The 144179-nt window shown below is 42.5% G+C and overlaps 5 protein-coding genes and 1 long non-coding RNA gene across 8 annotated transcripts; 3 read left to right on the top strand and 3 right to left on the bottom strand.

Annotated features, from left to right (window-relative positions):
• Nucleotides 1-15364: 15364 nt before the first annotated feature.
• On the bottom strand, nucleotides 15365-39128 carry LOC123764848 (uncharacterized). 2 transcript variants are annotated; one of them, XM_045753045.2, is made up of 8 exons: nucleotides 38971-39128; nucleotides 37090-37298; nucleotides 32577-32868; nucleotides 31528-31766; nucleotides 28741-28773; nucleotides 24837-25067; nucleotides 23485-23754; nucleotides 15365-23008 (listed from the first exon to the last, which is right to left on the bottom strand). In XM_045753045.2, exons 2-8 carry the CDS (start codon nucleotides 37291-37293, stop codon nucleotides 22889-22891), a joined length of 1389 nt encoding a protein of 462 aa, XP_045609001.1. In that variant the 5' UTR covers nucleotides 37294-37298; nucleotides 38971-39128; the 3' UTR covers nucleotides 15365-22888. The 2 variants fall into 2 exon arrangements, with proteins under 2 accessions (XP_045609001.1, XP_045609015.1); XM_045753059.2 differs by lacking the exon at nucleotides 28741-28773.
• LOC123766833 (collagen alpha-1(I) chain-like) lies at nucleotides 20015-22587 on the top strand. The gene is made up of 2 exons (XM_045756233.2): nucleotides 20015-21671; nucleotides 22559-22587. Exons 1-2 carry the CDS (start codon nucleotides 20015-20017, stop codon nucleotides 22585-22587), a joined length of 1686 nt encoding a protein of 561 aa, XP_045612189.2.
• Nucleotides 39129-46870: 7742 nt separating the features above from the next.
• On the top strand, nucleotides 46871-61626 carry LOC123764831 (uncharacterized). 2 transcript variants are annotated; one of them, XM_045753034.2, is made up of 4 exons: nucleotides 46871-46965; nucleotides 48733-52005; nucleotides 57653-57887; nucleotides 58675-60101. In XM_045753034.2, exons 2-4 carry the CDS (start codon nucleotides 49475-49477, stop codon nucleotides 59092-59094), a joined length of 3186 nt encoding a protein of 1061 aa, XP_045608990.2. In that variant the 5' UTR covers nucleotides 46871-46965; nucleotides 48733-49474; the 3' UTR covers nucleotides 59095-60101. The 2 variants fall into 2 exon arrangements, with proteins under 2 accessions (XP_045608990.2, XP_045608984.2); XM_045753028.2 differs by having other exon boundaries at nucleotides 46938-47160; nucleotides 58675-61626.
• A 4172-nt stretch (nucleotides 61627-65798) lies between these two features.
• LOC123764824 (uncharacterized) lies at nucleotides 65799-83416 on the bottom strand. The gene is made up of 9 exons (XM_045753016.2): nucleotides 83023-83416; nucleotides 82408-82466; nucleotides 80610-80776; nucleotides 76179-76350; nucleotides 74692-74823; nucleotides 74348-74392; nucleotides 67738-67824; nucleotides 66773-66885; nucleotides 65799-65907 (listed from the first exon to the last, which is right to left on the bottom strand). The coding sequence occupies exons 1-9, from the start codon at nucleotides 83399-83401 to the stop codon at nucleotides 65892-65894; spliced, it is 1170 nt and encodes a 389-aa protein (XP_045608972.2). The 5' UTR covers nucleotides 83402-83416; the 3' UTR covers nucleotides 65799-65891.
• An 8467-nt stretch (nucleotides 83417-91883) lies between these two features.
• On the bottom strand, nucleotides 91884-143209 carry LOC123764815 (uncharacterized). The gene is made up of 4 exons (XM_069338640.1): nucleotides 141563-143209; nucleotides 139108-139246; nucleotides 135593-135761; nucleotides 91884-98216 (listed from the first exon to the last, which is right to left on the bottom strand). The coding sequence occupies exon 4, from the start codon at nucleotides 98211-98213 to the stop codon at nucleotides 91959-91961; it is 6255 nt and encodes a 2084-aa protein (XP_069194741.1). The 5' UTR covers nucleotides 98214-98216; nucleotides 135593-135761; nucleotides 139108-139246; nucleotides 141563-143209; the 3' UTR covers nucleotides 91884-91958.
• LOC138372929 (uncharacterized) lies at nucleotides 99592-101348 on the top strand. The gene is made up of 2 exons (XR_011230991.1): nucleotides 99592-100048; nucleotides 101080-101348. It is a non-coding gene; the product is annotated as an uncharacterized lncRNA (long non-coding RNA).
• Nucleotides 143210-144179: the final 970 nt, after the last annotated feature.

Raw genomic sequence — 144179 nt, 5'->3', positions numbered from 1 at the left:
ACCGCTCACAGCATGGGTATGGGGTGCACAATAAACTACCGCTCACAGGAGGAGTATGGGGTGCACAATATACTACCGCTCACAGGAGGAGTATGGGGTGCACAATAAACTACCGCTCACAGGAGGAGTATGGGGTGCACAATAAACTACCGCTCACAGGAGGAGTATGGGGTGCACAATAAACTACCGCTCACAGCATGGGTATGGGGTGCACAATAAACTACCGCTCACAGGAGGAGTATGGGGTGCACAATAAACTACCGCTCACAGGAGGAGTATGGGGTGCACAATAAACTACCAGCCTCCGGCGGCAATAATTAATCGTCGTCTCTTCAATTTCTAATGTGTGGTGTGGTGAACATACTTAAGTCTACCTTATTATCAATATTAAATATGCTAAAAAAAATCGTTAATTTTGATACATATGTTATAGTTTACCATAAAATAATACGAGTTTTCTTCATGTTTCCATTCCGGAACGTTTATTCAGTTTTCTAGATCTTGAATTTTTTTAAGATATATTAAAATTAATTTTATTATTTTGTTTAATTAAAACAACAATTTAAATAGCATTTGTATTTTAAAATAAAATTTGAATTATTTTGAGTTGTAATTAAAATTTAAGAAAGTTTTAGCATAAAAATATTGAGTCTATTTATATACTTAAAAGAAATTTAATTTAATGTTTGCATTTAAGGCAGTACTTGCAGTTGTCTGTTTTGTTTCGCTAATTTTGACGGCTCGTACCGGCCATTATAATAATTTAATACAAACGTTCGTAGGACATTTTCCAGTCTTATACGTCCCGTTACATTCACCTCTTAATGAGCCATTCCTCCCGCACCCGGCCCAGCATATCTTGAGATGATTTCGGGGCGTTTTAGTGTCCCCGCGGCCCGGTCCTCGACCAGGCCTCCACCCCCAGGAAGCAGCCCGTGACAGCTGACTAACTCCCAGGTACCTATTTACTGCTAGGTAACAGGGGCATTCAGGGTGAAAGAAACTTTGCCCATTTGTTTCTGCCTCGTGCGGGAATCGAACCCGCGCCACAGAATTACGAGTCCTGCGCGCTATCCACCAGGCTACGAGGCCCCCCTAGAGTCCATAAAGAGCGCAGTTATCAACACTAGAGCGGCAGGTTCCCCCTCTGCAGTATGATATCTTCAGGCCACCAAGTTAAACTTGATATCTCTAAAGGAATCCACAGGGGCACCCCGGAAAAAAATATGGCTTTGAATATGTCACATATATACTTATTTAAAAGCGAAATAGTGACTATAAGCAATAAGTCATATATGTGCTGTCTTGTGCGAGAGCAGGTTGCAACGACCCTCACCCATTATGTTCTTGATTGTCCGTAGATTAATGCATATAGCAACACTGAGATAAGGACTGTTCCTGAACCAACAGCCTGGATGTGTCACAACAGAAAGGTTGATGATGTTCTGGAGAGAGAGAGAGGAATTTTGCACCAAAACTGTAACCTCTTGTTCAACTGTCTGAATGTCTATTGCAAATTGTCTATATACCTAGTTATAAAAGTATTTGTGTGTACGTCTGGTACCATACTACTTGTGTACAGGAAGAAATGTATATATACACAGAAATCACAATAGTGTGATTAATCAAATGAATAAATTCACAAGGGCCATGATGAGGGTTCGAATCTCCGTGCTGGGTGTTCCCAGGCGCACATATCAATGGAAGTGTTGACTGATATACCACTTTAAGGTGACGTGTGTGTGGACATACTGGTATAGTGTTATATTGGCCGGTACAGGCCGTCAAAATTAGCAAAACAAAACAGACAACTGGACGAGCTCTGCCACCACCAACATTGACTCTAATAATATATACCTATATGTAGAGACCCTCAATATTTATACTAATACTAATTTCAAATTGCAAAAATACACAAAACTTTAAATAATTTACTTGACTTACAAAAAAATTAATTAAATTATAGTTTATATTATAAAATATTTCATATAAATGAATTATGTTTTAAAAAAATCTTATGATTTTTAAAGTTTAAGCGAGTTATAATGTTAAAAAAAGAAGAAAACGCAGCATTATTTAAACATAAACTTTAGTATGCAGACAAAAATATATGACAACATTGTTAGTGTGACTGAAAATCAGGAGAAAGCGCCAAGACATTAGACTATATAGTACTGAGAAGGGGTCAGGATAAGGATTTGGGGACGGGACGGGGGAAAGGAATGGTGGCCAACCACTTGCACGGCCGGGGATTGAACCGTTCTCAGTCCTACATTGTGGCTTGTTGAGCTTGTCACTGTTGTTCCTTGTTTGTGTTACACTGTGGCTTGTTGAGCTTGTCACTGTTGTTCCTTGTTTGTGTTACATTGTGGCTTGTTGAGCTTGTCACTGTTGTTCCTTGTTTGTGTTACATTGTGGCTTGTTGAGCTTGACACTGTTGTTCCTTGTTTGTGTTACATTGTGGCTTGTTGAGCTTGTCACTGTTGTTCCTTGTGTGTGTTACATTGTGGCTTGTTGAGCTTGTCACTGTTGTTTCTTGTGTGTGTAACATTGTGGCTTGTTGAGCTTGTCACTGTTGTTCCTTGTTTGTGTTACATTGTGGCTTGTTGAGCTTGTCACTGTTGTTCCTTGTTTGTGTTACATTGTGGCTTGTTGAGCTTGTCACTGTTGTTCCTTGTTTGTGTTACATTGTGGCTTGTTGAGCTTGTCACTGTTGTTCCTTGTTTGTGTTACATTGTGGCTTGTTGAGCTTGTCACTGTTGTTCCTTGTTTGTGTTACATTGTGGCTTGTTGAGCTTGTCACTGTTGTTCCTTGTTTGTGTTACATTGTGGCTTGTTGAGCTTGTCACTGTTGTTCCTTGTTTGTGTTACATTGTGGCTTGTTGAGCTTGTCACTGTTGTTCCTTGTTTGTGTTACATTGTGGCTTGTTGAGCTTGTCACAGTTGTTCCTTGTTTGTGTTACATTGTGGCTTGTTGAGCTTGTCACTGTTGTTCCTTGTTTGTGTTACATTGTGGCTTGTTGAGCTTGTCACTGTTGTTCCTTGTGTGTGTTACATTGTGGCTTGTTGAGCTTGTCACTGTTGTTCCTTGTGTGTGTTACATTGTGGCTTGTTGAGCTTGTCACTGTTGTTCCTTGTTTGTGTTACATTGTGGCTTGTTGAGCTTGTCACTGTTGTTCCTTGTTTGTGTTACATTGTGGCTTGTTGAGCTTGTCACTGTTGTTCCTTGTGTGTGTTACATTGTGGCTTGTTGAGCTTGTCACTGTTGTTTCTTGTGTGTGTTACATTGTGGCTTGTTGAGCTTGTCACTGTTGTTCCTTGTTTGTGTTACATTGTGGCTTGTTGAGCTTGTCACTGTTGTTCCTTGTTTGTGTTACATTGTGGCTTGTTGAGCTTGTCACTGTTGTTCCTTGTTTGTGTTACATTGTGGCTTGTTGAGCTTGTCACTGTTGTTCCTTGTTTGTGTTACATTGTGGCTTGTTGAGCTTGTCACTGTTGTTCCTTGTTTGTGTTACATTGTGGCTTGTTGAGCTTGTCACTGTTGTTCCTTGTTTGTGTTACATTGTGGCTTGTTGAGCTTGTCACTGTTGTTCCTTGTTTGTGTTACATTGTGGCTTGTTGAGCTTGTCACTGTTGTTCCTTGTTTGTGTTACATTGTGACTTGTTGAGCTTGTCACTGTTGTTCCTTGTTTGTGTTACATTGTGGCTTGTTGAGCTTGTCACTGTTGTTCCTTGTTTGTGTTACATTGTGGCTTGTTGAGCTTGTCACTGTTGTTCCTTGTTTGTGTTACATTGTGGCTTGTTGAGCTTGTCACTGTTGTTCCTTGTTTGTGTTACATTGTGGCTAGTTGTTACTTGTAACCTGCCACAAGTAACACCTTCAGTAATATAATTGGAATCATAAACGAATTAGACACAAAGAAATAACATAATGACAGAAATGTAAATCCCATTGACATCTATGTTAATTGTTTTAGTGGTTCAGGAGTTCGAATCCCTCTCATAGCTCCTACTGAGATTCTCATTGATACGTTACATTGAGGTCGGCCGAGCGCCGGCGAGAAACAATGGGCAGTTTCACCCTGATGCCCCTGTTACCTAGCAGTAAAATAGGTACCTGGGAGTTAGTCAGCTGTCACGGGCTGCTTCCTGGGGGTGGAGGCCTGGTCGAGGACCGGGCCGCGGGGACACTAAAGCCCCGAAATCATCTCAAGATCTCAAGATAACGACATCACTACTTAATGCATTCCATTTGTTAACTGCTGTCATTGATATAATGAGTTCTATCTCGCGACTGTTATCTCACTTTACTCAATAAAGAGTAGTCAAAATTATGAAAAACATTAGCAACCCTGAAGTTAGAACAGTTATGTGGGAAATGTTGTTTTAAAATATATTCTAATAGAAGAAAATGAAGAAAACTCTTATGTTAGTAATATTTTATTTTAAGAAACCATAATTTTCTTTCAAATTCTTGAAAGTTACTTTAAATTTTACAGTTAAATCTATAGTAATAATGACATAAATATTAAAAACTTATTTATTTGCCAGATATTGTAATTTCACAATTTCTATTGAGAAAGAAAATTAGTTATATTTATAAGGGCGACTAAAGTGTTAGAATTTGTCTTCATTTTTACACTAATAATAATATTTTTATTGTATTTATATATACAACAGTTCTTGCATTCTTGCAACAATACATTCATTCTAATAATACATGTCAAAGCGCTAGACTAGCTTAGGCTATTTCTAGCCCCTAAATAATACCTTTACATTCTAATAATTCATAGTGTCAAGGGGACAGGAAGCCTGAGTGTATTAATACACCTGTTCTCTGGGACATTTTGATTTTACTCCCGTGAAAATTTACCTGAGGGAGAGGCCCACTCTCTCTAGTGGCCTGGACAGGAAGCCGGCGGTTTGTCAGAGGTCCTCGCGCATTGTTCCTATGGATGTTTCAGATGAATTTTGAGTTGTTTGTAATATCTCGGCAGTTAAGGCTTGGGCGGGTAGGCGGTTCCATGGGTTATTGACCCTGTGGGAGAAGAAGCATCTCTTGTTCCCAGTCATACATTTATTTAGTTATTCATTTATATATATATATATATATATATATATATATATATATATATATATATATATATATATATATATATATATATGCAATTGACGATCACAAAACACTGATCATTTTATGCGGAAAATCCACAGAGAAATATGAAAGGAGGTGAACGTTTCGGCTTTGTTAAAGCCTGATTTAGGCTTTGATAAAGCCTAAAGCAACAAGGATATATATATATATATATATATATATATATATATATATATATATATATATATATATATATATATATATATATATATATATATATACGTTTCTAGGAATAGGCCAAGTTTCTTGGCCTATTCCTAGACAAGAGACTCAACTTCAGCACCCACATTCAACACATAACTAAGAAAGTCTCTAAGACAGTTGGTATACTCTCCAAAATCAGATATTATGTTCCTAACTCTGCTCTCCTCTCACTATATTATGCACTAATTTACCCCTATCTTAATTATGGTATCTGTGCATGGGGGTCTACCACTGCAAACCACCTTAAGCCCATCATCACACAGCAAAAATCTGCTATCAGAATGATAACTAACTCAGCTTTCAGACAACACTCAGCTCCCTTGTTTAAATCCCTAAACTTGCTAAATATTAACTCCCTCCACACATTCTCTTGTGTCAACTACATTTACAAAACCCTGTTCTTAAATGCAAACCATGCTCTGAAACTCTCCCTGGACAGATGTAATAGGACCCATTATCACCACACCAGAAATAAATATCTTTTTGATATCCCCAGGGTCAAACTTAATCTGTGTAAACACTCTATGCAAATTAAGGGACCTAGTTTATGGAACTCACTCCCTAATGAATTGAAAAACTGTAAAACTTTTGCCTTATTTAAAAGCAAAACCAAAAAGTACCTAACTTCATCTTCTTAGTTTCCTACACTGAGCTTTAAATTTGCTCTGTACCTAGTGTTACCCAATCTCCTAATTTTTATGTAATTTCAAACAACCTTATCATTGTGTTCATTGCTGTCTTCTTTTATGTGCTAGCCATATGCTGTATTGTGACTACCAATTTTTGTCAACTACCATTCAAGCTGTCATTGCAACCAATCTTATATTGTTTCTGCTGTATTGTGCCTACCAATTTTTTTGTCAACTACCATTCAAGCTGTCATTGCAATCAATCTTAGCTACCTATGTGCTTTAATATACTGTACCTACAATTTTCTCTCATCTTTTTTTTCATTTCATGTAATCTGTTATCATTTTTTGACTATAATTTTGCAAGTATTTACCTCCTTAAAATTTTCTTAGATTAAGGACCTGCCCGAAACGCTGCGCGTGCTAGTGGCTTTACAAGACTGTAATTACCATATTTGTATCCTCACATTCCTTATGTACATTCTTGTATATGCATAAATAAATAAATAAATAAATATACAAGGAGGTCCATCACATAGTATGAATGTTTGACATGGTTGTAGAGCCACTAACACACAGTGTTTGTAGCAGGTCCTTAATCTAATAGATAATATTATGTGTGTCATTTGTAGACACATTTTAAGATTGTTAACAGGTATAATGCATTAAAATATGACAAAGATTAGTAGGTATATTAAATTAAAATTTGAGGATTATTACTATGGTAAAGTAATATGGTTTAGGTACATATAATGGGGGATCGGGCAGCACTAGAGACAGTGGGAAGATAAAGCAACAAGGTAGGAAACTATGAAGATGAAATTAGGTACTTTTTGGTTTTATTTATAAGGCAAAAGTTGAACAGCTTTTCAATTCATTAGGGAGTGAGTTCCATAGACTAGGTCCTTTAATTTGCATAGGGTGTTTACACAGATTAAGTTTGACTCTGTGGGATATTAAAGAGATATTTATATCTGGTGTGGTGATAATGGGTCCTATTACAGCTGTCCAGGGAGAGTTTCAGAGCAGGATTTGCATTTAAGAACAGGATTTTGTAAATGTAGTTGACACAAGAGAATGTGTGGAGTGAATTTATGTTTAGCATGTTTAGGGGTTTAAACAGGGGGGCTGTGTGTTGTCTGAAGGCAGTATTTGGTAATGGATGGTAAGGTAGTGGATCCCATACCCATCCTGTGGGTGGTAGTGAACCCCATACCCATCCTGTGGGTGGTAGTGAACCCCATACCCATCCTGTGGGTGGTAGTGGACCCCATACCCATCCTGTGGGTGGTAGTGAACCCCATACCCATCCTGTGGGTGGTAGTGAACCCCATACCCATCCTGTGGGTGGTAGGGGACCCCATACCCATCCTGTGGGTGGTAGTGGACCCCATACCCATCCTGTGGGAGGTAGTGGACCCCCATACCCATCCTGTAGGTGGTAGTGGACCCCATACCCATCCTGTGGGTGGTAGTGGACCCCATACCCATCCTGTGGGTGGTAGTGGACCCCATACCCATCCTGTAGGTGGTAGTGGACCCCATACCCATCCTGTGGGTGGTAGTGGACCCCATACCCATCCTGTGGGTGGTAGTGAACCCCATACCCATCCTGTGGGTGGTAGTGAACCCCATACCCATCCTGTGGGTGGTAGGGGACCCCATACCCATCCTGTGGGTGGTAGTGGACCCCATACCCATCCTGTGGGAGGTAGTGGACCCCCATACCCATCCTGTAGGTGGTAGTGGACCCCATACCCATCCTGTGGGTGGTAGTGGACCCCATACCCATCCTGTGGGTGGTAGTGAACCCCATACCCATCCTGTGGGTGGTAGTGGACCCCATACCCATCCTGTGGGTGGTAGTGGACCCCATACCCATCCTGTGGGAGGTAGTGGACCCCCATACCCATCCTGTAGGTGGTAGTGGGCCCCATACCCATCCTGTGGGTGGTAGTGGACCCCATACCCATCCTGTGGGTGGTAGTGGACCCCATACCCATCCTGTGGGTGGTAGTGGACCCCATACCCATCCTGTAGGTGGTAGTGGACCCCATACCCATCCTGTGGGTGGTAGTGGACCCCCATACCCATCCTGTGGGTGGTAGTGGACCCCATACCCATCCTATGGGTGGTATTGGACCCCATACCCATCCTGTGGGTGGTAGTGGACCCCCATACCCATCCTGTGGGTGGTAGTGAACCCCCATACCCATCCTGTGGGTGCAGTGGACCCCATACCCATCCTATGGGTGGTATTGGACCCCATACCCATCCTGTGGGTGGTAGTGGACCCCCATACCCATCTTGTGGGTGATAGTGAACCCCATACCCATCCTGTGGGTGGTAGTGGACCCCATACCCATCCTGTGGGTGGTAGTGGACCCCATACCCATCCTGTGGGCGGTAGTGGACCCCATACCCATCCTGTGGGCGGTAGTGGACCCCATACCCATCCTGTGGGCGGTTGTGGACCCCATACCCATCCTGGGGGTGGTAGTGGACCCCATACCCATCCTGTGGGCGGTAGTGGACCCCATACCCATCCTGTGGGCGGTAGTGGACCCCATACCCATTCTGTGGGTGGTAGTGGACCCCATACCCATCCTGTGGGTGGTAGTGGACCCCATACCCATCCTGTGGGCGGTAGTGGACCCCATACCCATCCTGTGGGCGGTAGTGGACCCCATACCCATCCTGTGGGCGGTAGTGGACCCCATACCCATCCTGTGGGCGGTAGTGGACCCCATACCCATCCTGTGGGCGGTAGTGGACCCCATACCCATCCTGTGGGCGGTAGTGGACCCCATACCCATCCTGTGGGCGGTAGTGGACCCCATACCCATCCTGTGGGCGGTAGTGGACCCCATACCCATCCTGTGGGCGGTAGTGGACCCCATACCCATCCTGTGGGTGGTAGTGGACCCCATACCCATCCTGGAAGGCTAGTAAAGTACAAGTTCCCCACACACAACTGCCAGTGCGGACGACCCATTGTCACATTACCGTAAGGTAGATAGCTTTCAATATATATTTATTTTAATACACAATATTAGTCCTTACACAAAAGGACAGTCAAAATTATTATAAGTTTTGGGCTAAAAGCCCCCTCAGTAGCGAGGAGCAAGAACATGTCCGCCAACTCAACAAAAATATAAACGGAAAACTTTCAAAAACAAACTTTTTATACAATAAATAAATAATTTACAAGTAATTTGTATTTTTGTTCCTGTATTGAAATTAACTTTATATTTTTATTTAAATGCAAAATAAAATTAATATAAAAATTAATATATATAGATTTAATAACACCAAATGTATGAAGACAGATATTATGGTAGTCATCAGGAGAAAGCACCAAGCCGTTCGCACTCTGAAGGGCTATAAAGGACTTAGGATAGCACGGGGGGGGGGGGGGGGGGGGGGGGGAAGGAATGGTGCCCAACCACTTCGACGGTCGGGGATTGAACGCCGACCAGTATGAAGCGAGACCGTCGGTCTACCGTCCAGCCCAAGTGGTTGGATAATATTTTTATTTTTATTTTAATAAATTTTAATAAAGGAAAGAAAATACAAATTATTAGTAAATATATATAAATAAAGGGTCCCGGTTGAGAGAACCACCAACCCGTCCTCGACTCAAGTCCGTTACATCCAGCGGTCGACCCCACACACGCATTCAAAACTTTCTATATTCTGTTTGGCAATAAATCCTCTAATCAAATAAATCTCAAAATAAACAATACCCAAATTTGTAACAAAGTAGATGGCAAATTCCTTGGCGTTCTCATTGACCACAAGCTGAATTTCCAGGGACACATTCTAAATATATAAAAAAAGTTTCAAAAACTGTTGGCATTCTTTCTAAGATCAGATATTATGTACCACGCCCTGCCCTGGTGACTCTCTATTACTCCCTTATCTATCCATATCTCAACTATGGTATTTGTGCTTGGGGCTCTACTACCCAAAATTATTTACGTCCTCTAATTACCCAACACAAAGCTGCTATTAGGACAATATCCAACTCTGGCCCCAGACATCACTCGGTACCCTTACTCAAATCTCTGAATATGTTAGACATTAAGTCACTGCATATCCTATCATGTGTATTTTATATATATAAATATATATAAATATATATATATATATATATATATATATATATATATATATATATATATATATACATACATATATATATATATATATATATATATATATATATATATATATATATATATATATATATATATATGTCGTACCTAGTAGCCAGAATGCACTTCTCGGCCTACTATGCAAGGCCCGATTTGCCTAATAAGCCAAGATTTCCTGAATTAATATATTTTCTCTATTTTTTTTCTTATGAAATGATAAAGCTACCTATTTCATTATGTATGAGGTCAATTTATTTTTATTGAAGTTAAAATTAACGTAGATATATGACCGAACCTAACCAACCCTAACCTAACCTATCTTTATAGGTTAGGTTAGGTTAGGTAGCCGAAAAAGTTAGGTTAGGTTAGGTTAGGTATGTTAGGTAGACGAAAAACAATTAATTCCTGAAAACTTGGCTTATTAGGCAAATCGGGCCTTGCATAGTAGGCATAGAAGTGAGTTCTGGCTACTAGGTACGACATATATATATATATGTCGTACCTAGTAGCCAGAACGCACTTTCCAGCCTACTATGCAAGGCCCGATTTGCCTAATAAGCCAAGTTTTCCTGAATTAATATATTTACTATAATTTTTTTCTTATGAAATGATAAAGCAACCCTTTTCTCTATGTATGAGGTCAATTTTTTTTTATTGGAGTTAAAATTAACGTAGATATATGACCGAACCTAACCAACCCTACCTAACCTAACCTAACCTATATTTATAGGTAAGGTTAGGTTAGGTAGCCAAAAAAAGCTTGGTTAGGTTAGGTTAGGTAGGTTAGGTAGACGAAAAAACATTAATTCATGAAAACTTGGCTTATTAGGCAAATCGGGCCTTGAATAGTAGGCTGAGAAGTGCGTTCTGGCTATTAGGTACGACATATATATATATATATATATATATATATATATATATATATATATATATATATATATATATATATATATATATATATATATATATATATATATATATAAAACGCTAAACTATAATGCCAGTCCTGACCTCAAAAGCTTCATAGAAGGTTGTAACAGAACCCATGAGCACCACACCAGAAATAAATACAGTTCTGATATTCCAAGAGTACGACTTAATCAAACTAGAAATGCTCTACAAATCAAGGGACCCAGAATGTGGAATGACCTTCCCAACCATGTTAAAGACTGTACCTCTCTCAACCAGTTTAAGTTAAAAACTAAACACTACCTAATTAACTCCCTGTAACCTACCTTACCCCTATAATGTCAACCCATGTCTGTTATTTTAAACAATGCTGTTTTGTCGACCAAATTGTATTCTTGCTTTTTTTCTGCCATGTTCCCCCCCTTTTTTCTTATTTTTTCTCATCACAATTTATACTTTAATCTCAATTAGTATTAAGTTTTAGTCTTAGTGTTTTTCCTGCCCGAAACGCTTTGCGTAATAGTGGCTTTAGGCATTGTATGTACTAGCTCTATCTATATATCCATCAACTTTTGTATCTTACCTTGTATGTATGTACCTTACCTGTTGTACGTGGGTGAAGCATTTACAACGTTGTGGTTCGAACAAAATTCGTCAATGAAGCACATGTTCCGGAAGTGTTCGAACGTCATCAGTTGAGAGTCGTGTGTAACAGTCAGTCCTCCAAACAAAGACCCAAAAGTGATTCCATGCACACGCCAAACCCCCTGTTTATAAATGAAAAGCGGTTTACACACGACTCACAACTGCTGACATTCGAACACTTCCGGAACAAGTGCTTCACTGACGAATTTTGTTCGAACCACAACGCTATAAATGCTTCACCCTCTTACTGCAAATACAAATAATCGCCAACAGAACCTAAACACCTGACCTAACCTAACCTATGCCTATATATACACAATATGCTAATATATTATAATATTAATTTATACTTGAGAAAATTCCCGTTTTGAATGAACAGCATGTTAAAATTTATGAATGCGTCTGTGAGGTTGACCGCTGAATGTAATGGACTTGAGTCGAGGACGGGTTGGGGGTACATTACCGCCCACAGGATGGGTATGGGGTCTACTACAACTCATAGGATGGGTATGGGGTCTACTACAACTCATAGGATGGGTATGGGGTCCACTACCACTATCCAGGATGAGTATGGGGTCCATTACCACTTACAGGATGAGTATGGGGTCCATTACCACCCACAGGATTGTTAAGATGCTGTATAATGACGTCTCTTCATTATAAGATGAACCAGCAAGGAAGAGGGGCGCGGAGCAGGACACAGTACTCTGGGACTTCTTGCCAACACACCTACAATCCTCTGCCAGCACTGGACACAATCTTCCCAGGGCTCCACAATCCCTATATACCCAAGTTAAACTCACAAATATTTAGGCAAATATATATTTAGCTTCCTGCATGTGCAAGGTTGCAGTGAGGAGTGTTAACAGCAAGTAATGCTGCAGTTCTAACGTCACTTCACTATACACAACCTCTTGGTGTAGCCAGTTTCTTGGTGTATATACACCGAGAGGTGTACCCAGCTTCTTGGTGTATATACACTGAGAGGTGTACCCAGCTTCTTGGTGTATATACACTGAGAGGTGTACCCAGCTTCTTGGTGTATATACACTGAGAGGTGTACCCAGCTTCTTGGTGTATATACACTGAGAGGTGTAACCAGCTTCTTGGTGTATATACACTGAGAGGTGTACCCAGTTTCTTGGTGTATATACACTGAGAGGTGTACCCAGTTTCTTGGTGTATATACACTGAGGGGTGTACCCAGCTTCTTGGTGTATATACACTGAGAGGTGTACCCAGCTTCTTGGTGTATATACACTGAGAGGTGTAACCAGCTTCTTGGTCAATACTGGTGTAGTAATGGGAATAACAATTCATAGTGAATTCTCGGTGTCTGAGATTTGTGAATGTGAGATGGGAGAGATTCTCGGTGAATACTGTTGTACTCGTGAAAACTCTCATAAGTCAAGGCTTGGGGAGTAGAAGAACTCCCAGAGCCCCATCAACCAGGTATCTTATACATTGAGTTTACTTTGGTCTAGGATTATGTTCAGGACTAGAGTATACTTGCTAGTTGGTCAGTAAGTATTGTGGTGGCCAGAGCCTGATGTTTTTGGGCCCAAGTCCTAAACAGCTGAGTGGTTTCCACCCTTTGGTCAGTGACGTTATTCACCAGCGAACACACACTCACGTAGGCAGCTTGTGAGCTAGGCCATGCCCTACTTGTGAGCTAGGCCATGCCCTACTTGTGAGCTAGGCCATGCCCTACTTGTGAGCTAGGCCATGCCCTACTTGTGAGCTAGGCCATGCCCTACTTGTGAGCTAGGCCATGCCCTACTTGTGAGCTAGGCCATGCCCTACTTGTGAGCTAGGCCATGCCCTACTTGTGAGCTAGGCCATGCCCTACTTGTGAGCTAGGCCATGCCCTACTTGTGAGCTAGGCCATGCCCTACTTGTGAGCTAGGCCATGCCCTACTTGTGAGCTAGGCCATGCCCTACTTGTGAGCTAGGCCATGCCCTACTTGTGAGCTAGGCCATGCCCTACTTGTGAGCTAGGCCATGCCCTACTTGTGAGCTAGGCCATGCCCTACTTGTGAGCTAGGCCATGCCCTACTTGGCCTATTGGGTAATCCAGCCCCTGGTGGTGCCCTTAATAACCCTCCAGAAGTTGACAGATGCAATATCTTGAGGTTAACTTGAGATGATTTCGGGGCTTAGTGTCCCCGCGGCCCGGTCCTCGACCAGGCCTCTTTTTTGTTACACACCCCCAGGAAGCAGCCCGTAGCAGCTGTCTAACTCCCAGGTACCTATTTACTGCTAATTCCTGTGGACCCCAATACCTACAGGCTAAGCTCAATACCAGTCAAGAGGCAGTTTGGTCGCTCTGGAGTCCCAAGTGGGAGTGCAAAGCTTTGTGTTTCTTTTCCTTGTACTTATTTCGCGGCCCATCTCAGTATCACACGTGCGCTTTATTATTTCCCTTCTCTAAGGAACCCATCTCAGTATCACACGTGCGCTTTATTATTTCCCTTCTCTAAGGAACCCATCTCAGTATCACACGTGCGCTTTATTATTTCCCTTCTCTAAGGAACCCATCTCAGTATCACACGTGCGCTTTATTATTTCCCTTCTCTAAGGAACCCATCTCAGTATCACACGTGCGCTTTATTATTTCCCTTCTCTAAGGAAGCAGGGATACATCTAGCTGCAAGTGTATTATGGTACAAAAGTTCTTTTAGTCCTCTATCATATACAGTATCTTCATTATACACGGGTGAGCTACTAAAACTGCTGCCATTATACATGGGTGAACTCCTAAAACTGCTGCCATTATACATGTGTGAACTCCTAAACCGGCTGCTATTATACACGGGTGAGCTACTAAAACTGCTGCCATTATACATGGGTGAACTCCTAAAACTGCTGCCATTATACATGGGTGAACTCCTAAACCGGCTGCTATTATACACGGGTGAGCTACTAAAACTGCTGCCATTATACATGGGTGAACTCCTAAAACTGCTGCCATTATACATGGGTGAACTCCTAAACCGGCTGCTATTATACACGGGTGAGCTACTAAAACTGCTGCCATTATACATGGGTGAACTCCTAAACCGGCTGCTATTATACACGGGTGAGCTACTAAAACTGCTGCCATTATACATGGGTGAACTCCTAAACCGGCTGCTATTATACACGGGTGAGCTACTAAAACTGCTGCCATTATACATGGGTGAACTCCTAAACCGGCTGCTATTATACACGGGTGAGCTACTAAAACTGCTGCCATTATACATGGGTGAACTCCTAAACCGGCTGCTATTATACACGGGTGAACTACTAAAACTGCTGCCAATAGAGAACTGGCAACATGTATCACAATGTCTCCACATTCTTTGTTTTTTGTCAACATATCCCAAAGCAAATTCAATATTTTATTATAATTCAAAGGAAAGCAAAATTATTTTAAAACACATTTAAAATAATACTAAACACAAGGATACTTATCAATAAAGATATTAAATTCAATTCACTCTTTAGTCCAACTTGTTGTAAATACCTAAAGTTGCCAACTATAGGACAAATGGGGGAAATCTTGGCCAAGCCGCTGGCTTCCTGTCCTCGTCGAGGCCACTAGAGAGATAGTGGGCCTCGGGTAAATTCAGGTAAATCATTGAAGTCATCAAATCATTGAAGGGATAATCATAGAAACGTCGGCATACACACAAATCTTTTAATTCCCAGCAGTCTGCTTTACTATGTTTTGCTAAACAACTGATTAAAACACATTAATCATACTGCAAAACAAAGGTAAACAGCAAGCTTCCAATAATGAGAATACAACATAAATCATGAACAACCAGTCCGCACATCAGGCACTCACTGCTCATTTATGAATACTTCAAATGCTGCGCAGTGTCTGATATTCTGGTTTATCTAAATTAATTAAATTAACCAATTGAATAGGCCTAAACATATTTCATAAGCATTGGATAAAAGGTACTGATAAAACACTTTACATACATAAAGCTGCCAAAAACATATTTTATACGCCCTGGCTAAAGCAACATTTTAGTCAACAGTGGAGGTAAATTTTCATGCATGACTAGTGAAGCGTGATCTTCCATACACACTTGTCTACACCCAAATAGGCCTTCATTATAGTGTACCAAAATATTACCACCAGAATTCAGCATTCATTGAACCTTCCTCAACTCAACTTCCTCAGTTTTGTCTTTGACTGCCCACGGCACGATGGTATTAAATATAGGAACACTTTAGGAACATATGAACACATAAAATTTGAAACAATAGATATAAATTGGATAAGTCTAGATTTAGGAATGACCCGGGTAAATATTGGGATGAAATAGGGGTGTTGAATTCTGGAACAGTTACCGGGTAACATAATAGACGCAGGATCCCTTGATTGTTTCCAGTGTAACTTAGACAAATATATGAATGAGTTTGGGTGAATTTAAATAGGAGTTGCCCTGCATAGGCCAACAGGCCTTCTGCAGTTTCCATTATTCTTATTGTTGTCCTTGCATACCACGAGCCTTACCCAAGTGATGCGTTGTTCGTGATAACACTCGCACAACACAAACACTTGCAGGCTTGCTACTCTCTCTCTCTACATACACATATTCAGTAGGACTGGCTTTCCTTTTCAATCAGACTTCTCCATTTTTTACCTGCAACTTTATCTACTCGTACCCCTTTCTTTCACTCTCGCTTGTCTACCATATTCTTACATCTTCCCCTTACTGAAGCAACTCGGCCTCTATCCTCGCTGGAAATGCTTCAAAGGAGCGGGTGGTGAGCGCTTGCTGCTGTACCAGCAAAATCTGCCACATGAAATTCTGAGCAAACTTTCAAACTCTCCTAAATTCTCTAACTTTCAGGTCATAAAGATAAACAGAAGATAATTTCACCCTATACAATACTCCTAATAAATGATTTCAATTTGGTAAACATAATTACCATTGTAAGGATTTGTCCCACAAAACTCAAGTTTAACACATCAATTGCTTCCATTGCAAGACATTATACAATATCAATAGTTTTACTATCCATTTCCAATAACATCCTTAGTGAATACACTTAGCAACTGAGCAGCTGTTGCAGCTAACATCATGCAGTTCAAGAGAATAGACAGCATGCCATATACACGGTATTGGATTGCACAGATGCAAATTTACATAACAAAACACCCTATATATATCCAGTTTCAAAGTGTAGGTGAGAATTTTGGGGTTACGTATGACGAGAGTGGGTTAAGAAGGGTATTCTGTGCTTGTAATGCAATTGGGTATAGTACACTGTCAGTAGGAGGTGGACTGTGACACCCTTGTGTTACATGACCATGTGGGTATAGTACACTGTCAGTAGGAGGTGGACTGTGGCACCCTTGTGTTACATGACCACGTGGGTATAGTACACTGTCAGTAGGTGGTGGACTGTGGCACCCTTGTGTTACATGACCACGTGGGTATAGTACACTGTCAGTAGGAGGTGGACTGTGGCACCCTTGTGTTACATGACCACGTGGGTATAGTACACTGTCAGTAGGAGGTGGACTGTGGCACCCTTGTGTTACATGACCACGTGGGTATAGTACACTGTCAGTAGGTGGTGGACTGTGGCACCCTTGTGTTACATGACCACGTGGGTATAGTACACTGTCAGTAGGAGGTGGACTGTGGCACCCTTGTGTTACATAACCACGTGGGTATAGTACACTGTCAGTAGGAGGTGGACTGTGACACCCTTGTGTTACACGACCACGTGGGGGGGGGGGGGGCACAACTTCTGGCACGGGGCAGTTACCCAATATTACCAGTGTTACAAGAATTATTGTACTGGTATTACAGGTAACTTACATTGACTGTAAGGATGTGGGTATTTTCTGAAATAAGTTATGTGCCTATGGCTGCTATTGTGTAAGTTCCAAAAATAGGTAATCAGTTTGTATATTACTCGGTATATTTTTGTTAGCGGAACTTCTCCACTCCTGATACCCACTGGTACACCAACTCATCCTCTCAAGTAGTCACATCACAAAAATTATGTACTAACTTGTCTCAATCTAACCAAACTGAGGACCCACGAATATAAAACGTAACAGGCTGTCAATTTAGTGAGCTGCTATGCTTTATTTACACTGTATTTTGACGTTGGTGATTTTTACGTCAAAATATAATGTATTATTCTAGAGGGCAGGTTGCGTACACACCTGTTACGAACCCGACATCCTCATTGGAGCAGGGAGTAGTGACTTCAGCGCCATCTGTGAGTCTGCTCTCTAACTCCCATGCTATCGGACACAATACAAACAACACGATCTAGTGGTAGTAACCTGATAGCAGGAAATGGCTCCAGATTCCTGCTTTGAATAACAAGTGAGGTCGTAGTGGGTGACCTCTGGTGAAGTGGCGAATCAAGGCCAACACCACCTAGGTTATGCTACAGAGCACAATGTCAATGCCCGAGTTAGTGTTGTTTCCTGGTTTCTCCGGTACCCTATAACTGATGATGTGTCTGTATCCACAGAGGTGATGTGGGGCAGCAGTGGTACTGAGGAAGGCAGTCTACCTTGGGCAGCCTAAACTCTCCCAACTTAGTCCTGCTTGACTACTAAGTGAGCCGCCGACGACCAGGAACAGTGTGGTTTCTGTTAATGGAGTAGCAGTGGAAGAATTCGGCGTATCCCGGGACTGGCTAAAGGGAGAGACGACCGACAGTGAGGTGCCTGTTGAGGAGCAGTGCTAGTCCGTCGCTAGTCTCTCCTGCCAGGGGGTGCGATACCCCAGTATTTGTCTGTGTAGAGGCCCCAATCAGCGCGTGGCTGAGGTTCTCTGCCAGCACTTGGCTGGAGAGTGGTTGTTGGCAGAGAGGCACCTCGTGATACTGCTGGTAGGCTGGCCCACGGCAAAGGTAGACTCGCCGCCAGTGTTTCCCAGTACTGTGGCCAGTAAGGTTGGGAACGGTACTGTGTGTTGGGAAAACACGAAGATTGACGAAGGCTGCATTGTGTTAGCATTGTGGAGTGCTCAGTGTCCTATGTGAGAGCGACACCTGTACTGTATATACATCTAAGTGTAGTAATATTTCATTTTTATGTTTCTATTTAAGGTGATGGGAATATATTGATAAAGGAATCAGTGGTGTGTTCATTCCCCCCCTTTTATATATTGCATTACCTAGTCAACTCCTTGAAAGCCACTACCAACTTGGGGTCGGATACTATCACTTAGGTTCCTCCATCAAGAACCCGGTTACAACCCACAGTGGCCGTAACAACACCACAGCATAAATACCTGTATATTTTACCTCCAAACCTAAGTCACTCACATTATATAAGGCATTAATGATTTATACTATTGGTAACACATTTTTAAAGTAAGACTACATTGCATATGCTGAAATAATAAATATACAGTTGAGATAATTTGAGCAAACTTTCATCCAATCATAAACAAGCAAATGCTCGGGAAAATCTTAAACAACAGATTCTGGAAAATTGTCAACTTGGAGATGTTCAGCATCAGAGTCAACACCACCCTGACGCATCACAGTCAACACCACCTTGACGCATCACAGTCAACACCACCTTGACGCATCAGTCAACACCACTTTGACGCATCACAGTCAACACCACCCTGACGCATCAGAGTCAACACCACCCTGACGCATCAGAGTCAACACCACCCTGACGCATCACAGTCAACACCACCCTGACGCATCACAGTCAACACCACCCTGACGCAGCTAATGAGTTTTAAGACAAAGTTTGCATCATAAATTATATTTATTACAAAATATAATTCCCTAAATGAAATGCACAAACCTTTCAACTGCACCTTCCACACTGTGCATCGTTCAGTCATTAGTGCATAAAGGTTGAAATTGTATATTTAAGACCTTAAAAGCAATCTTAAAAAAATATAATCTTGAGAGGAACAAATATACCAACCCATCTGTTGACTTGTAATTAAACACACACACACACACACTATCTTGCTACAGTTTGATGTTTGTTAGTGAGCTCAAAGCATGTATATATATATTTGTGTGTTTATGTATGCATGTTATACATAAATAGCCAGACTTGCCAAACAAAACACAATACACACTGTATATATACACATATTGAATATATATTAATTTAAAAATTAAAAACAGTGTTGTGTTTAAATTGATCACCATAACATATTTCACATTTCAATAACATTTGTATATTCAAAACCTCATTTCTCGTGTCACTCTTCTCCAAGAGAATAATAGGCAAGTAAGTGGTTTTTGAAACCTTTTTAACTATCATTTTTACTCCAGTGTTATATAGCACATGCTGCAGTGATGGTGTCAACATGCCAGGTGCTGCGGGGGACACTGGTGTCAACATGCCAGGTGCTGCGGGGGACACTGGTGTCAACATGCCAGGTGCTGCGGGGGACACTGGTGTCAACATGCCAGGTGCTGCAGGGGGCACTGGTGTCAACATACCAGGTGCTGCGGGGGACACTGGTGTCAACATGCCAGGTGCTGCAGGGGGCACTGGTGTCAACATGCCAGGTGCTGCAGGGGGCACTGGTGTCGACATACCAGGTGCTGCAGGGGACACTGGTGTCAACATGCCAGGTGCTGCGGGGGACACTGGTGTCGACATGCCAGGTGCTGCGGGGGGCACTGGTGTCAACATGCCAGGTGCTGCGGGGGACACTGGTGTCGACATGCCAGGTGCTGCGGGGGGCACTGGTGTCAACATGCCAGGTGCTGCGGGGGACACTGGTGTCAACACACCAGGTGCTGCGGGGGACACTGGTGTCAACACACCAGGTGCTGCGAGGGACACTGGTGTCAACATGCCAGGTGCTGCGAGGGACACTGGTGTCAACATGCCAGGTGCTGCGAGGGACACTGGTGTCAACATGCCAGGTGCTGCGGGGGACACTGGTGTCAACACACCAGGTGCTGCGAGGGACACTGGTGTCAACATGCCAGGTGCTGCGGGGGGCACTGGTGTCAACATGCCAGGTGCTGCGGGGGACATTGGTGTCAACACACCAGGTGCTGCGAGGGACACTGGTGTCAACATGCCAGGTGCTGCGGGGGACACTGGTGTCAACATGCCAGGTGCTGCGGGGAACACTGGTGTCAACACACCAGGTGCTGCGAGGGACACTGGTGTCAACATGCCAGGTGCTGCGGGGGACACTGGTGTCAACACACCAGGTGCTGCGAGGGACACTGGTGTCAACATGCCAGGTGCTGCGGGGGGCACTGGTGTCAACATGCCAGGTGCTGCGGGGGACATTGGTGTCAACACACCAGGTGCTGCGAGGGACACTGGTGTCAACATGCCAGGTGCTGCGGGGGACACTGGTGTCAACATGCCAGGTGCTGCGGGGAACACTGGTGTCAACACACCAGGTGCTGCGAGGGACACTGGTGTCAACATGCCAGGTGCTGCGGGGGACACTGGTGTCAACACACCAGGTGCTGCGAGGGACACTGGTGTCAACATGCCAGGTGCTGCGGGGGACACTGGTGTCAACATGCCAGGTGTTGCGGGGGACACTGGTGTCAACATGCCAGGTGCTGCGGGGGACACTGGTGTCAACATGCCAGGTGCTGCGAGGGACACTGGTGTCAACATGCCAGGTGCTGCGAGGGACACTGGTGTCAACATGCCAGGTGCTGCGGGGGACACTGGTGTCAACACACCAGGTGCTGCGAGGGACACTGGTGTCAACATGCCAGGTGCTGCGGGGGACACTGGTGTCAACATGCCAGGTGCTGCGAGGGACACTGGTGTCAACATGCCAGGTGCTGCGAGGGACACTGGTGTCAACATGCCAGGTGCTGCGGGGGACACTGGTGTCAACATGCCAGGTGCTGCGGGGGACACTGGTGTCAACATGCCAGGTGCTGCGAGGGACACTGGTGTCAACATGCCAGGTGCTGCGAGGGACACTGGTGTCTACACACCAGGTGCTGCGGGGGACACTGGTGTCGACATACCAGGTACTGTGGGAGGGAAGGGACACTGGTGTCAACATACCAGGTACTGTGGGAGGGAAGGGACACTGGTGTAGACATACCAGGTACTGTGGGAGGGAAGGGACACTGGTGTCAACATACCAGGTACTGTGGGAGGGAAGGGACACTGGTGTCGACATACCAGGTACTGTGGGAGGGAAGGGGCACTGGTGTCGACATACCAGGTACTGTGGGAGGGAAGGGACACTGGTGTCAACATACCAGGTACTGTGGGAGGGAAGGGACACTGGTGTCAACATACCAGGTACTGTGGGAGGGAAGGGACACTGGTGTCGACACACCAGGTACTGTGGGAGGGAAGGGACACTGGTGTCAACATACCAGGTACTGTGGGAGGGAAGGGACACTGGTGTCGACACACCAGGTACTGTGGGAGGGAAGGGACACTGGTGTCAACATACCAGGTACTGTGGGAGGGAAGGGGCACTGGTATGAACATACACACTGCACACAACTGTGTAATATGAGATGAAACTAGGTAACGGATATTACGAACAAGCGTAATCGCTGTTAAAAAAGCACCGAAGTCATTTCCGTAAGTCCTACTCCGGACAATACTTTAAAACATGGATGTTTTGCCCCATGGAGATGTGACATGAAGATAATGAGGGCTATTTTGCTATCCTATTTCATAGGCATTATGTAATCTACAGGTCCCAGGGTTATATAGTCTATATTCTTTATGTACCTGCAGGTACACATAACTTTTACAACTGTATATATATTGTACCTTTAAACTGGTTACAATATACAGTCCTGTATACTTTTACACTGTCACACTAAGTGCCGTAACTTTGTATATATAATTAAGTATAGCAGATTTTACAAAACTGTTTTGGGTGAATTCACAGAATTCAGAGATGTTTTCAATTTTAGTTAAGTCATATTTTAAGCAAAAGAAAAAACAAGAATAATTTACATATTAACTGCACATGATTGTGGCCAATATTTAAGGAAAGCAATGACCGGAACAATAAGCAGAGGCTATAATGCCTGTGGAGGTGGCCTAAGGAACAATTTTATGAGCATCATTTGGCCTATAGGTGTTCTAGATTATCTAATCCTGAGGAGATACACCTACAAAGTCTCCGTGAAAACCTATGCATTGGAAGAGATTTTCGGAGCTGCCCTGGAAATCTGGACTGAAGACGCACACCCACACAAGGCTAAACGTCAACACGCTAGGTGAGTGGGAAGTTGTTAGAGCGAAGTTTGTCGCGGCGGTCAATGTGACTCCAGAAGGCGAGACAGGCAATCATGATGGGAAGACCCATGAGGCTGAAGATCAACTCTCCCGTTACCTGCAATGCAAGAGCACCGAAAATGATCATCGTCGTGTGAAGAATTCGGGACATCTGTTCATCTCTCTTTGTACGAGACTTTTCCTTAGCGTGGTGTTAGATTAGATGAACAAGCATAAGGATACAAATGTCTTAATTTAGAAGTGTCATGACATTACAAGACGAATGATAATTGTTTATCCTATAAACTGGCAAATGATATAATGACTGGATGAGTGATATTTTTTAACACTATTTTATTTTATTATAATTTTTGGTAAGGTAATTATCGAGAGAAATTGCCAAGCCATTACGACAATATACCACCAGTGCACAAAGGTACTGGTGGCACTGGTGTCAACACTGAGGAATGTGAGGAGAGGACGAGCAAGAGAGCAAAGAATGCATACCCGTCCCCATCATCATAATCAACACTACTGTGGTTCCCTTTCATATCAAAATCCTCACCACGGCCATAACAACGATCACAGACTGACCTGAGGGTGCCAGAGCATGCCGAGAGGGCCACCAATGGTGAAGAGGGCCCACCACAGAGCCTGGACAGGCAAGGCAACAGCAGTGGTTGCTAGTGTGAAGATCATGGAGTGGGAAGCGGCCAGAACCCTGCCCACGAGCACTAGGAACGCAACGTGCAGGACTGCCATCAGCCAGCCATATAGTGCAGTAGAGCCACACTCTCCGCCCCAGTGGAAGTGGCAGTGTAGGCCTCCAGAAGTGAGCTTTACGAACTCTTGAGGTGAACCAGCCTGGGGAATACAGCAATGTGATGAACTATGTTAGGTTAATTTAGGTTTAATGAATGAACCAGCCTGGGGAATATAGCGATGTGATAAACTACGTTAGGTTAATTTAGGTTTAATGAATGAACCAGCCTGGGGAATACAGCGATGTGATAAAGTACGTTAGGTTAATTTAGGTTTAATGAATGAACCAGCCTAGGGAATTAAGCAACCAGATTAACTAGGTTAGGGTAAATTAGGTTTAATTAAGAATATATTATATAACAGAAGGCCTACTGGCCTATACCAATACACATCTATTATGTTACTCAGTAATTTGTTCCATATATAGTATTTACAACCCTATTTCCAAACTAGTATCTACCCAGGTCTTTACTGAATCTAAACCTAACCAATATGTATCACCTATTTGGTGCTCTATTCTCTATTCATTTACAGTATTTAACTTCATTTTGTTATAGTCCGCCATTCATCAGTGCACTACAGTCCTTTTGCCCTTACTCTTCACATTTATAGTACAGTATTAAACTCCCCTTTGTTATAGTCTGCCATTCATCAGTGCACTACAGTTATGTTTGCTCTTACTCTTCACATTTATAGAGAATGTCAATTTATGCTTTCCTATTCTCTCTTATGAATGTTTCGGCAACTCGGCAAAAAGTAGGAAAACAGTGCTGACGTTTAACCCCGAACTGTACATGTATTTAAAAGTATACCCTATCAAGGTGCACCTCACTTAAAAATAGTTAGTAAATCAAACAGGAATAATCACATATGGTGATAGGTGCTCAGGAGGAAATCACAGATAGGGACTGGAAGAACGTCAGGGGTTAAAGGCACATGATATTCAAACATTATTACAAGCAGAAATGAAGATTCTGCAGGGAAGTGGTGAGTGGAATTAAAGCTCCTAGGTTCTGAAACGACCTCTTAGTAATGAGCACTGGCTTTAATAGGTTAAATGAGTTGGTCTAGGTTTGTGTGTATAGTTATGAATAAACTACTTCAAACTGGACACTTTCAAATCTTTAAAAAACGGACAAGTGGGATGTGACATCCGTGTGATACCCGCCCGCGCATACAAATACCTTGCCAAGAGCGGTGAAGAAGTCGGTCCAGAAAAGCATCATTATGGTGGCGAGTGAAGCCAGGGTGAACCACACGAGGTGGATCCCCCACTTAGCATTGCTGGAATTCTGAAGGGGAAGAGTTACTATCACGCCTCCGCTGCGACTGGTTATGAGAGCCTCGGCGTCACTCCCCGGGGCCGCCATCCCTCCCGACACCGTACTCACCAGGCTCAGGCCACCTGTCCCAGGCTGTCAACACAAACAATATGGATCATTCTTTGTCCAAAAAGTAACTAGAAAAGTATGTTATTTGATCAAAATACAATAAAAATTACCTTCAGTTGCATATAATAGTTTAATAAATGCAATAGTATGTCATTTATTTTCACAGCATAACTGTGAACTTTTAAAACGTGTAAATATTTATGACTCGAGACGTATGTACACAGCTGCCGACACGTTAGGGATTGTGTGTAGCTCCATCAACACAGTCTCACCAACCCTCTTCTTTACCACTTTTCAAAGCCACTTACTTCTTACTTACATTTATCCAATTTATGACTTCGTGTCTTAAATTTTACATCGAGATTGAGGCCTCAAATAAGTCAGAAATAACTTTAATGGGACTATGAAAGCTAGAAATTAGCACCATGGAGAAGTATACTGTAGTGGAAGCTGCCATAAAGTAGAAGACAAGGTACTGTAGTGGAAGCTGCCGTGGAGTGGAAGACAAGGTACTGTAGTGGAAGCTGCCATAAAGTGGAAGACAAGGTACTGTAGTGGAAGCTGCCGTGGAGTGGAAGACAAGGTACTGTAGTGGAAGCTGCCATAAAGTGGAAGACAAGGTACTGTAGTGGAAGCTGCCATAAAGTGGAAGACAAGGTACTGTAGTGGAAGCTGCCATAAAGTGGAAGACAAGGTACTGTAGTGAAAGCTGCCATAAAGTGGAAGACAAGGTACTGTAGTGGAAGCTGCCGTGGAGTGGAAGACAAGGTACTGTAGTGGAAGCTGCCATAAAGTGGAAGACAAGGTACTGTAGTGGAAGCTGCCATAAAGTGGAAGACAAGGTACTGTAGTGAAAGCTGCCATAAAGTGGAAGACAAGGTACTGTAGTGGAAGCTGCCATAAAATGGAAGACAAGGTACTGTAGTGGAAGCTGCCATAAAGTGGAAGACAAGGTACTGTAGTGGAAGCTGCCGTGGAGTGGAAGACAAGGTACTGTAGAGGAAGCTGCCATAAAGTGGAAGACAAGGTACTGTAGTGGAAGCTGCCATAAAGTGGAAGACAAGGTACTGTAGTGGAAGCTGCCATAAAGTGGAAGACAAGATACTGTAGTGAAAGTGTAACAGTTGTTGAGGTGACTTGAGTAGAGACTTGGGATTATACCTGACTTACGAGACATTCACAGGGAGGTGAGGTAAGGTCAAGCAAACCTCACCTCCAGTAGTTTCTAGAGTTGGAAGGTAGTCCCTTGTTATCAGATTCAAATCCGTCCATTCAACGGAAAATTGGGGATAGACGAGTATAAAAGCTCGTTACGAGAGAGGGAGGAGATAGTGTGTGCTGCGTGTCAGTCCAGACAAGAGTCTGGGGTGGACATTACAGGGGGAGGTTGTGTTGGGCATCACAGGGGGAGGGAGACTGACGGTCTGGTATCTGCAAGGAAAATTCTACACTGCTGTATCTTGAGTGAGTACTGGTCCCTTATGTTCCAATATGCTCCAAACTACTTGAGGTGAGGTTTGCTTGACCTTACCTCACCTCCCTGTGAATGTCTCGTCAGTCAGGTATAATCCCAAGTCTCTACTCAAATCACCTCAACAACTGTAGTGGAAGCTGCCATAAAGTGGAAGACAAGGTACTGTAGTGGAAGCTGCCATAAAGTGGAAGACAAGGTACTGTAGTGGAAGCTGCCATAAAGTGGAAGACAAGGTACTGTAGTGGAAGCTGCCATAAAGTGGAAGACAAGGTACTGTAGTGGAAGCTGTCACGATCACTCAGATTCACTCTCATAGTTTCCTTGCATTTTTATCATCAGAGAAAAAGTCATGTTCATCTATACTGACAAAATAAGATATGACTAAAAATAGTTAAAATGGCGGTGGCCAGAGATCCACTGGTTCGTGCCACCTTCTATATAATGGATTTGGAGTCATGCAAATTGAATATTTTCATACTGATATAGTTATATGGTTATTTGTCCAATCAAAATACAGAGGAAGATTGCTGTAGGGATGAGAGATAGAGAGGAGGGAAGGAGAGGGAGAGAGGAAGGAGGGAGGTAGAGAGGAAGGAGGGGGAGAGAGGAAGGAGAGGAAGAAAGGAAGGAGGGGGAGAGAGGAAGGAGAGGGAGAGAGGAAGGAGGGGGAGAGAGGAAGGAGGGAGGGAGGGAGAGAGAGGAAGGAGGGAGAGAGAGGAAGGAGGAAGAGAGAGGTAGAGGAGGGAGCAGGAGAGATCGACTGATTCGAGCCTAGTTTCAGGCCAGGCTCGCGGAGCAGAAGAACGCTCAGAACCCTCTCCAGGTATGCTCCAGATTGATTTTGGAATAGAGGTAGCACTAACACTAGGGGGACACACACAAATAGCTTAATAGCAGGAGCATACACAGAACAAGCGTGGAATCTTCATCTTGTGAACCACCAAATTAAGAGGGGGGGGGGGGGGGGAACAACTGAGACATGTTCACAATGTTCAGAATACTGAGGGCAATATGCAAGGCACACAGGGTCAGTCTTTTTAAAAGCAAATGAGGGATAACAGGACAAGAGGGCCTGAGTGCAAATTAAAAATATAAATGAGTTGGAGAGAAGTAAGAAAATACTTATATACAGTATGGGAGGTCAGCAAGTAAAATGCTGCCTTAAATGTTCCAAGAATGTATCAGAACTAGAATGTAAAAGTTGAAAAGCAACAGGTGCAACAGCAAACATGTGGGCCCCAAAGAGGAAAAATTAATTTCCCGTAGCCAGTGACAGGCAAGCACTGATACCTACGCTTTTACACTTTACAATTTGTATTTATTTTATTATCTTATTTATTTATATATACAAGAGCTCTTACATTCTTGTAAAGCCACTAGCACGCACAGCGTTTCAGACAGGTCCTTAATCCAAATTTTTTCCTCGGAATACGACCCATCAAATCGTTTAAGAACCAGGTACCTATTCACTGCTGGGTGAACAGAGCCTACAGATAAGGACTGGCACCCTGTCAATCCTCCCTGGCCAGGATACGAACCCAGGCCAAAGCGCTCACGAAGCGCCTGGCGAGTGCTTTACCACTATGCCACGGGGACTGCTTCCAGTCCATCTGTGCAACGAGATCACCTACAATGAGGTGGTGTTGGGTCCAACAGTTTTAGCTGGTTGCCATTACAAGGGATTCATATCAATGCCATCTTCTTTTTGTCTAACTATTTTTTACAAATATTTGCCCATTCAAATACATATTCATGTAGCTTTATTATATCTTTTTGATAGATTTGGCAATGCAATTCAAGCATTTTATCTGTAAAATTGAAGAAGTCAGAGAAGAAACCATCCCTGATGTAGTTTAATGAAAATATGATCATTGCCCATCACTCCAGCCGTGTCTGTGTACTCACCAGTAAATGGGGACCTGGACATTAAAAACAATATGGCACTGAACAACCAAACCATTCAAGTATTAGCTTCAAAGCTTAAATCACAACATAATAATTCCCAAACTTTAAGGAAAGCACACGCTTAATAATGTAATTCACACCGTAAATGTTCGGGCTGTATCTTGCCCCGCAAATACAGTACTGTATGCACATTGGAAGTAATGCAAGCTGCATAATAATGCAAAGCCTCTGGTCTCAACCATTGCAAATAAAGAGCAGGTTACTGCGTTATTAAGGAGTAGCAGTACAAGGGCTCAGAAAAGCATCGTTATTGCTTACATTTCTGTAGCGATCTTCTGCCACCTTCACATCCTAAAGAAAAACACCAGAAGAGCATATTGTGTTTTAGAATAAGTTCAGAGCAAACTTCCTCAAACAAATTATAAAACAGAATAAGATTCTCAAAGAAGTTAGAAAGAAAAACCTAGTTAAGAAAATCACTAAAGGTTCTGTGAAACTGTTATGGACACACAATAAACAGGAGACTACAGACACATTTACTGTACAGTATTATTATTCTATAATTCCTAGTACTGTATTAAGAGATGACACTTCCATGGTATCAAATTCTGATGACTGTGTCAGAGAGAGACTTTACAGTAACAGCAGTCAGCATGACTCCGAGTTGCTGCCCGTGGAGTCACCTTTGTCATATGTGTAAACCATCCATTGAAAACTGAGAAATTGCTGCTCGTGGAGTCACTATCATCCACACGTAAACCAGACGTTGCAAACAGAGAATCGTAAACACACATTTTTGTACACACTGTAGTTACAAGAACATTGATGTATTTATAAGAAAGATTTGAAGCCATATGATGGAATTAAACCCACTGAATATGATGAGCTAAAAGGCATGAAGAGTCCAGGGATGCAGATTGAATCTCACGATGATGATGACCTTGCGGTGATTTCGGGGTATAGCGTCCTCGTGGCCCGGTCCTCGACCAGGCCTCCTGGTTGCTGGACTGGTCAACCAGAGTGTTGGATACGGCTGCTCTCAGCCTGACGTATGAATCACAGTCATCATATGTCAGTTTTTTCCTCTCAAAGTATTCCTTGACATTTAATTAACCCACTCAAATGCAAGTGACATGTGTTTGTACCGTCGAGAGTCAAGCAAACGGTCAACAACCGAGCGCTATTTCCTCAAATAAAAGTGTTTAATTGCCAAATTGTTTGATTTTGGGACCATTCAAGTGCCAAGGTATCACTGAACTTTGGAGGGTCTAAAATAGGAATACCCTGAAGTACCTAAAGTACATATACCCTTGAGGACCTAAAGTACATATACCCTTGAGGACCTAAAGTACATATACCCTGAAGGACCTAAAGTACATATACCCTGAAGGACCTAAAGTACATATACCCTGAAGGACCTAAAGTACATATACCCTGAAGGACCTAAAGTACATATACCCTGAAGGACCTAAAGTACATATACCCTTGAGGACCTAAAGTACATATACCCTGAAGGACCTATATATATATATATCTTGAGTTGATTTCGGGGCTTTAGTGTCCCCGCGGCCCGGTCCTAGACCAGGCCTCCACCCCCAGGAAGCAGCCCGTGACAGCTGACTAACTCCCAGGTACCTATTTACTGCTAGGTAACAGGGGCATTCAGGGTGAAAGAAACTTTGCCCATTTGTTTCTGCCTCGTGCGGGAATCGAACCCGCGCCACAGAATTACGAGTCCTGCGCGCTACTACCTAAAGCACATATACCCTGAAGGACCTAAAGTACATATACCCTGAAGGACCTAAAGTACATATACCCTGAAGGACCTAAAGTACATATACCCTGAAGGACCTAAAGTACATATACCCTGAAGGACCTAAAGTACATATACCCTGAAGGACCTAAAGTACATATACCCTGGAGGACCTAAAGTACATATACCCTGGAGGACCTAAAGTACATATACCCTGAAGGACCTAAAGTACATATACCCTGGAGGACCTAAAGTACATATACCCTGAAGAACCTAAAGTACATATACCCTGAAGAACCTAAAGTACATATACCCTGAAGAACCTAAAGTACATATACCCTGGAGGAACTAGAATGGATATACACTTGGAGGGCCTCATATGGATATACACTTGGAGAACCTCATATGGATATACAATTGGAGGGCCTCATATGGATATACACTTGGAGGGCCTCATATGGATATACACTTGGAGGGCCTCATATGAATATACACTTGGAGGGCCTCATATGAATATACACTTGGAGGGCCTCATATGAATATAGCAGCCTGTAAGTTCCTTTTTTCTTTATTAATAAAAGAGGAACGTTCAGAAATATATGAGGAATATTAAAATGTCCATAAACATTTGTATGGTCAGCAAGACACGCATTTATCAAAACATTTGACTTTGCTCCTATACTGTAGCAATGTGTTTGTGAACATTTTGGCAACAAATTTATAGTGATAGCCCAAAAACTAGCTGAGAAAATGTAGAAAGAGCATAAACATCTTAGGCATTGTTGAGTGGGACCTTGAGATGCCCTGAGCATTTATGATCGGGTACTTTGCGATGAGTCGGAACATTAAAGTGTTGACTTACAAGACTATTAGCATCTAAGATTACCAGCACCTAAGACTATTAGCATCTAAAACTACTATCATCTAAGAATAACAGCATCCAAGTCTAATAGCATCTAAGACTACTAGCACCTAAGACTATTAGCATCTAAGACTACTAGCACCTAAGACTACTAGCACCTAAGACTATTAGCATCTAAGACTACCAGCACCTAAGACTACTAGCACCTAAGACTATTAGCATCTAAGACTACCAGCACCTAAGACTACTAGCACCTAAGACTATTAGCATCTAAGACTACTAGCACCTAAGACTACTAGCACCTAAGACTATTAGCATCTAAGACTACCAGCACCTAAGACTACTAGCACCTAAGACTATTAGCACCTAAGACTACTAGCATCTAAGAATAACAGCATCCAAGTCTAATAGCATCTAAGAATAATAGCATCAAAGACTAATATCATTTATGAATAATAGCAGAAGCAAGCCCCGGAAAGCTGTTGCACACCTTCTTCGTCAGCACCTCCTTCTCCAGCAGGAGCCATGACAGCGTGAAGAGAAACAGGGCAGCTGCGTAAACAATAGTCCAGAGAGCGTGGGCCTGAGAGCTCCACGAGCCCCCGTCGTCCTCTGGGCCAAGGCGGGTATGTCCATGACACAGGTATAGATTGTTCAGCTGGAAGTCCATGGCCAAGAACAACCCGCCGAGAACACCACACAGCGAGAACATTTTCGGTGAACTCAGCTCTGGGAATACAAAGTCAAGGGTTTTGTTTGTGCCAATTATGTACACCGAGACAATAATTTTCCTCCATTATCATGAGACTTTTCTCAATTATTGGCATTAGTTCATTATTATACTGTAATATAGTTCTATATAATATTACTTAAATATAGCTCTATACAACATTACTGAAACTTAGTTCTATATTATTATAGTTAATACTCATTATTCATATAAGTAATAGTCATTATTATTATAGGCAATAGTGGATATTATTATAGTTAATAGTCTTGATAATAGTGTGCTATATATAAAATGGACACCAAAATTTACATTTCACTATTTAATAGCATTTTTTGGCAAATGTAAGTTGCTTGCATTAGCTAATTACACTGCCGTATATAATTTATAAATATGATTTCATAAACACAATTACAGGCAATAAGTGGACGGACAGATAAGGAAGCATACATTAATCATTCATCATTATCACAATCATCACTCCCCCCCACCCACCCCAAAACAACTGCTGCATCGTCAAATTAAGGAACATCAATGGTAGATATTTAAATACCATTCTGTGTCTTATTAGAAATTAATAATAAACATGACAGCCAACAGTAGCTTTTGAGCCACAAAACGTGTCTTAATAATAATAATAATGTTTATTCTGGTAAAAGTACATACGTACAGAATGAGTTACAAATACACACAGCGTTTCGGGCAAGAAAACATTATAAACTCTTGTAAACATCACAGCAAACGTAAATACAGTCAAAGGGAAAACACAGCAGATGTCACCTCAATGAACCTATGTAAAGCAGAGCTCTTACCTGGACCTTTGTAGAAGAAGTAAATGATTATCATGTACATGACCAGGAGTCCCATGAGAGGCTCCTGCGCGTGGCATACAACCCGCTTCCTGTCCAGTGCATAGACAATCATTAGGACGGCCATCCCGTGAAACATTCCCGTCTTGAGGATGACCGAGGGCGATGTCGGCCCCAGTCGTGATATCTGGCAGAAGTAGCTGTAGTGGAGCTGCACGAAGAGCACAATGGGAAGCGCAGTGAAGATGGATATGAAGATGAGGGCGGAATATGCATCTCCAGCAACGTTGACTGACTGAAAACATGTATAACGATTTGGCATCATTGCTCTGGTTAACACTCCCTCGCCCCCCCCCCCCCACTCCCATACATCACTCTTCACTCCAACACCTAAACCATCCACTTCGTAACCCACCCGGCAGGGACCACTACATGAGGGACCACCTACTGGAGGAACCCCCTACAGGAAAGACTCAAACTGGAAGGACTCGTACAGGATGGACCCCTACAGGATGGACCCCTACAGGATGGACCCCTACAGGAGAGAGCCCCTACAGAAGAGAGCCCTACAAAAGAGAGCTCTACAGGAGAGAGCCCTACAGGATGGACCCCTACAGGAGAGAACCCCTACAGGATGGACCCCTACAGGAGAGAGCCCCTACAGAAGAGAGCCCCTACAGAAGAGAGCCCTACAAAAGAGAGCTCTACAGGAGAGAGCCCTACAGGAGAGAGCCCCTACAGGATGGACCCCTACAGGAGAGAACCCCTACAGGATGGACCCCTACAGGAGAGAGCCCCTACTGAAGAGAGCCCCTACAGAAGAGAGCCCTACAAAAGAGAGCTCTACAGGAGAGAGCCCTACAGGAGAGAGCCCCTACAGGAGAGAACCCCTACAGGATGGACCCCTACAGGAGAGAGCCCCTACAGAAGAGAGCCCCTACAGAAGAGAGCCCTACAAAAGAGAGCTCTACAGGAGAGAGCCCTACAGGAGAGAGCCCCTACAGGATGGACCCCTACAGGAGAGAACCCCTACAGGATGGACCCCTACAGGAGAGAGCCCCTACAGAAGAGAGCCCCTACAGAAGAGAGCCCTACAAAAGAGAGCTCTACAGGAGAGAGCCCTACAGGAGAGAGCCCCTACAGGATGGACCCCTACAGGAGAGAACCCCTACAGGATGGACCCCTACAGGAGAGAGCCCCTACAGAAGAGAGCCCCTACAGAAGAGAGCCCTACAAAAGAGAGCTCTACAGGAGAGAGCCCTACAGGAGAGAGCCCCTACAGGAGAGAACCCCTACAGGATGGACCCCTACAGGAGAGAGCCCCTACAGAAGAGAGCCCCTACAGAAGAGAGCCCTACAAAAGAGAGCTCTACAGGAGAGAGCCCTACAGGAGAGAGCCCCTACAGGAGAGAACCCCTACAGGATGGACCCCTACAGGAGAGAGCCCCTACAAGAGAGAGCCTCTACGGGAGAGAGCCCCTACGGGAGAGAGCCCTACAGGAGAGAGCCCCTACAGGCAGAACACCTACAAGAAAGACTCAACTGGAAGAACTCATACATGACGGACCCTTACAGGATGGACCCCTACATGAAGGAGCCCATCCTCCTGATATCAATGCAGTTATAGTAACTATTTGATTGAAAGTACCAATGTATTGGGTGTAGGATTGCTAGGAGAGGTTAGGTTCTATATTTATGTTGCAGTTAAATAAGTGTCCCATTGGCCAAATTCAATAACACAAAACATCAACTTTGTGGAGTTCCATCACTGCATGTTGTACTTTTGACCAAATAGTTTCTGTAAATACAGTACTATCATATCAGGAGGATAGACTGTAAGAAATGAGTTCCTGAGGACAACATTGTTGCAGAGATAAAGACGGAGATAAAGACAGAGATAAAATTGGAGATAAGACTGATAAGATGAAGTACTGTACAGAGAACGTGGGTGAGAAAAATGGAGGAGGAGGAGGAAGAGAACTGGGGACAAGGAGAGAACACCAACTGAGCCCTCTGGTGTTACACAACCACATCACAATACTCTCACATACCAATGAGAGAATCTTTGTATCTCTGGAGCAGTACGGGGATTGACCCAGCATCCTGGGTAACCCCAGATGAGTGCCTTAACCCCATGGACCATGATATGCTAAACATTATATAACCTGGGAGAATAAAATCGATGGAGCTTTGGCCTCATGAGTGGGTACATGGTTCAAGACTCCCACAGCCCAGGTGAATGGAACCTGGGAGAACTCCATTACCTACACCAGGGTGTATGTGGGCTATGTGTAAAATTAGCACTGGCTACCGGCACGGTGCCTCCCGACTCCGGGCAGAGTGCAGTTATATAATCTTCAGCATATCGTGGTCCATGAGTTAAGGCGCACATCTGGGATTACCCAAAATGCTGGTTCGATCTCTAGTGTTAGTTTAGAGTACACACCTCTCAGTGTATATATCCCTGGAGGAGGGATATGGGTTGGTTTACAAGGAAAAGGACGGAGGGGTAAGAGGGGGAAAAATGGAACTGCATGTGTGTGTGTGTGTGTAATTACCTAAGTGTAGTTACAGGATGAGAGCTACGCTCGTGGTGTCCCGTCTTCCCAGCACTCTTTGTCATGTGACGCCTTGAAACTACTGACGGATTTTGCCTCCACCACCTTCTCACTTAGTCTACCACTGCTTAGTCTTCCAACAGTCTACCACTCTGTTTGCCAAAGTGGACTTACTCATATTTTTCAGCAGCTTTGTTTCCTTAGCTTGAACATATGACCTCTTGTTCTTCAAGTTCCAGGTCTCAAGATTTCTTTTTTATCAATTTTGTTGATTCCCGTTATTATTTTGAATGTAGTGATCATATTGTCTCTTTTTCTTAAATCTTCTAGTTTTGGCATATTTAAGTGTCTCAAACCTCTCCTTGTAGCTTTTGTCTTTCAGGTCGGGAAGCCATTTTGTTGCATGTCTTTGCATCTTTTCCAGTTTGTTGATGTGTTTCTTAAGATATGGGCACCATACAACTGCTGCATATTCCAACTTTGGTTTCACAAAAGTCATGAACAGTTCCTTTAGTATTTTCAAATCTGTCAAAATACTCAATGTCAAAAAGAGTAAAATGTCAATGTCAAAATCTATGTCAAAAATAGTACTGTATTATGTACTGTATTTATAAGCGATTCTGAAACTGGAAAGCATTGTATAGGCTTTTTGCACAATCTCTCTTTTTTTTTTTATCTGAATTTTTTTGAGGGCTTTTCACATAATTTGCAGGTTATGTGCCGCCTATTTTCTCCTATTCCACATTCCATAATGTGGCCTTTATTCCCATCCAATTCCATTTACCAAATGTTGCTCGAAACACTTATTTTGTCCAGGTCATTATGGACATGGGAAACATTTAAGTTTCTTATCTTCCCTAGTACAGTATCTAAACATTATCAGCAAACATAGTCATATGTTTGCTGATAATGTTTATCAACATATTCATATGTTTGCTGATAATGTTTATCAACATATTCATATGTTTGCTGTATTTCTTCTGGTAGAGCATTTATGTACACAATGAACATCACTGGTGCAAGAACTGAACCCTGTGGGACTCTACTAGTAACACTTCTTCATTTTGATACATTGCCTCTGATTACTGCCCTCAATTTTCTGTTAGGAAGTTCTTTTATTCATGTCAGAAGTCTTTCTGTCACGTCTTCAGTATCTTCCAGTTTCCAGAACAACCTCTTATGTGGGACTGTCGAAAGCCTTTTTAGGTCCAGGTATACGCAGTCAACCCAACCATCTCTCTCCTGTAAAATCTTTGTGGCTCTATCATAGAAACTAAGTTGATTTGCTACACAGAATCTTCCTGGTCAAAAACCCATATTGTGTTTGTCAATGATACAAGTATATAATTAAGAGGGTCTTCTCTGCTGACATTTTTGTAAATGGGAACTGTGTTGGCCCTTTTTCCATGTGTCTGCTAAGATTCCAGTACATAAAGATGCCTGAAAAATAGAAAAGAAGGTGATGCCGAGTTGGTCTCGACCTCCGGACTGTGAAGTTGGGGAAGACGTTCATGCACCTAGCCTACTACAGTGCCTACACTATAGTAGGCTTGGTGTTGTAAAATCCAACACATACATAAACATCTTTATTCATAATGAGTAGCAAACATGTGATACTCGTACATGGCTTGTGCATGCATTTAGCAGGATAAAAGTCATATCATACACAAGATGATTAGCCAACAGAAATATTAGGAATAAATAAATCAAAATTGGACGGTATGGGATAAAGGCCTTCTGCAGTTTCCTTTCTTGTTATGATGAGAGTGAATGTGTGAATATAGCTTATATATTCAAGCTTAGTGAATATATAAAAGATAAGTGAATAACGTACAAGGTGAGAAAATGACCTAATACATATACTCTTGTATTGCAAGTAAGCATATATTTAATGTCTTCTCCAGAAGTTCAATAATGTTACTATACCATATACAAAGGTAAATAAAACAAAAGTGTACCTCAAGATAGACCGGCAAGAGGATGACGAGGGCCGCTGTGATCACCACAAGGGCTGTGCACTGTAGAGGAAGGTGCCACACAGGAGGCACCTCTTGTAGGAGGGACGGAGGGTTGTGGACCACGCCAAGCTCCTCTGTGATGCACTCCAGATCATCTGCACGAATGAGTGTCTGAAGATCATCAGCTCCTTCACCTTCTGCCATGTTTTCTGCAGTAACAAACATTATTACGAATCAATGACACTGAAGGTGAAGTAAAGATGCAATACATGTAATATAAGATGTAAGTGTAATATGAAGCCAAATGTATTGGGTCTTTCCTTCATCTTCATTCACACACTACACAAGTGTAGCAAGTTTCATCAATGACATTGTTTCAGTGCCAGAGAAATTATTCAATGTCTAAACAACCTACTCAAGTAAATAATTTAATAAAAGTAATTTGAAGAAACTAATATTATATCATGTTTGCAACAAAAATGGCTAAAGATGGAAATAAGTAACGGGAAAGTTATTCTTATTACTGTAGGAAATGTAATAAACATTTAAAATATTGTAATGTCTATTTTCACAAGCAGAATGAACTACACACACGCCTTCACAAGACAAGAGCAGCAAGCAAGCCAACACACAACATGATCCCAGTGTTAGGTGAGGCAACACTGGTTTATGATCCCCGAGGACTTTTGGAAAGAGATTTGCCTTCAGCAGCACCTGACCTTATACTGAATTACAAATGGTGAAACTCTCTTAAAAATTGGTGATGCAAGCATGGCCAACACCCAGCACTGAGATGGCTGATAACTAATTTGTGTTATCAGGGAGAGGAAACCTGTATACCGAGGTCCCCCCCCAAGGTTGAACCACTGACCCTCCCTAGGATGCAACCCACACAACAGTTACCTAACTTACAGGTACTTATTTACTGTTAGGTGAACAGAGGCCATTAGGTAAAAGGATACATGGCCAACCATTTGTATCTCACTTTGGAATTGAACCCAGGATCCCTGAATGTGAGTTGAGAACAAGGCACCAAGATGGCTGACATCCTTGAGTTCACTGCAATCTCAGCCAATGACATATTTTGGTTATCTTAGTAAGTATATTTAAGTAAGCATTTACAGATAATATTGTGATGACATAGATAAACTTTGCTTTTAATTCATACAAAAATTTAAAAAAAACTTAATAAAAGTATGGTTTATTCCACTTAAAACATTAATGACTTTCTTTACTGGCTGAGGACTGGCAATTTTATCCCATACTTCATTAGACACAATTTTTTATTTGATTAAAAAGCTTTACAAAGGTTTACAAGGGTTTACAAAGGGATGCCAGCAGCAACAGAACATTAGACTCAAACTAGGCTGCTTGTTTAAGCAAGTTCATTTTTCATGTTGCACTTTTCATGTAAAAACGTAAGTCTTAACCGAGCTCATTGGCAATACCGATGACAGACACCGACTGCTCTGCATCTCGTTACGCTCGGCTGCAGTTGTCAAACACTACCAAAAAACATCAGAAAATAACCACATCACAAGACAAACAAATTCAACAAAAGTGTGACTAATTTAAGCGCCATAAGGTGTGGACAAGTCACGCCAATGTTAACCAAAGAGTAAAACCCTTCATCTATCACTGACACAAACCTGTTTGGTGTCACGTTCCCAACACTCTAAATGCACTTAACAAAACAATATTTAACAACAACCATATAACATGAGACGTGTTACAATCAGAGCCAAAATCACCACCAAGGCAGAGCATTAACGCCATGACAATAACCAGTGACTCATCAGCTGTCACACGCTGAATTAACCCATTTACTCCCGCCATTCTCCTGCCAGCCCACACTACAAATAGTCGCTAAGCCATATTAACCTCCAGAAGCAGGGCCAGAGGTCAAAATGAGGTCACAGGGGGTCAGAATTGCCGAAATATTGGGGGTCAGCGGCGCGAGTCGACCATGTTGTTCCTCTCAGCTGATCACTCCTTGTTTACAATCGATGGGGCTCCTTCCGAGTTCCTGCCCTTGGCGCCGACTTCGTCTTCCAATATTCAATCATCTGGCTCAATCATAGCATGAAAAACACAAATCATTAATCAAAATAAAACATAGTAACAATGAGAGTTGGTATATAGCCTCATATAGTCCACAAATGTAACAATTATATAGGACTTAGCTTTACCAAAATGAAAAATCAAAACAAAATTAAATCTAAAAATCTATCAAAAATATTCAAATATTCCTTTGTCGAGGAATATGAAGATACTCTTGTTAAGGATTATATATGGCGAGGCCTGGGGTTATATATGGGGGTGGCGAGGCCTGGGGTTATATATGGGGGTGGCGAGGCCTGGGGTTATATATGGGGGTGGCGAGGCCTGGGGTTATATATGGGGGTGGCGAGGCCTGGGGTTATATATGGGGGTGGCGAGGCCTGGGGTTATATATGGGGGTGGCGAGGCCGGGGGTTATATATGGGGGTGGCGAGGCCGGGGGTTATATATGGGGGTGGCGAGGCCGGGGGTTATATATGGGGGTGGCGAGGCCTGGGGTTATATATGGGGGTGGCGAGGCCTGGGGTTATATATGGGGGTGGCGAGGCCGGGGGTTATATATGGGGGTGGCGAGGCCTGGGGTTATATATGGGGGTGGCGAGGCCTGGGGTTATATATGGGGGTGGCGAGGCCGGGGGTTATATATGGGGGTGGCGAGGCCGGGGGTTATATATGGGGGTGACGAGGCCGGGGGTTATATATGGGGGTGGCGAGGCCGGGGGTTATATATGGGGGTGGCGAAGCCTGGGGTTATATATGGGGGTGGCGAGGCCTGGGGTTATATATGGAGGTGGCGAGGCCGGGGGTTATATATGGGGGTGGCGAGGCCTGGGGTTATATATGGGGGTGGCGAGGCCTGGGGTTATATATGGGGGTGGCGAGGCCGGGGGTTATATATGGGGGTGGCGAAGCCTGGGGTTATATATGGGGGTGGCGAGGCCTGGGGTTATATATGGAGGTGGCGAGGCCGGGGGTTATATATGGGGGTGGCGAGGCCTGGGGTTATATATGGGGGTGGCGAGGCCTGGGGTTATATATGGGGGTGGCGAGGCCGGGGGTTATATATGGGGGTGGCGAGGCCGGGGGTTATATATGGGGGTGACGAGGCCGGGGGTTATATATGGGGGTGGCGAGGCCGGGGGTTATATATGGGGGTGGCGAGGCCGGGGGTTATATATGGAGGTGGCGAGGCCGGGGTTATATATGGGGGTGGCGAGGCCTGGGGTTATATATAGGGGTGGCGAGGCCGGGGGTTATATCGTCGGTCAGGTGAAGTCACAGTGAGAGGTTGTGTTAACCGGAGCTCCTGAGTGTTGTTATATTATCATTGCAATATGGAAGTTGTAGTTAAGGACCTGGTGACTCTAGTGGGAGCCCTGAGGACAGAGTTGGACTTTCTGCGGGAGGAGGTGCGTCAGCTGAAAGAACAACGAGAAGTAACGAAGGAGGAGACCAGCAGTAAAGGGACCCCGTCTTGGAGAGTTGTGAAAGACAGGGGCCTTAAGAAGACTTTGATAAAGCCGCCTTCAAACGCCATAGCAACTTCTAATTCATTTGACGTTTTGGAGGACGAGTGCTGTGGAGAGACTGTGGATCGCGCAAAAGGGAAAGCAACGAAGAGAAAGGAAGCGCAGGCCCCTCAGAAAGTAAAGGAAGTACCTAAGCAAACATTAGTTGTGGGAGATTCCCAGATAAGGTATTTGGATAGAACGTTTTGTGCTAGAGATAGGGGGAACAGGTTAAGGGTTTGCTATCCCGGAGCTGGCATTGGTGATATTATAAACAACATGAATGATATTATGGCAGGTAATGGGAACAATCCCATTATTTGCATTAGCGTGGGAGGAAATGATGTTGGTCGAGTCAGGAGTGAGGAACTGATTCAGAGGTATAAAACAGCCATAGAGTTAGTTAGGAGCAAGGGAGGAATCCCGATCATATGTGGCATTCTTCCAAGAAAGGGAGTGGGAAATGAATGGATATCGAGGGCACTTGGTGTCAATTGCCGGCTGGAAAGATATTGCAAATCAAATGCAATATCTTTCATAGACAACTGGGAACACTTCTATGGAAGAAATGAAATGTATGCTCGTGATGGGGTGCATCTATCGAGAGCTGGGGTTGTTGCTGTTGCGAACTCGTTAGAAGAAGTGGTTAGAGGTGTTTGTTTGGGGTTAAACTGTTAGTAGATAGAGGTATGGGAATTGATTTGGAGGAAGGAGGTAATAAAAGTATGTGTTTGTGGGAGAAAGGAATTGGCAAAACGATCAGGGAAAGAGAAGGGCCTCAAAATAACAATTCACTTAGGGTATATTACACTAACAGTAGAAGTCTAAGAAATAAAATTAACGAATTAAATGCTCTTGTCTGCACAGAAAAAATAGATATTATTGCACTTACCGAAACGTGGATGAATGTAGAAAATAGAGAACTATTAGCTGAATATCAAATATATGGATTTAAACTATTTCACACAGATAGATATATTAGACGAGGAGGTGGAGTAGCCATATATGTTAGGGACAATTTGAAATGTAGTCTCAAAGAGGGAATCAAAACAGAGCCACACACAGAAACTATTTGGATTGAATTAAACGAAAAAGCTAATAATATTATAATAGGAGTAATATATAGGCCACCAAATTTAGACAGAATGGAAGCAAAGCATCTATGGGATGAAATATCTAGAGCATCTAGATCTAACAGTATTTATGTCATGGGTGACTTTAATTTTAGCGGAATAAACTGGTTGAACAAAACAGGGAATAGTGAAGCAGAAGATTTTCTAGAATTAATTGACGATTGCTTCCTTACGCAACACAGTAAGGAACCAACACGGGAAAATAATATTTTAGATTTAGTGTTAACTAACAGGGAAACGCAAATTAATGACATCGAAATAGGGAGTGAGCTAGGGAGCAGTGATCACAAAGAAATCAGATTTAGCATAGAATGGAATAGACCAGTAGGAGAAAATTCTGTTAAAGTGCCAGATTTTCGAAAAGCTGATTTTAATAGCCTAAGAAATTTTTTGGGTCAAATTGATTGGAAAGTCTTGGGTATGGGGTGTGGGCCGATCTTGGAGCGAGACATGAACCCAGCGATAGGTGACTTAAATGGGGATTTCGATGTGGATTCAATATATAACTTATTTAAGAATATTCTAAACAAAGCACAGGAACGTAGTATACCATACAAATTGAATAGATCGAATACTAATGACCCAAAGTGGATAACAAAGAATTTGAAGAACCTTATAGGTAAAAAGAGAGCTTGGTACAAAAGAATTAAAAATGGGGAGGTCACTTTAGAACAGGAATTCGTACAACTGGTTAGAAATGTTAAAAAAGAGATAAGGAAAGCAAAAAGAAACTATGAAGTTCGCATAGCAGGGCAAGCAAAGACAAATCCTAAAGGGTTTTTTCAGTTATATCGTACTAAGACTAGGGAAAGGATAGGTCCATTAAAAACTGAGACAGGTCAAATAACAGATAGTGATGAAGAGATGAGTAGTATTTTTAATAAATATTTTGTATCTGTATTTACTAAAGAGGAACTTAACAATATGCCTTCAGCCGAACAAGTCTATGTGGGTGGGGACGAGGACAGGTTGACGAGTTTAGCAGTTACCAGGGAGGATGTTCTTAAACAAATAGTAAAACTCAAACCAAACAAATCCCCAGGGCCGGATGAAGTGTTTGCCAGGGTGCTTAAAGAATGCAAAGAGGAGCTTTGTGACCCACTGTCAACCATATTTAATAAATCAATAGAGTCAGGCAGAGTGCCAGAGTTTTGGAAAGTTGCTAATGTGATACCAGTTTTTAAGAAAGGAGATAGATCACTTGCGTCTAACTATCGACCAATTAGCCTAACGTCTATTGTGGGAAAGTTACTCGAATCTATAATAGCAAATAAAATTCGTCTTCATCTTGAAAAACATAAATTAATAATTGAGTCGCAACATGGTTTTATAAATGGCCGTTCATGTTTAACAAATTTGTTATCTTTTTATTCTAGCATTGTTGAGGCAGTTGATAGTGGTAAGGATTGCGATGTTGTATACCTTGACTTTAGCAAAGCTTTTGATACAGTGCCACATGAAAGACTGATTAAAAAGATAGAGTCTCATGGTATTGGGGGTGCTATATTAAGCTGGATTAGGGCATGGCTATACCAAAGGAAACAGAGAGTTAGTATAAATGGAATCAAGTCAGAGTGGGAAAATGTTGTAAGTGGAGTGCCTCAAGGCTCTGTCCTGGGACCTCTGTTGTTTATAATATATATAAATGATTTAGATTCAGGTTTGAGTAGCAACATTTGCAAATTTGCCGATGATACGAAAATCGGTAGGGAAATTAATTCGGAGGAGGACTCACTATCACTTCAAGTTGATCTAGATAGGGTTTTGAAATGGTCAAAGGATTGGCAGATGCAGTTTAATGCTGATAAATGTAAAGTTCTGAGGTTAGGTAATGATGATAGAGTTACAAGATACGAGCTAGATGGTGTTGTGATTGCGAAGTCGGATTGCGAAAGGGATCTGGGAGTTATGATTAGTAAGAATTTAAAACAAAAGGATCAATGCATAAATGTTCGTAATAAGGCAAATCGGACACTTGGATTTATTAATCGCAGCGTTAGTAACAAGACACCTGGTGTGGTTCTCAAGCTATATCTTGCTCTAGTTAGGCCCCATTTAGATTATGCAGTTCAGTTTTGGTCGCCATATTATAGAATGGATATAAATTCACTTGAACGTGTCCAGCGTAGGATGACTAAGTTAATTCCCCAAATTAGAAATCTTTCATATGAAGAAAGATTAACAAAGCTTAAGTTGCATTCACTGGAAAGGCGAAGAGTTAGGGGTGACATGATAGAGGTTTACAAGTGGATGAATGGACATAACCGGGGGGATATTGGTAGGGTATTAAAAGTATCAACACAGGACAGAACACGAAACAATGGGTATAAATTGGATAAGTTTAGATTTAGGAAAGACTTGGGTAAATACTGGTTCAGTAACAGGGTTGTTGATTTGTGGAACCAATTGCCGCGTAACATTGTGGAGGTGGGGTCCCTCGATTGTTTCAAGCACGGGTTGGACAAGTATATGAGTGGGATTGGGTGGTTATAGAATAGGAGCTGCCTCGTATGGGCCAATAGGCCTTCTGCAGTTACCTTTGTTCTTATGTTCTTCTTATGTTCTTATATATGGGGGTGGCGAGGCCGGGAGTTATATATGGGGGTGGCGAGGCCGGGGGTTATATATGGGGGTGGCGAGGCCGGGTGTTATAAATGGGGGTGGCGAGGCCAGGGGTTATATATGGGGGTGGCGAGGCCCGGGGGTTATATATGGGGGTGGCGAGGCCCGGGGTTATATATGGGGGTGGCGAGGCCTGGGGTTATATATGGGGGTGGCGAGGCCGGGGTTATATATGGGGGTGGCGAGGCCGGGGGTTATATATGGGGGTGGCGAGGCCGGGGGTTATATACGGTGGTGGCGAGGCCGGGGGTTATATATGGAGGTGGCGAGGCCGGGGGTTATATATGGGGGTGGCGAGGCCGGGGGTTATATACGGGGGTGGCGAGGCCGGGGGTTATATACGGGGGTCGCGAGGCCGGGGGTTATATATGGGGGTGGCGAGGCCGGGGGTTATATATGGGGGTGGCGAGGCCGGGGGTTATATATGGGGGTGGCGAGGCCGGGAGTTATATATGGGGGTGGCGAGGCCGGGGGTTATATATGGGGGTGGCGAGGCCGGGAGTTATATATGAGGGTGGCGAGGCCGGAGACCGGTGCTCTTCCACCTCATGCTTCTGTTCACCTAGCAGTATATATATACACATATATATGACCTTTGACAAGCCACCGGCTTCCTGTCCTCGTCGAGGCCACTATAGGCCTTGCCAATATGGCTTCAGGCCCAAAAAAAGCACTAACGATGCACTTATTAGTATGCTTAACTCGATTCATACAGCTCTTGATAAAAATGAGTTCCCTGTTGGGTTATTTGTGGACCTGCGTAAAGCTTTTGACACTGTCAACCACCAAAACCTTCTTCTTAAATTACATCATTATGGAGTCAGAGGACACTCCCTACAATACCTCAAATCCTACCTTACTGACAGGCTCCAATATGTTTCTGTGAATAATTCAATTTCTCCCATCCTACCCATCAACATTGGTGTTCCTCAGGGCAGCATACTTGGCCCTCTCCTCTTTCTCATCTACATTAATGACTTTCTTAATGCCTCCCAACACCTCAAACCAATTCTATTTGCTGACGACACAACCTTCATTTACTCCAGTCCTGACCCCCTTGCTCTTAATGCCACAGTAAATACTGAGCTAAATAAAGTCCATCTTTGGCTAACTGCCAACAAACTCACCCTTAACATTGACAAAACTTTCTATATTCTGTTTGGCAATAAATCCTCTAATCAAATAAATCTCATAATAAACAATTCCCAAATTTGTAACAAATTAGATGGCAAATTCCTTGGCGTTCTCATTGACCACAAGCTGAATTTCCAGGGACACATTCTAAATATATCAAAAAAAGTTTCAAAAACTGTTGGCATTCTTTCTAAGATCAGATATTATGTACCACGCCCTGCCCTGGTGACTCTCTATTACTCCCTCATCTATCCATATCTCAACTATGGTATTTGTGCTTGGGGCTCTACTACCCAAAATCATTTACGTCCTCTAATTACTCAACACAAAGCTGCTATTAGGACAATATCCAACTCTGGCCCCAGACATCACTCGGTACCCCTACTCAAATCTCTGAATATGTTAGACATTAAGTCACTGCACATTCTCTCATGTGTATTATACATATATAAAACACTAAACTATAATGCCAATCCTGACCTCAAAAGCTTCATAGAAGGTTGTAACAGAACCCATGAGCATCACACCAGAAATAAATACAGTTTTGATATTCCTAGAGTACGACTTAATCAAACTAGAAATGCTCTACAAATCAAGGGACCCAGAATGTGGAATGACCTTCCCAACCATGTTAAAGACTGTACCTCTCTCAACCAGTTTAAGATAAAAACGAAGCTATACCTAATAAATTCCCTGTAACCTACCTTACCCTTCTATTGTCAACCAATGTCTGTTTTTTTTTTTGTTTTTTTTTCAAATCAACGCTGTTTGAATGTAATTTTCTGTAATAATTTGTAATTGTATTTGTGCTGCTTTTTCAACAATGTTCCCCCCTCTTTTACCTCTATTTTTATTTGTACTCAACACATTTTATTCTTTTTACCCATTAGTTTTAAGCTTTAGTCATTAATGTTTTTCCTGCCCGAAACGCTTTGCGTAATAGTGGCTTTAGGCATTGTATGTACTAGCTCTATCTATAAAGCCAACAAACTTTGTAAAATCTCTTTATGTATGTACCTTACCTAAATAAAAAGTATTATTAGTATAGTATTATTAATATTAGCGACTCATGGTCCTAAAGGAACTGTCTGCCACTATAATTATTATTTATTATAACTTTACAAAAACTATTCACACAAGAAAATTATCTACAAAATCTAAAATTTTATTACAAACTCATCTTAATTTTCTTGTAAATATTTAAACAAAAATTATATTTAATATTAATATTTTTTTAATTCTTTTACGAATTCTGCAGAACGGGTTGTTCGTGGCGGCGGCGGCGGCTCCATATCGCGACTTCTGATTGGTCGGCGAGACAAAGCCGCGCGCTGATTGGCTGGCGGCGAGGCTGCGGCCAGGACCCGTGAGCGGCCATGTTGGTGTCAACGTTTGTAAACAAACCCCCGGAGAGGCAGGTGGGTGGACGGTCTCCTCGCTCTTTTACCTATGTTTTGCTGCTTGATTCAGGGGTGTCGGGGCGGGATACGAACCCGGGCGGGGGTTTCCGCCTCGCCACAGCCTCTCGCTGCCCACCGTCGCGGGATATAACCATAAAACTGGTGAAGACCCCGTGGTTCACGCCGACTCCTCCACCCTAGTGCATGTAACTCGTATGTAACTAACCAAGCCGGGGGCTAACCAATGGTAACATGACCTAACCAAAGGATACCTTACATGACCAAAGCCAGTCTAGCACAACCAAAGTCAGCCTGGCATAACCAAAATCAAGGTAGCATTACCAAAGCCAAGAGGCTATAACCAATGGATGTTATTGCCAGTCTGGCCACGGAAGGTCTTTAGTGGCATCTCGTTATATGTGCCTCTTGTCATGGAGGTTGAAGTGCTTGTGATGTATGTCAAAGTGCTTTTCATGGACGGTATCTGTGCTTGGGGCTCAACCACTGCAAACTACCTCAAGCCCATCATCACCCAGTGAAAATCTGTTGTCAGAACTATAACTAACTCTGTCTCCGGACAACACACAGCCCCACTGTATAAGTCCCTTAACATGCTAAACATACACTCATGCCACACATTCTCTTATGCTATTTACATGTACAAAACCTTATTCCTAAATATGCTAGTCTTGATCTGAAGCTTTTGCTTATCAGGTGTAATAGAACCCATGAGCACCACACCAGAAGTACATATATCTTTGATATTCCCAAAGTCAAATTAAATCTATGTAAATAAATGGGCCCAGTCTATGGAACTCACTCTCTAATGAATTAAACAATTGTCCAACCTTTACTTTATTCAAAAGTAAACCCAAAAAGTACCTAATTTCCTCCTCATAGTTTCCTACTTTGTGCTTCAAACTCCCACTGTATCTTGTACTACCCACTCCCCCAGTATTAGTACTTAAGACAAACATCTCCACCACTGTAATAATCCTCATCTATTTAATGAACAAATCCATCAATTTATATTGTAGTTATATGTTGATATAAACCCTCGCTACAATGTACCTCTTCATCTCACCTAATATGTTACATTAAGGACCTGCCTGAAACACTCTAAGTGTTAGTGCCTTTGCTTCACTGTACAAATACAAGTCTTATGTAATCTCACCAACCCATTGTACCTTCTTGTGAATAAATTATTATTATTATTACTGTATTATTATAATTATTATTATTATATTATTATTATAATTATTATCATTATTATTATTATTATTATTATGTTGAAGTGCATCTTATATATTTCAAAGTGCTTCTCATGGATGCTGAAGTGCATCTTTGATGTCAAAATATGAGATCAGGTGAAGTTTTTTTCATTACAAATACAAACTTAAGGTAAACTAATATTTCAACACAAAAAAGTATGCACATAATAGATTACGTTTCTATTAATATTTCACCCGTGGTGCTAACACTTGGCTGATATTGTATGTATATTCTATATTGATGGCGGCAAAGGGTCACGTGGTATATTATTAAGCCTCAGTGATGGTGTGTCTTTGGATATAAGGAACATGTGCCCACATATGCGGGACTCATAAACAGTTTGTCATTTAAAAACGAGTGTGTTGCTTGTATGTGGTATGGGAGGGGGGTGTGGCCTAATAAAGAAAAAATGCAGCAGTTGCTAACTCAAAACTTTATTTGTCTTAGATTTGAAGCTTTTGAGAGTAAAACATATTTAGATTACCTTAACCATATAGAACTCTTCTTTTACAGATTCCTGTAAAGCTTGCCGGAAGAGCTTGAAGACACTACTACAAGAGTGCTTGCTGGAAGACCAGGATAACACTGCACTAGGAGAGTCCTCGCTGGAAGAGCGTGAGGATATTGTAGGACAAGTGTTTGCTGAAGGAGTGTAAGGATACTACACAATGAGTGCTTGCTGGAGCAGTGTAAGGATACTGTACTACGAGTGCTTGCCAGAGGCGTGTGGGGATACTGTCAGTGTCCGTGCCCCACGTGCATCACCACGTGTCATTCGTGTGTTTGTGGATCACTAGGGACTACGGCACTCCATCTCGGACAGGAAGCTCTCATGTACCGGAGGTCACGCAGTGCCTGTTTTTGTTTCCCGAAGCATTACATGGATCTTTTGGTTGACAGAAGATACTGGACAGTAGAGGGGAAGTCCTCAATGTGATGAAGGCTCCCGTGAAACTCGTTTAATTTTTCAAATATCTGATGACTGTGGTTGCTACGAGAGGTGGCAGGGGCATCCCACATGAGCTTAAAGAAAGTGGCTTTAAATATTATCACTGGCTTTTATTATGGTGACTTATTGCTGCTTGCTATAAAAAATTTATATGTTCTCCATCTTTGGTGTATTGTGATGATAATGAGTAATTGAAGATGAATGCAAAAGTTGAAATAATTCTTTAAATTTTATCCAGTATAGTACTGTACTTTGGTTATATTATGTCAAATTGATTGTTTTGTATAAAACATTTTTGTTGTCGAGATGAATAACCGAGGCAGAGAGGATGTGGAGTACCACCAGGTGTTGGCCAGTGTCTCTTGTCACGACAGCCCCGTCTCTATGTTCAAGCAGAGAAATGACAGCGGTTCGTCTCTTGTTTCCGAGTCTGGCATGGTTGCCAGTCTAACCGTGGTTACCGATGACTGTTCCATCGGTGGGGACGTCACAAATGAGATAGTCATCACAGCAGATGACAGTCTCACCATTTCCTCTGATGGAGACTTAACTCCCATTAAACAGGTAGACAGTGGAAGTAACACAGACAGTCTACAGAGCTCAGAAGCAGACAGGACCTTGGAGGGCCAGATCATGTTCCTACACCAGCAAGAGCAACAGCAGCAACAGTTGCATCGTCAGTCACACCAGCAGCATGTCCAAGGAACAACACAGCAGCAGGTCTTGATGGTGCAGCAGTCTCAGCAGTTACAGCAGTCAACACAGCACCAGGTCCTGACAGCCAGCACCCCACAGCAGCAGTCGTTGCAGCGAGCTCGCGGCCAGTCGGGCGAGGTGGCCATTAGACCTAATATTAGTGAGATTGTTTCTACAGCTCTGACGACAGTTACTGCCAGTAGCCCTTCTTCGGTTCCTCTCTCGAATACAATCTCAAATGGAACTGTACGTATAAATAATATGTCGGTCAATCTATTGGCAACCCCAACTACCGTGAACACGACAGTCGAGCAACCAAACAATGGACCATGCATGTGCTTTGTGTGTGGCCGCCACTTGTCGGATCCCACCGAGAGATTTTATTACTTGAAAACACAAAAGTTGTTCAATACTCAGGTGACGCTTCTGGAGTTGTTAAGTGATGTGCTAAACCAGATGGTCGTCACCAACACGTGTGCTGTTGACCTGTGCTCCAGGTGTTCAGAGCTCGTCAATGAGACAGACAGTGCATATACTCACTTGAATCGTCTAAAAAAGCAAATTAATGGACTGTTTAACAACAATCAGCGGCCCAAGTTAACATTTCAAGTTTTGCCCAAGCCAAATAATCTTAACACAGCAGGGACAAGCCCAATACCCAGATTATATCAGCCACCAGACCTAAATTTAGATGACTTGGCAGCCACGCGTCCGCGCCGGGGGAGGCAGGGTCGTAAAACGGCTAAAAGGACGGAGGACTTGGGCATGGAATCAAAAATCAATATTATTTCAATCAAGAAGAAGGGAGGCAGACCACGTAAACCTTTTGCTTGTCATATATGCAAGCGAAAGTTTTTGACAAAGGATACTGTGTCTAGTCACATGGTGAAGGAACACGACGTCAACCCCGTTGGTCTAGCCAAACCTATACTGGGATCCCGGGGCTCTCCAGAGTCTGTGAATGGCATACTTGATGAACGGAGAATTGGTACAACCAGTGCAGAGATGCAGCAAGTTAAATTGGAACAGGATGACATGAAAGACAAAATTCCACTAATTTCTATAAAGAGCAGTCCAGTGAAGATTGAAACCTTTCCTATGAATCATTTGGGTTCTGTCACAACAATTAATTCCACTGGACGGGCAATTAAGCCATCTCTTGTTCCCATAGCTCCCAAGGTGGGCACTGATGCGGCATCTCAGCTCCTAGCATCCATGCGTCCAATTCAACCTAAACCACAGACAATGATACAGACGGCTCCAGATGGCTCAATGGTGTTGCTGATGAACCCCACTGTCGTGGATTCATCTCCGACCGTTATTAAAGTAACTCCTGGATATATGAGCCTCAAACCTGGTCCCTATGCATGCGACAGGTGTAACAAAACCTTCCTCGACGAAAAGAGCCGCAGGATGCATCGCATTGCTGCTCATAACTGGAGAAAGAGGAAGAGAGATGAAGAGGACGACGAGGAAGATGACGGAGGGGAGAAGCGAGACGGCCACGAAAAGTTGTGGCACTGCCGTTTGTGTGAAGCTTCCTTTACCAAGAAAAAGACTTTGGCAGAGCACCGTAAGGCTGCTCACTCTCGAATTGGAGACAATGGGAATGGCACTGACTCCAGAAAAGATCGCATTCACTCTTGTGACCAGTGTGACCAAATGTTTGGCTACAAGTATGAGCTGGAGCGCCACAAGGAGACACACGTTCCTTATACTCAGATGGGTCCTCACGAGTTTGTGTGTTGCGTGTGTGGGCTGAAAGTGGCAAGTAAGGCTGCACTGAAGATTCATCTGCATCGCTTCCATAGCAAATATGAGGAGACGAAGGACTTCTTGTGCTCTGAATGCGGCTATATGGCTTCTACTAAGAAGGCCTTTACCGATCACCAACGCATTCACAGTGATGATCCTGGCCCAAAGGTCCGTTGCACGGTGTGTCAGAAAGAAATGTTGGCATCATCGTACAAGATCCACATGCTGAGAATGCACGGTGAAGCCAAACATCCGTGTGAAACATGTGGCCAGAGATTTACGGTGAGATCAGACCTCATGCGGCACTTGAACACTGTTCACTCCAACCTGCGGCCTTATGACTGTGATTTGTGCGGAGAGAAGTTTGCCACCTCTGATGCTTTGCGGTGAGTATTGCTGTTGATGCTGAGAGAAGTTTGCCACCTCTGATGCTTTATGGTGAGTATTCCTGTCATTGCTGAGAGACATTTGCCACCTCTGATGCTGTATGGTGAGTATTGCTGTCAATGCGGAGAGAAGTTTACCACCACTGATGTTGTACGGTGAGTATTGTTGTTGATGTAGAGAAGTGTGACACCTCTGATACTTTAAGGTGAGTATGTTTACGTTACAATGTTTCAGATTTACTCTGCACAAGGATTGGTTCTTGACTTGGCCTCATGATTGGCAGTCATCCATCTGGTGCCTCCAGCTGGCTGATTGCTGGTGTTTTCATTATGTAAGTCTTAATAATGATGTTTTTATTAATGCTAAAATTGCTGCTATATTTCATAGGGTATTACCTCCCCCTCCCCCTCCATGTGTGTTAAAAGATTATCTTAGAAACAATAGAAAGTTAGTAGCACTAACCCACAATTTGGCTGATTTATTTAAGTACTGTATTGAAAGATTGTCATATTCACAGGCTTCAAAACATCATCTGCTTCATACTGTAAGACTTTGGTGAAAATACTTGAAGGAAATTACACACAGAGATCACACTAACGTGATGCATCAAATGAACAAATCCACAAGGGCTGGTTTGTGCCTCGGAGAGGCTACGGGATCCAGTAAGTTCAGTAGAACTTCGGTTTCAACCCTTTTAACCCTGTCGTAGCTCAGTCGATTGAGGCAGTGTCTGGGATGCTCCCGGACGCAGGTTCGAATCCTCGTCACGGCTCTTGTGGATATGTTCACTTGAAGGAAATGTTATCGGTCTTTGGCCTCCTAAGAACGATGTCTTCAAATTGGATATAAAATCTTAAATTCATGGTGGAAACTATGGAAGGAAGGGAAGGGACAGGAACTATCAGGGGAAAGCACCAATTCATAATGACTATTTAACACTTGGCAGGGATCAGGATAAGGATTAGGGATGGGACAGTGGGGAAGGAATGGAGACATTGAACTATAAACGTATACCATAATCAAGTCTGTAGATGCAATGTCTACTGAGATTTTAACCAAATACCTGTACAGTATCTAATTGAGCCAAGTTGACCTGGCTCCTTGGTTAGTGCTTGATTGAGGTGTAAGTTTTCATTGTGTACTGCTGGCTGATAGGAGCTGCACACTGATGCTCCAACTGTTGCTGTTCTGCTGTGTACTGCTATTGTCTTACACTGTGGCCCTCCAGTATTTATCATGTACAGTGTATTCATTATTATTTGATACCTCTCATCTCTTTTCTAGAGAATACATTTTCAGAGCTTTAAGACGATCCCAATAATGTAGGTGTTTTATCATGTCTATGCGTGTTCTTTGTATTCTCCTGTTTCAGCAATCTCTCCTATTCTGAAAGGGAAAGTGAGAATCGAACAGAACTCAAGGTGGGACAGCACCAGTGATTTGAATAGTATGAGCATTGCGATGGAATCCCTGGATTTGAAGATTCTCGTAAACCATCCTATAATTTTTCTACCTGATGCTATATTTGCTTGGTTATGCTCCCTAAATGTTAAGTCGTCAGACATCATTATTCCCAGATCCTTTACATGTTGCTTTCCTTATGTGTGCAGATTTGATTGTGTTTTGTACCCTGTATTATGTTTAAGGTCTTCATTTTCCCCCATATCTAAGCACCTGGAATTTATCACTGTTAAACGTCATGTTATTTTCTGCTGCCCAATCGTTTTATTAATATCGCCATATAGTTTTTCAATGATTTCTACAGAAGTAATTTTCATTCTGATTTTTATGCCATCTGCCAAAGATGGCACGAAGCTGTGACTTGTATATTTTTTCCTGGATGTTGTCCTTAATTCTGTCCATGATAGATCTCAGGGTCTGCTCCCCACCTTGCCGACATGTTTGGTATATTTCTGCCTGGCAGATGTAGTCCTTGGCTCAGGTTGTGATATATCTTGGGGTCTGTTCCTGCCTTGAGGTTAGCCCTGTTCTATCTTGAGGTTATCTTGAGATGATTTCGGGGCTTTTTAGTGTCCCCGCGGCCTGGTCCTCGACCAGGCCTCCACCCCCAGGAAGCAGCCCGTGACAGCTGACTAACACCCAGGTACCTATTTTACTGCTGGGTAACAGGGGCATAGGGTGAAAGAAACTCTGCCCAGTGTTTCTTGCCGGCGCCTGGGATCGAACCCAGGACCACAGGATTACAAGTCCAGCGTGCTGTCCGCTCGGCCGACCGGCTCCCGGCTCCTTGCTGACATGTCTGGTATAGTTCTGCCTTGGAGATGTTTACTGTGTTATCTTGAGGTTATCTTGAGATGATTTCGGGGCTTTAGTGTCCCCGCGGTCCGGTCCTCGACCAGGCCTCCACCCCCAGGAAGCAGCCCGTGACAGCTGACTAACTCCCAGGTACCTATTTTACTGCTAGGTAACAGGGGCATTGGGTAAAAGAAACTCTGCCCATTGTTTCTCGCCGGCGCTCGGGATCGAACCCGGGACCACAGGATCATAAGTCCAGCGTGCTGTCCTCTCGGCCGACCGGCTTCCTGGGTGCATTGTTGTTGCATTCACTTGTATGTTGGGTGCATTCACAGTTTACTTTTCTTGATATAGCACCTTCGGTGTTGCTGTTGTCTGCATCCTTTTGTGAGTCTTTGTGACAAAGTTATTACCAGTTCACTTGTCTAAGTGTAGCACCTTCTTTAGTATTGGTGTCTGGAGCTTCATACAAGTCTTTGTGACGTCCTCATTCCCAGTTTACTTTTTTTGGTGTAGCATTGTTGCCTGCAGCGGTGAGATGACACTGCCAGCTGGCCAGGAGGTGTGGTTCTGTGGCTGCTGGACTGGTTCACTCTGCCAGCTGGCCAGGAGGTGTGGTTCTGTGGGTGCTGGACTGGTTCACACTGCCAGCTGGCCAGGAGGTATGGTTCTGTGGCTGCTGGACTGGTTCACTCTGCCAGCTGGCCAGGAGGTATGGTTCTGTGGGTGCTGGACTGGTTCACTCTGCCAGCTGGCCAGGAGGTATGGTTCTGTGGGTGCTGGACTGGTTCACACTGCCAGCTGGCCAGGAGGTATGGTTCTGTGGCTGCTGGACTGGTTCACTCTGCCAGCTGGCCAGGAGGTGTGGTTCTGTGGGTGCTGGACTGGTTCACACTGCCAGCTGGCCAGGAGGTATGGTTCTCTGGGTGCTGGACTGGTTCACTCTGCCAGCTGGCCAGGAGGTATGGTTCTGTGGGTGCTGGACTGGTTCACTCTGCCAACTGGCCAGGAGGTATGGTTCTGTGGGTGCTGGACTGGTTCACACTGCCAGCTGGCCAGGAGGTATGGTTCTGTGGCTGCTGGACTGGTTCCCTCTGCCAGCTGGCCAGGAGGTGTGGTTCTGTGGGTGCTGGACTGGTTCACTCTGCCAGCTGGCCAGGAGGTGTGGTTCTCTGGGTGCTGGACTGGTTCACTCTGCCAGCTGGCCAGGAGGTGTGGTTCTGTGGGTGCTGGACTGGTTCACTCTGCCAGCTGGCCAGGAGGTGTGGTTCTCTGGGTGCTGGACTGGTTCACTCTGCCAGCTGGCCAGGAGGTATGGTTCTGTGGGTGCTGGACTGTTTCACTCTGCCAGCTGGCCAGGAGGTATGGTTCTGTGGGTGCTGGACTGGTTCACACTGCCAGCTGGCCAGGAGGTATGGTTCTGTGGCTGCTGGACTGGTTCACTCTGCCAGCTGGCCAGGAGGTATGGTTCTGTGGGTGCTGGAATGGTTTATCTTTTAGGTCAATGGACAGAAGTCGTGGGTTCTCTGGTACAGTGCCTCTAATGGTTAGGGTTTATTTGTAATACAAGGTCTTTACATTCCTCTGTACGTAAGTGTGGTTCTAACTAAAGTGGCCGGAAAGTGAGGGGCATCCCTTCCCAGGGCTCCATCCCAGAAGCCTGACAGCTGAGTGGACAGCGCTTTGGATTCGTAGTCCTGAGGTTCCGGGTTCGATCTCCCGGTGGAGGCAGAAACAAATGGGCAGAGTTTCCTTCACCCTGATGCCCCCATTACCTAGCAGTAAATAGGTACCTGGGAATTAGACAGCTGCTACGGGCTGCTTCCTGGGGGTGTTTAACAAAAAGGAGGCCTGGTTGAGGACCGGGCCGCCGGGACACATAGCCCCAAAATCATCTCAAGATCCCACGTCACCATCTGTTTGTACAGTAGCATTGCCATTTAGATCTGTCGGTGTAGTTAGGTTTTTGTCATTAGAAGTTTTAGAATGATGCTTGGTGATTTTTAACTGGTCAGTTAATGTGTGTGGAGGACCTCAGATTGTCTTGAGACAAGCTCTCCACTAGGGTCCATGCCCCTTAGAAGGGGGCACAAGACAGTTTAAAAGGTACTGTTCTTGTCTTCTGGCATATAAGTCACCGAGAGCCTGGTGTGAGGTGTGTAGCGTGTGAAGGTACACAGCGTAACAATAAGTCACCGAGAGCCTGGTGTGAGGTGTGTAGCGTGTGAAGGTACAGAGCGTAACACAACTAATGTAGTGATGCTCAGAAAAAGACTTTTTAATTTTTCTTTTTGACTTTTTTATGAATGTAATTTTTCATGTATAACAGTTTTTGTAATGTATGGTCAGTGTTTTTTCTGCCAAAAGTCGAGTAATTCTTTTAGTTCTTTACTTAATGTGTAATAAGAAAAATCCTTTGGCTATTTAAGGATGACTGGGCCAGTGGGTGGGGGACAAACAGGTAGACCTCACCTGCCTGTAGGCAAAGTTAGGTAGGCTCACATCTCTACAAAGGTAAGTACAATTACTTATTATTGTTTACATGTAAAACACATTACAGGTATTTTGATCACATGCTTCTCTCTTAAAATACAATACTGTACTTATAACAGAGATTGTATCCAAATTTACGTATGCTCACATGTGGTGAGCCGGGGGCTTACCACATGTGAGCCGAGGGCTTACCACATGTGTGGAGGCAAGATGGATCAGGGAAGTGAGGATCAGTTATCCAGGAGTCAGTTACGATTAATCCGGGCCAGGGATTACAGTACCTGGCCCTGATTAATCCTAGGCTAACCTTGCTTGACGCTATCCAGTGATCCCTCATGTGGTTGCCAGGTTGCAATTCTATTGACCATGTCATGGTACAGTTGACTAGAGCGCGTCTTGGAACACCCAGCACATAAGTTCGAACCCTCATCAAGGCTCCTGTGGATTAGGTGATCCCTCATCTGTTATGTTATATAAACTCCTCTCTGCCTATTTATCAGATCTCTGAATAACTGGTATAAATTAACCGATTCACAATCCGCTCTTGTGTTTACCGTTTTCCCAGTCTATTATGGTCGGCCTTTGCTAGCTTGAATGGTAATGCATGAAGTGTTGTTTGTAGCCCATTTCAGGTCAAGGATAGGTCAGACCTGCGTCCTGTTACCAGGATTGAATTTCCAGTTAAAGCTATGAGGACTTGTTGGTATCATCTTCCCAGGGGTATACAGTATTTACACATTTAAATATCGAGTTTGCATTATGTGGATCAAGGCTGGTGGCCTGGTACTATGTTAGGCATCGGACTGATTCGGTGCAGAATGTGTGTGTCTCTCACGACACATCTCATAAAATGCTTTGGATATAGAATTACACATGTTTTCCTCTGCGAACACACAGGTATCACCGCAATAAGACACACTCGACGGTGCTGCACTACTGTGAGTACTGCAACAAGAGTTATAAGTGGAAAGGAGAATTACGGACACACATACAACGCAACCACATGGAGCACAAGGAACGATTCCAGTGCTCTCGCTGTTCACGCAACTATGCAGACCGTCGCAAACTCCGACACCACATGCTGACCAAGCACAGCATACCAAGAGAGATGACGTACTTCAAGAGTTATGAGGTACGTGAAATATTCCGTCATTCAAGAATTGTCAGGTCTGAATCACTATCATCATGTTCACATCCTCTTCATTATCATATATGATATTTGGATATTTATCATCACCACAGCAAGGTGATCTCTGGGTGGTCTCCTAATATTTTGGTTGCTCCCTTATACTTTGGTTAGTCCCCTGATTGGGTGGTCCCCTGATTGGGTGGTCCCCTGATACTTTGGTTGGTCCCCCCCTGATAAGCTATGACCACACTGCTCCCCCCCCCCCCAAAAAAAAAAAAAAAATTAAAAAGTGACTTTCAGGAATTTTGAGATGGATGACATATTTTAGCATCATTGGAACATTTACTGTTAGAGTATGGATGACGCATTTTAACATCACGAGAACGCTAACGTGTTAAGATAGATCGTTCTCGGGTAACAAGGTTAAGCACTTGTGCCTTGGCTACCAGAGGTCCTCTTTGTTCCTTCACTCTGGGGCAGAGTACCTGGTGGCCTGGCCTAGGTTCATGTGAGCTGTCATTCTCCTTCTCTTGGCCTCATTACAGTGCTTGGAAAGGAGGCTAGACGACCAGAGAAGCTGTGTCACAGCCACAGGGCTAAGAACTGCATGATTGGTGATGATAAATTGTTGTTGTTTTAGATTCAGCTACTCTGAACAAAAAGTTCCAACTAGTACGGGATATGGTGAGCCCGTAGTGGACTTAACTGGCACAGGAGCCAGGCTGTATGCTCGATGATAAGTCTTTCCTAATTCTTATTCTCAGTCTTTTGATATGTCTCTTTGTTTCAGCAACGTGAGAAGGCACTAGTAACATACAAGGCTGGGGGCGACCAGATCCCCTGCAGTGGATACGAACCGCAGGGAACCCTGCTTCCTCCTGCACTCATACCTATCACACCTCATTCCTCCAGCCACCACATACAGCAACCCGTTGTGACCCACCCGCAGGAGGTGATTCAGTCGCAGCCATCCATCGTCACCATACCTGTCTACCACCAACACCAGCATCACCCGCAGCAGAATCTCCAGCATCATGAAGGCATTATCGCATCTCAGCAACATCAGCAACTTCATCACCAAACTGGACATCACACCCTTCACCCTGCATCACATCAGCAGCAGCAGCAGCAGCATCACATGTCAAATGACGTCTACATTGTTCCAGATTTAGCTGTACCTTTACATGAAGAGCAAGTTACCACCTCCTAGAACAAGGCCAAAGGTGTTAAATGTGTTCAAATACATATCTTCACACTGTATTGTGAAATCCCGGTGTTCCCCTAATAAATACACCAACCCACGAAGCGAGCATCACACATCATCTGTATATAATATTGTATTGATTAGTAAATTTAACTAATGAAAAATTTTAGTGTCGAGTCTCGTGGTAACACGCTAAAATATCTTTGATAATGTAGGTAAACTGCGTAGCACATTGTGTCATTACTTTTGAATTGCAGGAGAGAGATCTCTTATAAGTTATGTTTTTGGTAACATAACTCACAAGATTTTTTTGTTTTCTTTTTTCTTAAAAATGGAGTGATGAATATTACTCCATTTTACTTTATTATGAATATTTTTATTTTTGATATTTGGTCACTAATTCTACTGACACCCAAAGTAGTGTAGAAGCCTAATAATTAAATTGAAAACAGACCAATTCATCATACATTTATTGTTTGAAGTATAGGATACCGCCTTCTGCAGTTTCTTACTAACACTGGAAATGTTAGTAAAATGTATGTCGTACTAACACTGGAAATAATCCAACAATTACACATCTATTATGTTACCTGGTAATTTGGCCATAAGTTAACAACACGGTTTACAAACCAGTATTTACCCAGGTTTTTTTTTAATCAGTTTATGTAATTTGTAGATACTATTTTGTCATCTACTTTGTGTTAATATATTTGACATCTCATTAATCTCCTCCCTTGTTAAACATCTTTTAAGCTTTCATAATTTCTCCTCATATGGAAGGTTTCTAATTCATGAGATCAACTTTGTCATCCTTGTATGTACCCTTTTAAGTGAATTAAAGTCTAATCTGGAGTCTGAAATTTAACTGCATAATATAAATGGGGCCTAACAAGATCAAGATGAAGAATAGCAAGTTGTTTTAGTGCTAATGATTCTAGAACTATATCCCAGTATACACCTAACTGGTGCAGGTGAGGAGTCACAATAACGTGGCTAAAGTAAGTTGACCAGACCACACACTAGAAGGTGAAGGGACGACGATGTTTCCGTCCGTCCTGGACCATTCTCAATTCGATTGAGAATGGTCTACCTAACTGGTATTTCAGGGGTCATGCTTCAGCTCCTGGACCTGCCTTCACTTAACTAGGATAGTTGAACTCCTCCTTATCCACTTTTCAGTCCATGAATGAAGTCAGCTTTTACCGATTTATGATTTGTGTGTGACTAGCCTGTGGCCAGAATTTCCTGGTAATTGTTCGAACTTGAGTAAAATGTCATTGAGCAGACTTGCCATATGCCGATCGAGTGACTTACTTCACCCGTCTCAAAGCTGTGGACTCTTCATACCATTCATGTAGAATCGTGACTGGGTATTTTAACTTCATGTCGATTTTCCATGTACAAGATATGTACCGTATTTGCCGACAGAGAGGGCGCATGTTTTTGGTACTCGACCAGTTGAACATACAAGGTACTGTATATTGTACAGTATTTACATGCACATAATCATTTGTTTTTCCTTACAGAACCACTTGAAAATTACTTTAAAAAAATGTATGATGAAACATATTACAAAAAACCCTTGTAAATTATGGGCATCTTGTATGCCGACAAATACGGTAATTGTACGAGACACGTGCTTGTATAAGATGTACACAAGTGCTTGTACAAGGAGCATACACATGCTTGTATAAGCATATGTACAAGTGCTTGTACAAGGAGTGTACACATGCTTGTACAAGATGTGGACATGTACTTCTACGAGACATGAACATGCATGTGTTTGGAAGAGACATGGACACTTGCTCGTACAAGACATGGATACGTGCTTGTGCAAGACATAAAATTTAGTGAAAAACATTGTATGAAGATATACAACAATGACAAGTGGGTAGTGGATCCAGTGGCATTTTTTTCTATTTTATATGAGACTGGCATAATACCGAAGGTTATAATGTCAAATAAACTTGTGATACACCAAGCTAGTGATCTCAGGATATCCCAAGCTACTGATACTGGGACACCCAAGGCTTTACAAGAATAGACTATGTTCCAGGGATATTTTTGTTATAAATGTTTTCAGTCGATGCATCTTTTCGTGGAATCAACAAATTGCGTGAATTGTCCAGCATTCAATACCGGTCCAAGATAATGTTGGCAGGGCCATACGTGTCATTTATAAGAGGATTGGATATCAAACTTAGACATTAATAATAGGTATGAACTTTGTTTAAATAAATTTTCCCAAAATTTGAACCATAATTCATACTTTGTTCCACCTTCAGAAGACAAAACAACTATACATACATACACATCCTTACTAACCATACATACATTATTATCACTGTTATCCATTTACATTACAGTAGGTGGAGGCATTGGCTCAGAGAAAAAAAAAAGAGCACAAGTATATTGACAGAAATGCTATGGATATATTATAAAAATCATATACATGTATCACTGGCATCATAGGAAAATAAACACTTCATTATTCTTGTTATTTTATTACTGGCATTGTTAGTAAACATGAATATATAATTTATGCCGTATGATTATCCTTCTCTGTTATCCAGCGGTTAGACCGTGACGTGTTGTGACTCTTCATTGATGATATATTAAATAATATGGGGAGTTAGGAGCAGATGCTGCTCCTTTGATTTGCAGTTTCCTTGGCGACGTGGTAAGACTCTCGCCTGACATTTCGTGAGTGCTTTAGCCTGGGTTTGTATCCCCTGGCCGGGGAGGATTTACTAAGTGTCAGTCCTTATTAACTGTAGCCTCTTCACCCAACAGTAAAATGGTTACCTGGTTGTTAAATGATTTGGCGGGTCATATTCCAGGGACCAATAGGATGAAGAACCTGCCTGAAACACTATGTGTGCTACTGGCTGTACAAGAATGTAAAAATTCTTGTATATATAAATAAAAAACAACAAAAACAAGTTGTAGGTTTGGCCATTTAGTGTGAACTCTAACCTGGCCGGAGGTGGTGGTATTTTGTTATCTAATATGAGCTATATATTTTCTTTTACTTTTTACTAGTTTACTTTTGCAAACAGAGAGGTAGACGGTTGGGACAAGTGAGGTGGTGGAGGCCAAGACCGTCAGTAGTTTCAAAGTGTTATACGACAAAGAGTACTGGGAAGACGGGACACCACGAGCACAGCTCTCATCCTGTAACTACACTTAGGTAATTACTTTGTTAGCAAAGTTAATTTTCTTGGTGCTTGACTAAGCTAACCTCTATTGTATATAAATATGATAATATAAATCCATATATGCTCATATAAATATTTGAAGGAATTGAGAATAAATGATGCGATATACTAATAACGTGCGATATAATCAGGAAAAGGAATTGATCGACGAACTAAAAAGTTTCAAAAGGCCCCCCCCCCCCAGGTGTAGATGGAATTCAGTCCAAAGTTATGAAAGAACTGACAAGAGTGCTGGAGAGGACAACGTTCAGCCAGCTTGTCCTCTCCAGCGTGTTCACGACGTCACTAAAATGATGTACTAAATTACCTGAAGCGAACCTAACCGAGGAACCGCAAATAGAAAAAGGGACATCAGATCAATTTTGCGAACTGCTGTGACTTTTGGTGCCTTTTTTTTATAATTACTTATCTTGACTTTGGGACTTTTTACATCAAAATACGGTGTGTTATTGCTAGAGGACAGGCTGCTTAGGTAAACTTCGTCAGGTTTGCTCCGGTTAAAGAAACACGACGTCTTATAGCTAGACGTTATGATTCATTTTCTAGTACTGACTGTATGTACTGTGTTAAATGTCATAACAGAGTGACTGGAGGAGCATTACAGCAGAATATCTCCACCACACCACAAAACACTCTCGCCACACTAAGTAATGTAGAACACCTCTGCCACACCACACAGCGGACTGATGAAGTAAAGGACCTATATATGGCCTGGTAGAGGAGCCGGTCGGCCGAGCGGACAGCACGCTGGACTTGTGATCCTGTGGTCCCGGGGTCGATCCCGGGCGCCGGCAAGAAACAATGGGCAGTTTCTTTCACCCTATGCCCCTGTTACCTAGCAGTAAAATAGGTACCTGGGTGTTAGTCAGCTGTCACGGGCTGCTTCCTGGGGGTGGAGACCTGGTCGAGGACCGGGCCGCGGGGACACTAAAGCCCCGAAATCATCTCAAGATAACCTATATAGGAGTCAGGATCCACCAGTCATTGAAAGTTGCACAAGTGGGAGCAGCAGTAAAAAGAAAACCCAAACGAACCTTGGACATCGAGGAAGTAAATCGTTATTTACTTCCTCGCTACGCTAATACTCGTAATTATTCGTAGCGATAATCGCTACGCGTACTAGTGGCTGTACAAGAATGTAACAACTCTTGTATATATCTCAAAAATTTAACTGTACAAGTCTGTAGTGCACCTCTAGTTTGGTCAACCTGTCCCATATCAAAACATGGAGACCTTATCTTCAAATGAGCATATCTTTGTTCTGAAGAAAGTGCAACACCGGGCAACAAAAATCATTCCAGAGGCAAGTCATCTCGTATCAGGAGCGGTTGAGGGCCACAGGGCTAACACTGCAAACCAGGCATGACAGGGCGGACCTCACCGGTACGTTTAAAATACTGAACAATTTGGAGGATGTTGATCAGGACAACGTCTTCAAAAGGTCAGATATAACATAAACAAGGAACAACAGTGACAAGCTCAACAAGCCACAATGTAACACAAACAAGGAACAACAGTGACAAGCTCAACAAGCCACAATGTAACACAAACAAGGAACAACAGTGACAAGCTCAACAAGCCACAATGTAACACAAACAAGGAACAACAGTGACAAGCTCAACAAGCCACAATGTAACACAAACAAGGAACAACAGTGACAAGCTCAACAAGCCACAATGTAACACAAACAAGGAACAACAGTGACAAGCTCAACAAGCCACAATGTAACACAAACAAGGAACAACAGTGACAAGCTCAACAAGCCACAATGTAACACAAACAAGGAACAACAGTGACAAGCTCAACAAGCCACAATGTAACACAAACAAGGAACAACAGTGACAAGCTCAACAAGCCACAATGTAACACAAACAAGGAACAACAGTGACAAGCTCAACAAGCCACAATGTAACACAAACAAGGAACAACAGTGACAAGCTCAACAAGCCACAATGTAACACAAACAAGGAACAACAGTGACAAGCTCAACAAGCCACAATGTAACACAAACAAGGAACAACAGTGACAAGCTCAACAAGCCACAATGTAACACAAACAAGGAACAACAGTGACAAGCTCAACAAGCCACAATGTAACACAAACAAGGAACAACAGTGACAAGCTCAACAAGCCACAATGTAACACAAACAAGGAACAACAGTGACAAGCTCAACAAGCCACAATGTAACACAAACAAGGAACAACAGTGACAAGCTCAACAAGCCACAATGTAACACAAACAAGGAACAACAGTGACAAGCTCAACAAGCCACAATGTAACACAAACAAGGAACAACAGTGACAAGCTCAACAAGCCACAATGTAACACAAACAAGGAACAACAGTGACAAGCTCAACAAGCCACAATGTAACACAAACAAGGAACAACAGTGACAAGCTCAACAAGCCACAATGTAACACAAACAAGGAACAACAGTGACAAGCTCAACAAGCCACAATGTAACACAAACAAGGAACAACAGTGACAAGCTCAACAAGCCACAATGTAACACAAACAAGGAACAACAGTGACAAGCTCAACAAGCCACAATGTAACACAAACAAGGAACAACAGTGACAAGCTCAACAAGCCACAATGTAACACAAACAAGGAACAACAGTGACAAGCTCAACAAGCCACAATGTAACACAAACAAGGAACAACAGTGACAAGCTCAACAAGCCACAATGTAACACAAACAAGGAACAACAGTGTCAAGCTCAACAAGCCACAATGTAACACAAACAAGGAACAACAGTGACAAGCTCAACAAGCCACAATGTAACACAAACAAGGAACAACAGTGTCAAGTTCAACAAGCCACAATGTAACACAAACAAGGAACAACAGTGTCAAGCTCAACAAGCCACAATGTAACACAAACAAGGAACAACAGTGACAAGCTCAACAAGCCACAATGTAACACAAACAAGGAACAACAGTGACAAGCTCAACAAGCCACAATGTAACACAAACAAGGAACAACAGTGACAAGCTCAACAAGCCACAATGTAACACTAACAAGGAACAACAGTGACAAGCTCAACAAGCCACAATGTAACACAAACAAGGAACAACAGTGACAAGCTCAACAAGCCACAATGTAACACAAACAAGGAACAACAGTGACAAGCTCAACAAGCCACAATGTAACACTAACAAGGAACAACAGTGTCAAGTTCAACAAGCCACAATGTAACACAAACAAGGAACAACAGTGTCAAGTTCAACAAGCCACAATGTAGGACTGAGAACAGGGGGGCTTTTGTCACCCATGGAACCGCCTACCCGCCCAAGCCCAAAATATCAAGGACATTACTGCAGTTCACTATCCAGTTGGACAATTTAACAAATGTAGGCGGATGGCCTTCATACGTTGCCGGCTTCTTGTCCTCGTTGAGTACACTAGAGATATGATGGACTTCCGGTTAATTAAGGCCACAACAGAACACCTCCGCGCCACATAATACAGGAATAAAAACAAATTCAAGTGTCTTGATGATACTGTATTATTGACCTGAATAAAAACACAATTCTCCATTGGCCAGGTGTCTGGGGTGGGTGGTGGAGGGACCTCTCAGTGCTCATGACTCTACCACTCTGCCAAGAGAGAAAGAACACTGCAGTTATAGATTTGCTGTACTGTAATAGGTGCTTCATGTAGATTAAACATCATTAACTTAAAACTATTGTCATGACGTTAACAATACGAGTTCACACACTCATGCGGATACCACATCTGACCAATTATAGGAACATAATAATTCATTGTGGGGGGGGGGGACAGGCAGCCAGTATATGTATACAGTACATGCTAGGCTTATGCATAGGTTGATGTCCCCTATGTTACCTAACTCGGACTCCCAGTTGACATTAGCGGCAGCAGTTATAAAATTGTCTATAGCAGTTTCATTGTGCAGCCTAAAGCTTATCTTCCTTGTCTCTAGAGGTGGTTTGCTAATGTTAGGAGAAATGTGGGGTAATGGTTTGTAGTGCTATCAGTGATTATACCTGAAGTAAACGGAGAGGTTATATTGGTCCAGATGTGATCAAGAGCCGTGGCAGTACTATCAGTGATTCTAGTAGGTCTAGTGATTAAGGGTATGAGGAAGCAGGAATTCATACAGTTGAGGAAGCTAACAGCAGAAGGGTTATCAGGCTCGCAGAGGTCAATATTAAAGTCCCCCAGAAATAATTAAGTGGTTTTTGTTCATATTATTCAATGGCCTGTAACCCCTCCCTCCCTCCCTCCCTCCCTCCCCCCCCCCTCCCCTCACTGACCTGTAACCCCTCCCTCCCTCCCTGCCCCCCCTCCCCTCACTGACCTGTAACCCCTCCCTCCCTCCCTCCCTCACTGACCTGTAACCCCTCCCTCCCTCCCCCCCTCACTGACCTGTAACCCCTCCCTCCCTCCCTCCCTCCCTCCCCCCCTCACTGACCTGTAACCCCTCCCTGCCTCACTGACCTGTCGACCATACCGGCCAGGCGGGCAGCCTTGATCTTCAGCAGCTCCCACTGCCGTATACTCTTGCCCAAGTAGTTCCACACGAAGAGCGACACTTCCCTGTTCATGGAGATCTGCCGAGACCAGACACTACCTGTAGTCCTTCTCACCATTACATAGTGATACGTTATGATTACACAGGCAGTATAAAATGGTGCACAATGAGACAGTGTGATGCACTTCTCCTATTCTGTTTTACTGTCTGTAGGGAATTATCACAGAACACTGGTCACTGCCCCGGGGCACTGGTCACTGCCCCGGGGCACTGGTCACTGCCCCGGGGCACTGGTCATCTTAGGGCAACCCGTTCTCGCACTTGCTTATAGTCAATACTTTGCTTATGGATAAGTACAAATGTGATATACTAATGTATTGTGAATATTGGAGTTTACCTGAAAAGCTGAATAGAAAACCACGACCTAATCTTCTTAGTATGTTAAGATAAGCATTTTATTGCTTCTTAATTACAATTAGTACTGAACCTATACCTATATTGATATTACAGTTTTATTAAAATAATAAAACAAAACTAAAATATTTAAATATATTGTAAAGTAACTCAGGATATTGTCAAATTTTGTATAAAATCTCTATTTTTAATAAAACTGAAAAAAGACATTCTTAATATTTAAAACTTGATTACAGTAAATCGTAAGGAAGAGTTAGTGCCTTGAAAAAATATGTAATTTCGAATATACCACATAGGTACTTATTCATAAGCAAAATATCGACTAAGCAATAAGTCATATCCATTATCTTAACATACTAAGGTTAGGTTGTAGTTTTCTATTCAGCTTTTCAAGGTAATCTCAAATATTCACAATAAATTAGTATGTCACATATGCATTTATTCATAAGCAAGATATTGACTATAAGCAAGTGCGAGAACGGGTTGCAACGGGACACTAACTCACGACTCAATTCACCTGATAGGCTTGGCAGTGGTCGTCACAGCTGTGAGTACCATGGACCTGCATACAGGTGTCAACCACCCCGGACACCTGGTCTGTCACCTGTAATGAATGTTGTTGTTATTAATGGTTTAGGAGCGACGACGGCCGTGGGACCCGGACACGCCCCGACGTACCCGTCAAGGGTTAATGGCGCAGCCTAATGGCGCAAATGAATGTCGCTTATCAGCTGAAATTAATGTGTCTCGCGGCCAGTAAACACACAGATGACTGGGGAGCCCCAGGAGTCCCTCAGGGCCGCCACACACACACAACACTGTGGAGCTAAACCCGGCCCCCAGTTTTTTTTAGTTTTGGGACATAAAACACCATGGGCCCTAGCTCCAACCCTTGGCCAAGCCGGCGCCGGACACCGTCTCCTCCGCCCCCAAAAAACAGCCAGAAAAAGTCCCAAATCCATCAACCCGTGACCCAAGGCGATATGCGCGCCAGTCACTGTAACAATCTGGACCGTTGGATAGGAACGCCAAACGACAGTGTCCAAACCCAAAACCGCGAAACAGGCAGTTACAGCCTGGTAAGTTCACTACGGGCTCACCATAGCCCGTGCTACTTGCCCCGCTCCTGTGCCTGGTAAGTCCACTACGGGTTCACCATAGCCCGTGCTACTTGCCCCGCTCCTGTGCCTGGTAAGTCCACTACGGGTTCACCATAGCCCGTGCTACTTGGCCCTCTCCTGTGCCAGGTAAGTCCACTACGGGTTCACCATAGCCCGTGCTACTTGCCCCGCTCCTGTGCCAGGTAAGTCCACTACGGGTTCAACATAGCCCGTGCTACTTGGCCCTCTCCTGTGCCAGGTAAGTCCACTACGGGTTCACCATAGCCCGTGCTACTTGGCCCTCTCCTGTGCCAGGTAAGTCCACTACGGGTTCACCATAGCCCGTGCTACTTGGCCCTCTCCTGTGCCAGGTAAGTCCACTACGGGCTCACCATAGCCCGTGCTACTTGGCCCTCTCCTGTGCCAGGTAAGTCCACTACGGGCTCACCATAGCCCGTGCTACTAGCCCCTCTCCTGTGCCTGGTAAGTCCATTACGGGTTCACCATAGCCCGTGCTACTAGCCCCTCTCCTGTGCCTGGTAAGTCCATTACGGGTTCACCATAGCCCGTGCTACTTGGCCCTCTCCTGTGCCAGGTAAGTCCACTACGGGTTCACCATAGCCCGTGCTACTTGGCCCTCTCCTGTGCCAGGTAAGTCCACTACGGGTTCACCATAGCCCGTGCTACTTGGCCCTCTCCTGTGCCAGGTAAGTCCACTACGGGCTCACCATAGCCCGTGCTACTTGGCCCTCTCCTGTGCCAGGTAAGTCCACTACGGGCTCACCATAGCCCGTGCTACTAGCCCCTCTCCTGTGCCTGGTAAGTCCATTACGGGTTCACCATAGCCCGTGCTACTAGCCCCTCTCCTGTGCCTGGTAAGTCCATTACGGGTTCACCATAGCCCGTGCTACTAGCCCCTCTCCTGTGCCTGGTAAGTCCATTACGGGTTCACCATAGCCCGTGCTACTTGGCCCTCTCCTGTGCCAGGTAAGTCCACTACGGGTTCACCATAGCCCGTGCTACTTGGCCCTCTCCTGTGCCAGGTAAGTCCACTACGGGTTCACCATAGCCCGTGCTACTTGGCCCTCTCCTGTGCCAGGTAAGTCCACTACGGGCTCACCATAGCCCGTGCTACTTGGCCCTCTCCTGTGCCAGGTAAGTCCACTACGGGCTCACCATAGCCCGTGCTACTAGCCCCTCTCCTGTGCCTGGTAAGTCCATTACGGGTTCACCATAGCCCGTGCTACTAGCCCCTCTCCTGTGCCTGGTAAGTCCATTACGGGTTCACCATAGCCCGTGCTACTTGCCCCGCTCCTGTGCCAGGTAAGTCCACTACGGGTTCACCATAGCTCGTGCTACTTGGCCCTCTCCTGTGCCAGGTAAGTCCATTACGGGTTCACCATAGCCCGTGCTACTTGGCCCTCTCCTGTGCCTGGTAAGTCCATTACGGGTTCACCATAGCCCGTGCTTCTTGGCCCTCTCCTGTGCCTGGTAAGTCCACTACGGGTTCACCATAGCCCGTGCTACTTGGCCCTCTCCTGTGCCTGGTAAGTCCACTACGGGTTCACCATAGCCCGTGCTACTTCAAACATTTTGTTCCAAGTAGCTGAATCTAAAACAATAACGACAGCAGCGAAACAGAAAGTAATCGAGCAGGCCCCAGGCGGCGGCGGCGCATGTGTCCGCCACGCGTCCTCAAGGTGGACCAGGAGCTCCGCCTCGGGGAACACTTACCATCCTTCATCTTGCTGGCCTGCACAGTGTGCAGGGAAGGTTTAGCCTCTTTATGGACCCGTAGTACAAAGGTGAGCATGTTTGACGTTTTCCATTTCATTACAAAATCTTGGGTGATGGTTCTCTGAAGATCCTTTATGTGCAACTTGAGGGCTTGGATGACGGGTAATGTGTGCATCACTCTGGTTAGTTGGTCTACACGTTCATTTTGGAGTGTCTTGAGGCATTCTTGAGGTGATCTCGGGGCTTAGCGTCCCCGCGGCCCGGTCCTCGACCAGGCCTCCTTTTTTGTTACACATCCCCAGGAAGCAGCCCGTAGCAGCTGTCTAACTCCCAGGTACCTATTTACTGTTAAGTGAACAGGAGCATCAGGGTGGAAGAAACTGCCCATTTGTTTCCGCCTCCGCCGGAGATCGCACCAAGAACCTTAGAACTACGAGTCCTGAGCGATGTCTACTGAACCGTCAGGGGCCTGTGTACTGGGGCCTGACCACATACCACAAGGCGCTGAGACCATTGGGTAGAGGTGTCATAACCGTTCAATAGATGTTCATGAAGAAGTTGAAGACCTGGGTAGACAAACGCCTTACACGTTGTTGAAGAGTAATGCTTGACCCGCACTCTTGGAGTCACTGCAGATTGTATAAGTCCCAACTGGTAATGTTGTGATTATTTGGAGAACTTGATATGCTTGATATAAGCCATATAATTCAGCTGTGAAAATAGATAGTTGATTTGGTAACCGCCATCCTTGCTGGAGATGGTATTCCGGTACCCATACAGCGCTGGTGACCGAGGGGACGTTGTTCATGAGGATGCCAGACTCATCTGTATAAGTCGCTGTGGAATTTGGGTAGCAATTTGTCACAGCTTCGACACAGAGCAGACAGCAGATTACGACCGCATCGAGCCGCCACGCTCTAGCTCCCTGAGTTCAGACACTCACAATTCCCCATCGAGCCGCCACACTCTAGCTCCCTGAGTTCAGACACTCACAATTCCCCATCGAGCCGCCACACTCTAGCTCCCTGAGTTCAGACACTCACAATTCCCCATCGAGCCGCCACACTCTAGCTCCCTGAGTTCAGACACTCACAATTCCCCATCGAGCCGCCACACTCTAGCTCCCTGAGTTCAGACACTCACAATTCCCCATCGAGCCGCCACGCTCTCCCACATAGAGCTCCGCGACTCCGGCCACACTCAGCTCTCTGCTCTGTTCCAGGCTCCGTCTCAACGTCTACGACACTGCTGTATCCAGGACTACTAAATAAATATAAAACTCACTAAACACTGTGTATGTAATCTACCCAACAACGTAACATAAACGTACGGTACAGAGGTGATGGCATGTGTAACAATACAACGTAACATAAACGTACGGTACAGAGGTGATGGCATGTGTAACAATACAACGTAACATCTGCGAGCCAGAACACCCTACTGCTGTTAGCTTCCTCAACTGTATGAATTCCTGCCTCCTCATACCCTTAATCACTAGACCTACTAGAATCACTGATAGCACTGCCACGACTCTAGATCACATCTGGACCAACATAACCTCTCCGCTTACTTCAGGTATAATCACCGATAGCACTACAGACCACTACCCCACATTTCTCTTAACTAACATTAGCAAACCACCTCTAGAAACAAGGGAGTTAAGCTTTAGGCTGCACAATGAAACTGCTATAAACAATTTTATAACTGCTGCTGATAATGTCAACTGGGAGTCCGAATTAGGTAACATAGGGGACATCAACCTAGCAGTGCAATCTTTTCTACAAACAACTCTTAGCCTTTATAACACCCACTGTCCTAGGCTTACAAAACAAGTCACAAGCAAAAGGCTTAACAATCCTTGGCTTACAAAGGGAATACTGAAATCCATTAACAAAAAACACGACCTTGAGAAGAAGTATAGGTTAGGAATTGTCTCCAAAGAATTCTCAAAGAATTACTCATTATTGCTAACTAAGATAATTAGACGAGCCAAAACTAATTACTACGAAGATAAATTTACTCAAATAAAGAGCAACATTAAACAAACTTGGAGCACAATTTCACAAATATTGGGATCAAAGAAATCTTTAAATAACAAACCGACTCTCCTGTCTAATAACGATGGTCAGCTTTCAGCCTCTGATTCTGCTATTGAGTTCAATAGGTTCTTCTCTTCCATTGGTTCATCCCTTGCAAATGATATTCCATCTTCCAGTACTGACATTAAGGACTATCTTACAGGTAACTATCCACAGTCTCTGTACCTAAAGCCTATTAACTCCACTGACGTCAATGAGATAATCCTTTCCCTTAAAACCAAGTCTGGTGCCCTTGAGGAGATACCAACTTTAATTTACAAAAAAGCCTCCAGATCTTTAGCCCCTGCTATTGCTTTGCTCTTCAACAAGTCACTTGAACTCCAAACCTTTCCAGATATTCTAAAAAAAGCGAGAGTAACGCCTGTCCACAAATGTGGTGACCCCACAGATGTTAACAACTACAGACCTATATCAATCCTGCCAAACTTGTCAAAAATTTTTGAAAAACTTATATACAAGCAGCTTTACTCATATCTAGCCAAACTCAATATACTTAGCCCTTGCCAATATGGCTTCAGACCCAAAAAAAGCACTAACGATGCACTTATTAGTATGCTTAACTTGATTCATACAGCTCTTGATAAAAAGGAGCTCCCTGTTGGGTTATTTGTGGACCTGCGTAAAGCTTTTGATACTGTCAACCACCAAAACCTTCTTCTTAAACTACATCATTATGGAGTCAGAGGACACTCCCTACAATACCTCGAGTCCTACCTTACTGACAGGCTCCAATATGTTTCTGTGAATAATACAATTTCTCCCACCCTACCCATCAACATTGGTGTTCCTCAGGGCAGCATACTTGGCCCTCTCCTCTTTCTCATCTACATTAATGACCTTCCAAATGCCTCCCAACACCTCAAACCAATTCTATTTGCTGACGACACAACCTTCATTTACTCCAGTCCTGACCCTCTTGCTCTAAATGCCACAGTAAATACTGAGCTAAATAAAGTCCATCTTTGGCTAACTGCCAACAAACTCATCCTTAACATTGACAAAACCTTCTATATTCTGTTTGGCAATAAATCCTCTAGTCTTATAAATCTCAAAATAAACAATACCCAAATTTGTAACAAATTAGATGGCAAATTCCTTGGCATTCTCATTGACCACAAGCTGAATTTCCAGGGACACATTCTAAATATATCAAAAAAAGTTTCAAAAACTGTGGGCATTCTTTCTAAGATCAGATATTATGTACCACGCCCTGCTCTGGTGACTCTCTATTACTCCCTTATCTATCCTTATCTCAACTATGGTATTTGTGCTTGGGGTTCTACTACCCAAAATCACTTACGTCCTCTAATTACCCAGCACAAAGCCGCTATTAGAACAATATCCAACTCTGGCCCCAGACATCACTCGGTACCCCTACTCAAATCTCTTAATATGTTAGATATTAAGTCACTGCACATTCTCTCATGTGTATTATACATATTTAAAACGCTAAACTATAATGCCAATCCTGATCTTAAAAGCTTCATAGAAGGTTGTAACAGAACCCATGAGCACCACACCAGAAATAAATACAGTTTTGATATTCCTAGAGTACGTCTTAATCAAACTAGAAATGCTCTGCAAATCAAGGGGCCCAGAATGTGGAATGACCTTCCCAACCATGTTAAAGACTGTACCTCTCTCAACCAGTTTAAGATAAAAACTAAACACTACCTAATAAATTCCCTGTAATCTACCTCACTCCTCTATTGTCAACCCATGTCTGTTATTTTCTTTTTTTTTTTCTTTTTTTTTAATCAACACTGTTTGTCAACCTATTGTATTTGTGCTGCTTTTTCAGTCATGTTCCCCCTTTTTTTTTATCTTTATTTGTATTTGTTCTCAACATCTTTTATTCTTTATGCTCAATTAGTATTAAGTTCTAGATATTAATGTTTTTTCTTGCCCGAAACGCATTGCGTAATAGTGGCTTTAGGCATTGTATGTACTAGCTCTATCTATATATCAATCCTTTAATGTAACATCACTTGTATGTATATACCTTACCTGAATAAACATCTGAATCTGAATCTGAATCTGAATCTGACATAAACGTACGGTACAGAGGTGATGGCATGTGTAACAATACAACGTAACATAAACGTACGGTACAGAGGTGATGGCATGTGTAACAATACAACGTAACATAAACGTACGTTACAGAGGTGATGGCATGTGTAACAATACTTACAGTCCAAGTGTCGTATTTATTACCCTCGTCGTAGCTACACGTCATCTGCAACAGGGAAGATGAAACCATTATATTAACACACAGAAATCACAGTAGCATGATATATCAAATTTATATATCAATAGCGTGACTAAAGCGCATTTAGGATCATCCCGGACGTAAGTTCGAACCCTCATCACGGCCCTAGTGGATTTGTTCATAATATTAACATTTCAACCCATCGGACTACACACTATTGACACTCTTTAAGGGTAAGAAAATGTTATGATCATTTAATAATTATATCTATGTTGATTTAGTGTTATAAGAGAACTACCAGAGAGGCGGAAGAAGGCCAACTGTACCATGTCGTTCCGCCAGTCGACGACGTCGTCCTGGAGGCGACGACCGTGGTCGATGTAGTGGGCGAGCTGGTCGTTGAGGTCCACCCACCATCTTGAGACGTCGCCGTAGGTGCTGTATGTCTCGGCCACGTCCTGAGGGGTCAAGGACCACGTTAGTGGAGGTCCACCTTCAGGGGGGTCGAGGACCACGTTAGTGGAGGTCCACCTTCAGGGGGGGGAGTCGAGGACCACGTTAGTGGAGGTCCACCTTCAGGGGGGTCGAGGACCACGTTAGTGGAGGTCGACCTTCAGGGGGGTCGAGGACCACGTTAGTGGAGGTTCACCTTCAGGGGGGTCGAGGACCACGTTAGTGGAGGTCCACCTTCAGGGGGGGGTCGAGGACCACGTTAGTGGAGGTCCACCTTCAGGGGGGTCGAGGACCACGTTAGTGGAGGTCCACCTTCAGGGGGGGGTCGAGGACCACGTTAGTGGAGGTCCACCTTCAGGGGGGGGTCGAGGACCACGTTAGTGGAGGTCCACCTTCAGGGGGGGGGGTCGAGGACCACGTTAATGGAGGTCCACCTTCAGGGGGGTCGAGGACCACGTTAGTGGAGGTCGACCTTGAATAACAGTTTGCTAGTTTGTGAAATTTCAACAAGTTAGGATATTTTGGGACCTTTGACAAGCCGCCGGCTTCCTATCCTCGTCTAGGCCACTAGAGTCTTAGTGACTCTCAGGTAAATTTAAGAAGTAGCAACTGTTGGGCAGCAGTGAGGGAGACACTGGAGTTACAACTTGATGTGGCTGGAAGCTCTTGAGTTATATATTAACATAAGAGTTCTTATTTGTCCTTCTGATATAAACTTTGAGAATTACCTTGATAAAAGTAATATATAAAGTTATATTACTAACGAACGTCGAAGTCAAATCTCAAATAATTTCAAATAATTTTTGAATTTTGAATTTAAAAATTTGAATTTGAATCTTTAAATCATGTCAGTTGACTTGGACGCTGTCAGTCAGTTGTAATGTGTTCTACGCCCTTGAGGCGCACAACCTGTAGAATTTTACCTTAATTTACCCGAAGGCCACCGACTCTAGTGGTCTCGCGGGACAGGAAGCCAGCGGTCTGACGAAGCTCCCCCCTCTCTCCGCTCCCAATATCACTCACTCACCTCGAGGACGACCCATAATTAAATTCTTGAGGGCGACCTTGAGGACAAGATCGAGGCTGACCTTGAGGGAGAGCCAAAGATACTTGACCCGAGTTCAGTCTCCCACCGAGGGCGACCTACGACCCGTCGAGGACCTACCTGGAGGGCGACCTACGACCCCTCAAGGACGACGTATACCTGGAGGGCGACCTACGACCCCTCAAGGACGATGTATACCTGGAGGGCGACCTACGACCCCTCAAGGACGACGTATACCTGGAGGGCGACCTACGACCCCTCAAGGACGACCTATACCTGGAGGGCGACCTACGACCCCTCAAGGACGACGTATACCTGGAGGGCGAGGATGTGGATGGAGGCAATGTCGCCGTAGTGGATGATCATTGACTGTGGCCGCTCCCCGGCCTCCACCAGGTAGCGGTTGGCAACGATGGAGGTGGAGAGGGAGTTGGCAACGGTGTTCTTGTCCGGGTAAGTGCTGCTCTCTACCGGGGCCTCGTAGTACCTGTCAAGGGGGGGGGGTGGGGGTTAGTGGGGGCCTCGTAGTACCTGTCAAGGGGGGGTGGGGGTTAGTGGGGGCCTCGTAGTACCTGTCAAGGGGGGGTGGGGGTTAGTGGGGGCCTCGTAGTACCTGTCAAGGGGGGGTGGGGGTTAGTGGGGGCCTCGTAGTACCTGTCAAGGGGGGGTGGGGGTTAGTGGGGGCCTCGTAGTACCTGTCAAGGGGGGCGGGAGCGCAATAGTACATTATTTGAGAGGATTGCTGATGCTCGTTTGTTCCTATCTTCCTTGCCAGACGTAAGACGAATCTTGTTTCTCACAGAGCATTTAGACTTGAGCTTGTTGTTCATTAATTATAAGTGAACTAATTATCAGCAATTCTTAGAATGTTTAAGGGAAATAGTAAGGAAGGTCTGAGTAAACTTGGGTTGATGTCTGCTGTACGATCAGCTGAAGATCCTCCGGCAGCAAGTGAGTGGGAGGCAGGAGGAGCTGGGTCGTTCTTCTCTGTTCTGGTTGTGTGGTGACAACATCTTCCTGTGGGGCTCTGACTCGATTCTCCTCCTCCTTCTCCCTTCCTTTACCTTAAGCTACTATACACTACTAAGATCAGTACAAAACCTGTGTTACCATGCTACTAGCTAGGTTTGTGAGATTGTGTAGTATAAGCCAGTGTTTTGGGCATCGCTAAGTGTTGTGTGGTGATAGGGTCCCACGAGGGGCTCACTGCCCCAAGCTGCTGCAAGCTTCAGAGTTCTTTACAAGTAGACTTTACCCTAGCTTATCCTAATTGTAAAACCTTGTGTCCTGCTTATGTGGACCAAGGCTTTTAACGTAAGATAGTGTGGTAAAGCAGTTATTGTTATTGTTGGTAAACCCCCCATATTGGTATATGGGGGGTTGTTAAGAGGGGTTGATAAATAAGTTAGTTATAAAGGAGTATCCATTCTTCCTGTCTAGGGGGATCAGTGATCAAACCTCTAGGCTGACGTATGGACCTTAAGCCACTATATTAATATTGTTCTATGTTCTCATTGGGGGCCGGGCCCACCCGATCTCCACTAATTGTGATACACCCTGATGCTAGCTGTTGGCCAACATCAGTAATAAAAATGATGGCAAGTTTCTTGGTCTATTCCTAGACAAGAGACTCAACTTCAGCACCCACATTCAACACATAACTAAGAAAGTCTCTAAGACAGTTGGTATACTCTCCAAAATAAGATATTATGTTCCTAACTCTGCTCTCATCTCACTATATTATGCACTAATCTACCCCTATCTTAATTATGGTATCTGTGCATGGGGGTCTACCACTGCAAATCACCTTAAGCCCATCATCACCCAGCAAAAATCTGCTATCAGAATGATAACTAACTCAGCTTTCAGACAACACTCAGCTCCCTTGTTTAAATCCCTAAACTTGCTAAATATTAACTCCCTCCACACATTCTCTTGTGTCAACTACATTCACAAAACCCTGTTCTTAAATGCAAATCCTGCTCTGAAACTCTCTCTGGACAGATGTAATAGAACCCATTATCACCACACCAGATATAAATATCTCTTTGATATCCCCCAGAGTCAAACTTAATCTGTGTAAACACTCTATGCAAATTAAGGAACCCAGTCTATGGAACTCACTCCCTAATGAACTGAAAAACTCATAACTTTTGCCTTATTCAAAAATAAAACCAAAAAGTACCTAATTTCATCTTCATAGTTTCCTACCTTGTTGCTTTATCTTCCCACTGTGTCTAGTGCTGCCCGATCCCCCAATATATGTACCTAAGCCAACTTTACCATTGTAATCTTAGATATCATCTGATATCATGGTTGTTGTATTGAGAGGATATTCTACTGCATTATTCCTTGAAGTGATCCTCATATTGTGGTACAGTGAACCATTGTATAACCCTGAAATGTTATCCTAATGTGCCTAGTAATCCTTGTTCACTCTTGTGTATTGTTATTATTGTTATTATTGTTATTATTCTAATCTTTCTTTATTGTGTCAAAATTTCTAACAATGTACCTGTAAATTTTTTTGTCAATTTTACTGTAAATTATCTACTTAAAATTATCTGTTAGTATGAGGACTTGCCGGAAACACTATGCGCGCCAGCGGCTTAACAAGAATGTCAAATCAGCATAATTTCTTTGTACTGTCTTAACTCCCAATGTACCTTCTTGTATATAAATAAATAAGTAAATAAATAAATAAATAAATAAATAAATAAATAAATAAATAAATAAATAAATAAGTTATTATATGCACCTCCACCCCTGGGTGGTGGTAGTGGACCTACAGCTTCTACCAACCTCCCCCAGCGTCTACCAGCCTCGCCCAGCTTCTACCAGCTTCTACCAGCCTCCCCCAGCGTCTACCAGCCTCCCTCAGCGTCTACCAGCCTCGCCCAGCTTCTACCAGCTTCTACCAGCCTCCCCCAGTGTCTACCAGCCTCCCTCAGCGTCTACCAGCCTCCCCCAGCTTCTACCAGCCTCCCCCAGCTTCTACCAGCCTCGCCCAGCTTCTACCAGCCTCCCCCAGCTTCTACCAGCCTCGCCCAGCGTCTACCAGCCTCCATCAGCTTCTACCAGCCTCCCCCAGCGTCTACCAGCTTCGCCCAGCGTCTACCTGCCTCCATCAGCTTCTACCAGCCTCCCCCAGCGTCTACCAGCTTCGCCCAGCGTCTACCAGCCTCCCCCAGCGTCTACCAGCCTCCCTCAGCGTCTACCAGCCTCCCTCAGCGTCTACCAGCCTCCCTCAGCGTCTACCAGCCTCCCCCAGCGTCTACCAGCCTCGCCCAGCTTCTACCAGCCTCCCTCAGCGTCTACCAGCCTCCCCCAGCGTCTACCAGCCTCGCCCAGCTTCTACCAGCCTCCCCCAGCGTCTACCAGCCTCCCTTAGCGTCTACCAGCCTCCCTCAGCGTCTACCAGCCTCCCTCAGCGTCTACCAGCCTCCCCCAGCGTCTACCAGCCTCCCCCAGCGTCTACCAGCCTCCCTCAGCGTCTACCAGCCTCCCTTAGCGTCTACCAGCCTCCCTCAGCGTCTACCAGCCTCCCTCAGCGTCTACCAGCCTCCCTCAGCGTCTACCAGCCTCCCTTAGCGTCTACCAGCCTCCCTCAGCGTCTACCAGCCTCCCTCAGCGTCTACCAGCCTCCCTTAGCGTCTACCAGCCTCCCTCAGCGTCTACCAGCCTCCCTCAGCGTCTACCAGCCTCCCTTAGCGTCTACCAGCCTCCCCCAGCGTCTACCAGCCTCCCTTAGCGTCTACCAGCCTCGCCCAGCTTCTACCAGCCTCCCTCAGCGTCTACCAGCCTCCCTTAGCGTCTACCAGCCTCCCCCAGCGTCTACCAGCCTCCCCCAGCGTCTACCAGCCTCTCCCAGCGTCTACCAGCCTCCCCCAGCGTCTACCAGCCTCCCCCAGCGTCTACCAGCCTCCCCCAGCGTCTACCAGCCTCCCCCAGCGTCTACCATCTTCGCCCAGCTTCTACCAGCCTCCCTCAGCGTCTACCAGCCTCCCTCAGCGTCTACTAGCCTCCCCCAGCGTCTACCAGCCTCGCCCAGCTTCTACCAGCCTCCCCCAGCGTCTACCAGCCTCGCCCAGCTTCTACCAGCCTCCCCCAGCGTCTACCAGCCTCGCCCAGCGTCTACCAGCCTCGCCCAGCTTCTACCAGCCTCGCCCAGCGTCTACCAGCCTCCCTCAGCGTCTACCAGCCTCTCCCAGCTTCTACCAGCCTCCCCCAGCGTCTACCAGCCTCCCCCAGCGTCTACCAGCCTGCCCCAGCTTCTACTAGCCTTCCCCAGCTTCTACCAGCCTCCCCCAGCGTCTACCAGCCTCCCCCAGCTTCTAGCCTCCCCCAGCCTCTACCAGCCTCGCCCAGACTCCCCCAGCGTCTACCAGCCTTCCCCAGCTTCTACCAGCCTCGCCCAGCCTCTACCAGCCTCGCCCAGCCTCCCCCAGCGTCTACCAGCCTCCCCCAGCTTCTACTAGCCTCCCCCAGCTTCTACCAGCCTCCCCCAGCGTCTACCAGCCTCCCCAAGCTTCTATCAGCCTCCCCCAGCGTCTACGAGCCTCGCCCAGCTTCTACCAGCCTCTCCCAGCTTCTACTAGCCTCCCCCAGCTTCTACCAGCCTCCCCCAGCGTCTACCAGCCTCGCCCAGCGTCTACGAGCCTCGCCCAGCTTCTACCAGCCTCGCCCAGCGTCTACCAGCCTCGCCCAGGTTCTACCAGCCTCCCCCAGCGTCTACCAGCCTCTGACCTGCGCAGCAAGACGCCCAGGTCACTCTTGTAGACCTCGAGCTGGTCCATGTTGTGCTGGTCGATGTAGTCCCCGACCACCGTCTCCACGTCCTCCTTGATCACCTCGAAGTAGTCCACCTCGTCGTCGGGGCCCGGCAGGAGAATGTTGATGATCTTCAAGAATATCTGCAACGGTATTACAATGTCTGTAATGCAAGACTGCCACCTCTACACTAGCAGGTGTGGGGGAGGCAGACTCCACACACACCAGGAAGGTCTTCCTAATATAAGTTACGAGCCTAAAGGTCCTCTCTAGAAGTGCCCTAGACCATCACAATACACCTTATAGGACCAGGTCTCTCTAGGACCATCCTAGTCCTAGAGATTGTTTGTGTCTAGTGTGTGGGTGAAGCCTTTCCAGCGTTGGGGTTCGAACAAAAGTCGTCAGCGAAGCACTTGTTCCGGAAGTGTTGTGGCGCGTGTACAATAATAGTAAGTGTGTACAATAATAGTAAGTGTGTACAATAATAGTAAGTGTGTACAATAATAGTAAGTGTGTACAATAATAGTAAGTGTGTACAATAATAGTAAGTGTGTACAATAATAGTAAGTGTGTACAATAATAGTAAGTGTGTACAATAATAGTAAGTGTGTACAATAATAGTAAGTGTGTACAATAATAGTAAGTGTGTACAATAATAGTAAGTGTGTACAATAATAGTAAGTGTGTACAATAATAGTAAGTGGGAGTAAAGTATAAATTGTGTAGAAAAAAGAATTAATAATAAAAAAATTGGGGGAACATGGCATAAATCATCAATTGTACAAGTTGGTCAACAAACAGCATTGTTTAAAATAGCAAGACATGGGTTGACATTTAGGGGTAAGGAAGGTTACAGGGAGTTAACTAGGTAGTGTTTAGTTTTACTCTTAAACTGGTTGAGAGAGGTACAGTCTTTAACATGGTTGGGAAGGTCATTCCACATTCTGGGTCCCTTGATTTGTAAAGCATTTCTAGTTTGATTAAGTCGTACTCTTGGAATATCAAATAGGTATTTGTTTCTGGTGTGATACTCATGGGTTTAGATATTGTATATACTAAGTCCATCTATAAATCCAACATTAGGTTTGTAACATATCTTCTATGTATGTACTTGTACCTGAATAAACATTTGAATTTGAATTTCAATTTGATTTAGTGTTTTTCCTGCCCGAAACGCTTTGCGTAATAGTGGCTTATTTAGGCATTGTATGTACTAGCTCTATCTATAAATCTGTTGAATTATCTGCATGTCTCTTGCAAATTGTCTATACAGTATACCTAGGTCATAAAAGTATTTATGTGTACGTCTGATACCATACTACTTGTGTAAAGGTGGAAATGTATATGTTAATCTCTCAGAATGTTTGGTAATATGTTTATTGTTTGTGATGTGTGTCTATGTATGTATTAACACGATGTACTGAACGGGGTGAGAATAGCTTGAGCTACCTCATCCCTTTGTGTGTATTTTACCTCAATAAATTTATTTCAACTTCAATTTCAATCTATAAATCCATCAATTTGTATCACACCTTGTATGTATGTATGTATGTATGTATGTATGTATGTATGTATGTATGTATGTATGTATGTATGTATGTATGTATGTATGTATGTATGTATGTATCAGTCCAGCAACCAGGAGGCCTGGTCGACGACCGGGCCGCGGGGACGCTAAGCCCCGGAAGCACCTCAAGGTAACCTCAAGGTCAAGGTATGTACTTTACCTGAATAAACATTTGAATTTTTTAATTTTGAATGTTGAGTTACTCACATCAGCCGTTGTCATCAGGGAGCGGAGGAAGTAGGTGGTGGCCAGGCCTATAGTGATCTCTGTACACCAACAATAATAATAATAATATAAATTATACAGCGTCAAGGCATAAAATCTAAAAATATTACTATTAAAAAGCAACCCATTAAAAATGCCAGTTCTAATAACAACTATGGATGACATTTACACAATTTCCATTGTTGTACCCCAAAAATTACATTTCGAACTACGGTAACTCTACAAGGCTTATAAGAAGCTGAAACAGACTAACAATAGACCCAACCTATCCTATGTCTAAATTAGCAATCCTAGGCCTAACATAATAAGCCAAATTCAGTACATATGTGGTATATTAGGCCTAAGGGAAAGATAGATTAGGCTATTGTCTTCCTTCTCAGACCCTCTTCAAAATGAATTGAACAAAATATTTACGTTTTTCGGGGGTAAAAAGTCCATATTGAGGACGTTTCTGGTGACTTAATACCTCACAGAGAGGGGGGGGGGGTGGTTGAAATAGCCTAAGCTACTCTATCCCTTTGAGTTGTAGTTCTTTCTTGTCTCAATAAGCATACTTGAACCTGAACCTCACAGAGATTCCAGTCCCCTTAAACATACCTCTTCCGTCAATGACAACATCGTCCCCTGGTTTGAGCCCCTGGGAGGGACCTGGGAGCCCCTGGGAGGGAGCTAGGAGATATCCCAGCAACAGCAACCCGAGGCAGAAGGATTTCATAACTGCGAGACTAATGGCTGAGTGTTGGACTTGCTCAAGCTCCGGCCGGCTACTGCGGCTCCTGGGGCGCCGGCTGGGAAAGTTGGGGTACTTTGGGGGCGCAGGAGGAGGGTATTGGGGTAGCAGGACAGGTGGGGGAAGAGGAGAAGGGGTATTGGGGTAGCAGGACAGGTGGGGGTAGAGGAGGAAGGGGTTTATCATGTGGGAAACTCGGTACAAAACCACAGCTGTCGACAATAGCCTAGGGATGGGGGGTGCCATTTTGAACCTATTAAATGTTTATGAAAAAACTAATATATGCTCTAACAGGTTCAGATCGTCATGTGTAAAGCTTGGTATTAGCTTAAACTCACTCTTGATATAAGAATTAGGTCATGTATACCAGTCAGCTTAACAGGACAAGGAGTTTACGATACTTTATCAGTTGATAACTGTTACAGCTGATCCTTTCCAAGTGCTACGTAGTGGTAATGTCTTGGCACTTTCTCCTGGTAAATTCCCTTCCTTCATACGTACATAATACGCATGTATGTATACACAACTGTATATTGTTCTGTATGTATAAATGTTAGATATCATACCATGCCAACAACCCATCCTCCTGCTAGAAGGTCGTATTTTGACGTATGCGTTACATAAGGTCAAAATTTGTCGTACTAGAAAATGGCAGCGGGTCGTGTAAGTGACGTATTGTCCCGTTTTCTGTTTTGGGTCCTCTGGCAGGTTAGGATAAGGGCTCGTTAGTACGACAGTTTCTTGATGTTGGAGAGTCTTAGGTAGACGAGCTGCTGCGTTATTCTGATATACAATTGTATATTTTTCTGTCAGTTGAATTGCTCTCAAGATTCACTTTTTAACTGAAGCAAGGCAGAGGGAACTGAACTATGTAAGCTAACCTAACTTTACCTAAGCTAACTTTACCTAACCTAACCTGAGCTTCCTTTACCTAGCCTAACCTAACCTAAGCTAACTTTACCTAACCTAACTTTACCTAATCTAACCAAACCTAACCTAACTTAATGTAAGCTAACCTAACCTAACTTTACCTAATCTAACCAAGCCTTACCTAACTTAATGTAAGCTAACCTAACCTAACTTTACCTAACCTAACTTTACCTAATCTAACCAAACCTTACCTAACTTAATGTAAGCTAACCTAGCTATACCTAACCTAACCTATCCTATCCAAACCTTGCCTGATCAAATGTAACCTATCGTACAGAAACTGTCGTACTAACGAGCCCTTATCCTAACCTGCCAGAGGACCCAAAACAGAAAACGGGACAATACGTCACTTACACGACCCGCTGCCATTTTCTAGTACGACAAATTTTGACCTTATGTAACGCATACGTCAAAATACGACCTTCTAGCAGGAGGATGGGTTGTTGGCATGGTATGATATCTAACCTAACCTAACTTTACCTAATCTAACCAAGCCTTACCTAACTTAATGTAAGCTAACCTAACCTAACTTTACCTAACCTAACTTTACCTAATCTAACCAAACCTTACCTAACTTAATGTAAGCTAACCTAGCTATACCTAACCTAACCTATCCTATCCAAACCTTGCCTGATCAAATGTAACCTATCATAACATAGCCTAACTTATCCACATCTAACCTAACATACACAAACCAAACCTTTCCAAGCTATACCTAACTTTACCTTTCCTAATCTGATTTACCTGCAAGCCACGAACCCTAGTGGTCTCGACGGTAACAGAAAGCCGGCGGCTTGTCGAAGGTCCACCCCCTCCCCATTTGGTTCTATCTTTTCCATGTATTTTTTGAAATTTAACAGTTTTGTCATTTAAGGCTTGAGCGGGTAGGCGGTTCCATAGGTTAATAACCCTGCGAGTGAAGAAGCATCTCCTGTTCTCAGTAATACATTGTGGCTTGTTGAGCTTGACACTCTTGTTCCTTGTTTGTGTTACATTGTGGCTTGTTGAACTTGTCACTGTTGTTCCTTGTTTGTGTTACATTGTGGCTTGTTGAGCTTGACACTGTTGTTCCTTGTTAGTGTTACATTGTGGCTTGTTGAGCTTGACACTCTTGTTCCTTGTTTGTGTTACATTGTGGCTTGTTGAACTTGTCACTGTTGTTCCTTGTTTGTGTTACATTGTGGCTTGTTGAGCTTGTCACTGTTGTTCCTTGTTTGTGTTACATTGTGGCTTGTTGAGCTTGACACTGTTGTTCCTTGTTTGTGTTACATTGTGGCTTGTTGAGCTTGACACTGTTGTTCCTTGTGTGTGTTACATTGTGGCTTGTTGAGCTTGTCACTGTTGTTCCTTGTTTGTGTTACATTGTGGCTTGTTGAGCTTGTCACTGTTGTTCCTTGTTTGTGTTACATTGTGGCTTGTTGAGCTTGTCACTGTTGTTCCTTGTTTGTGTTACATTGTGGCTTGTTGAGCTTGTCACTGTTGTTCCTTGTTTGTGTTACATTGTGGCTTGTTGAGCTTGTCACTGTTGTTCCTTGTGTGTGTTACATCTGACCTTCTGAAGACGTTGTCCGGATCAACAACAACATTCTCATTCATGACCCCGTGGCCAGCGCCTGGTTAACAATGTTGAACTATTGTGACCTTGACGAGGGCACGCCCGGGAACAAGCGCTGGCTCCATCAGCTGTTCCTCTCGCTACTGATAACCCTGAAGTGCGTATATCTTCTTTCTCCTTTTCCCTAAATTTACCCTAGGGCCACCATCTATAGTGGCCAAGATGGTGACAGTAAGCCCTCAGGGCCACCATCTATAGTGGCCAGGATTGTGACAGTAAGCCCTCAGGGCCACCATCTATAGTGGCCAGGATTGTGACAGTAAGCCCTGAGGGCCACCATCTATAGTGGCCAGGATGGGGACAGTAAGCCCTGAGGGCCACCATATATACTGGCGTCGACGGGGACAGTAAGGCCTGATGGCCACCATCTATAGTGACGTCGATGGGGACAGTAAGGCCTGAGGGCCACCATCTATACTGGCGTCGACGGGGACAGTAAGCCCTGAGGGCCACCATCTATAGTGACGTCGATGGGGACAGTAAGGCCTGAGGGCCACCATCTATACTGGCGTCGACGGGGACAGTAAGCCCTGAGGGCCACCATCTATACTGGCGTCGACGGGGACAGCTAAGCCCTGAGGGCCACCATCTATACTGGCGTCGACGGGGACAGTAAGCCCTGAGGGCCACCATCTATAGTGGCGTCGACGGGGACATTAAGCCCTGAGGGCTACCATCTATACTGGCGTCGACGGGGACAGTAAGCCCTGAGGGCCACCATCTATACTGGCGTCGACGGGGACAGTAAGCCCTGAGGGCCACTGTTGGCCTCCACAATGTAGGACTGAGAACAGGAGATGGGTCTTCAGCCACAGGTTACAAACCTATGAACCCCTTCCTGCCCATAAGCCCTAAATGCCAGGATATTACTGTAGCTGAAAATATTGTACAGTTAACACATTCTCAGGAAATATGGGAGGACCTTTATTTGTATTTATTCATATTTACCAGAGCTCTTAGATTCTTTTAAAGACACCGTAGCATGCACAGCATTTTGGACAAGTCCTTAATCCTAATTTTTCCCCGAAATAAGACTCACTAAATCCTTTAATAACCAGATACCAATTCACTGCTGGGTGAACAGAGGTTACAGTTAAGGACTTGCGCCCAGTCAATCCTCCCCGGCCATAGCACTCGCAAAGCATCGGGTGAGTGTTTTACCACTGTGTCACGGGGCACTGCTTTGACAAGCCGCCGGTTTCCTGTCCTCGTCATGGCCATTAAATAGATGGTAAATTCAGGCATATAATTCATACTCTGATTTTTTTTTAATTAATCTGAAGGGTTGATGATGACCACAAGGACTGTGCTCTCCGGAGTGACTTATGGGTGATGTGGGAACCTGGTGCTCCAGGGGGCTACCAGCCACTACAACTTGGGAGTCCTCGATAGTTTTGAGTAAATTATTTCATAGTTGATTATTTCAATTATTATTTCTTTTAATTAATTCAATTATTATTTCTTTTAATTAATTCAATTATTATTTCAATTATTATTATCATAGTTAATTATTTCAATTATTTCATAGTTGCCCGAAACGCTTTGCGTAATAGTGGCTTTAGGCATTGTATGTACTAGCTCTATCTATAAGTCCATAAATCTTTGTAAAATCTCTTGTATGTATGTACCTTACCTAAATAAACATTTATTTATTTATTTAACATTTATTTGTAGCTTCATTTTGCGATTCTTGATGTTGTTTGCATTGCTTCACTTGTTTTCTGGGAGATTAAATCAAATATTTATTCAGGGAAGGTACATACATACAAGGTGAGATACAAACATTGATGGATTTATAGATAGAGCTAGTACATACAATGCCTAAAGCCACTATTACGCAAAGCGTTTCGGGCAGGAAAAACACTAAGACTAAAACTTAATACTAATTGAGATTAAAGTATAAATTGTGTTGAGAAAAAAATGGGAGGTGGGGGGGGGGGGGGGGAACATGGCAGAAAAATTAGCAAAACTACAATTTGGTCAACAAACAGCATTGTTTAAAATAGTAGACATAGGTTGACATTATAGGGGCGAGGTAGGTTACATTGAGTTAATTAGGTAGTACTTAGTTTTTATCTTAAACTGGTTGAGAGAGGTACAGTCTTTAACATGGTTGGGAAGGTCATTCCACATTCTGGGCCCCTTGATTTGTAGAGCATTTCTAGTTTGATTAAGTCGTACTCTTGGAATATCAAAACTGTATTTATTTCTGGTGTGGTGCTCATGGGTTCTGTTACAACCTTCAATGAAGCTTTTAAGGTCAGGATTGGCATTACAGTTCAGCGTTTTATATATATAAAATATACATGAGAGGATGTGCAGTGACTTAATATCTAACATATTCAGAGATTTTAGTAAGGGTACCGAGTGCTGTCTGGGACCAGAATTAGATATTGTCCTAATAGCAGCTTTGTGTTGAGTAATTAGAGGACGTAAATGAAATCAGTAGAACCCCAAGCACAAATACCTTAGTTGAGATAAGGATAGATAAGGGAGTAATAGAGAGTCACCAGGGCAGGGCGTGGTACATAATATCTGATCTTAGAAAGAATGCCAACAGTTTTTGAAACTTTTTTTAAATATATTTAGAATGTGTCCCTGGAAATTCAGCTTGTGGTCAATGAGAACGCCAAGGAATTTGCCATGTACTTTGTTACAAATTTGAGTATTGTTTATCCTGAGATTTATTTGATTAGAGGATTTATTGCCAAACAGAATATAGAAAGTTTTGTCAATATTGAGGGTGAGTTTGTTGGCAGTTAGCCAGAGATGGATTTTATTTAGCTCAGTATTTACTGTGACATTTAGAGCAAGGGGGTCGATCAGACTGCTCCCGCAGTCAGGACAGCATCGCTACCCTTGACTCTGAAACAGTCAAATGCTCCATAAGGGAACATTTTAATGGTTTTTGTTCCAAATATGCAATAAATGAAAACTGATTCGATTTCAATCAAACTTTTTTGACGTGTTGTATATGAAGAAACGATCTGCCCGCAACGCTGTGCGTACTAGTGGCTTTACAAGAATGTTATTACTATGCTATGTATCCTCACAATCCCAATGTACTTTCTTGTATATATATAAATAAATAAAATAAATAAAATATGAAAAGGGTTTCATCTGGTCCAAGTCTCAGCATCGTAGCATTAATAGGAAGTGGGAAAATGGTCAAAAATGATTATCAAACAAAAGTGTCAACTGAAATAATGTCTATGACTCAGCTATCACAGTAGCATATATTAAAAACAAATTATAATTAGTTTTATTAAAAAAAATTAGTTATTTTTTTTTTTAATTTTATCTCTCTTTTGTTTATTGGGCGATTTGCATGAAACTTATACACCTAACTGCACGTAAGCCTATCTGTAAGGGTGCCAATTTTGGAGGAAATTGGTTGATGTCAACCTCAGCCACAGATGGCAGCCCCTTAGACTTTATTTTTCTTATTTATTTTCAAGTAACATAAATGTTCAAATATCTCTTTCATTTTTATTCAATTTACATGAAACTTACACCTTGTATGTAAAGTTTATGTCTCTACAATCGTATTGAAGCGTTTTTTCCTAAGTTCATTTATTGATTTTATAAATAGCAATAAACATGATATATTTACATAATTTTTGGGGGAATTTTGGCTATTTGTGTTAGGAAAACTAAAGATGTTTTGAAAAATCCCCACCTTGAGATCCTATATTATATGCTAATGTGTCAGAAAAGTGTCATAGAATGATTATATCTGAAAGGTGTGGTTGTAAATTTAAACTTGAAAATGTGTAAAATTCGTTGAAAAAAATAAAAAAATAAAAAATCTCCCTTTCAATCTAGGCTGCAATACTGAAACTTGGAACAATTGCAGCCCTTTTCATATACAACTAGTCATAAAATATTGGTTGACATTGAACATTTTTTAAAAAACTATCAAATGCCTTAAGGGTCTCTAGATTTAATTACTTTTAAGGAAGTCAGTTCTTGGTGGTAGTAAAGAGTAGCACCACGACCTCTTTGTATAGGACGACAGTTGTGAATAGCTGAGTAGTTAGGTATGTTGTAGAGTTGAGTAGTGTCCTTTTTTAACCACGTTTCAGTAAACACAACAAAAGAGAATTTGCTGTCAACTATTTGAATCAGGACATTAACATCATCAAAGTGTTTGCTTAGAGATCTTACATTCAAGTTAATTACAGAAACATTGTGATTACACGCTAAAACATTGTTTACATCATGTGTTGTGTAATACCTGCAATTTTGATCATTAAAGTGATGATACCTTGAGGTTACCTTGAGGTGCTTCCGGGGCTTAGCGTCCCCGCGGCCCGGTCGTCGATCAGGCCTCCTGGTTGCCGGACAGCTGATGACGTCATTGACCATTAGCGATGCCTGTGCATGGGTCACTGGGGTAACGAAAAAACATGAGGCCAGATCGCTGCAGTTGAATCTCACCGAGGTAACGAAAAAACATGGGGTATAAACATAGTATCTATGATTATTGTCATAGATATCTATGATTCGATATCATATCATAGGTATCTATGATTATTATCATAGATACTAGATAAGAGGTTAAGGTCTGGGGCTATAATAGTTTGCATAAGAGGGCTGTTTTACAGAAAAGCCAAAAAAGACAATTATAAAAGAACTAGCTATGAATTTTTTTTATATAAAACTATACACAAAAATGAGGTAGGTTGCTTAAAAGTACTTTGAGATACACTGAAGGTAATAACTTGCACTAGGAGACATAATGCAAAGCCAAGTGCACAATGGAGCAAGGGTGGTGAGGCTAGGCAACGTGGGTTACAAAGAAAAAGTAGTATAAACATTCTAAAGTAATATAAACTTAATGGTAATTTAAGTAATAAAAACTTAATGGGAACTTAAGAAAAGTACAAGTGAACTAGAATAATTAATAACAATAGATGACCAATAAAAGTCAAAAAGCAATTATGAAATCTATAAAATTAATAGCTTACTATACTATTATAAGTACACTATAGTTGAATACTAAAGTTACACTAAAACAAAATGAGGTAGATTAAATAGAGATACACTCAGGTACACTGGATAATGAAGTTTATACTAGAGGACACAGGCAAAGCCAGTGTACTATGGAACAAGGGAGTAAAAAAGAAAAAAAGACAATAATAAAGATGACAATTTTTTTTTTAAATAAAGTTAAAACCTTCTGAAAGGAAAGGCAGAGCTATAGTACACATTGGTAGTTAAATAAGATTATAATTTGAATTCTGGTTATTCAGCAGCTATTCCACAATCATTCAGGAAAGAATTGAGTTGAGCTTTAGTGGTTATTAAATAGGTTTTTCCAGTGTCAGTCGTCCTAGCTATAATTTAACCATCTCGCACAAAACAATGATAATCATAATAATCCTCAGCTCTCTCTGCCTCTCTGAGTAGGGCCACGTTCCCAGTAGGCCAAACTATATTCTTATTATCTATCTCTCTCTCATCTCATTTTTTTTCTTGCAATGTATCTGTTATCATTTTATTAATTCTGCTAGAATTTACCTACTTAAAATTATCTGTTAAATTAAGGACCTGCCCAAAACGCTGCGTGTACTAGTGTAATTGTACCCTCTTGTATATAAATAAATAAATATTGTCAGGTGACTCAGTATGAGGAAGGCATCTCTGCGGACTGCTTCAGGGAATCTCTGAAACTACCAGAAATAGGTGTTTCATTACATTCAATGGTGTTTTATTTTTTCCATTTGGATTTTGAACTGAAGTAATGTCATAGCATTTACAGCTGTGACAGCTAGGTGATTTCATGGGTTAATAACTTTACAGGTGAAAAATATTAGTAACCATTTATATCAGCTTGATATCAAATTAATTATTGTTACTTAAGAAATGGAACTCATTCCAATTGAAGAGCACAATTGTGGCATGAACATTGATGTAAATTTTAGAGGAGAAATTAAGTAATTCTAGCCAAACTTGTGGCCATGAAATATCCAAATGGTTAACACTTATCACATAGTGAGGGTCAGCTCCTCTTCCTCATAACTGTTTACATTCATCACATAGTGAGGGTTAACTTGTCATCTTTATAATTTTCTCCTACCAATATGCATTCAAATCTCATTAGGTTGTATTTTTTTTAATTTTTCTTTTTTAATCTTTTAATGGGTCATTGTATACATAAATAGGTAAATTTAAAAGCCGTTGTAATTTGAAATATATATATGTAAGCAATTTAACATTATACAAGATTAAGGCATATTTTGTATCCTTTTATTTTTAATTAACTTCACGCATATTATCATAAAATTTAGCAACATTTGGCTCCTCTTCCATGGTTTGATAAATGAGGGATTTTGATACAAGGTGGGGGGGTATATTGAGACACATAATCATCCTTCGTAAGTTCAACTCCCAGTTGAAGCTCCGAGAGCGCATGGGGTCCTCCCAAGGCATCAGATTAAGCCGTTGCCAGCAATTCTTAAGGCATACATAAGGATCATTACAGATGCTCGGTTGGCAATACTCTCCAAGAAGATGCCTGGTAACTTTTTGCAGTTTCATATTATTGTTTTGGGCACTAGTAATATGCTGAAACCCAAACCCACGGTCACCTATGTTCATGGGTACTGGGTTTGTAAGTCGCTCATGTGGACGGCCACTACCACTGGGTACTGGGCTCGTACGTCGCTCATGTGGACGACCACTACCACTGGGTACTGGGCTAGTAAGTCGCTCATGTGGATGACCACTACCACTGGGTACTGGGCTCGTACGTCGCTCATGTGGACGACCACTACCACTGGGTACTGGGCAAGTAAGTCGCTCATGTGGATGACCACTACCACTGGGTACTGGGCTCGTACGTCGCTCATGTGGACGACCACTACCACTGGGTACTGGGCTAGTAAGTCGCTCATGTGGATGACCACTACCACTGGGTACTGGGCTAGTAAGTCGCTCATGTGGATGACCACTACCACTGGGTACTGGGCTAGTAAGTCGCTCATGTGGATGACCACTACTACTGGGTACTGGGCTAGTAAGTCGCTCATGTGGATGACCACTACCACTGGGTACTAGGCTAGTAAGTCGCTCATGTGGATGACCACTACCACTGGGTACTAGGCTAGTAAGTCGCTCATGTGGATGACCACTACCACTGGTTACTGAGCTCGTAAGTTGATCATGTGTACGACCACTACCACTGGGTACTGAGCTCTTAAGTTGCTCATGTGTACGACCACTACCACTGGTTACTGAGCTCGTAAGTTGCTCATTTGGATGACAACTACCACTGGTTACTAGGCTACTGTGTCTGCCACTAATAGGAGCCAGTCCTGTAGCTTCTTCAATCTGACTATCACTTAAAGATACAGAACTTGCTCCGTGACTTTTCTCCTCACCACTTGTGGTTAACAGCTGTGTTAAATCTTTGCTTCGAACTCCATGGAAAGAATATGGCATAACTTTTGGGGTTTCCTTGCCCAAATTAAGTGCTGGTTGGGCATCTTTACTGATTCCAATCACCATTTTTGTTTCAGTTCTCTTTATCACATAACACACTTTGCTGCTTTCTTCATGCTCTAGCATATTTGCATCTTCATTTATTGAATGCATGTCTTCCTTCTGTTTAGCCTTACTGACTATCAAGTCATTGTCCTTCCTTTTTTGTTTCTTGTTTGAATAAAGGTCTGTTGGGGACCCAGATGGATTATCTTTGGATACTAGTTTGGAAGATTCTGCATCATGTCTTCTCTTTGTTCCTTTCTTACTTTCTCTTGATTCCGATTTCTCTCGCCTGGAACCTATCTCGTTTGATGGTGATGAACATCTGTGTTTTTTAGTGCTTTCTCTCTTGTCCTTGCTATGTTTACGCTTCCTTCTTGATGGTTGGCCAATATCAGCATTATCACTGTCATTGTCTGTCTTCCTGCCGATACTGTTTTCATGTTTTTTCTTTAATGTGCTGTTATCATTCTTACTGCTGTTTGTCAAGTGATGTTTGCCACTTACTGAACTGCTTTTGTCATTCTCATCACTGCTTATACTTTGGCAATTACTCTTATTTTTCTTGTCAGAGCCATGTCTGTGTTTACTAACTGATTTTCTATTTGTATTGCTCTTGTGATAGACATTATTTAACACACACGTATTAAAATCTTCAGAGTCACGGGTACATTGATTTTTGCTGTATGATGTGCTGCTATCATCGGTTTGGCTGTCAATGCTGCTTTGATGTCGATTTTTCAACATTTTTCTGTCACTTCCACTCTCACTTTTTGGCCTGTTTCTATGTTTACTGTTTAAAATACTCTCATCACTATCACTCGTACGCAGACATTTTTTGTCTGATCTTCTGCTTGCAGTACTTTTACTATCAGTGCTGCTGCAATGTTTATTTAGCACTAGCCTTCTATCTTTAGAATTTATGCTCTTGTTTTTGTTCAAAAGTTCACTATTTAATGTTTCATTATCACTGGTGTCACTGGAACTGAGAGTTTCCCTGTCTAGTGATGTGGCATCATCGCTATCACTCTCTACGTTGTATCTAGGTTTAATTTTATATGTAGCTTTTAACTTTATCCCAGTCTTGCTGGAGTCTTTTGCAGAAAAGACCTGCTGAATATTAGCACTGGTACTTTTGTATGCACCTGTATCCAACCTACTTTTTAATGTTCTGCTAACTTTTGCAGAGTCTGAATGTGTATAATTCATTTTCCTTTCCTCTCCAGTATCTACAGAAGCACCATTATTCTTCCTTAATAACCCACTGTTTTCTGCAGTTTTGTCTGAATTCATGTCTGCAACAACACATTTGCCTTTGGTTTCTTTAGAAGAATCTTGATCTTTACATTTCATTGATACACTTAACTTTTTATGAGACAAGGCGCCCTTTTTAGACTTTGGCTGCAGTGAGGGTTTTTGTAAAGATTTTCTGCTGTGGTTAACTACACTATCCTTTTCCTTTTCTCTAGTTTCATTATATCCTAATTTTGTAGCAGTATATAATTTTTCTATGACGACAGGTGAAACAGACTTGGGTGTGTCAGCTATCACTGAAGATATTTTTTCGTCAGTTAACATTTGCTCTTCAAAATGTTTCTTTTTCTGCTTTACTTTATTTGTCCCTGAATACTGCTCCATTTTTTTATTGGATAAATCTGGCTCGCCATCAAAAGCTTCAAGCTGACTGATTATATCTGATATGACATCTACTGAAAGCTGCACATCTTGGACTGCTGTTGTTGCAGTAGGTACAGGTGCCTCAGACTCTTTAATAGGTTGTACAGTCTGTTGAATGGCTTTAGCTGGCAGGCATATCTCAGTCTGTTGAATTACTTCAGCAGGTACATTCTGAGAACCTTTAACAGGTGGTACAGTCTGTTGGTTGGCTTCAGCTGATGGGAATATTAATGTCTGTCTAGTGGCTTCAGATGTAGGTACAGCCTGTTGGGTAGCTTTACTTGAGACTTTAGCCTGTTGGGTAGCTTTACTTGAGACTTTAGCCTGTTGGGTAGCTTTACTTGAGACTTCAGCCTGTTGGGTAGCTTTACTTGGGACTTCAGCCTGTTGGGTAGCTTTACTTGAGACTTCAGCCTGTTGGGTAGCTTTACTTGAGACTTCAGCCTGTTGGGTAGCTTTACTTGAGACTTCAGCCTGTTGGGTAGCTTTACTTGAGACTTCAGCCTGTTGGGTAGCTTTACTTGAGACTTCAGCCTGTTGGGTAGCTTTACTTGAGACTTCAGCCTGTTGGGTAGTTTTACTTGAGACTTCAGCCTGTTGGGTAGCTTTACTTGGGACTTCAGCCTGTTGGGTAGCTTTACTTGAGACTTCAGCCTGTTGGGTAGCTTTACTTGAGACTTCAGCCTGTTGGGTAGTTTTACTTGAGACTTCAGCCTGTTGGGCAGCTTTACTTGGGACTTCAGCCTGTTGGGTAGCTTTACTTGGGACTTTAATCTGTTGGGTAGCTTTACTTGAGACTTCAGCCTGTTGGGTAGCTTTACTTGGGACTTTAGTCTGTTGGGTAGCTTTACTCGAGACTTTTTGAGTTGCTGGAGAAGCCGAGCTCTTTGTAGAGAATCTTAAAGAGTTCAGTAATGCTCCCACAGAATGTTCTATCTCAGGACCGTCATCATCATCACTACTGCTGGGAGACGCGTCATCATTGTTGGAAGATGGTTTATCGTATCTTGAAGATGGTTTGTCATTGTTGGAAGATGGTTTATCGTATTTTAAAGATGGTTTATCATTGTTGGAAGACGCATCAGCATTGTTGGAAGATGGTTTATCATATCTTGAAGATGGTTTGTCATTGTTGGAAGATGGTTCGTCATATCTTGAAGATGGTTTATCGTATCTTGAAGATGGTTTATCATTGATGGAAGATGATTTATCATATCTTGAAGATGGTTTATCATATCTTGAAGATGGTTTATCATATCTTGAAGATGGTTTATCGTATCTTGAAGATGGTTTATCATTGTTGGAAAATCCTTTACTATTACTGGAAGATGCTTTTCCATTGCCTGAAGCTGTATTAACATTACTACAAAGTGTTATATTAACTGCTTTACTACTGCCAGGAATTGCTTTACATTTGTCAACTTTACTGTGCCCCATATCCACTACATCTCCATGACTGTACCAGCAGTTGGTTCCTCTTGTACATGCACCACTGCGATGGTACCGACAGGGAATGTTCTTTGTTGACATTCTCTTTGGAGACGTATGGCTATATGGGCACCGTTTACCCTTGGCACACTTATTAATCACATAAAATTTACATACTGGTAATTGGGATTTTTCATTATTTACTCTGTCGTAGGTGACTCTGGGTGATCTGAGTCCCTCATGATGTACTTCTCTCTCTGTACTTGAAACCCGAGAGTATCTATCTTGCTCGGCATCTAAACTTTGAGAATGTCCTTCTAGCTCTTCATCTGAGACTGTTTTAGAAAAGTCACTGTCTATTTGGTCCTGATTGTCAATTGGTGGAATATGTGAAGTAAATCTTACATGTTGCTGCAATACTCTCTCTCTCTCTACTACTGATGTATCTTGCATAGAATCATTGTCTTTTTTCACTGGTTTTGTTTTTGAAAGATTCTTTCCTATTTGCCCTGGCACACTAACTACATTTTCTTCCGACGACTTGTGAGAATTGGAATCACTTATATACACACACTCAATGTCACTAACTTTATTTTCTGGAGAAATATTTAGTTTTTGTTCTGAAAATGTCTCATCCTTTTGTTCCAAGATAGCTGGTAAATAATCATTGTTTACTTGTTGAGCTTGTGGAGGTATGGTTGTTTCTTGTGATGGAATTCTCTCTCTCTCTATTGAAGAAGAATCTTGTAAAGAAGTGTTTCCTGGGTAAATAATTTCAATTTCACTATCTTCTTTACAAGATTCTTCTACATTTTGATTTTGCATTTTATTGTGTGTTTGTTCCAAGCTTTTGTAATTGTTTTTAGCAGCAACTGTGTTTAAAATGTTTTCAAGCTCTTTTACTGATGGAATATTTACTGTAGGCTCAGGAAAATTGTTCGTGGAACGCCTTTCTGGAATAGCTGAAGTTGTTGCACTTTTAAAGTCATTTGAACTTTGACTTCTGGGAGTTATTACCTTCATCCATGCTCTCTTATTGATAACATTTTCATTTACCTTCATAAATTCTGTTAATCCTAATGAGGTTCGCTTAATAACTTCTTTTTGAATTTTCATTATATTGTATCGATTGTTTGAGTTTTTAAATGTTAAGAAAGGTAATTTCTGCTGTTCATTATACAAAAATGCATTTGAATGATATGGATTGCTGGAGTCTGCAGAACCCTCTCCTTCCACATTATGATATCTCTCACTGCCATCATTTGACAATGTATTAGGAATGAAAGGGTATGCCGATATTGGTCTCTGCAAATTACTCTCTCTCTCTTCTGTGACACAAATATCTCTTTGGTTCTCTCTTGCTGAATATGATACATTATCTCTCTGCTCTACTGTAGGCTGTTGCAAGAGTCCATTAATGCTTTCTTTTGTTACAGATGTAAGCCAGGCAGATATATCCCAACCTAAGGCTTCATTACTGTGATTATCGAGTCGTCTCTGGTTTGGCTGAACATTATTTATTGGTTGAGGGCGAAAATTGTCAGAAGCACTAACATTACTTGGCTTCCGATAGTCAGCCTGTGGTTGAGGCCAGCCACTGGAGGCAGCAGTATTGTCTGCTAGTTTATGATGGTATTCTCGTGGTTGAGAACAAGAACTAAGGCCACTGTTTTGCTTTGGATAGCATTTCGTGGGATTATCCCAGGAACTAAAAGAGGCAGCAGTGGTTGACTCCTGATTATTATGCTCCTGGGTTATAAACATTTCTGGCCTCATCTCCTGTGTGGGGCCATCACTGATATGTGAAGTGACGTGAAGATTCCTAGGGTACTCATGTGAAGTCCCCTGGTCCTCTCTGTACACTCTGGCCACATCAGCATCAAAAACGATAGTTTCCTCATCGCTGTCCTTTTCGTCCATGTCCTGTTGATAAAATTGCATTTATTATTAATCTTTTCAACTTCACTTTGCAATATTTTACAACAGCTATTAAACTTAAAATTCAATTTCATTTGTTTAAGACACTCCATAACAAGGACTAGTTAGCGAAAGTGCACAGCAAATAACTGTACTCACCTAGTTGTGCATGCGGAGGTTGAGCTTCGGCTCCTTGGTCCCGCCTCTCAACCGTATTGTGTATCTATCCATTAGTAAATCAGGATCAGTGATTCCCAAATTGGAAAGTACATTTCCCCAAGGGACACTTAAGAGCATGATGAAGGGGCACCAAGAGGAATGAGGGGGTGGCAGAGAGGTCATAGTGGAGTGAAATGTTGAATGATTACTTTAAAATTGACCACTCTCGGTGAACTGTGTATTTATTGTGACCATTTATATATATGTTGCATAAACATACATCTTCAAGATTTAAGGTTTTTATTTTGTTGAATATTCCAGATTGGGTCATGTCCACTCTAACTCCATCGGGATATGAAAGTAGCGGAACTAATTGAACTGCTAAAATAATGCTAAGCTAAAACAAAAGTTTTTAGAAATCATACCAAAGAACTTTGGTTAGGAAAGAAATTATTGGTCACTATTCTGCATTGTGGAAGTAGTTAAAAAAAAACTTATTCCTGCATTTCCAATCTTATATTTGGTGGAGAACAGTTTTAGCATGGACATTCAACTTATCACGAAGCAAAGAGACCGATTCATATTACTGAATGTGGTGATTTAGAATTAAACTTTAATTAAATTAAACCCGATATTGGAAAAGCTGATATTAAATCAAGTTCATCTATCACATTTGAAAATTAGACAAAAAGGGAATCAAGTCTACGGTGCCCTCAATTTAACACGTTTTATGGTCATACTAGCTTTGAGATGTTCTTAGTGATGCTTAACTGCGTCTATGTGCTGTATTGCATCCTCTGAATTCCTTCTATTACAAAAATCTCTCATTTGACCAGAAGATGCGAGTACTCGGCAGTACTTAAAGTGGGAATGCAAAAGTGATTTGAAAAATAGGAGCAATGTGGCGGAATCTCTGGATCTGTACCTTCTCATAACCTAGTTGAAACTTTTCCTTAAACTGAAACTTAAAGCTTTGGTCGTTTAACTTAGTATTCCCAGATCCTTTAAAAAGAATAGGAAGGCGAGAGATAATAGAGAATGTGGCAATAATGGTAAGAGAATGGGAGAAGGGATAGGGAGGGAGGAGAGATAGGAGGAAGAGGGATATATAAGAAAGGAGGAACCAAAGAGAGAGAGGGACAAAAGGGGAGAGCAGAAAGGTGAGGAAGGAAGGGTGACCAACAGGGAAGAAACATGAGAGAAAGAGATAATGGAAAGGGGAAAGATAAGAGAAATCTGTAATAAGGATAAATATAATGGGAGAGAAATAAAACAAAGATGTCATGAAGTATTCACATACACCTAGTTACAACTACAACATGGAATACTTACCAAGTCGGTACTTACCTCTGTCCGATACTCCCTTACAATGTTCGTTGTCATGTATGTGACAAAGAACATAATGAGGAAGTAAATATTGAGATCATTTTATTTTTAAATCTTTTTATTTTTTTATTTTATTTTTTTTTTTTTTTTGCAGTATGGTTTTCCTGCAGAGATTTTTCAGGATTCATTCCTTGCTGGTGATAAGGTTTTGTGGACAAGCATTTGTTATTCCTGGGATTTGCATTTTGCCTACTGCAAGTTTCACTGGTATTCAGCACTGCGACAAAACCTTCAGTGTTTTATTGTCTTGAAACAAGATGACTCACTTGCCTTGATAGGGGACATGAGCCCAGGTCAGTGTTCTAGATTAGAGAGTTCTAGTTTAATAGTTCACTCACTGTAATGGCATCCCTTGTTTTATCGGCTCAAATATTTCACCATTTTCCTTCCCAAACATGGTACAGTATGATTATACATTTTACCTGTTTTGTATTTCTGCACTGATCCTGCCAACTATCAGTGATAAATGAACATGTAAGGTTTACAATCATTGTGCCCAATATGTTTTCTGGGTCATGCACTCACTTGAATGGCTTTAAAAAGTGTACATGAACATAACTCATAGCTTATACAGCAGTATGGCCTGTGGTATTGTTTGGCCGAGAAATTTCATAAAATCCTGATGCTTCTACAATTCCGATTCCATCCAGATTTGTAGTTATCCATAATGCATAATATTTGATGGATCCTCTTGTTATTTATCCAGCTATCTGATGACAATTTTACCTACTGTATCTGCATATTCATTATTTAAGACACCAAGTTCAAAGAACAAAAATAATTACTTCCTGGCTTCAGAGACATTAGGTTATTACACTGAAATACTTATCTATAGTGCACTCGGAGACAAATTAAATCCTTAAGGCATTTTGGGAATCCAAGTAGATTTCCTTTCAAGAGAGGGAAGCATGCCACACCCTGTCAAACTAGGAAGGCAAGCCACACCCGTGTCAAACTAGAGGGGCAAGCCATGCCCCTGTCAAACTAGGGAGGCAAGCCACACCCTGTCAAACTAGGGAGGCAAGCCACACCCTGTCAAACTAAGGAGGCAAGCCACACCCCTGTCAAACTAGGGAGGCATGCCACACCCTGTCAAACTAGGGAGGCAAGCCATATCTTCCTTTCCCAAATTTTTGTATTCAACAAATTAGTATATCTTTTCAATAAGTATTCACCTCTAGCTTACCATTCCGAGTCACAGTGCATACAGGTTCAGGACAAGTTTTCTTGGTGAAAGGTCCAGGATGCATATTATATGCAAGAATCACTGTCTCTACCGTGTAAATTTTATCAATGGTTCCAGATATGTGTTTTCTGTCCACAGGTCTCAAATGTGCGTTCCCAACCACAAGTCCTGGATGTGCATTTCCATCCACACACCACGAATATGCATCCTAGTGGTCCAAAATATGCATTTCTATCCAGATGTCTGGAACTGGTCCAAGACATTTTTTTCCATATAAAGGTCCAGAGCATTTGTCCATTTAGAGTATATCCATGAAATGTCTTCCCCCTTTTTTTTTAAGCAATTTATTATTGGTTTGCATTATATAAAGGATGCATTTATATTTATGAAATAAAAGCTAAAAAACATTTTATTTCACATCACATGCTATGTCAGTATGATACTGTGTACCTACAAACCTATTCTCTAATACCTTATACAGAGTAGGGTAACAGCACATTGCTCTGTACCTTATCAAATTATATATATATATATATATATATATATATATAATATATATATATATATATATATATATATATATATATATATATATATAATATTATATATTATATATATATATAATATTATATATTATATATATATAATATATATTATATATATAATATATATAATATATATTATATATATAATATATATTATATATATTATATATATAATATATATTATATATATATATATATATATATATATATATATATATATATATTATATATATATTTATATATATATATTATATATATATTTATATATATATATATATATATTATATATATTTATATATATATTTATATATATAGTGTATATATATATTATATATATATTTATATATATATTTATATATATATATATATATATATATATATATATATATATATATATATATATATATATATATTTGGTCACTTGACTTGCATAATAAAAATACCTGAAAAATAAAATTGTAGTACGGCCGCCACTTAGCTAGGAAAAAGATGGTGGAAGCTCGATATCATAATCATCCTATGTCTCGCAGAGAACAACCTTGTAAAATCAACACACACAGGTAATATGGTTTCGTTTATAATAGATCCTGCCTTACAAACCTGCGCACATTTCTGGAAATGGTAACTGACTATTCAGACAAAGCACTTCTGGTAAATGTAGTTTACATGGACTTTGCTAAAGCTTTTGACAAGGTACCACATGAAAGACTAGCAAGGAAATTACAGGCACATGGAATACCGTATTTGCCAGTGTAAAAGACGCACCCTCACATACGACACAACCTTATTTTACAAGGATATTTTGTGGAAAAAATCTATTTTAGTATGTTTCATCATACATTTATTGGAAAGTATTTTAACCCTTAAACTGCGCAACACTTCATATGGCGTGTTGAGTAACTGACAAAGTGAGCACCCCTTTATATGACGTTTTGGCGTACCGCACAAAAATTTAAACGGCCCGCGGCTACAGGGGGGTTCACATCACCTTCCTCAGGGCTCTTGTAAACAGACTATATTTTTTTTAAATTGTGGGCAATATTCTCGGGTGTGAAAGCCTCGGTACTGAGTGAGCCACCAACGCTGGCGCATGCAGTGTCGCTTAAAAATGTCAAAAATATATGTAACTGGTATTATTTAGCAATGATAGTACAGTATTACAGACGACTCCTGACTGTGATAAAAATAACCCAAGGATTCTGATAAAGGCAGGATTATTGTGATAATTTGCACTGTACTGTGGGAGGAGTAATGTAGAGGGGTTGGAGGGCTGTAGTGTCGTCTGCCGAATCTGTGTGGCCACCTGTTGTTGTCTGCACTTACTATACCAGCTTAGTGGTTTGCTATGGTGAACAAAACATGCAGATACTTATATATATATATAACGTCTGTATATAGTGAATAAAAGCAAAAACAGTATGGTGAGAGGAGAATGTTGGTGAGTGAGGTGAGGTGAGGGGGGGGGGGAAGAGGAGTGGCAGCCAGTGGCTGGCTGGCTGGTGTGGTGGCCACTCTTCGCTGCTTTTTGACTCGGCCTGCCAACTTAGTGGTTCGTTATGGTGAACACAAATGTAGATACATTATTATTATATATATATATATATATATATATATATATATATATATATATATATATATATATATATATATATATATATATATATATAACACTTCTATTCAATACCCATTGTTTGTGTTCTGTCTTGTGTTGATACTTTTAATACCCTATTAATATCCCCTCTTGTTCTGTCTTGTGTTAATGCCACATCACCCCTCCCACCTCACTCAAATGTAGATACGTAAGTTCTAATCAGTTGTGTATTTGTGAACTAAAGTCTTTGAAAATGTAATAAGTTTTACGAAACGCGCCCGTGTCGCGTCAGACTAGAAATAAAAATGAATTTTATATATATATATATATATATATATATATATATATATATATATATATATATATATATATATATATATATATACTGTCTCCACTCGATCATCCGGACTATATGGGAAGGACCCCCAGCCGGATTAGCACGTTTTTCGGATAATGGTACTTTTTCACCTACGAGTCCAAAAGTGACCATTTCCAACTATTTTTATACTACAAACAACATAATTTGAATTGCCTTGCCACATACAATTATTAAATATTCAACTAGAAACCTCAACTTACCTTGTTGGTGTTCGTCTTCTTGATCGATGCCACACATCTTGAAGTTAAAGATTCTTAACAATTTACGTAACCTATACTAACACAACACTAAAATTAACACTTAAAATTACTGTACAGTTCATTAAGCTAAGTTAGTTTTGACTGCCAGCTGCTGAAGCCTCACTGGTTGAGGGCATTTGGGTTGCCTGTGAGGCCTCACTTGTTGAAAGCGCTTGCTTGCACCTCACTTGTTGAAGCGCTTGCATGCCCTCACTTGTTGAAGGCGCTTGGCTTGCCTGTGACGCCTCACTTGTTAAAGGCGCTTGCTTGCGCCTCACTTGTTGAAAGCGCTTGGCTTGCCTGTGGCGCGTCACTTGTTGAAAGCGCTTGGCTTGCCTGTAATGCCTCACTTGTTGAAGGGGCTTGGCTTGCCTGTGGCGCCTCACTCGTTGAAGGCGCTTGGCTGCCTGTGACGCCTCACTGTTTGAACAACACGTAACTTGTCTTTAATTGCTAGGACAATCTTCTTCCTCTTAACACTTCCAGAACGATTGATGCTGCTACCAGACATAGTCTTGGCCAAAAATGTTCAAAGTTACTATGAAAATAAAAAAGTTATTTAAAAAAATATTTCACTAATGGCGCAGCACTGTGTATAACACGAGGGACGGACGCACATGGGTTGACCCGTGTTGGACAGGTCCATTTGGGGCAGCCATAACGCGTTGTGTAGGCCGCCAGGAGGAAAAAAAATTCACAATATTTTTGAAGGAAACTTCAGCCTGTGCACAATGCTTTTAGGAAACTTATTTATTTGTTATTACATAATTACTAGTAGTTATTTCATTTGTTTTTGGCTATGATTAATTGTTCTAAAATTAATGGTAATTCCTGTACCCAGGTGGTCCCTCCTGACGCACCCCTCCCACCCTCCCAACACCACCCACCCACCCCACCCCCCTCCTCCACCATGCGTCTAGAGCCACAGACGGGATTAATACGGTATGGCCGTATTTTCATCCTGCCAAACCAGCTTTTATTTGGTTCCTGTGGCCAGACATGCAACATATAATTATTAAATATTCAACTAGAAACCTCAACTTACCTTTTTGTGTTCGTCTTCTTGATTGATGACTCATCTTGAAGTTAAAAATTCTTGACAATTTACGTAACTTATAGTAACACAACACTAAAATTAACACTTAAAATTACTGTACAGTTCATTAGGCAAAGTTAGTTCTCACTGTCTGCTGAGGATGCCTCACTGGTTGAAGGCACTTGGGTTGCGTGTGCCCCCTCACTTGTTGAAGGCTCTTGGGTTGCGCGTGCAGCCTCACTTGTTGAAGGCGCTTGGGTTGCGCGTGCCGCCTCACTTGTTGAAGGCGCTTGGTTTGATTTTCGTACCATATATGAATCAAGTGTTGCTTGCCTTCTGTGTTCACTGGCCAGTTGTATGATCAGCTCTTTTGTTCGCCTAAGGTACGGATACATGTTTCCAACCTCTGGATGAGCACAATTTGATGAAAAATTTATTAATCCGTCAACATACGTCATGAGTGTACTGTATTTCGTGGTCATTGGTGTTGGTTCTTCACTGCCTTCTTCATCCTCTTCGTCCACCTCACCAGTAACAGACTGTAGAATCTCGTCTTCACTCATCACACCATATCCTGGATCATTGGCATCTTGTTCAAGCCAATCAACCACATCCTGTCTTTCTAAGTTTTCGCCGGCATTTCTAAACATTCCATGGATTTCATCTGTAAATCCTTCAAAATCCATTTCTTCATCATTTCTGACCGTAGACGTGAGGAGTTTTTTCCAGGAATTTTTCAAAGTCGATTCCTTTACTTCACTCCATACCTTGGCCCAGTTATAGATGGCTTCCTTGATTGTATAGTTCTTCAAATTCTGAAGGTTTTTTTAGCCCTGTTATCCACACCGAGTTCAATATCTTCCGGAAGAGGCAAAACCACCAAAACTTCGTTTAGCATTTTTTTGGTGTACAACCTCTTCGTAGCACAGATAACTCCCTGATCCATAGGCTGAATGAGAGAGGTTGTGTTAGGAGGAAGTGCCATACACGTTATCTTGCCATCATGTGAGGTTAACGTGTCAATTCTGGGGTGGGCAGGCGCATTATCAAGCAACAGTAAAGCCCGAACTTCGCTTGGCCTTATTTTGAGTTTCTTAATTTGATATGCACGAACTTCTCTGCAGAACACGTCATGAAACCAGGAAAGAAAGATCTCCTGTGTAAACCATGCATTTTTTGAGTCATAATATTTCACTGGCAGTCTGTCCATGCAATGTTGCAAGGCTCTTGGTTTCTTAGATTTGCCAACAATTGCACACGTGATTCTGTCTGTGCCGTCGGCATTCGCACACATCATGGCTGAGAGCCTGTCCTTGCAAACCTTACGTCCTGGCACACAACCCTCACTCCTCATTGCTAGAGTTTTTTCTGGTAAACTCCTCCAATACAACCCAGTTTCATCTGCATTATAAATTTGATACGAATAAATATTATTTGCCACAATATATTCTCGTAATTTACGTTTAAATGGTTCTACACTGCTTTCATCTGCACTCAGTTTTTCACCGACAATTTTCCTCTTCACAATATTGTGCCTACCCTTGAACCTTGCAACCCACCCTTCACTCGCTTCGAAATTCTTTATTCCAAGGCTTGCAGCAAACCTGCTTGCAGCATTTTGTATTTCTGGGCCGCGAATTGTCACGCCAACTGTGCGGTGCTGAGCAAACCACTTGTACACAGCCTCATCCAACTGCACATGCGTCGAAGTTTTCATAGTTTTTCTAACAAAACCTCTGCTAGTGCTTGCACCTTCACTTTCACACGTTGAAATGAATTGCATAAGAATTGCATAAGAATTGCAATGAATTGTACAAGAATGTAACAACTCTTGTATATATCTCAAAAAAAACAAAACAAAAAATAAGTTTCTCTTTTTGTTTCCTTATATCAGAAACAGTACTAGTGCCTATATTATATTCCATGGCAACACTTGAGGTCGACCGGCCATGTTCACAAAGTTGTATAACACGTAGCTTGTCCTTAAGTGTTAGGACAACCTTCTTCCTCTTTCCACCTCCAGAACGATTCATGCTGCTACCAGACATAGTCTTGGCCAAAAATGTTCAAAGTTACTATGAAAATAAAAAAGTTATTTAAAAAAATATTTCACTAATGGCGCGGCACTGTGGTGTAACACGAGGCTAGAGAGCACATGGCTTGACCAGGCCTGGACGGGTCCACTCGGGGCAGGAAGGAGGCACGTTACATAGGCCGCCAGGAGGAAAAAAAAAAATATTTTTGAAGGAAACTTCAGCCTGTGCAAATTGTTTTTAGGAAACTTGTATGGAATTTTTTATTACATAATTACTAGTATTTCTTTTGATTTTGGCTATGATGAGTTGTTCTAAAATTGATAGTAATTACTGTACTGTAGTGTATAGGCCACTCCCCATCCCCCCAGGTGGTCCCTCCCAACGCTCCCCTCTCTCCCGACACCACCCACCCCACCCCCACCTACACCATGCGCCTCGAGTCTCGGGCAGACGGGATTAATACCGTATGGCCAGCCTCATGTTTTTATATACGGACAAAGGCACGATTATCCGGGGGACTGACCGGATAGTGTAATTTCTGCAGAAAACATGCTTTAATCCGGTCCCTGTGGCTATTTTGGCCGGATATTGTGATAACTTTATCCGTTCACGATTTTGGCCGTATAAGGGCGTTTTTCGGATGTTTGAATCCCGGATAATCGCGGGGTTACAGTATATATATATATACTGTATATATATATATATATATATATATATATATATATATATATATATATATATATATATATATATATATATATATATATATATATATATATATATATATATATACAGTGGTACCTCGCATAACGAATTTAATCCGTTCCATGTTCGTCATGTGAAACGGACGTCATACAAAACGAGTGTCCCCCATGTAACCTGTGTGATGCACTGTGTTTATTGTGAAATATCCCCAGTGTGCATGACATCAAATGTTCCCCAAAATATAATTTTTCTTTGTAAAATGATAAATTACCTTCCCTGAACATGTCTATGTAAAAATAATTACCAAATTCCACTTACTTTGGCTGTGAGGGCGTGGACAAGGTGCGCTGTGACGTCATCAGGGGCTGGTCGCCCGTGTGTGAAGCTCCCAGACACGGTCGCGCAGGCCATTCAAGCACCGCGTGTTGCCACAAATATATTTTCAAATATTTTTTCTATGCATTTCCAATGTGGTTTTATTTGTTTCTTTTATAGTATATGATGCATATTTGTGACCTTTACAATATGTATACAGTAGAATGTTCATAATTTTCCATGAAACTGTGATACATGTGTCAGTAATGTGTCCACAATAAATGTTTATTGTCACAATATTACGTGGTAAAAATTCACTAAAATTACAATATGTACAGTTTCACATACTATTTACACAGTAACACTGTATTACACACTCAGTACTTTGGAGGTGCGTAATAGTCAACGAAGTAGTCCATGGTACACAGCGCGACTTTGCTCTCCTTGCACCAGCTACAGATAGATTTTCGTTTCCTGTTTCATCGTTCTGTGTGCTTGCACATAACGCACTCGCGTGCACCCTTGGCTTTAGTACTTGTAGGTGGTATGTAGCCAAGCTTGTAAAGCATAAAGTAGTATTGAAACGATTATAGGAAAAGCTCAATTTGTAAGGTAGTCTTGAAAAGATCGCTTTGTAAGGTCCGACACAGGAAGAGATTCAGCTAGCCTCAAAGAGTGTCCATCAGTCAGGAAGAGATTCAGGTATTCTTGAAAATATCAATGAACACCACCACCATGGAAGCCGCTAACACTTCATCTATGCTACTTGTATCAGATGCATCATCACTGAACGCAGAAAACGATTCATCTATGTATCATCTATATAATATACATTAGAGATGGCAAGGGTGGGGCTCAGAGCTACACCTGGATACGCTCGCTGTATCATCCTCATAGGTGCTGTATCACTGGCATCCGACCGTTGTGTTAAGCCCTTATTGCGCCTAGCTTCACCAATGTTATGACCCTTATGTTCTTCAAACAATAGGGTCTGAATTGCACCGACTGAGCACAGTCTTTCAACACCGTGTGGGACAGGTGTTTGAGAGCCAGAGGCGCATGTGCCACAAATGGTTGCTCACGCAGTACTAACCCAGCCAGCAGCCCTTGTCTTTCATATTCGTTATAGCAAAAGGTTCGTTCAGTGTTTGTTGGGTAGGCTGCTCCATTATGACAATCTTTCTTTGTTTCAAATGTGTTCCATTTGTTTTGTATTTGTCACGTACGTCTCAATAATGGAGCAGCCTACCCGACAAACACTGAACGAACCTCTATGACATTTGTCCATTTTTCAAAATGTTTCAACAGTTCTTTTATTTTTATTTTTTTTTTTTTGTTTTTTTTAAGAAACATGGAGCAGCCGACCTGTAGACCACCGAACGAACCTTTTTGACATTTGTACTGGTTTTCAAAATTCTTCATTTTGTTATTATTTACGTTTTTTTGTATGTAAGAAACATGGAGCAGCCTACCTGCCGACCACCGAACGAACCTTTTGCTATAAGACAAATGAAAAATAAATATTGAACACATTTGAAGAAAGGAAAATGTCATAATGGTTTATTCAGTGTATGTAAGGTAGGCTTCTCCATTATTGAGACGTAAATGACAAATACAAAACAAATGGAACACATTTGAAACAAAGAAAGATTGTTATAATGGAGCAGCCTACCTGCCGAACACCGAACGAACCTTTTTGACATTTGTTGTATATCAGACATTTCATTTCTTTTTTCCTACAAAAACGTCAATGCTTTGCAACATCTCAGCAGTCACCCTTTTATATCCCAGCATCATTAGCATCTTTAAACAAGAACAACATAATTTATGTGCATCGTCGGAGGCGTCTAAGAATGTGCAAGAAGCAGCGCGACCCCACCATGTGGTGTTGACGTTACTCAAACCCGCGTTCGTCATATGGAACAATTTGACGCCGATCGGGCCGTTCATTACCCAAAATATTCGTCTTTTGGGGCAATCGTTATGTGAGGTACCACTGTATATATATATATATATATATATATATATATATATATATATATATATATATATATATATATATATATATATATATATATATATATATATACAGAGCACCACTTGGTTTCCGAACCCCTAAACCTATTTATTTTTAGGGGTTCGGAAATTAGAACCTATTTATTTTTAGGGGGTTCGGAATTAGAACCCATTTCTCGTTCGTAAACAAGAAAGGGAGGAGGAATGGAGGAAAATGGAGAGAAAACATTTTTAAAAATCTAAGGGAAAAAATTGACAGGTTCATAGCATGAATGCGATAGTATTTTGTTTGCACTCGCCAATTAGAGAAGTCCTGATCCATTTCTCCCTCAGGAGTGGCAGGACCAAAGAGCCAGAGCTCAACCCTGCAAGGACAACTAGCACACCCTCACTGCTGCTGCCCTCCCTCCCTCCCCCCGAAGTGGCTAACTTAGTAGATTGCCAGAGAATCTCCATCTAATACAATAAAGCATTCATGAAATAAGTATTTTTATAACTTTTTATTATCCTAATAATATTATTAAACAAAACCAGTAACCAAAAATATATATGATGTACATTTAAGAAACAAATCTGGCTAACGGGTTGAGGGTGGTTAGGCTTACCTGAGTCAGCCAGTCCCTCCCCCACCACCGACACACCTCCCCCACCCTCCACCCCCATACACACTCTCTCAAGGTCACATGGCTCACCTCAACACACATCTATCCCTCCCTTCCTTCCTGCCTTCCTGCCAGCCTTTCCCTCCCTCCCTAATTCTCCCATTTACCACCCACTCCCTCCTAGCAATCCAAGTAGATTCAGCACTGCAACAAATCGCAGTGTGATTCCTTCCAGAGTTTCGGACAAGGAACTCGGCAGTCATACTATAGAATTGATCCTAGCATCATTCCTACCTCCCCCTCCCTCCTAGCATCTCTGCCTCCCTTTCTCACTAATTCTCCCCCTCTCACTCATACTGCCTCCCACCTAAGCTCCCCAATCCATCCACCCACCAGTCAGCCATCACTGATGCAATGCGTGCATTTGGAACTGACATGGTGCACAGATGTTTCTTGATTGTGCAGATATGTAAAACAAAATCACAGAATGAACATTCCAGACTTATGACAATTCAAAATAATATGAATAATAGGCCGTGCATCTGTGAAGTCACAGTGGGCAAACTGGACCATCTCCCACCCACCACCACAGGCCGGCGGGACGCTTGGCGGACCCCTTCCTACCCGAACTTTGTTTGGGTAGCATGACTCCCCAACCCCAATCGGGAAACCTGGAAGTTTCGGATAACTAAAGTTCGGAAACCAAGTGGTGCTCTGTGTGTGTGTCTATATATATATATATATATATATATTATATATATATATATATATATATATATATATATATATATATATATATATATATATATATATATATTAATATTAATCTGTAACCCCACGATTATCCGGGATTCGAACATCCGGAAAACGCCCTTATACGGCTAAAATCATGATCGGATAAAGTTATTACAATATCCGGCCAAAATGGCCACAGGAACCGGATAAAAGCTGGTTTGGCTGGATGAAAATTTAGCCATATTGTATTAATCCCGTCTGTGGCTCTAGACGCATGGTGGAGGAGGGGGTGGGGTGGGTGGGTGGTGTTGGGAGGGTGGGAGGGGTGCGTCGGGAGGGACCACCTGGGTACAGGAATTAATTTAGAACAATTAATCATAGCCAAAAGCAAATGAAATAAGTACTAGTAATTATGTAATAACAAATAAATAAGTTTCCTAAAAGCAATGTGCACAGGCTGAAATTTCCTTCAAAAATATTGTGAGTTTTTTTCCTCCTGGCGGCCTACGTAATGTACTATAATTGCCCCCAAGTGGACCCGTCCAACACTGGTCAACCCATGTGCGTCCGTCCCTCGTGCTATACACAGTGCTGCGCCATTAGTGAAATATTTTTTTTAAATAACTTTTTTATTTTCATAGTAACTTTAAAAATTTTTGGCCAAGACTATGTCTGGTAGCAGCATCAATCATTCTGGAGGTGTTAAGAGGAAGAAGGTTGTCCTAGCAATTAACGACACGTTACGTGTTGTTCAACAAGTGAGGCGCAAGCCAAGCGCCTTCAACAAGTGAGGCGCAAGCCAAGCGCCTTCAACAAGTGAGGCGCAAGCCAAGCGCCTTCAACAAGTGAGGCGCAAGCCAAGCGCCTTCAACAAGTGAGGCGCAAACCAAGCGCCTTCAACAAGTGAGGCGCAAGCCAAGCGCCTTCAACAAGTGAGGCGCAAGCCAAGCGCCTTCAACAAGTGAGGCGCAAGCCAAGCGCCTTCAACAAGTGAGGCGCAAGCCAAGCGCCTTCAACAAGTGAGGCGCAAGCCAAGCGCCTTCAACAAGTGAGGCGCCACAGGCAAGCCAAGCGCCTTCAACAAGTGAGGCGCAAGCCAAGCGCCTTCAACAAGTGAGGCACAAACCAAGCACCTTCAACAAGTGAGGCGCAAGCAAGCGCCTTCAACAAGCGAGGCCTCACAGGCAACCCAAATGCCTTCAACCAGTGAGGCTTCAGCAGCTGGCAGTCAAAACTAACTTTGCTTAATGAACTGTACAGTAATTTTAAGTGTTAATTTTAGTGTTGTGTTAGTATAGGTTACATAAATTGTTAAGAATTCTTAACTTCAAGATGTGTGGCATCAATCAAGAAGACTAACACCAACAAAGTAAGTTGAGGTTTCTAGTTGAATATTTAATAATTATATGTGGCAAGGCAATTCAAATTATGTTGTTTGTAGTATAAAAATAGTTGGAAATGGTCACTTTTGGACTCGTAGGTGAAAAAGTACCATTATCCGAAAAATGTGATAATCCGGCTGGGGGTCCTTCCCATATAGTCCGGATGATCGAGTGGAGACAGTATATATACAATGGGGCCTCGACTTACGATGCTAATCCGTTCCCAAAGACGGATCGTAAGTCGAAACATTTTAAGTCGAAGCAATTTTTCCCATAAGAAATAAAGGGAATTGAATTAATCCGTTCCCCACCCTCCAAAATATTAACATACAAATACATTTTATACTGAATACAATGTTTTTTTCTAACTACAATACAGTACCAAAGTTTCTCTTACCTTTATGGAGGGCTCTTGATAACGTATGGAAGATGGTGATGAGGGGGGAGGAGGAGAGTTGTTATTGTTTGGAAGGGGAGTCCCCTTCCATTATCACATCAGGCAGTGATGTTTTCTCTGGGGTACTCTCTCTCCTACGTTTTGCCTCAATACCACTAGGACCTGGTTGTGGTTCAGTGCTTGTTTGTCTCATTTCAAATTTGTCAAGAGACATTTATTTTTCCCTTCGTTTTAATATTTGTCTGTAATGATGCATCACAGTGTCATTGAATAGGTTAAGGCAACGGCCTACTGCAGCTTGATTTGGGTGAATCGTTTCAGCAAAGGTTTGCAATTCTTCCCATGCTGCATACATTTTCTTAATTGTTGACGAACAGACATTCTGTACTCTTGTTTCTGCTCTATGGTCATCCTTACGTGGGTTATCATATGTTGAGCCTTACCACTGACTTTCCTGGGACTCATGGCATGATATATAATAATTACTTTAATGTTCAAAATGCAAAAAATCACCACAGAAGCGGAATTTCTTATAGGCGCGATCGTCACTAAGCGGGCAGCTGTAGTAAACTAAGGCAGGTCAGCCGCGTAACCGGGAACCACGCGCTCGGTCGACCCGAACATGTACCAACAAATATCAGAAGTCGACGACACCATCGGATGTCGAGTCTCATTTTTCGATGAAATTTACATCGTAACTCGAAATTATCGTAAGTAGGGGCAATCATATGTCGAGGTGCCACTGTATATTTACATATTGTAATAACAGCGAAAGGAGTGTTGCGAGAAGCCAATTTGGTAAGGGAGGTGGCCTCATCTGCATGACTTGTCATGATGAAACTGTGGCCACTATGCTCTTTGGGCACTATACCAGCTTAGTTGTACAGTTATGGTGAACAAAACATGTAAATACTTATATATAATGTGTGTATATAGTGTAATAACACCACAAACAGTATACTTAACCACCGTGCTGCGCCGAGTTTATTGTGAAATTCCCCGTGTGCATGAAATAAAGTGTTCCCCAAAAATTATTTTTTCTTCGTAAAATGATAAATTCCCTTCCCTGAACATGTCTATGTAAAAATAAATACCAAATTCCACTTACTTTGGCTGTGGGGACGTGGACAAGGTGCGCTGTGACATCATCAGGGCCTGGTCGCCCGTGCGTGAATCGCCCAGTCGCATGGGCCATTCAAGCACCGGGTGTTGCCACAAATATATTTTCAATTATTTGTTTTATGTATTTCCAATGCGGTTTTATTGTTTTTTTATCGTATATGATGCATATTTGTGTCCTTTACAATATGTATACAGTAGAACGTTCATAACGTTCCATGGAACTGTGATACATGTGTCAGTAATGTGTCCACAATAAATGTTTATTGTTGCAATATTACCTGTTAAAAATTCACTAAAATTACAATATGTACAGTTTCACACACTATTTACACAGTAACACACTGTATTACACACTCAGTACTTCGGAAGTGAGTAATAATCAATGAAGTAGCTCATGGTACACAGCGCGACTTCGCTCTCAGTGCACCAAGTACAGATAAATTTTCGCTTCCTGTTTCTTCATTCTGTGTGCATGCAAATAACGCACTCACGTACACACTTGGCTTTAGTACTTGTAGGTTGTATGTAGCCAAGCTTGTAAAGCGTAAGGTAGTACAGTATTGAAAAGATTATAGGAAAAGATCAATTTGTAAGGTAGTCTTGAAAAGATCGCTTTGTATGGTCTCACACAGAAAGAGATTCACCTTACCTCAAGAGTGTCCGTCAGTTAGAAAGAGATTCAGCTAGCCTCAAAGAGTGTCCGTCAGTTAGGAAGAGATTCAGGTATTCTTGAAAATATCTATGGAATACACCACCATGGAAGCCACTAACACTGTTCATCTATGCTACTTGTATCAGATGCATCGTCACTGAACGCAAAAAACGATTCACCAATGTATTATCTAAATAATTGGAGATAGCATACGATTGCAAGGGTGATGCTCAGAGCTACAACTGGATACTCTCGCTGTATCGTCCTCATAGGTACTATATCACTTGCATCCAACCTTTGTGTAAGGTCCTTATTGTGCCTAGCTTCACCAATATTATGACCCTTATGTTCTTCAAACAGTAAGGTTTGAATTTCACCGATGGAGTGGTATCTTTCAACACCCCGTCGGATAGGTGTTTGGGAGCCAGAAGCGCGTGCGCCACCCATTGTTGCTCATTCAGTACTAACCCAACCAGCAGCCCTAGGGCATTCTGGGAATTTTTTCCAAGATGGCTGCCTCTCACTGGAGATCCTAAGAGTCCATTTCGTACTCGGTTGGCGCAGTTAAGTGGTTAAAGGAGGAATGTTAGTGCATCTGGCCTTGAACCAATGAGGGAGGGAGGGAGCATCAGTTGTGTGTGTAGCCACCTGTGTATATAGTGTAATAACTTGTGAATACCTGTATACCTATGTAACCTGCGTATATAGTGCAATAACAGCAAAACTATTTGTTTATTGTTTTATGAACATAATACAGTAACTGAATCACTAGTATGATCACAATACTTTTGAGTATAGCGATGATTCACACATTTTATTACATAAATATATCACACTACACACTATTGAATAATGTTACTGCAAAAAACTTCGAAAAAATCAGAGACATTGAAATAAATAGGTAAAAATGACTTTGTGGCAACTCCCACCTGACAGCTCGGGCAGAGCACAACGCCACCGACGATTGCTCTGTCAACGCCTCTTTTTTTTTTTTTTTTTTTTTTTGCCAGACTTCCCCACCCTATTGCGGCCAAAATATGCCACCTACGATTTTTGTATTATTTTTCCCATGATCAGGAACACAAATGAACACCATTATAAGACAAAATATTAAAAAAAAAAATTGTGCCTGTGGGTGTTGAAGGCCAAATAGCCCTGAGCAGCGTATTGGTTAAAGTGGTTTTTGTACCCCAACTCTTACTTTCTCTAAGCTCAGCTGTATAGTTGTTTATATTTTGGGCAAGAGAATTGCTATACAGGATGTGAAACTTGTATTTCTGGATGTGATGTCTTATGTTGCTGCACCAAGCCACCAGAGCGGTGCACCCGATGGTGGCGCGATTCAATATTTTATTATTAGCCACAATTTTTGTGCCAAGCAAACTTGACCAGTACTGACTAGCCTATGGCACTCAGTCTCACATCCATAATACGAGCGCATTAGATGTAGGGCAATTTTTTTTATACATTTAATATTAAACAAAGCGTGTCTTATATGCTGGCAAATACAGTATGTGGGAGAATACTGGAATGAATAAAACAATGAAAACAAAGGGTTGTGCTAAATGGGAATGAATCTGATCTGACTGGAGAAATGTGGTAAGTGGCGTGCCACTGGGGTCCAATTTGAGGCCAACCCTTTTTCTTATATACAGTATATCAATGATATATATGAAAATATTACAAACAACCACATCAAACTTGCAGATGACACTAAGATCTATTGTAAAGTGGGAAGTAAAAATTATATTGAGACCTTACAAAGAGACCTGCATGAACTCCACAAATGGGTCAGATGACTGGCAAATCCTTTTTAATGTTGATAAATACAAGACCTTGCACGTGGGGTATAACAATTTATGTCACAAAAACCAAATTGACAGCACTACCTTACAACAAATTGATGAAGAAAAGGACCTTGGAGTCAGAATCCATCATTCACTAAAAGTTGCACAAGTGGGAGTGGCAGTAATAAAAAACTAACCAAACCCCTGGGAATAATCAAGTGTACCTTTACCTTTTAAGAAAAGGTGGTGGTCATTCAACTGTACAAGTCTCAGGTGCACCCCACCCACCTGGATTATTGCATCCAGGCATGAAGATCTCATCTTCAGAAAGACATAGCTGCTCTGGAGAAGGTGCAACACCGGGCAACTAAAATCATTCCAGAGCCAAGTCATCTCTCGTAATCAGGAACGGTCGAGGGCCACTGGGCTATCAAAGCAATCCAGGCATGACAGGGCGAATCTCACCGAAACTTTTAAAATACTGAATAATTTGGAGGATGTTGATCCAGACAATTTCTTCAGGTCAGATGTAACAAAGAAAAATAGTGTCAAGCTCAAGCCACAATGTAGGACTCGGAACAGGAGATGCTTTTCACCCATAGGGTTAGAAACCCATGGAACTGCCTACCCGCTGAAGCCATAAATACCTAAACTGTGTTGGTTTTTTAAATACAACTGGGAAAGAACATTAGGGCAAACAGGGGACCTTTAACAAGCCACCAGCTTCCAATACTCATCGAGGCCACTAGTGTTAGTGGCCATCAGAATCAGTTTCAGACATGTAGAAAAGCATGACATATGGAAGGCTTACTGGTGATGAAAATGATGCCATATTACAGTTATTGGTGCATTATATTGAGAACCAGGATGAATGTCAATGCATTTTACCTGAACTCAAAGACACTGTCAAACTTTCCCGCATGTAGAGCAGTTCAAAATTTCGTATTACATCCTCAAGAGCTCATTTAACCCTTAGACAGCAGTTATCGTCACCTGTGATTCACAGGTTAATGGTAATCATATGAATCATCATATGAAGATTTAAAAAATTATTGTCTGGGTTTTGCATATATGATGCAAATATGGATATAATAGGTCTATGTGGATGTAATGGATTTTACCTTGACCCATGAAAACTATCCTGCTACCATTTCATGGTACAAATGCCATTATCATCATGAATGTTACTAGGAGAATGCGGTCATTGTCGTATGATGTTTCAAACAATGATTGTCTTGAGTTTAACATGTATGATGCAAATATGGATATTATAGCTCTCTGTGGATGTAAATGAAGAAAAACAAGAGATAAAATGGTGAAACATCCAAGGATAAATCAGGAAGCATCAACAAAGTTGATCACCAGGTGTTGACAAGTCCCAGATGCAGCCTTGCAGAATGCCTCCACCCAGTGAGATTATAAATATTCACTTATTTTCACGTTTTTCTTATATTCTGTAGGGGAGCTGGTCGGCCGAGCGGACAGCACACTGGACTTGTGATCCTGTGGTCCCGGGTTCGATCCCGGGCGCCAGCGAGAAACGATGGGCAGAGTTTCTTTCACCCTATGCCCCTGTTACCTAGCGGTAAATAGGTTCCTGGGTGTTAGTCAGCTGTCACAGGCTGCTTCCTGGGGGTGGAGGCCTGGTAAAGGACCAGGCCGCGGGGACACTAAAAAAAAAAAAAGACCCCGAAATCAACAAGATAACCTGTATACAAATTAATAATTCTTAAATAACGATTTATTATATTTTTTGTGCATGGGGGGTGGGGGCCATGACCATTTCTCCATAGCCGCTGTCTAAGGGTTAAATTATCAGTTTAGAAACGGAATAATATTCACACACATTTGGAGACAAATCATTTATCCGTTTTGTAGAAACTGTCCATAACATACTATACGACAAATGATATTCATTAAGGCAGAAAAAGATGGAAAAATTAAAGACTTCAAATTGTATAAATAACTGTATAAATAATATGACAAGATATTCAAGGAAACCCATCTGAGTTGTCAACCTATTTATTACTAGATAAAATGGGAAATGGAGGATCTAATCTTATACCAGAATCATCAAATGTTTTCATGGACATTGTGACTGAAGGACGTACTAGGAACGGAAATGAAAAATTTCAGACAATCACCATCACCATCACAATCACCTTGCAAAGGTGCATAGACATGCTACTAAGTGGCTCCCAGAACTGAAAGGCAAGAGCTACGAAGAGAGGTTAGAGGCATTAAATATGCCAAAACTGGAAGACAGAAGAAAAAGAGGTGATATGATCACTACATACAAAATAATAACAGGAATTGATAAAATCGATAGGGAAGATTTCCTGAGACCTGGAACTTTAAGAACAAGAGGTCATAGATATAAACTAGCTAAACACAGATACCGAAGAAATATAAGAAAATTCACTTTCGCAAACAGAGTGGTAGACGGTTGGAACAAGTTAGGTGAGAAGGTGGTGGAGGCCAAGACCGTCAGTAGTTTCAAAGCGTTATATGACAGAGTGCTGGGAAGACGTGACACCACGAGCGTAGCTCTCATCCTGTAACTACACTTAGGTAATTACTATTAGTCACTATAATATCAGCTTGTCACCCTCGTCTGTTTGTGTCTTACGTGTAGTTGACCCTTCCAGTGCACCTACAGTCTACGTATGGCACAAGACACCCGATTGATGTAAACTGTGGGCCTCTACACACCTTGGTGGTGCAGGTCTGGCTCTTGTGTTGCTCTTTGTACTTCATTCAATGACTCTCGGTGCTTCAATAAATGTGATTGAAGTGCTTTGCCATGTGTCGAGACTGTTAAGGACTATCGTGCATGAATTTTGAAGAACACACTGAAAGTCTGTGTGAAGCGAAGGTGACTTACCTGTCTAGTGTTTGCAGATAATATAGCACTGTGTACAGGTGTTATGGCAGATACTGTATATGGAAAAAGCCTAACATAGCTCCAATCTACAAAAATGGTAGCAGGGAAGACTCTCATAACCTTAAGTGTATTATTGACAAACATAGTAGTTAAAACATTAGAATTTTTTTAAACTGAATGGGTAGAACACCTAGAGAGAAATGATAAAGTATGGTTTTTCGATCAGGAGGATCCTGCATAACAAATATATTTAGTTTCTATGATAGAGCCACAGAGATTTTACAGGAAAGATATGGTTGGGTTGACCACATTTATCTGAACCTAAAAAAAATGCTTTTGACAGTCCCACATAAGAGGTTGTTCTGGAAACTGGAAAATATTGGAGGAGTGGAGGAGTGACAAGAGGACTTTTAACATGGATGACAAATTTTCTGACGGAAAAATGAGGGCAGTAATCGCCGGCAATGTATCAGACTGAAGAAATGTCACTAGTGGAGTACCACAGGGTTGAGTTCTTGACCAGTAATGTACAGTGTTTACGTAAATGCTCTACCTGAAGGAATACAGAATTAAAAGAAAATGTTTGATGATGTGGCCAAGTTATGAGGGACGCTAAGAAACTTAGACGATTGTCATGCCCTTCAAGCAGACCCGAACAAAACAAGTGTATGGAGCAGCTCTTTATAAATGGAATTTAATGTGAATAAATGTCATGTTATAGAATTTGTAGCAATAGGAGAAAATAGGTCCCCACCATAACCTTCAAAATTATGTGAAAAAGCTTTAAAGAATTCTGATAAAGAGATCTAGGGGTAGTAGTGGATAGAAAACTAACCTGAGGACCATATAAAGAACACTGTGGGAGGAGCACATGCTACACTTTCCAACTTCAGAATTGCTTTTAACCTTTTAACTGCGCAACGCACCTGCAGGCCCATGTCTGGGGTGCGCTACATGCCTCCGGGTATTTGTATTTTTCACGTTCCATTCAAAACTCCCGCGGCTACATGGGGTTCACATCAGCTTCCTCAGGGCTCTTGTAAACAGACGCCATTTTTTAAAAAATCGTGGTCCACATTCCCGGGTGTGAGAGCCTCAGTAGTGAGTGAGCAACCAAGGCCGGCGCACGCAACATGAGCTCACAGCACTGCTGTTAAGCTTGTGACCACAGCATCGCCTAATAATGTCAAAATATATATATACCTTGTATTATTTAGCCATCATAGTATTACAGAAGAGCCCGAGTGTGATAATGACTGTGTACAATGTTCAAATATTAGTGATTCAATGCTGTTCATGATGTTCGCAGCTCTAGCCACAGCACCACAGCATTATTTCGTCCATCTAGGAATCTTCAAACTACTTCTTAGGTTCCTTTACAAAATAAACGTGTGGTCAATTATGTATTTACAGGATTTAGTGACCAGTATTGTGATAACAGCAGGATTGTGGTGATAATAAGCACTGTGCGTAGTATTGGGGAGGAGTAATTGTGGTGAGGGAGAGAATCGTGGTAGCCTCACTGTGTGGCAGCCACTCTTGCTTTGCTCACCATACTAGCTTAGTGGTTCGCTATGGTGAACACATTTGTACATGGGTATATACAATGTGTGTATATAGTGCAGTAACAGCAACAGGAGTATGTTGGGAGGAGCTATTTTGGTGAGGGAGGTGATGTAATCGTAGCGTCGTCTGCCGGCTGCTGTGTGATTTCTCATGCAGTGTATGGTGGCCACTGTAAAGTTTGGACACAATACCGGCTTACTTGCATAGTTCTGGTGAATAAAACATGTAGATAGGTATACGTAAGATGTGTAAGTAGTGTAATACAAACAATATCAGTATGGTGGGAGGAGCAATGTTGGCGAGTAAGATGTTGGAGGAGTGAGGGTGTGGCAGCTGACGCTCGCAGAGTTCTGAGTGTGTTGATGGTGAATGTTTATAGTGTGTGATAGTCTATAGTGTGTAAATAGACTGTATATATACATAAATTAGCATAATACAATGGAAATATGTGCCAGATATTTGTACTTATGTGTCATGCACGTAACAGCGTCTTCGGACAGTACGGATGTTCTACTGCCATAACATAGTGTATGTGTTCATTATACATAGGATTTGCATGTAAAATCATATAAAATGTATTTGGAACCGTGTGCAGAAAATGAACAAAAATATATTCACGGCAACTAGCGCATCCTGCCCCGAGCGCCGTACTGGCCCCGGGAGCGTATGCCACGGGCGACCAGGGAATGATGACGTCACGCACGAATGTACGGACCCCATAGCAGCTAAAGTACTTACAATTTCGACCTTCTATTGCTATGCCCTTACTCAGGGAAGGGTTTTTGACACTTTAAAAACAGAAAATAATTTTTTCCAGAGATTATATTTCCTGCGCACTGGGGGGGTGTCATATTTGGAGGCCGCGCAATTAAGGGGTTAATTACATGGCTGGCAAAATATTTAAGAAACTGTTCACTACCTGTGACCCCAAAGTTGGTATATGTAGCAGTTGTATGGTGCCCATATCTCAAGCAGCACAGCAATCGACTGGAAAATGTGCAAAGACATGCAACCAAATGGCTTTGAGAACTGAAAAAGAAGAGCTACAAGAGATTAGAGGCATTAAATATAATAGAGCTACAAGAGATTAGAGGCATTAAATATAACAGCGCTACAAGAGATTAGAGGTATTAAATATAACAGAGCTTGAAGAGAAAGAAGTGATATGATCACTACACACACAATACTAACAGGTTTCGACAAAACTGATACAGAATAATTTGTGAAAGCTGCAACTTCGAGAACAAGAGGACATGTTCAAACTAATGAAACAAGGCTGCCAAAAAAACATTAGGAAGTTCACTTGTGCAAACAGAGTAGTAGACAGTTGGAACAATTGAGAAGGTGGTGGAATCCAAGACCGTCCGTAGTTTCAAAGCGTTATATGACAGTACTGGGAAGACGGGACACCACGAGCATAGCTCTCATCCTTTAACTACACTTAGGTAATTACTGTAGTATACTGTATTTTTATTCACTGTAATGGGATTTCTTTGATTTTTTACATTTTTATATAATAATATACTTTTTTTTAACCACTAGACTGCCTCTATAAAATAGATAGTGCACTAGAAAAAAAAAAAAATTCCATTCCTAAATTGTTAAATACCCATCTCTGACCACATACGTTAAAATAAATACAAACACTTTGGCTACAGTGGTGTCCACAAAATGGGATGGGACACAATAACTGAGTGGTCTTATGTTGCGGAGATTCTTGGAGGCACTCAAGCATCAGGTTCAACAAGCGCGAGTTGCCACAAATTTTTTATTATAATTTTTTGTGCACAAATTCTAATGCATTTGTTTAGTTTTTTTTATGGCTTATCCTATGTACAGTATATTGAAGTTGTTTAGAATATTAGTCCCTGTGGTGCAGTGGTAAAACATTCGCCCGGCACTTCCCGAGTGCTTTGGCCTGGGTTTGTATCCTGGCCAAGGAGGATTGACTGGGTGTCAATCCTTAACTGAAGCTTTTGTTCACCCAGCAGTGAATGGGTACCAGGTTGTTAACCACTGTGCTGCACCAAGTAAACTCGGTCAATGGGAAACTGTGCCAAGAAAACACCTTTTGAATATTTCGTACCCATTGAAAATGCGTGTGCGGTAGGTTGTGTACAAAATGGATTCTTGGGACCTCCAGTGAGAGGCAGCCATCTTCAAAAAAAAAAATCAAAGAATGTCCTAGGGCTGCTGGCTGGCTAAGTACTGAGCAAGCAACCATGGGTGGCGCACACACCTCTGGCTCCCAAACTCCCAAAAAGATCGCTCTGTCGGTGAAATTCAGACCTCATTGTTTGAATAACATATGGGTCATGATATTGATGAAGCTAGGCTCAATAAGAACCTAACACAAAGGTCGGATGCAAGTGATACAGCACCGATGAGGACGATACAGCGAGCGTATCCAGTTGTAGCTGTGAGCGCCACCCTTGCCCCACCTATGCCTTCTCCCTCTCCAATTTTTATAGATGATACATAGATGTATCAGGGTACCAGGGTACAGCTCCATATAGGCCGTTAAATCGAGTGGATACTATATACAAAAAGGGTGACAAGCAAGATGCACTGAACTACAGACCAGTTTCCCCAACTTGTGTACCATGCAAGGTGATGGAGAAGATCGTGAGGAAAAGGCTCGTAGAGCATCTGGAGGGAAATAGCTTTGTAACACACCACCAGCATGTGTTCAGAGATGGTAAATCATGCCTCACAGGCTTAACAGAATTCTATGACCTAGCAACAAAAATTAAGCAAGAAAGAGAAGGGTGGGCAGACAACATTTTCTTAGACTGTTAGAATACCTTTGACACAGTACCCCATTAAAGGCTGTTACAAAAGTTGGAGCAACAGGCAGGAGTAAAAGGTAAGGTGCTCCAGTGGTTAAGGGAGTATCTAAGCAACAGGAAACAGAGTAACTGGGACTGGGAGAGACATCAGAGTGGCGAGACGTCACCAGCGGAATCCCACAGGTCCCACAGCTTGTGTCAAGCACAAGACGAAGCTGGAAAAATGTCAGAGGTATGCCACTAGGCTAGTCCCAGGGCTAAGAGGAATGAGTTACGAGGAAAGGCTGTGTGAAATGCACCTCATGACACTGGAAGACAGAAGAGTAAGGGCAGACATGATCACCATCTACAAAATTCTCAGGAGGAACCGACAGGGTTGATAAGGATAAACTGTTTGACACAGGTGGTACACGAACAAGGGGACACAGGTGGAAACCGAGTACCCAAATGAGCCACAGGGATGTTACAAAGAACTTTTTCAGTGTCGGAGTAGTTAACAGGTGGAATGCATTTGGCAATGATGTGGTGGAGGCTGACTCCATACACAGTTTCAAATGTAGATATGATAGAGCCCAGTAAGCTCAGGAATCTGTACATCAGTTGATTGACGGTTGAGAGGTGGGACCAAAGAGCCAGAGCTCAACCGCCGCAAACACAACTAGGCGAGTACAGGGCTCTGTACTTGGACCCATCGTGTTTCTAATAAATGCAAACGATCTCCCAAAGGGTATAGACTCATTCCTCTCAATGTTTGCTGATGATGCAAAAATTATTTAAAGAATCAAGACAGATAAAGATGGAGACTACAGGACAACCTGGACAAACAGGAGGAATGGTCTAGAAAATGGCTTCTAAAGTTCAACTCGGGAAAGTGTAAAGTAAAGAAATTAGGTGAAGGGAGCAGATGGCTGAACACAAGGTACCATCTGGGAGGAGAAATCCTGCAAGAATCAAATAGAGAGAAAGATCTGGGGGGTTGATATCACACCGAACCTGTCTCCAGAGGCCCACATCAAAAGGATATCATCAGTGGCATATGCTAGGTTGGCCAACATAAGAACTGCTTTTAGAAACTCGTGTAAGGAATCGTTCAGGACCCTGTATACCACTTATATCAGGCCAATCCTGGAGTATGCAGCTTCAGCCTGGAGTCCATACCTAGTTAAACACAAGACAAAGTTATTGAAGATTCTGAGGTATGCCACCAGACTAGTCCCAGAACTGAGAGGTATGAGCTACAAGGAAAGGCTAGGGGGAGCTAAACCTGAAGTCCCTGGAAAAAAGAAGAGTAAGGCGAGACATAACCACCTACAAAATTCTCAGCGGAATTAACAGGGTGGACAAAGACAAACTCTTCAGCACGGGTGGAACACAAACAAGGGGACACAGGTGGAAACTCAGTACCCAAATTAGCCGAGACATTAGAAAGAATTTTTTCAGTGTCAGAATAGTTAAAAAATAGAATGCATTAGGCAGTGATGTGGTGGAGGTAGACTCTATACACAGTTTCAAACGTAGATTTGATAGACCCCAGTAGGCTCAAGAATCTGTACACCATTAATGACCAAAATTAATGATCATACATTGTACACCAAAATCACTAGAGAAAGGGGGTAGTGAAGAATAAGGAGAGGGGGAACATGTTCCTGAAAATTGCATACACCAACATAGATCGAGCGAGATCAAAGATACCCGAGTTAAGTGATGTAATACAGCTGCAGACACCAGACATTGTTGCACTCAAGAAAACCAAACATGAAGATGATATTTTAAATGAGGTCATATTCCCAAGGGGTTACTCAGTCTGAAGACGGGACAGAAAAATTAGGAAAAGCAGTGGCGTTGCTGTGCTGGTAAAGGTAAATGAAATAATGATTGCCAATCCACGAGTTGACATAATAACACTAGAGATCTGCAATCAGGATGATAAACTAACGATCATAAATGCATATAGTCCACCGCTATGCAACACATGGTCAAAGGAGGAGCTGGATAATAAACGAGAAGGTCTTATAACAATGAGATAATAACATCCTCCTCGCTGGGAGGATGTTGAATGGTTGTTCAACATCCTCCCAGCGAGTATAAGAAATATTGCCAGAACAACCATGGACATCTTCAAGAGAAAACTAGATTGTGTTCTTTAAGAAGTGCCGGACCAACCGGGCTGTGGTAGGTATGTGGGCCTGCGGGACGCTCCAAGCAACAGCCTGGTGGACCAAACTCTCACAAGACAAGCCTGGCCTCGGGCCGGGCTTGGGCAGTAGAAGAACTCCCAGAACCCCATCAACCAGGAATATGTGGGCCTGCAGGCCGCTCCAAGCAACAGCCTGGTGGACCAAACTCTCAAAAGTCAAGCCTGGCCTCGAACCGGGCTTGGGGAGTAGAAGAACTCCCAGAACCCCATCAAGCAGGTACACACTATTGAATAATATGACTGCAAAGAGATTATACAGTGGAACCTCTATTAACGAGTTTAATCCGTTCTGGCACCGAGCTCGTTACCTGGAAAACTCGTCTTAAGAAACAAATTTCCCCATTTAAAATAAAGGAAATAAATTTAATCCGTTCCACTCCCAAAAACATCCATACTTGTATGACTTTTTTTTATGTAAATATAATACTGCACATGTAAATATAAATGTTTTGTTGTAGTGTTTTAATATTTACTTTACCTTATGAAGAGTAGTTGCTGGCTTGAGGGAGACGATGGGGAGGTGGGAAGGAGGAGAGGGGTTATGGTGTGGAAGGAGAATCCACCTCTGAGTCAGGCGGACTCTCTCTCCTTGGGAATTTCACCCAAATTTCATTTCAAATGTCACACAAGGATGCGTTAAACCAGCACGAAATAAAAAACTACGTCGATTACACTCGTTGTGTCAACAATATAATAGTCTTACCACGAAGATACAATACAATGCCGTTTTCTCAAATAGGCAATGTGGTTATTAAAGAAAACGGAAATTTCATGGCAAACATGTATACAATCCCCAAGTCGATCAGATAAGAATTGGATTTTATAGAAATATTTGCTCAAATGACGCTTGAGCGCGGTGTTTGGGTGCATTCAAGAGAAAAAAGTGTGTCACGTTCAAGCGACATATACCTGTGAAAGTGATAACACTTTCATAAAGTGTTATCACAAAGTGATAAATTAATGAAACATTTTCACACACCGGGTTGTCACTGCTTTATCAGGGCAGCTTTTCCAAGAATGCGTTCACCTTTTCAAACATTCCAAACACTTCCCTGATCTCAGTGGAAGAGGCAGCATCCTCCCTTATCTCCTCATTCCCTTACTAATGGTGTAAATTGTTGATGAGGACCTGCCATACTCCTTTGTGAGATCAGTCACACAGACACCACACTCATGCTTTGCTATAATTTCCTTCTTTAAATCCACAGCAATTGTGTCTTTCTTCCTCTTGACAACACTATCTTTAGCAAGCAGCTTCTTTGGCGACATCGTGTGTTACAAATTGTAGTCACAAAACCACTAAAAACCCAAAGAAAAGCTCAAATAAATCCAGAGGGATGTTTGTCGTGTGCGATACAGGCATACCTCAGAATAAGAGTTTAATCCGTTCCTGGAGACGCCTCGCCTTCCGAAAACTCGCATTCCGAAGTTAATTTCCCCATAAGAAATAAAGGGAAATGAATTAATCCGTTCCTGACTACCCCAAAAACCCCACATCAAACTAAATTTTTATACCTAATTTACCTAATTCATCTAAATAAACCTACAAAACTGTGTTCCAGTTATTACTTACCTTGCTGTCGAGTGCTGTAGGCGTATGGAAGATGGTGAGGAGGGGGGAGGAGGAGAGGAGTTACTGTTTGGAAGGGGAGTCCCCTTCCATAATCACATCACATAACCCCATGCCTTGTAACACTATGGATACCACTTCTCTTTCTAAATTTTTCAAACCAGCCCCTGCTTGCCTTAAACTCTTTCTTATCTGCATCACTCGTTGCAGGGGTATTCTTTAGAAGGTCTTCGTGCAACACCCTGGCTTTCTCACAAATAATGGCCTCCGAAACACTATCACCCCTCAACTCCTTGTCGTGTATCCAAATTAATAACAACTTTTCCACTTCTTCAAGTATTTGTGGTCTTTGTGCCGTTAATGTTCTTACTCCTTTTGCCACTTTAGCACCCATAATCTTATTTTTCTTCTTAAGTATAGTGCATATTGTTGATGTGGCTTTGTTGTACTGCCTACAAAGTTCAACAACACGTGTACCGTTCTCATGCTTCCGAATGATCTCTTGTTTCTCCTCTATTGTCATCCTCACATGAGCTTTCTGGCCTTTATCCTTACCACTGGCTTTCTTGGGACCCATGGTGAGATATATAATAACAAATTGTATAGACAAATCACCAAAAATCCAACAAAACACTGAAAATCCGCGAGAAGAATTGATGTGGGGGTAGTCACTGAGCGCGAGACAATAATAAACTGAGGGGCGACGATCGCCGAACCACCACGCGCTAGGTCGGCTGTACGCGTATCAACAAACTCGCATCCAAACTCGCCTCCCGAAGTAACCATCGCCTTCCGAGACAAATTTTTGGAGTAAATACACCTCGCCTTCCGAAAACCTCGCATACAGGGACAATCGCATTCCGAGGTACCACTGTACAACAACAACACTGGCGTCGGAGGCGTCCGAGTATTTGCGAGAACCCGCAAGATGCTAGGGAGCACCATGTGGTTTTGCTCGTTAATAGAGGCGAGCTCGTCAATGGAGACAAATTTGCTGCGAGTGGCTTGCTTGTTACTGGAAAAACTCGTTAATAAAGCCACTCGTTAATCGAGGTTCCACTGTATATACATATATTATATATATATATACATATATTATATTATATATATAATTGAAAGACATTGTAATAATGATGTAAAAATCATTACTCACTCAGCCCACACCATTCACCTTTCGGTCGCTAGTCTGGCCATGGATTCATTGTTTGTGTATAAACTCTCAACAGTCCATCTCAGTGGTTTGTTATTGTGCACAAAAATGTAGACAGTTATATGTAAAACGTGTATATAGTGTATTAACAGCAAAAACACCGATTAATCTAAGAATATAAAATACACGTTATAAGATACGAGCACCATGTTTTTGAGCATAGTGATGTTCCACACATTTAACTACATTACTTTCTGAAAGTACACACTACTGAATAATATTACTGCTAAAACTAAAAACAATGAAGTAATTATGTAAAAATGTATTTGCGACAGCTGCCGCCTCTCTGCCCAGGTGGAGCATATCCTGTTATCTTGTAATGATTTTGGGGCTTAGCGTCCCCACGGCCCGGTCCTTGACCAGGTCTTTTTTTTGTTACATGTCCCCAGGAAGCAGCTCATAGCAGCCGTCTAACTCCCAGGTAGCTATTTACTGCTAGGTAACAGGGGCATCAGGATAAAAACCTTTTTCCACATTTGTCTCCGCCTCCACCGGGGGATCAAACCCGAAACCTCAGGACTACGAATCCAAAGCGCTGTCTACTCAGCTGTCAGGGTCCCCTCAGGAGCACACCGCAGCTGGCATGTCCTCTCTCAGCGAGTTAATATTTCCACACTTCCTCGTCTCATTACAGCCAAAGTATGTCACAATTTTTTTTGCTCAGATTCCTGTGATCAGGGAATGTACTTTAGTAACAAAATTTTGTGCAAATATTTTTTTTCTGTGCACCCAGGGCTTGTCATAATTTATACCAGTGTAGTACATGTACAGTGGTTAACCCTTGCACTGCTCACCTATTTTCGGCAAAAACGTCTTGGTGCAATTGACATGGACATATTTTTGTTATTTTTACAAATGTTCAGGTAAATTTAATGTCAAAATGTTTCCAATGTCAACTATTTCCATTTCAAAACACAAATAGTAATGAAAACATTAAAAAACATTAAAATATAGCCAAATTAAAAAACAAAAAGCACAACTCTCTGAGCGCCTAAAGGCGCTTTGCGCAGTGCAGTGGTTAAGGCACTATACACACCACTGGTTATGCACCTTAAGGCACTATGCACAGTGCAGTCATTAAATTTTGATGTGATAAACCATTGTAAATACAGTAAATTAAGCACCATAGGCTATGGAGCCATACGAGCCTACTGGCAAAGTTCATACAAAAATTTATGCTAGTAATAAAATATTGAAAACAAGCCAATTACAGTAAATTGTGTACTAATAATAAAATATTGAAACCAAGCTGGGTTATTACAGTCCATTATCACAAACTTACGAAAAATGCTTACGGCACGTCGGCAGTTATGAGGGAAGCTCGCAACATCTCGCCACCTTACCCAGCATACATAACCCACACCTAATATGTCATACATCATTTACCGACTGTGTTACCTTTAAGAAACATTTATTCATTATCTAAATGAAAAATTTTCCTAAAAATTTGAAAGGAATGTTCAACTTTCATCTGACTGCAGAGCACCACTTGGTTTCCGAACTTTAGTTATCCGAAACTTCCAGTTTCCCGATTGGGGTTGGGGAGTCATGCTCCCCAACCCCAATCTAGGAAGGGGTCTGCCAAGCGTCGCGCTGGCTTGTGGTGGTGGGTGGGAGATGGTCCAGTTTGCCCACTGTGACTTCACAGATTCAAGGCCTATTATTCCTATTATTTTGAATTGCCATAAGGCTGGAATGTTCATTCTGTGCTTTTGTTTTACATATCTGCACAATCAAGAAACATCTGTGTACCATGTCGGCTCCAAATGCACGCATTGCGTCAGTGATGGCTAACCGGTGGGTGGATGGATGGGGGAGCTTAGGTGGGAGGCAGTATGAGAGACGGGGAAGAATCAGTGAGAGAGGGGAGAATTAGTCAGAAAGGGAGGGAGAGAGATGCTAGAGGAGGGGAGGTAGGAGAGATGCTAGGAGGGAGGGGGAGGTAGGGAGAGATGCTTAGGAGGTAGGGAGAGATGCTAGGAGAGATGTAGGAGGTAGGGAGAGATGCTAAGAGGGAGGGGGAGGTAGGGAGAGATGCTAGGAGGTAGGCAGGAAGGGACTGGAAGTAGTGAGAATTAGGGAGGGAAAGGCAGGCTGGCAGGCACAGGCAGGTAGGCAGGCTAGCTTGCAGGCAGGCTGGGAGTGAGTGAGTGGTAGTCACGCGGTTGAACCGTGTGACCTTGAGAGTATGGGATGAAGGGGGGCGGGTGGTTTGTCAGTGGTGGGGGCGAGACCAGCTCATTCCCGAAGATAAGCCTAACACATACTACCCGTTAGCATGATGGCAGGGAGGCAGGCAGGCAGGCTGGGAAGGAGGCAGGCAGGCTGGCTGGGAAGGAGGCAGGCTGGCTGGCTGGGAAGGAGGCAGGCTGGCTGGCTGGGAAGAAGGCAGGCAGGCAGGCTGGCTGGCTGGGAAGGAGGCAGGCAGGCAGGCTGGCTGGCTGGGAAGGAGGCAGGCAGGCAGGCTGGCTGGGAAGGAGGCAGGCAGGCAGGCTGGCTGGGAAGGAGGCAGGCAGGCAGGCTGGGAAGGAGGCATTCAGGCAGGCAGGCAGGCTGGGAAGGAGGCAGGCAGGCAGGCTGGGAAGGAGGCAGGCAGGCAGGCAGGCTGGGAAGGAGGCAGGCAAGCAGGAAGCGATATATGGGTGTTGAAGTGAACCGTGAACCACGTGACCTTTGAGAGAGTGTGTGTGTGTATGGGGTGGGGGAAGAGGGGAAGGTGTGTCGGTGGTGGGGGAGGGACCGGCTGACTCCGTAAGCCTAGCCACACTCCACAGACCTGTGACCCAGATTTGTTTCTTAAATGTACAGTACATCATCGTATATTTTAGGCAGGATGTTCCTGCAGGCTGGCAGGATGTTCCTGCAGGCTGGCAGGAAACATTCAGAGGATGTTTGCCAGACGTCTTAATAATCAGTTAGGAACAATTAAGGACTCTTATAAAGCGGATCAGGACTTCACTTATTGGGGAGTACAAACAAAATACGGTCGCATTTACGCCATGAACCTGTCGATTTTTTTCCCCCTAGAGTTTTTTCATAAATTTTTCGTACCAATTTCTTTTAACATTTCTAGTTTATTTTTTCCCCTCTATTTCTCGTATACGAACTTACATGTTAACCGACGGGTCTCGTCCCCAAGGGGTTCAGAAACCAAGTGGTGCTCTGTACTGTATATAAATTCCTTAAATTACACATTATTAAGTAATATTACTGCAAAAAACTAGAGTTAACACCATTCAAAGACATTGAAATAATTATGTCTGGCGTCACTGGCACTCAACAGCCACACCTTACAGCTAACCTTGTCATGATGCTGAAGTATCACACAACTTCTGCTGCTGTATCCATTTACATCAAATATACATCTAGTTCCACATTGTGTGTATTGCCCAACCTGTTATTACTGTCACTCGTTTGTCTGTCCATTAGAAAAACTGACATCCAATTTAGTAATCCGTCCGTCACCCATCTAATGTGTTGCAACTTCTAAAACGTCTCTCGTGTGGGACTCGTTAAACGATTTATTACGTCCAGGTATGTGCAACTGGGCCAACCTTTCCTTTGTTGCCAGATCTCTGTAGCTCTGTTGTAAAAGCGTGATTTGTTACCCAAGACTTTCCCATTCAAAACTAAACTGTCTTATGTCATTCCTTTCCAAGAATTCTACTCAGATTTTAATTATTCATTCTAGTGTTTTTACTACTATGCTAGTCAATGATACAGGTCTGTATTTTAGTGGGTCTTCCCTATTTCCACGCTTATAGATTGGAAACTGTTTGTCCATTTCAATACATTAGCTCGGTTCCCCAGTTTGTAATGAAGACAATTTATGTTTAGAACAATACTGTATAAATCTTAAAACCAGAGATGGGGATTAACTAAGTCTAGTTCAACTTAATCCTTGTTGCCTGCAAATTTGGCTGCTGTAGCCATGTCACAATGACAACTTTGTAAACAAACTACTTGAAAAGTTGCCATTTTGTGAATAACTTCACAGATAATGTTAAATTACTGGTGAGAATATATGACCTAGGCAGCTGTTGTGCCCTTGAAAATGACCTAGACATTGATTGTATGGAGCAAAGAGAATTCATTATGGATGAATGTTACATCATAGTGTGTATAAAAGGCAGAAAATGAAGAGCTCGGACAGAGACATCTAGGGATGTATCTGGACATAAACCGTCACCAGACGATTACAACAAGAGCAGGCTACTTTAAGCTTGCTCATTTCAAAGTCTTTTAAATTCCTGGATGAAGACATCTAGAAATTGTTTAAACATCCATGTAGGGACCATCCAATGCCTTTAATGGGAGTTTACCTATCAGTGTGTGAAGGGGAGCGAGATGCAACCCTATAAGCCCCACCTCCTAACCGTCTATACCTGAGCAATAATTATCCTGTTCAACAATTAATGTTTCCGTCATATTTTTTCTTAAAGTTGTTCAAGCAATAGGCTTCTACAACCTCTACCTTAAATAATGCATTCCACTTGTCAACCACCCTTCGACAGTTCCACAAAAGAGGTTGTTCTGGAAACTGGAACATACTGGAGGGGTGACAGGTAAGCTTCTAACATGGATGACAAATTTTCTACCCGACAGAAAAATGAGGGCAGTAATCAGATGCAGAGGCAATGTACCGGACTGGAGAAATGTCACGGGTGGAGTACCACAGGGTTCAGTTCTTGCACCAGTAATGTTAATTGTTTACATAAATGATCTGTCAGATGGAATACAGAATTATACGAACATGTTTGCTGACGATGCTAAGATAATAGGAAAGATAAGAAAATAAATTGATTGTCATGCCCTTCAAGAAGACCTGGACAAACGTTTATGGAGCACCACTTGGCATATAGAATTTAATATAATAAATGCCATGTTATAATATGTGGAATAGGAGAACATAGACCCTGCACAACCTATAAATTACGTGAGAAATCTTTAAAGAATTCTGATAAAAGAACGAGATCTAGGGGTGGGTCTAGATAGAAAACTATCACCAGAGGACCACGTAAAGAACATTGTGTGAGAAGCCTATGTTACACTTTACAAACAATTCTGAAGTTAGAAACATATGGATAGGGAAATACTAAAGAAATTGTTCGCAACTTTTGTTAGACCAAAGCTGGAATATGCAGCGGTTGTATGGTGCCCTATTACTACAATCAAGTAATTACACTTGGGAATTATCTGTACAGGGATCAAAAACTTCCCTAGATGCAGTCTGCCATACTATTTATCTCTTCTGCAAGACCTCCGTGGCTCCATCAAAACCAACTACTAAAAGTAAACTAGTTATGAAAGCCATACTATCAGTCCATTATAATATAATTTCTTTCAAGATGTTCTACCTATTTGATATAAATTACTCTAATGTTTTGGGCACCATAAGAGTCAGTGATACTTGTATATATAGTTAAGTGGGGTCGTCTCTGCTGGGGCGTCTAAACATGTCCGGAAAATAAGTTACATCTAGAAGCTAAGCTCCAGCGTAGTGTCTCTCAAAAAGGATGGTAAAATTCTGTCTGGCCTGACTGCTGTGTGCAATTACCCAAGCATAGTTACACCAAGAGAGCTACTCTTGTTGTGCTCTATCTTTCCATCTTTGTCATCATCTTAAGACAACATTTTGAATCTCCAGATGGTTGCGACATGCACTATTAAAATATTCCATCCATTTGCATATACCCAAAACACCCTGCATATTAGTGGCTTTATGTTACACACATTTCTTACCAACAAATTCTCCACTGTATCATTTATCAGTGGATTTATTGTATAATAAGTTCTTTACATACAGAAAGAAATCACACTAACATGATATATGTAACGTGAAACAGTCATGTTAATGTGGGAAAAAAATCAACTGGATCAATTAAGTGACTGGAACCAGCAATCAGGGCACTCCACGTCGTGGTACTGGGGCAAGGTGCACGGCTGGGAGCCCTCTGATGAACCAGCAATCAGGGCACTCCACGTCGTGGTACTGGGGCAAGGTGCATGGCTGGGAGCCCTCTGATGAACCAGCAATCAGGGCACTCCACGTCGTGGTACTGGGGCAAGGTGCACGGCTGGGAGCCCTCTGATGAACCAGCAATCAGGGCACTCCACGTCGTGGTACTGGGGCAAGGTGCACGGCTGGGAGCCCTCTGATGAACCAGCAATCAGGGCACTCCACGTCGTGGTACTGGGGCAAGGTGCACGGCTGGGAGCCCTCTGATGAACCAGCAATCAGGGCACTCCACTTCGTGGTACTGGGGCAAGGTGTATGGATGGGAGCCCTCTGATGAACCAGCAATCAGGGCACTCCACTTCGTGGTACTGGGGCAAGGTGTACGGCTGGGAGCCCTCTGATGAACCAGCAATCAGGACACTCCAAGTCGAGGTACTGGGGCAAGGTGTACGGCTGGGAGCCCCCTGATCGCTAGTTCAAGTCACCTCATTGTTCCAAATGATTCTCATACTGTATTTTCATTATTGTTTGAAAAAAGTATCAATGCATATTTTTTATCAACTTTTGTTTCATTAACTTTAATTTATTGCTTATAGTTCACAATGCTGCAGATCAAAGCTCTTCATGAAAGACTGATTTATCATTATCTTGGAATCTGATCAACTGAATCCTTCGTGCTCAATTCCAATTCTCAATGCTGTATGGATATTTATCACACGTCTTCCAGATAAAGTATTGTATATACAAAATATTCTTATATTTTTTGGCACATTTTCCCTCTGTTCTTCCTGGAATTTTGGGGTGTATCTTTTCTGTTTTGTCAGGATCTCTTTCTCATATCTTGCCTGTTGTCACTGCACAAACTTATAATCTGCAATTAACTACAGTAAATATTAACAAAAATATTACAAAGAAGCATAAAAAAACAAAGGCTTACTGAAACAGGTATATGGAAATGTCGCGGTAGAGTGGATCCTTCAGACGATTCTATATTCACAGGACACTGAGCTCCCGATGACCCCGATGCACTGTGTCAAGTGGATGTCCCAGATTAGATCCCAGTAGTTCTCTTTAAGACCGTGAAGGATGTCTAAATGCATTTAAACCTGAAAATAAAGAACATGATATAGATCCAAACAGTCTTAGTGGCTCAATCTCTCTTTTTATATTAACAATCCTGCCTTGAGGTGGTTTTGTGTGTCAATGTCCCCACCGCCCAGTCTCTGACCAGGCCTCCTACATGTATCCTGTATACAAATGATACCTCCTTGTATATCATAATGACTGGGCGCTTCCCCTAATATTGGTAATTCCCTTCCTTGTACAAAAATTTGACATACTAGGTCATAAAAGATGCAGATAGCTCTGACAACCTAAAACTTAATGAAACAAAACTCCGAAACATGCCATCAGGCAATTTCCACTTTGTACACCATTCCTCTTTAAGAGTGGTGAAAAAAAAGAGCAAGAGTGATGCAGGAAATTAGCGACAACTCGATGGTAAACAAATACAGTGAAGCTCCCGAATAGCACAAGATGTTTTGATTTTATTTAGTGCAACAGTACACAACCTTAATAATACATGCTATTAGTATTGGGACTGGCTTAGGGCTACGGAATCTGTATCTAAACAGCCAAAGATTTAGCAGTTTACCTTTTATATCATTTTTACTGTGATGTAAAGGATCACCAAGCAGAGAATAGCTTTTATTCGTAACATTTTGCCCGAGAGAGCTGCATCACATCAAAGTTACACAGCGGCTAATGCTCGTGACAGGACGAGGTGAGGGAGGTCGAGGTCAGCGAGCCAAGGGTGAATAACCACAAGTTCAACATTACTGTCTCTACCTACATTAACACTTCATAAATAAAGAATTGCTGTTATTATGACTTTTGTAAATAATGTACAGTACTGTAATCTTGTGTAAACTACCTCAATTATAAATATACAAACATTTATTCATAAATGTTTGTATTTAATTATGTTTATTTGATAATGTCGTATCTGACCCTCACTGACCTCGTCCCACCTCACATGTTACATATAATAACCTTAATATGAAAATAACATTAACAGAGACAATTGTTATTCCATGAAGAAATTAATCTGACATCATTCAAGAATTCCTTGCAATGTCTCTGCTGTCCGACATCCTTGACAGTGACCCCTCAGTTTGTCAGGTACTTTCCAAGCCAGTTCCTCTCCTGTCTCTCTAGGCCTGCCTCTCCTGATCATGTGCTAGGCTGTTCAGACGAACGTATCGTATCCTTTTATGTTCATGTTCAGCTTGCTCTGGCTTCTGTTAGTTTCCAAATCTGACAAACAGTTTTGCAGTTTAAATCATCTTTCTGCCTGTACCTATTTACTGCCAGGTAGACAGATGTTTGGTATAAAGAAAATGAGCATAAATGTCTCTCCCTACACGAAAACTGAACTTGGGACCAATTGGTTGGGTGATGACCGAGCAACACATCATACAGTACTCCAGGAAGAAATCCAGCTGAATTTTAAACTAATAATGTACTGCCTCCAGTGTAAGACATGCCTTAGAGCCAGACTTATTTGATGTTGCATGAGCATGTGTGAGGAGGAGGGGGGAAGAGGGACACCAAACCTGGGAATAACACTTATCAGGCCTACCTGTTGGGTGTACTGTAACAGAACATAAGGTCGGATACATATCTTAAGAGTGCATGTAATTACCCAATTATAATTACCCAAGTGTAGTTACAGTATGAGAGCTATGGCTGTGGTGTCCAGTCTTCCCAGTACTCTTTGTTGTACAACGCTTTGAAACTACTGACGGTTTTGGCCTCCACCACCTTCTCCCTTGGCTTGTTCCAACCATCTACCACTCTTGTTTGAAAACGAAAACTATGTTTTTTCGACGCCTTTGTTTCTTTAGCTTGAATCTTGTGTCCTCTTGTTCGTGATGTTGCTAGTTTCAGGAATTCCTCTTTATCAATTTGATCGATTCCTGTTAGTATTTTGCAAGTGGTGATCATATGTCCTCTTTTTCTTCCATCTTCTAGTTTTGGCATGTTAAACGCCTCTAATCTCTCCTCATAACTCTTGTGTGAATATTCTAATGCTTTTAGCTTACTGATCATGACTGTCTTGAGAAGCACAAACAGGTGACACTGGAGCAAGTCCCAGCAGTGCTGGTCGTGTCAACTCACTCACAGCTGCTGCACCACCCCCACCAAGCTCAATCTTAAATAATAATAATTTAATAGTAATTCATTTTAATAGTAATTCATTCACCATAGCTCCCATATAGGCTATGGGAGCCAGGCAGTTATATACTATACAGTATATATATATATTATATATATATTATATATATATTATATATATACTGTATTATATATATATTATATATACAGTATTATATAACATGTTTTATTAGTTTGTTTTGATGTTCCAGCAAAATTTCAATTATTTGTTAGCAAGAGACAAGTTAGGCCTCTAAAGTTTGCACAGAGTTCTCCGACTGTGCTTACGGCTCTAACTATTGATTGAATTTAGTTTAGACTTCCTACTATATCTCTCACTCTAGTGTGTTCAAATGATATTCTGCAGGTTTAGGATCTGACCAAAAACTTTCAATTCCCATTTTGCGGTTAGTTCTCCTCCTAGGCCTATACCAGCAATGTTTTATTGCCAAACATTTATACAGGCTTTAAGCCATTGTTTACCCAAATTTACCTAACAGCTGCCATCTCCCTAGTGGCCTTGATGGGGACAGGAAGCCTGTGGCCTGTCAGAGCACTACTTTCCCTTCCTTCTTGAGGTTATCTCGAGATGATTTTGGGGTTTTAGTGTCTCTGCGGCCTGGTCCTTGACCAGGCCTCCACTCCCAGGAAGCAGCCCGTGACAGCCGACTAACTCACAGGTACCTTTTTTACTGCTAGGTAACAGGGGGCATAGAGTGAAAGAAACTCTGCCCATTGTTTCTTGCCGGCGCCCGGGATCAAACCCGGGACCACAGGATTCACGTGTCCTGCGTGCTGTCCGCTTGGCCGACTGGCTCCTTTCCCCAATGTTCCTGAGGATTTTTTCTAACTGGATTTTAAACTAATGTGATGTGGTGGCATTTAGAGCTTCAGCAGGTGATCAATCAAGATATTCCATGGACAGGAGTGCAAGAAGTGGGTAATCAATTTTATACCTGTAGTTGATTTTGAGTTTTACTACGCTTCGATCCCCAGCCCGAGGTTATAGGGTGACTGAATATTTACAACAGTGAGATCTTTGGCCTCAAAAATATTTAACAATGTTACGTGCTGAAGCTCGGCATTAGCAAGACATTGCTCGGGTGCAATGTCTTGTCACTATTACTTACCTCTGTTTGGAAACAGCCAAGTGCATTAAATCATTACTCAACTGATGCATGAACAATAGTCGGCACACACAGAAAACAATAATAATCATCCACATTCATTCCTCACCCTAGTGTTCAGTGAAGATGTGTCGGCTATCATCAATGCAGGCGAGTCAGCCATCATCAATACAGGTGAGTCAGCCATCATCAATGCAGGCGAGTCAGCTATCAATACAGAGTCGTCACCAGGTGCTCCATATCTGAAACTAAAGACAGAAATCACTACAAGGCATAAATCACACAAATTGAAAACATGAGAACATATAGGATAGGGCAACACACTAGGGAAATAGGTCAGGAGTCATTGCATTAGACAACCAACGGCTAGAAAAGTGGGATCCAAGAGTTAGAGCTCGATCCTGCAGGCACAAATAGGCGAGTTCAAATAGGCAAGTATTCACACACACACACTAGATTGGTTAAAAAAAGGTGGGACCCAAGAGCTAATAGCTAAATTTTGCAGGCACAAATAAATACACTATAGTGTATAGACTAGGGAATAACACCACACCATGCACCATATAGGCTAGGGGATAACACCCACACCATGCACCATATAGGCTAGGGGATAACACCACACCATGCACCATATAGGCTAGGGGATAACACCCACACCATGCACCATATAGGCTAGGGGATAACACCCACACCATGCACCATATAGGCTAGGGGATAACACCCACACTATGCACCATATAGGCTAGGGGATAACACTCACACTACGCACCATAGAGGCTAGAGGCATAACACCCACACTACGCACCATATAGGCTACGGGATAACACTCACACTATGCACCATATAGGCTAGGGGATAACACTCACACTATGCACCATATAGGCTAGGGGATAACACCCACACTATGCACCATATAGGCTAGGGGATAACACCACACTATGCACCATATAGGCTAGGGGATAACACCCACACCATACACCATATAGGCTAGGGGATAACACCCACACTACGCACCATATAGGCTAGGGGATAACACCCACACTACGCACCATATAGGCTACGGGATAACACTCACACTACGCACCATATAGGCTACGGGATAACACTCACACTATGCACCATATAGGCTAGGGGATAACACCCACACTACGCACCATATAGGCTACGGGATAACACTCACACTATGCACCATATAGGCTAGGGGATAACACTCACACTATGCACCATATAGGCTAGGGGATAACACCCACACTATGCACCATATAGGCTAGGGGATAACACCACACTATGCACCATATAGGCTAGGGGATAACACCCACACCATACACCATATAGGCTAGGGGATAACACCCACACTACGCACCATATAGGCTAGGGGATAACACCCACACTATGCACCATATAGGCTAGGGGATAACACACTATGCACCATACAGGCTAGGGGATAACACCCACACTACGCACCATATAGGCTAGGGGATAACACCCACACTACGCACCATATAGGCTAGGGGATAACACCACACTATGCACCATATAGGCTAGGGGATAACACCCACACTATGCACCATATAGGCTAGGGGATAACACCCACACTACGCACCATATAGGCTAGGGGATAACACCCACACTACGCACCATATAGGCTAGGGGATAACATCCACACCATACACCATATAGGCTAGGGGATAACACCCACACTATGCACCATATAGGCTAGGGGATAACACCCACACTAGACACCATATAGGCTAGGGGATAACACCCACACTAGACACCATATAGGCTAGGGGATAACACCCACACAATGCACCATATAGGCTAGGGGATAACACCCACACTACGCACCATATAGGCTAGGGGATAACACCCACACTAGACTCCATATAGGCTAGGGGATAACACCCACACCATGCACCATATAGGCTAGGGGATAACATCCACACCATACACCATATAGGCTAGGGGATAACATCCACACCATACACCATATAGGCTAGGGGATAACACCCACACCATGCACCATATAGGCTAGGGGATAACACCCACACCATGCACCATATAGGCTAGGGGATAACACCCACACTATGCACCATATAGGCTAGGGGATAACACCCACAATGAGTCCTATTACATCTGTCCAGGGAGAGTTACTTAAGTTCCTCCTGAATTATATACACTCAGTATACTGGTGAGGGTACACCATTGGTAAACTGGCAGAGTATGCCATTGGTAAACTGCCTGAAACGCTACGCGTGCTAGTGGCTTTACATGAATGTATAAAGTCTCTGTACTCGACTCTGTACTCTAATAAACCCAATGTACCTTCTTATATATTAATAACTACATAAATAAAATAAATAACTGGCAGAGTATGCCATTTGTAAACTGCCAGAGTATATGCCATTGGTAAACTGACAGAGTATATGCCATTGGTAAACTGCCAGAGTATATGCCATTGGTAAACTGCCAGAGTATGCCATTGGTAAACTGCCAGAGTATGCCATTGGTAAACTGAGGGTACACCATTGGTAAACTGAGGGTACACCATTGGTAGGGTTCACCTCGGGTATACAACACGTGGTCGGGTTGTTATTGTTATTGTCGGTGGGTTAGGGGCAGCTGTTGCACGTCTCTCATTGTCTCCATGACTCATGTCCGCTCTCCCGGCCACACTTCACTCTCACGCCGCCCCGTGTGTGGCTGTCAGGAGGACGGCGACGCCTGTCTAACGACGCCCGTTTAAACCTCCAACTCCGTGTGACGCCCGTCCAAACCTTCCCCCCCCCACATTTTTTTTTTTTTTTTTTTTTTTTTTTTTTTTTTTTTTTTTTTTTTGGGGAGTAAAGAGGAAGGAGAGGCATAGGTGAAGGGAAGTATAGAAGTGGGAAATACAGTGAGAGGTATGAAAGCAGGCGGGCTGTCCGCCTTGCTGACACGATGTGTGGGTGTTGGCAGCTAAGCTAAGCTGGCTCCCTCTTGTCAGGGAGCTGTGAGTGTGTGAGAGGTTCTTCACGTGTGTTTCACCATATATGGATGTCCATAGATGAATACTGTGAAGCATTCATATATACACACTCCGATGCTTCCACACACGTTATTCTGTTTAATGCTCTTTATTTTATTATTATTATTTATCGAGTTGTCATACATATTATTTATCGAGTTGTTCATACATACACATATATGAACTGTACATATATATACATATATAACTCATCTTGGGATTATATACTGTGGGGCGGGGTTTTCGTCCAGAGAATCGAGGCTCTTGGGCCACCAGCTGTGGGAGCGGGGCGTCTCATCTTGGAGTAATCTTTCAAACATTGGGTCCTCTAACATTTCGATGGTGTTCCACACCCTGATGGCTTGGTGCTGCAGTCTGATGTTTAGTGGCTGTATGTTCAGGAGTTCGTGGAGCTCCTGGATTGTCTGATCATATGGTGGACGGTGTTTTGCTGCTCTCCTTAGCGCCTTATTTTGTACTGCTTGCAGTTTCTGCATGTTAGTTTTCTTTATGGTGTGTAGTGGTACTGGGGGATACTCTAGATGCGGCCGAACTAGAGCCTTTTATAGGTGGATCTGAATGTTAGTACTGAGGCTTCGGAATCTTCTCAGTTTTCCTAATGCTGCTTTGGCTTTGTTTAGTCGGTCCCTTACATGAATTTGTATCCCTGTTCTATTTATCATAAGTCCCAGTATTCTACCTGCCTCCGCATATTGGATGGGCTGGTTATCAAGGATGATGGGGTCTGGGTTTCTTTTCGCAATGTGTATTATTTGGAACTTTTGTTTGTTGGTGCTAATTTTCCATTGCTTCTCAAAGTTGTTTATGAGTTCAATGGCTGCCTTGGTCTTGTCGGCTAGTAGCGGCTTTGATGGGCCCGGTTGGCATATTATTTGGGTAACATCATCAGCGTATGTGATGTATTCTCCATGTTGGGGTTGGGGTAGGTCAGCTGTATATATGTTGAATAGAGTGGGGGAGAGGCAGCTTCCTTGTGGTACTCCACTTTTCAGTTCTATTACGTCACCCAAGTAGCTGCCGATATTAAGCCTAGCAGTTCTATTGTCTATAAAGCTGCAGAGAGTAGCTGTAAATCTCTCAGGAAGTCCTAGTTCAGATATCTTATATTTTAGGCCTGTGTGCCACACTTTATCGAAGGCTTTCGAGACGTCCCTAAGCACTATATTACACTGATCTTTTTTCGACACTGCGTTGGCTATATGCTCGTAGATCAGGGCTATAGCTGTATGGGCCCCTCTGCGGTTTCTAAACCCATGCTGCCTGGTGTTATACTTCCCTTCCTCTTCCATGTACTTCACAAGTCTCTGATTGATAATTTTTTCGAATATTTTACCTGGTACTTCGAGGAGGGAAATTGGCCTGTAGTTTTCAGTTTGGGTTGGAGGTTTACCTGGCTTGGGGATTAATCGTATTGTGGCATTCTTGAAGTATGTGGGGAATAGTCCAGATGCAAGAGCTGCATTTAAGATACATGTGTATTGATGGAGTGCAATCACTGGTAGGCTGGATAATACCATCTTATTTATTTTGCTGTTGCCCGGCGCCTTGTTCTTGAAACCCATAATTGTTTTATGGACCTCCGCAATGGTTATGTGTTTCATAAGGTGGCAGTCATCGCGTATGTTGTTAAGGTCTATTGTTTGCGTCGGAGTAGTGCTGCAGCTCTGTTATCGACTTGAGTTGTAATTTCCCTTTCATTAATTGGGCAAAAAATTTAAATTTTCTTCCGGGTTTATCCTGAATATTTTTTCCCAGAACTTCCTGAATTCCTGCTCTTGTTCTCTCTCCTCATAGAGTTTATTTCCTGAGGCGTCTATGATGTAGGGTGTTTCCTCAGAAGAGCTTCCCATCAGGGTCTTTACTTTTTTTCCAGAACTTTCCCGGGTTTCTGTAGTCGACTTGGATATTGCTTATTAGGTCATCCCATTGTTTGGTGTACTCCTGTTTTGCATAGATCTTGCAGCTCATCTTGAAGTTCCCTTTGTAGTCTTTTGCGCTCATCCGTCCACCCGTGTTGTGTTATGAGTTGTAGAAGGTTGTTATATCTGGTTTGCAGTGTCCTGAGCGCCTCAGTAGCTGGGGGGTGTGGGAGCGTTATGTGGTGAGCTACGGGAATGTGATCAGTCATGCATTTTTCAATGGTGTTAATCCAT

The sequence above is a fragment of the Procambarus clarkii genome, chromosome 5 (genome assembly GCF_040958095.1).
Source record: "Procambarus clarkii isolate CNS0578487 chromosome 5, FALCON_Pclarkii_2.0, whole genome shotgun sequence".
NCBI classification, from domain to species: domain Eukaryota; kingdom Metazoa; phylum Arthropoda; class Malacostraca; order Decapoda; family Cambaridae; genus Procambarus; species Procambarus clarkii.
The sequence above is the reverse complement of the archived record's forward strand: the minus strand, read 5'-3'. Positions and strand labels throughout refer to the sequence as shown.

What these genes read in the sequence shown, in the direction of transcription:
- LOC123766833 (XM_045756233.2), top strand. Translation starts at nt 20,015, where the DNA reads ATGCCAGGTGCTGCGGGGGACACTGGTGTCAACATGCCAGGTGCTGCG. An exon ending in CACTGGTGTCGACATACCAG is followed by an intron (nt 21,672 to 22,558) that starts GTACTGTGGGAG and finishes GTGAATTCACAG; the next exon opens with AATTCAGAGATGTTTTCAAT.
- LOC123764848 (XM_045753045.2), bottom strand. Translation starts at nt 37,293, where the DNA reads ATGGCAGAAGGTGAAGGAGCTGATGATCTTCAGACACTCATTCGTGCA. An exon ending in TCTTGCCGGTCTATCTTGAG is followed by an intron (nt 32,869 to 37,089) that starts GTACACTTTTGT and finishes ACATGTTTTCAG; the next exon opens with TCAGTCAACGTTGCTGGAGA. An exon ending in AGGAGGTGCTGACGAAGAAG is followed by an intron (nt 28,774 to 31,527) that starts GTGTGCAACAGC and finishes GTTTTTCTTTAG; the next exon opens with GATGTGAAGGTGGCAGAAGA.
- LOC123764831 (XM_045753028.2), top strand. Translation starts at nt 49,475, where the DNA reads ATGAATAACCGAGGCAGAGAGGATGTGGAGTACCACCAGGTGTTGGCC. An exon ending in GCCACCTCTGATGCTTTGCG is followed by an intron (nt 52,006 to 57,652) that starts GTGAGTATTGCT and finishes GCGAACACACAG; the next exon opens with GTATCACCGCAATAAGACAC. An exon ending in CGTACTTCAAGAGTTATGAG is followed by an intron (nt 57,888 to 58,674) that starts GTACGTGAAATA and finishes TCTTTGTTTCAG; the next exon opens with CAACGTGAGAAGGCACTAGT.
- LOC123764824 (XM_045753016.2), bottom strand. Translation starts at nt 83,401, where the DNA reads ATGGCACCCCCCATCCCTAGGCTATTGTCGACAGCTGTGGTTTTGTAC. An exon ending in TCGACTGGCGGAACGACATG is followed by an intron (nt 74,393 to 74,691) that starts GTACAGTTGGCC and finishes TCCCTGTTGCAG; the next exon opens with ATGACGTGTAGCTACGACGA. An exon ending in ATAAATACGACACTTGGACT is followed by an intron (nt 67,825 to 74,347) that starts GTAAGTATTGTT and finishes CATTCATTACAG; the next exon opens with GTGACAGACCAGGTGTCCGG.
- LOC123764815 (XM_069338640.1), bottom strand. Translation starts at nt 98,213, where the DNA reads ATGGACGAAAAGGACAGCGATGAGGAAACTATCGTTTTTGATGCTGAT.